General features: G+C 37.8%; 1 protein-coding gene across 1 annotated transcript; it reads left to right on the forward strand.

The window, feature by feature from the left end:
- The first annotated feature begins 19,867 nt into the window (after nucleotides 1–19,867).
- Nucleotides 19,868–98,092, forward strand: LOC149205172 (mediator of RNA polymerase II transcription subunit). The gene is made up of 3 exons (XM_089394931.1): nucleotides 19,868–20,322; nucleotides 96,619–96,717; nucleotides 97,554–98,092. Exons 1-3 carry the CDS (start codon nucleotides 19,975–19,977, stop codon nucleotides 97,647–97,649), a joined length of 543 nt encoding a protein of 180 aa, XP_089251057.1. The 5' UTR covers nucleotides 19,868–19,974; the 3' UTR covers nucleotides 97,650–98,092.
- The last annotated feature ends 46,087 nt before the right edge of the window (nucleotides 98,093–144,179 follow it).

The raw sequence follows: 144,179 nt of genomic DNA on the forward strand, positions 1-144,179 counted from the left end.
GAATTATATTTTATCCCTCTGGAGTCTAGCATCTTGGTAAATCTAATGTTAAAATAAAACTAACCTAATTTAATTATTAATTATAATTACTTATTAATTATTACTTTATTTTATTTTGACAAACTCAAAAGGTTTAACAATACATTATATTATAACATACCTACCATACAATAAATATATCCCAATAAATATCATCCATTTTGTTAATCTTCTATTTATATAATTATGAAAATAAGTAATGGCATAAATTCATTGAAATAATGTTTGGATATTTATTTCTACCACTGAAATCCACTATAAATAAACTAAACAAAAAGTTACTTTCGTTATTCTATCCTAAATAGTTTGTATTGGAATAGAATGAGTTCAAACCTTTGGGTGGATTGTTGGATCTTTGTTTCTTACTGTAAGAACCATCATAAGAACCATTGTATAAGTAAAAAAATTTAAAAAGCATATCATACTTTCATAAGGATTGAATATACTCGTGTCAAATAATTTTGAAAAAAATTGATCAAACCTTTGAAAGATTTTTTGTACTTTGTTTTTTTGGCCTAAACCCCATGGTCATACTACTATTATTGTTTTTCTTATTTGTATAATATCATAGTTACATTGATAGTAAAGAAAAGCATTAACCCCTTCTGAGTGAGATATCTAAACAACCTTATTTTGTGAGCTACATAACACTAAACCTCAGCAAGCTATAGAACATGCTTGTTTTGCCATCCATAGAACTTCACCAAACCTAGGCAGTGAACTTGGTCATTGCATGAAAATTGAGCATCGATAAAAAAAGAAATTGAAAACTTATAGTGAGGTGAATTGAAACAATTCAGGTTATGCTTGAATTGAAACTATTCCTAGAGTCATAGTAATACGTGGTGTGGCTATGAACATAGCATTAAGAAATTGGAAAATGTATCCATATAATTTACAAAAGGAAAATTATATTATTAGGTTTTTAAATTCCTTGTTTCATCCATAGGAGTGTGATACCATGTAGACTATTAACTCAAATTTAAAATCCTACCCATCCGCATGTAATTTTTAATTAAACAAAAAAAAATTGTAGCTCCATTCTATAATAAATATGTCTCTGCACATATTTATGTCTAAACTTATATTAATAAATAAAAATATTGCTTATATTAATCATTTTGTGGCTTAATCTTTGCAAATACTTCTCTTTAATGGGCCATCGAACTTGAGAGATTGAATAACAGTCAAGCAGAAACAGTGTATTCAGGGCAGATATGCTGAGAATATTATTAATTCTGCCCCTTCTACATAACCTGCTACTGTTTCCGGTGCCCTGCGCTAGCGTTAATGGATGCATAAAGACCTTGGTAATTCTAGTTATGGAGAACTGATGGTTCGACCACATGCTCGGATGGATGAAGCAGCTGAACCCACACATCGATGGGGTCATAGACTATGAAGGAAACACAATCTCTATAGTGGATCCCAAGTCACGACGAGTTCTCTTTGATGACGTACATTGATACGAACCCTGGCCATTCTTTCGAAGCCATCCCTACCACCACCTCGAGAAGTCGTTGATAGTGCCGCCCTTCCAAGCCCGTGAGATCCGTAGAATGGAAATGGAGGAGAAGCGGTTCTTGGGCGAAGATGAGTCTACTAGGCCGTGAATGAGACCCTGCAGGGTTTGAACCTGCCACTTGTAAACCACGAGGGCAAGGAGGGCGTAGACAAATTAGAGAGAATAATGAACGTGGTAGCCATTAAGACTAAGGAGGGATAATTGCGCCTCTTTGGAATTGAAAATGGATTAGATGTAATTTAATGGGGAAAACAACAGCCGGACGCCAAGGATTCCAGAATCATCGATGTACCATTGAACACAACACATGTCACTCAATAGGCAAAAGGGTACACCCATAGTAGACAAGTTGACAGTGGAAAACTAGTAGGACAATTGTACGGTAGAAAACAAAAAAGTAGACGATCTGAGGCAATTAACTGATTCAAAAGAGACACCTTCGATGTAAAAATGTTCAATGACCCTCGATACTAAGAAAGCTTACGTGTGGTAGAATTGATGGGGAATCTTGTAATATTATAATGAAATATAGCGTTGGAATGTTTTACATAAATTTGAGGACCACTCAACCGAAATATAATTTAAGGGGGATATTTTTGTTTTTAATGAATACTAGGGGAGTCCAAATGCAAAGAAATAAGCAAACATATATAAAAAGGCATCAATAAGATAAATAATCAACACATCAAATACAACGAGACATCAACTCTGGCATTTTCTTTTCATAATTAGGGTTATGTTTACAATATTTGTTCTCTATTTTTTCGCCCAACCCTTACCTCCTTGGTCTCATATGCACAAAGAACAATGTTTTCCAATAAAATTATCTATGTAAATGTAATTTTCAAGTGACAAGATAAGCTATTGCAATTTCATTGGTTTTTGTTAAGATACTCTCATAGGGTCAATTTATGACCCACTTATATGATTTATAATGATTTAATAGTCATTTATTTTTTATTTGTATATGGTAGGTTACCTAGAATCTATTTGTATTTTTGCAAAAATTCAATGAATATGACCATGTAATCGTAAATGACTTTGATCACCAACTCAAAAATCGAAAATTAAAAATATCAAATATGTACTTTCTTGATGACTTCCAATAAAAGCAACCACGGGGCTTTTTTATGGTGAATAGACACTGTACAAATTTACAACATTGTAATGTTTTTTCTCCCTTTTACCGCAATTTAGTTATGGCACAATATTGAGTAGTGTTTTAATTAGTATTTATCCTTTTTAAGAGACGTGGTAGTCCTTTTTAAGAGACGTGGTAGTACAACAGTTGTTAAATTATTAGGATTTTAGTGATTGATTATTGACAACAATTATAATACGACCATGACAGTGGTAGTAATACGACCATGACAGTGGTAGTAATAGAAAGTATTGATTTGTCACCTTAATCAATAAGGTAATTAATAGTTAGGATATTTGGCAAAAATGTGATTTATATATATATATTACTAACAATTTTATTTAAAAGTAGATAAAATTAATCACATTTTATACATTTACTCATTAGAAAATAGTAATTTAGATTTAAAAATTCATTTTTATTTTTTTAATATTAATTTTTATAGAAACTTTAATAAACTTTATAAATTGTTTTTAAAAATGTACAAACTAATTGAAGTCAAATAAGTTTGACTAACGACCAATTGCAATATAACTTGTGTTTAGTAGGTTTAATAATTGTAGAACACAGATTAAAGGGAGATTGGACTTTTCAATAACAAAATGATAAAATGCGAGCTATTAATAATAGACAAATGATTGTATACCACGTAGTAAAGGGAGGTTAAACTTCTCAATGGGAAAATAAAATGAAAAATTTTGTTTAAATTCATAAAGTATAAAGAGATAATCAAAGTATACTCATTTTCTAATTGCGTTGAGAAGCGCTCTACAACCCAATGTAAAGGAGGTGTGTAAGCATAATGTATGTAAGTAAGTATATGAAAAAAAATTAAATGTCGACAAAAATATATATGGGAAAAACCAAAACAAAATTAAATACCAACTTCATATGTTTTAATTAACATTCAAATTAAAACATATATAAATGTGAAATGTAATATAAAATGCAAAATATAATATAATTTAAAATGTAAAATATAATGTAAAGTTAACATACTATTGTTTCTTTAACATGTTATTTATTTCTATATCATTATTGGCATAATAATTAATAATATTGATTATTATTATCCCAATATATTCTAATAATAATAATAATCTTCGTTATACGTATTATTACATTATACCTTACATATATTATTGATTACACAAAATGACAATTCTCAATCATATGTATGGAGGGGAGAGAGGGGGGAAGAGAGACAAAAAGAGGGGGAGAGGAGCAGAGAGATAGATAGATAGATAGAGAGGGAGTGACTGATATGGGGGGAGAGAGAAATGGAGATATTGACGAAGCTAGAGGGCAGAGAGAGAGAGAGATGGGGGGGGAGAGAGGGAGAGAGAGGAAGGAGAAGAGAGAAGGAGAGAGGGAGGGAGAGAGAGGAAGGAAGAGAGAGAGAAGGAAAGAGGGAGGGAGAGAGAGGAAGGAAGAGAGAGAGAAGGAGAGAGGGAGGGAGAGAGAGTTGGAGGTGGAGGGGGAGAGAGGGGAGGGAAGCAAAAAGACAGAGAGAGAGAGAGAGAGGTGGAGAGAGAGAGAGACAAGGGAGAGATGGAGAGAGAGAGGGAGGAAGAGAGGGGAGGAGGAGGGAAGAGATAGAGGAGAGGAGAGAGAAAGGGAGAGAAGGGGAAGAGAGAGAGAGGGAGACACAAAGATGGAGTGGGGGGAGAGGGAAGAGAGAGAAAGAAAGAGGGATGGAGAAAGTGACAAAGTTGGAGGGAAGAGAGAGAGAGAGATTGGGGGAGAGACAAAGGGAGGTGGGAGAGAGAGAGGACTTGAGAGAGAGAAGCAGAGAGGGACAAAGAGAGAGAGAGAGATTGTATATGTTTGAGGGGTGAGATAGAGAGACAAAGGAGAGGTAGATGGAGATAGAGATATAAATCAAAGGGAGAGAGGATACAAAGAGTGGGAGGGAGGGAATATAGATAGATATGGAAAGAGAGAGTTTGTGTGTTTGGGGGGTGAGATATAGAGACAAAGGAGAGATGGAGGGAGATATAGATATAGATGGTGGGGGGAGAGAGGGAAAAGAGAGAGACATAGAGAGGGAGGGAGAGGTGGAGAGAGAGAGAGATGGGGGAGAGAGGGAGGGGCAAATAAGGAGGGAGATAGACACAACGATGGAGGGGGGAGAGAGAGATGGGGGAGAGAGGGAGGGGCAAAGAAGGAGGGAGATACACACAGAGATGGGGGGGGGAGAGATAAGGAAGAAGAAAGAGAAACATAAAGACAAATATCGATATTGTATAGTAGTATAAAGTATCGAACATTATTAACCATGGAGAAAGAGGAAGTAATATTTTTACAAAAGGTAAAGTTGGATTTAGAAAGCTGCGAATATTTTAGTTTTCCACTAAAATAGATGCATTAATTTAAGTGTAGATGTTGATTCATAATCTTATTTTATTGATTGCACTCGATGCATTGATTTCAGTATAGTTGTTTATTTCTAACCTTATTTGATTGCTTGCATTAGATGCATTGATTTCAATGTAGATGTTGATTTCTAATCCTATTTGATTGCTTGCATTAGATGCATTGATTTCAATGTAGATGTTGATTTCCAATCCTATTTGATTGCTTGCACTAGATGCATTGGTTTCGACACGGACATTGATTTCTAATCTAATGTAACTAGATGTATGATGTACATCAATTTCAAAGTAATTAGAATAATAATGTGCATTGATTCCAGTGTACAATATGCATTGATTTCCATGTTACAATAATTCAACCATAAATAAATACTTGAATTCCCATTTTAAATAGAATGTTTACTTCTCGAAATTTAAACTGTTTGCAATTAACTACATTCTTATTATTCCAATTTTCCATCATTCAACATTGTTAGTCACTTTGCATTCAAATGAGGTAATAGAAAACAACTACTATTGAAACTTACTTGGGGTTTAACACTCCATAAGTCACAATGATTGACTTTGGAGAAAACTACTATTAATATTGGAGAGCAAGAGAGACAAGGTATGATGTTTACTACAATAGCTTGAGTTAAAAATTTGAATGGTCTATGATTTCAACTGCCATTTTCATATGATCAATATGAAAAGATGGCAAAACTAACACGTGTGACAATAAGAACATTAGAAGAAAAAAGTTTGAGATTGATCACAATGAAGACCATTTGTAACTGACTACATTCTTATTATTCACACTTTCTATCATTCGACAATGCTACATTATCACTTTGAATTCAAAATTTGTATTTCATCATTTTTCATCATTCAAGTTATTAACAATGTAACAACCCTGGTGAAAATTTCGTGTAATAAAAGTTAAAAAACAATAACCACAGATGAATGGGACACTTATTCTAAGCTTAATGTTGGGCAGGACATCATATTGTGTGTTCATTTGGTTGTTTATGGCTAAAGAATTTGGCAAAGGCAATGGCTAAGAATTTGGAAAGTCAAAATGGCATTTTTGGCATAATTATTTATTAAAATAATGGAAATTAGGTGAAAAAGGAGGTGAAAGATCCCAGGTTGCATGTGAGGAGGAAAATGAAAGAAAATAATGGAAAATGAAGGAAATAGAGACCTTATTCATAGAAAGGCTTCTAGGATCAATTGGTAACCTTTTATTAGTTTAGCTTTGGAACTCTTTCATTATTCTCTCTCTCTCTCGTACTCTTGGAAATTTTGGCATCCACATTGATTAGTGTTTTTGATGTGTTCTATGAGTCCCATATTCATACTTGGAATATGGCACGAGGGTGATTGGCTGAAGAGAGACTTGGCTCAACCAATCTATGATCAGGTGGTCCCATCCCCAGTTGGTTCATTGCACTGATTAATGAGAAATTCATTCCATTAATTTTCATGTGTAAATGTACTAGTGTATATATGGATTTGATGGTTGATATGTTTATTGTATTTTTGTTCCTATTATGTTGGTTATATGTACATTTTATGGCAGCAGCTATGTTTGGCTCTCAACGCGTTTTTACTTGTATTTGAATGGACATTGTATATTTGACCTAATAAGTGACAAGGCAGCAAAAGACATGAGGAAACAATGGTTCACGACGATTCTCAAATAAGTATGAGATCCCTACACTTAATTCTGTTGTTTACACCTAAAGGTTACATGTTTATGATATGTTTGATGAAATGTTTATCATGGCTAGTAAGGGTCTCGTTAAGGTCTTGATCAACTATTTACTTTTGCATCATTATTTCCCTGTACTTTACTTGATTCTGAGCTTTCATTCCATTATGGGTAGTGGCTTGGGCTATAGGCTTGAAAAAGTGGCTTAATTCCTGGGGTCGCTGGCACAGAACTGGCAAGTTTGGTCCATATTCATTGGCAGACAGGCCAATGAGAGCGACTTTAGGTCTGTGGTTGCCCTCTTGCCCATAGCATGAGAGCGACTATGGCCTTAGAGGTTCAGAACAATAATGACACCCAAAGATAGGCTGTCTGAGTGGTTGACTTGTCTCTTAAGGGTTATGTTGATGGTGTTGGATGACTGTGTGTGATGTTCCGTCGATTCCACTTCCTTAAGGTCACCTAGGAGGTTGAATCTGATCATAGTAGCCTCTCGTCTCATGTTTATCCCGATTGACATGGTTACTTGGGTGGATATGGGAGGAGGGTGTTACAAACAATCTCTATCATCTCAACAAACTAAGGTAATTGAGTAAATTTAAAATTAAAATCACTAGATTAATCTTAGGCATATTTCTAAAATGATTAGAATAATTAGATATTCAACAAATTTTGTGTGACCACACATCACTGAAACCAGCTTAAATCCATCTTAACTCGAGATTTATCAAGCGTTGAGAGGGATCAAATCTCTTGAGGTGCAAACCTTTCCTCAAGTTTTGCACTCAAAAAAGAGGTTTGCACAACGAGAGATTTGATCCCTATCGATGTTTGATAGATCCGAGATTAAGATGGATCTAGACTGGTATATATTCATTAATAGTGAATTGATGTTAAAAGTATAAGTTTAAATTAAGAAGAAGTAGAATATGTATTTTATTGTTATTTAAAATTATATTATTATTATTATTATTATTATTAGTAATTATTCTGATAGGTGTGTATATTTTTGAATTGAAAAAAAGTTCCCATATTGAACAATGGGAATGTATTTAAGCGTCATCCTCCCTTTTAATCATCACTATTAAATTTTAAACTCCTCGGAAAATGAACAACCTCATTTCAAAAATGTGATCGCCACATTGCCTCCACCCAAAACTAACACACATCCATCGATGAGATTGAGCCATGGTTTTTTTGACTCATTGACATTTTGGTCAAAAGACTGTTTTTGTTGTTTTGTGAAATGCTCCTCTTTATATTACTGAATCAAATGGATACACAGGGTTTTCCTATGTACAATTGGCCACCCAAATAAGAAACTAACCCAATAACACAAATTTAGCTTCTTAAGATCTCTGATGTTTTTCCTCACTAACTTGTCCAACCAAAAAGGACTTAGACTAAAACTGTTATGCATATCATTACAAAAATGATCTCTCTACTCCTAAGAGCCATGTAAACTAAGACAATTTTTTTCCAACTGCTCCATAGCTAATTTGACGCATTATAAAGAATAATAGTATGACAAAACTAACCAAGTACTGACCAACTACCACCCACCAAATATCACTGTTGACCCAAAGTTATGATCACCTGCCAACTGTTGCTACCAACCTGGATCGTTGGAGCACTATTGTAGACCTCTAAAACCAGAGTGATTCCCCAATGCTTTAAGATCAACTTCACTGCAGAGAGGGTTTCTATCATCTCTTCCATCTGATACTTTAAGATGGAATTCTGTGACTTTCCATATAGCGTCAACCAAACTCCCTTGAGAAAGAAGTTGAGACCCTGTTGTGGCTGACTGTAGTCCGGATAGGGCTTCCATTTTGTGTGCAGAGATGGTATGGCGTGCAGGTCTCTACAACACCGACCTGACTCCCTAAGAAGACCAATTGAATAAAATTGAAACCCATTATGACTTACTGCGATCCACGATGACTCGTGATCCTTGAACGAACTCTTGTTTACTAGAGGGGAATTCGATAGCCGCGACCTTGCATGAACTCTGAGACTTGCTGACCCCACCTGAACTGCTCCAATTGAGCATTTCCACCCCTCTCCAATTGCACCAACTCTTACCAAATTGCTCTATAGACAAACAGGTGTCGAAACAGATAAACGAGACAGAGACTTGCCTCTTTATAGTTAAATCCTGCGAATGATAAGAAAGCGGAGGAGGTTTTGGGAAGGTCTGATAAATACAATGAGCCCAGGGGGCCATTGCAAGTTCCAAAATGATCTTGCAAGCACCGGAGGTAGGGGATGGCTAAGATTCTAGCCAACTGCGACACAAACATTCCACCTCTGAGTCAACCACATAATACTAAAAAATGGGCTAATTGCCGAGTGTGAAGAAAGGAGCAGAATCAAAGGCATTTTCCTTCCACATTGAAACCACCAGACATATTTTTTGTTGAGATGACTGGCCTCCAATGGAGGTGGCAGAGGATGGAAATATACTTGAGGGAGGGCGTCGGTTTGCCATGAAACCACCCGCGTCCTCCATTGCACGAAACCACTACAAGTTATCATGAGAAACCATTATGATCCCATAGGGCGAGTTAACTGTGAAGTGCGATGACCAAGATTGCACTGATGCAGGTATGATTTCAAGGTTTATCTAAGTGTGCTAGAAGGTTAACATCGTGGGCAGATGTTTGTAGATCTCCTTTGGTCTTGAATGCGTGCTAACATCCGTAAGGGGTGGGCACCCGCAGTGGGGGTGGTCAAAAGACCTTTCCTGGCAGTGAATCAGGCTGATTATCATCTCACCTTGCTCTCCTAAATTGTTCAACCATCAATGTCTGGGTTGATTGAATGTAATGACATTGGGTCTAAGAAGAGGTAGCGTTGACGTTATGCCTGAGAGGAAGATCAATGAGTATATCATAAGGACCTAGAGCTGAGATTTTTTTCTCTGGCAAATAATCGAAGTTGCATCAATGGTTCGGCCCCAACTAAGCTCTTGCTCATTGGTGTTTCGACTGAAAGAACATATCCTTCAACGTTTCAACCAAGGATTATCCCAATCATTGTAAGTGATTTTTAGGATCGATAATATAACTCATTTACGTTGTTACATGATGCCCAATAGATCACAACTCTTAGGGCTTTGGGTCCAACATCCAATGACACCTTGCTACATGTTTTCGGTAGACCTCTGAGACCTCTGAAAACATATCCTATAGCTTTGTACAAGGAATGAAACTTGTGTTTATTTACTAGTTACAATGATATCCATATCTATTTTGAAATAGAGTTTTCAAAATTTTAATTTAAATATCCATAATTATTAGGTGGATAATAAGAATGAATATCTTAGAATATTCATAATAATAATGACAAAGATTGAGATTTATTTCAAAATTAGTTATATTTTTTTTGATCTTTTAATTAAATTGATTAATTAAAAAAAGTCATATAAACATAAGTTATAATTTTTTAGAAACATCATATTTAGGTCGATAGGCATTTTTTTGAATCAGTTTAGTAGTCTACACTTTCATTTTCTGATTGACATCTGTCATATGGTCTCTTTCACATCTGGCTATATATCTCTCTCCAAAATCTCCCTCTCCAAAACCACGTAGCTACATTTCTGGCTATATATATCTCTCCAAAACCACATAGCTACATTTCTGGCTATATATCTCTCTCCAAAACCCAAAACCGCATAGCTACATTTCTGCTGCATGACCTGCTTCCAGTTTCTGTTGTGCACGACCTGCTGCCATAACAATGCTTCCGATTTCTGTTGTGCACGACCTGCTTCCATGACCTACTGCCATAACAACGAACAAATGCTTTCATCTGGCCTTACAGCTCATCAGCTACCCAACGGGGGTTTGAAGCTTAGGGTTGTGTGGACTATCAATTACCTGATAGTCGTATCTGCTAGGCACTTTCTTTTACAACATATAATTTATGATCACCCTACCTTGCAGAGCCTCGTTCTCACTTCTAATGCCTAGGGGGTTCTCTGTATGGGCAAAGATTAGTTACAGGAGCTTCGCGATAAACCCCTTGCGGCTTCTGCTTCTTCAAACCGGACCCAGGTCCCTGCCCTCAACATGAAATTGTGGTACGCTCCTTATCTTGAGCTTCCCGGTGGCATGGCCCTGCAGGGCGCAACTCTCGTTGCGATTCGACCTAGTGACCAGCCGGTGCGAAAAGAAAGCGATGCATTTGTTGTCGGTGCTTTCAACGAGCCTTTCAAGACCACGGCTAGCCTTCTCGTCCGAAGACGAACTTTTCTCCTTGAGATGAATTCCTTCTAAGGCTCCATAAACTCTATGAGGGTTTTAACTGATATGAATAGGGTATGTGTTAAAGTTATTGTTATTTACCTGATCATTCAAGAAAAACATCCTTGATGACCTGTAATGTATCATCAGAAGGAGATCATGGATTTATGGAACAGTATAGATCAGAGATATACTGATTTTACTGATACGGAGAATCGAAACTAAAGATCAAGGTAACAATACATTGTAAGCAGACTTTGCTACAATACCAAGTGTCTTGCTGAGGGAAAGGGTTCACGATGAGCTGGTTTAATTTAAGGATGATCTTGCCAATTTAGGGCTTTGTACTTGTGGAAACAGACACTGTTGTAAACCAGGATGCTTGAACCGAGTATTTGGCAGCTGGTGGATTTTGGAAGTCAACATCTCATACATTACAAATAATTACAACAATATGATGGTACATCTCATGAAACAAGGTTCTGTGTTCAACTCGTTTCGAGTTCCCAATGTTAAGCACTATGTATGGACATCCTCTTTAGCATCGAATGACTCTCTTAACAATAGCTTTCAGAAATCTAGGGCGTGTTGTAATTTGAAACATTAAAAAAAATCGTGTTGTAATTCTAGTTAAAATTTTGTTTTCTTGTTTGAATTGCTAAGGTTTAAGAATGACATTTCCATCTGTGTTCAAAGGCTTGTCTTTTTTACCTTTAGGTTGAGTTTCTACAATTAATTGAGATCAATTATCTTTATGAAGTTAATGTGATGTTTACTTCGAAATATTTCACTAATGTTTTGGAAATTATCTTATATCATCTTAAGGTGTGAGCTGCTAGGCCTTGTTCCTAGAGAAATTGAGTCGTGGTTACTATTACAAGATTCTAATCCACTGCTAAACTTAACGGGCATGTAATTGCATAATGAGATCAATTATCTTTCTGAATTTAATGTGATTTTGCCTTTGATATAATTACTTTAATGTTCTGGAAAATTATTATCTTATATCATCTTAAGTGTAAGCTGTTAGGCCTTATTTCCAGGGAAAATGAGTCATGTGGTTGCTCTTACAAGGTTAATCCCCTTCTAAACATAACAGGCATGCGACAATGGCATTTTTTTATCTTTGTTCAAGTGATTGTACTTCTCACCTTCAGATTTAGTTTCTGCCATTAAAATGAGATTAGTTATCTTTCTGAAGTTAATGTGGTGTTTGCATTGATATATTTCACTTAGATTATGTTAAATCATCTTGAAGTGTGAAATGCCAAACCTTGTTGTCGGGGAAAATGAGTCCTGTGGTTACTGTCACAAGGTTAATTCCCAACAAAACATAGCAAGTATGGCACAATACATCTTTGATTTTTGTTTAATTTATTGTCTTTCTCACCTTTAGGTTTAGTTTTTGCAATTAGGATGAGATCAATTATCTTTCTGAAGTTAAAGCGATGTTGGCTTTGATATATTATGTTATATCATCCAAAGGTGTGAGATGCTAGTCCTTGTTCCCAGGAAATGAGTGTGAGGTGCTAGGCCTTGTTCCCAAGAAATGAGTCTCGTGGTCACTATCAAAAGGTTAATTTCTGTTGTTAAAATGAGATCAGTTATCTTTCTAAAGTTAATGTGGTGTTTGCATTGATATATTTCACTTAGATTATGTTAAATGATCTTAAAGTGTGAGATGCCAGACCTTGTTGCGAGGGAAAATGAGTCCTGTGGTTACTGTCACAAGGTTAATTCCCAGCGAAACATAGCAAGTATTGTTGGCATTATGACACAGGTTTGGCACTATGACACAGGTGTTGTCCTTGTGGCAACTCACTTAGATGGCAGATCATAGTTCAGGCTCTCAGAATAAAAGAAAAAGAGATATACGCAGTTTCCTCTTAACCAAGCCGCGTATACATGCAGGATCATTGATCAAAAGGCGCATATGCGTATGCACACACTTTCATGCAAAGAAAAGCACGTACATGTGGGAAAACTTATTTTTGGTCCTTGGTATTTAGTCCTTGGTATTTGGACCTATGGTTTTGGACCATGGTATCTCATTTGAAGTATTGAACCCAGGTATTTGGTCCAAGGTATTGATTCTTTATGGTTTTGGACCATGGTATTGAGTAAGGCCTAAGAGTATAAAAGGGGAAGGAGATCATTAGGCAAAGGCATTCACTCAAGCATTGAATATCTGATGAAGAGCAAGATCTAGAATACTGGTCATTGGGTTATGGTGCATAGCTGGATTTGAATCAAGGAGGAACCTGAGCGCAAGAAGAAGGATAAGTACTATTGATGGGTCAAGATCTTAAGGCTTGAATAGTAGTATCTTTGTGTGATTTTGATCTGTTATTTTTGGCACATGACTTGATCTATAAATCTGATAATTTGGGTATAACTGATGTTTGAATAAGTGAAAAGGATAAATTATCTTTTATAGATCTGTACGCAGGTTCAGCGAAGCAAAGGCGCGTATACACGCTGGTTCTGTAATTCAAAATAGCGTATACGCAGGTTGGCCTTAATTCAACAGCGTATGCACGCAAGTTGTACACATTGAAGTAGCGTACGTCTCTTGAAATATGTTTTAGCTACTTCTGTTTATTGCTATAGTGTTTTGGGTTCAGAATTGGTGTCTGGTTACTGTTACTGTTTTCTAGGTACAACATTCAGAGAAGTGACTATTTGATTTAGTTTTGTTTGGTGCAAAGGAGATTGGTTGATGCAGATATACTTGATGTTTGATTGATGTTATTCATGGATCCAGTCTGAAAATTTATGAAACGTGGTCCCTGAAAGAAAAGAGAAGGTTGTAGCCTTCTGTAGGTCAGCACCTACGTACTAGTACCTTAGCTAGTACAAGAGCTAAGGGGGTTGTAGCTCCCTTCCAGGAGAAGCTAGAGAACGAGAGAAGGTTGTAGCCTTCTGCAGGTAGCAGCCTGCGTACTGGTATAAGACTGCACCAGTACAAAATCATTGTAAAAAGAAGTTTCTAATTAAAAGAAGATAGAGACGAATTGCAGCAGGTGGTTTTCACCCACATTGGGTTTCCACCTTATATCTTGTGTTCTTATGTGTGACTGCCTGTTTTGGTTTACTGTTCCTGGTTACTGTTTATATGGTTTGATGCACAGATTAATGAACAACATCTGAAGAATAATTTAAATTACAAGTCTGCTGGTTATACGCTAGTTTCCTTAACTGCAGTTGCGTACATACGCGGTTTTTACTAACTGAAGTAGTGTATGAAAATCTGATTGTGAAATGAAAAATAATTGACTTGATAATACTGATTCACCCCCCCTCTCAGTATTATTTCCAACAAGTATGCCACAGTACATCTTCGATTTTTGTTTAAGTGATTGTCTTTCTCGCCTTTAGGTTTAGTTTTTGCAATTAAGATGAGATCAATTATCTTTCTGAATTTAAAGAAATGTTTGCTTTCATATTTTATGTTATATCATCCAAAGGTGTGAGATGCTAATCCTTGTTCCTAGGAAATGAGTGTGAGGTGCTAGGCCTTGTTCCCAAGAAATGAGTTCCGTGGTTACTGTCAAAAGGTTAATCCCTTCCTAAACATAAGGGACATGCAACTTTGCACCTACTAGGATTCTGGAGGCTGAATCGTCTCGCTTCCTAAGTTCAGGGAGCCTATTTCCTGATCTGGGATATTTTTTCTTAGATTGCATCCACTATCAATATCTATTTTTTGCATGTTTTACCAGTATTTTGGGTTTCACAGTGAGCGGTAGGATGATCAAAGTTGTATTGATATTATGAACCTAACCATAAATCTGTTATATTAACTTAACACAACTCATAATAGAAAATTGGAGAATTATTTTAATAGAAGGAACAATCATAATTTTGCCATTCAACATTAACAATGGAAGTTTCAACACTAATAAGCAATATTTTGACAGTATATTTTAGTGAGATATAACATAATTTTAGAGTTCAATGACCACAAGAGCAACTATACCAGTGATGCAACAAAAAGAAACTATGGAATATAAGGTAACTCAATAAATGAACATATAGAAACTATGTTGGTATTAGAGGTAGTATGGATGTTTCTCTATCCCAACTGCTTTAGAATTTGGATCTAAGGCAGAACACAAATGTATATATATGTTGCTGCTCTGCTACAAGACTTTAAGGTGGGTCTCAAGCATTGTTAGATTTCGGTTTCCTTTATGCCCATAGACAACACAGGAGTCTCGACTCCCCTTTCTTGGCAACTATAGCCTTTAGCTCAAATATTCTTTAAGATTATATAACCCTTTAAATTGAGGCTTTCTAGCTTCACTAGATTTCTATGCACGCTCATGCATGCTATACTTGCTATCAGTGCCACTAGTAATTCCCACATGAACATGATCCATCCTTTAAATTATGGAAATGGTTAACATCCCTTAAAATTAGTTCTCTATCAGAAATCTTGGAGATGAATTTAGTGGCATTGTGGCAGTAACCACATACTCAAGGTCTTTCATGATCCTGATATGGGTACCAGGCCTTGCGTTTATAAGGCCAAAAGCTATGGCTAGCTTTTCACTATGACTATGCAACATGTCTTCCTTTGCCTCTTCCTCCACATCATGCAGTACAAGATTTGCGTCTGGGACATACCCCGCTTCCTCCATTTGCTTGGCCAAGCTGTTCAACACTACATATATTTTCTTAGATCGAGGGTGTGACTTGTCTCCCAGAATGAATGCATGGACTTTGTTTTTTTACCTCAACGAGGCTGCAACCTGGCATCTTTTTAATGCCTCGGTCTTTCATCAGTGCTCTCACCTTTGAAACATTATCCCACCTGCGATCTACAACATAAATATTTGACAAGGGTACATAATATCCATCTTTTTCAGGCTCCAGTTCAAATCCCGATTCAAGTATTCTTGAACTTGTAGTTTCTACCTAATGTGCTCTTCCCCTAATTCCACAAAGATTATTGCTTTTTATGTTTATCGAGCTGGGTATTCATCCTAAGCATTTGTTTTCTTGTTGGTTTTAGTTCTTTTTCATAATTGTGCTTCCAATCTCTTCAAAATGTCTCCATTCTCCCCATCACTTGTGCTAGAATTTGTTGACTTTTGTCACAAAGGAACTCACAACATCTAATTGAATAAAGAATGTGGTTTTGCTGATTTGCCTTTTAGCTTGATCCAAAGTATATAATTTGAGTATTATCCTAGAATTCTTCTATCATGTCATAGTGTGAAAAACAAGTATACCCATACAAGATCTCGTGGAAGCAACTATTCAGACTTTGTAAACACCTGAAGGACCAGCCCAAGGGAGAGTAATCCTAGGCTAGATTGTATTGTCTAAGAAAACATCCCTCTCTGAAAAACTCCACAGGGGAATATGTCTAAAGTTCTCTAGGAATTTCTTGAATCTTGTGAACAAGATGGCTTGAGGTCGACATCCAAATTGCACCCAAGTCCTGCATTCCCTGCTCCTAAACCCTGCATGACTACAACAAGATAAAACACAAACGAACGTGATGGAGTCTGGGTTGATACGTGTTTGCTGCATTTTGGGAAAAGACCAAGAGCATCTTCAATTTTCCCATGCATACAATATCCTGCTATCATTGTATTCCATGAAACAATGCCTCTTGATGTTGGTGATTGTTCCCTAGTTGTCCTATTATTAGTACTCTATTTCTAATTTGCTACTATTAACTGTCTGGCTAGTATAAGCCTTAAAAATTGGCCTAGCAGAATCACAAACTTGAAATACATCATACTATTAACCATTTTTTTATCATGCCCAAAGTGGGTTATCCTTTTTCTTCCTACAACTGATGACACCATGTATGGGTCTGTTCTCCTGAAATGCTCAGAATCTTGTTCCACTGAGTCTTCGTCCTTTGCTACTGCGTCCTCTTGTCCAAAGGAACCAAAGAAGATTGTTGGTGAGGCAGAAGGGACCTCAGATTTGCAAACCTAGGATGTTGCTCTAGCTCCAAATGTCGAACTCTCTCCTGGAAGCCTTGTATTAAGTCTTCTTGATCTTGCAGTTTCTACCTAATGCGCTCTTCCCCTACTTCCACAAGGATTATTTTCTTTTTATGCTTGTCCAACTGGGTATTCATCCCAAGCATTTATTTTCTTGATGGTTTTAGTTCTTTTTCATAATTGTGCTTCCAATCCTTTCAAAATGTCTCCATTCTCCCCATCACTTGTGCTAGAATTTGTTGACTGTTGTCACAAAGGTACTCACTATTAACTGTCTGGCCAGTATAAGCCTTACAAACTGGCCTAGCAAAATCACAAACTTGAAATACATCATAATATTAACTATTTTTGTTATCATGCCCAAAGTGAGCAGTCCTATTTCTTCCTACAACTAATGATACCATGGATGGGTCTGTTCTCCTGAAATGCTCAAAATGTTGTTCCACAGAGTCTTCGTCCTTGGCTACCACTTCCTCTTGTCCAAAGGAACCAAAGAAGATTGTTGGTGAGGCATAAGGGACCTTAGATCTGCAAATCCAGGTTGTTGCTCCAGCTCTAGATGTCGAACTCCCTCCTCGAATTCTTGTATTAAGTCTTCTTGATCTTGTAGTTTCTACCTAATGCACTCTTCCCCTACTTCCACAAGGATTATTTAATTTTTATGTTTGTCCAGCTGGGTATTCATCCTAAGCATTTGTTTTCTTGTTGGTTTTAGTTCTTTTTCATAATTGTGCTTCCAATCCCTTCAAAATGTCTCCATTCTCCCCATCGCTTGTGCTAGAATTTGTTGACTGTTGTCACAAAGGCACTCACAACATCTAATTGAATAAAAAATGTGGTCTTAGTGATTTTCCTTTTCACTTGATCCAAAGTATATAATTTGAGTATTAGCCCAGAATTCTTCTATCATATCAGAATGTGAAAAACAAGTATACCCATACAAGATCTCATGGAAGAAATTATTCATACTTTGTAAACACTTGAAGGACCAGCCCAAGGGAGAGTAGTCCTAGGCTAGTTTGTATTGTCTAAGAAAACATCCCTCTCTGAAAAACTCCACAAGGGAATATGCCTAAAGTTACCTAGGAATTTCTTGAATCTTGTGAACAAGAAGACTTGAGGTCGACATCCAAATTGCAAGCAAATCCTGTATTCCCTGCTCCTAAAGTCAAGCTTTCAAGTTCTCATAGCGAATCCCCACTAAAAATGTTCCAAATCCAACTAGAACCAAAAAGCTTGAAACCATAATTGTAAGTCTCCGATCTCTCCTACTAAAAATTGTAAGTCTCTTATCTCTCCTACTAAACCATATTTGAAACTTCCAAATGTCCATCAAAAGGTGGAGAAAAATCCTACACGCTTTGCGCCATCCCATCTAGACATTTTACCAAGGATAATAAAGAGTGTCTCTCATCAAAATGAATTAATGATACAGCAGGCCACCCTCACGTCCTATTGAAATCCTTGTTGTAATTGCAAGCCTTATTGGCTATCACATCTATTGGTTGATTGAAATTTGAGTCCTCTCAAGGCATGAAGAAATTAACCATTTTCATAGTATGGTTTGAAGTCCAAATTTTGTACATTATTGCATTTCCAGACTAAAACACCAAAGACTAACATTGAAAAGCAATTACAATCTAGCAACGTTATACTAGGTTTAAAAAAAAAACCAATAAAAAATGGAAGCCATATTTTGGCTTTTTGATCCAGGTTGAAAGACATTGTATGAATTCATGATCCACATGGTCCTTTTGCCTTTAGCTTATCCACATAGTTAACCAGGTATCCCATGGAGTTGTAAATTTGTTTTTTCCAGATTCATTTGTCCTTTAAAAATTTCTCTTATCAGTCGCTATTTACAATTTTCTAAGAAAATCTCTTGGAGTTGAAAGTAAAGGCTTCTCTATTTCCAAATATCAAAGTTTTCAATTTTACATTGTCACTGCTTTCCTTCCATATACAATTATAATGATAATGATCTCCGAATAACACAATTTTAGAGTTCAATGACCACAAGAGCAACTATAGGAGTGATGTAACAAAAAGAAACTGATGTACCCTGCTAAAGTGATATTATCCTTCCTCCAAAAACTAAAATTGCTAATGGTTTTAGGCCCAAATTTTTTTCCCATTCTGGAAACTGGATTTATGGTAAGTCTTGATGCTGATATACTCTGCTAATGTGATATTGTCCTTTCTCACTCCAAAACTAAAATTGCCAATGGTTATAGTCAATAGACTAAGATTGTTAATGGTTTTGGTCATTATGAAAAGCTGGCTTCATGGTAAGTTCCTGGTAGTATCCTTACTCATTCCTTCCTCACCCTAAAACTAACATTGCTAATTATTTGGTGTTATGCCTTGTGACCTTCATTCAACATTGAAGTGAAGCCAAATTTTTCGACCCTTTATTTTCCACTCTTATAACCGTGCCTTGAGAGATGTGCACTAACCACTTGTATTTTTTTATCTTCTACAAAAATTCAACAATTCCAGCGTAATAATTCTATCCACCTCTCTTTATTCCTTCTGAGACAATTACTAATAATAATCTATGCTATCAATTCATGATATTGTAATAAATCATATTTAAATCTACAAAATAAAATAAAACTCAATCTTCATCATTAAAAATCTGGTGTTATATATAATATTTATAATTAATAATAATAATTTAAAATAATATTTATAATTAATAATAATAATAACTTAATATTTTTAATTAATAATAATAATAATTTAAAATAAATTTTATTTTAATTAATACTAACTAACCTTACTAATCATTTAATTTATAGAAATTTCCCAATAAAAACACATCCAACCATCAACACCACCACCAAAATAAAAAAGAGATTATACATAATATCACTTTGATAATCTGTTAATAAGCCAACCTCATCGCAATGCTTAAAACATCCGAAGTGAAATAGATCTACACAGAATAAGGAACGAAGGAAGATCAGAATCCAGGGAGGCAAAATGGAGGAAAGAGCGACAGCAGTTAGGATTTCCCTGCCGGTTGAGTTGGCAGTGGAAGGGCAGAAGCATTTAGAAGCAACCGTAGAAGCTGCCCATCAAATTCTTGCCTCCATCAACGAGGAGCTCTGCAATCCTTCCTTGTGGACAACCACGATCAATCCCAACAACAACAACAATTCCCACGCCACTTCAGATGCCTGTACTGCTACTGCACCAACATCAACCCCTCCACCATCCAGAGAGCAAGAGGTCGGAGGAGGAGCACTAGAAGAAGCCAGGTTCCGTTACAAAACGGCGGTTACCTCACTTAGGGCTGTAATTTCCGCCATTTCTGCGGCTTCTCAACAGGTCAGTGGTATTCTTATTCTCATTCATTCAGATATCTCTGCCGCCTGTATGTATGTTATCGCCACAGTATCAGGTTTAATGGGCATTCTCATTTATACGCACAAGCGCTTCCTACTTTCGTAACTCATTTTCATTTCAAATATAGAACTGGAAAATGGGTTTCTGTTGAATTCATCTAATTGCTAGGCTGAAAAGAGTGAAGGAAACCGAAAGGCTTTGGTAATTTAAGGGACCCAGTTGTTTATATCAACATAAGCTATCGTGTACATAACAGTCATACATAGGCGATTGTATTCGATTTGATCGGCTGATTACTCCTCTGATTCTTGCCTCCAAGGGCATTCCTTTTGGAGCAAGGGATCCAGTTCATAAAGTCACATGAAAGTGTTTAGAGGCTACAACAATTTTTGGGGGGCTTAAAAAATCCGATTTCAAGTAGGACTTGAAATAATTGTCTCCCCTTTACATCAGACAGTTGAGTAAAGTAACCCGCAAGATTATATTCAAAGTGTCGAGGAATCAAACAGAGGAATGGCTGTTTCCGACTCGATAGTTTACACAGTAATTTAAAGTGATTGTAAGGGTTAACGGGATCTTGGTTTATTGGTAATGCTGTGGCGCCCTTGCAAGTGGGCTGTTCCATGGGGTTCTTGCCTGCCAGGTGCAACTCCTGGGCGAATTTGGCAGTATAGATACCCTACCTTTGGCTTCTTAGTTGAAGAGACCTTTTTAGAGTGCTGTCAGGTGGCTGCAATACATTGCAGTACTCTTAAATTAGGCAAGGGCATCTTTTCCACACAACGACGGATATCATTATAAAAAAACTGATTTGAAGAGATTATTTTCCCAAGAAAGTCCAGGCATGGCAAGGTTTTGGGGTCAATCTTGACCTGTTTTACAAAGGGATTTTTCCACAGGGAAGGTTGGTTCCTTTAGGGCTTTATGTTTTAGCAAAACAAAATCTTCTCTATTTATAAGCACCTGCCTTTTGGAGTGCCCAACATCCCTGCTAGGATTATGTTGAGGTCAATGTTCTACCAAGTTTTTGGGACGGCGAGATGCGGGAATGGGGTCAAGCAATTTAAGGAAGGGTTGAGTGACATTCCATTGTTGGCCACTAGACATGATATTTAGATATAGGAAACTTAATTGTAACTACTTGCAATTTTAATAAGGTCCATGAAGGATCTATTGGACAGAGAACTGTCTTTATGGCAGTTTTTTTGTCCTCACATTTCTTGTTAATATTAAACATATAAGGCATTCCCTTCTCAATAGGTTTTGCAAACTCTTACAACAATGTTGAAAACCACTATAAAATACTTTGGTTTTGTAAAGATATTACAATAAATATTTTAGATTAAGAAGGGGATTGAATAAAATTTATTTAAACATTTAGTACCCAATCCAAGTGACTACTATCTTATTGTTGTCATAATGCTTGATGATGGTATGGTGGAAGCATTGAACTTGAATGACTCATCGAAACCCACGTACAATATTTAAAAGCTGAGATGATCTAAAAAATGAGAGAGAACAAAAGCAATAACCGCAAGGATAAGCCTTTTAAAATGTTGCATTTTTTGTTTTCTTGACATGGAGGTTGCTTCTTGTGATTTTACCATTGAAAATACAATACCTAAATTACTAGAAATTAAAATTGAAACCCGTCATAGAAAACCCATGTTTTGAGCAGCAATCTGTACAAAAAATTTAGATTTAGTGCATTACAAAAATAGTGGATGGGAAAAATGATCATACTGTTTAATCATCAATGCCCATGATTGTCAAAAGTGAAGTTATATGCTTGGATTATCCCTGAAATCTACCCAAAACTGTTGGAAAATGTAACTAGTTACGGTCTTCATAATTGTCATTGTACTCATGTCATTATGTATATCTTATGTACAAGTAAAAGTAGAAAAAAAATATTATTTTCAAGAATGAGTTTCTTGCTCTATTTTTATTGGTCAACTAGGTCAAGCATGCATTTCATGCTCCTAAGGTTTGTCAAGTCAAAAGAATATTTGTCTTGAGTCAAAAGAGTCTTCATAATTTGTAAAAGACCCTATTGGGCAAGTTGTAGCATGTAAAATAATTTATTTTGAGTCTTAGAAAGTCAAGAGGACCTCCAAGACCAAGTCGGCCGATGTCAAAAAGAAGTCAGCCCAGTTTGACACTATTCGACCTCATGAGAAGGCTATATAAAGGAAGTAAGTTCGATTCATTTGGACACTCTTCTGCAGTTTGATCTCAAGCAAGCAAGGAAGGAAAACTAGAGCGAAGGACAAGGAGGCAAGAGGAAGTCTAAACAAGAAACAAAGTTCTGATTTTTGAGCATCATTTTCTCACATGTGAGAAGATTAGGGTTTCTTTTAGAGTTGCAGGGCCAAGAGTTGCAGACTTGCATTGGAGGCCGAAACCTTGACTAGAGCACATCTTAAAGAAGGATTGACTCTCGTTGACTTTGAAGACCTTGACTTGGTTGAAGAAGGATCTCTTAGAAGGTTGACACATAAGAAAGCCAAGGTTTCTGCTATCTACTAGAAGCTAAAATTGCAAATTTGAAATAGAAGGCTGAAAACAAGGATTGGAGCAAACTTGGAAAAAGTTGATATTCATTGATTTTGTCTTGCTTGAAGAAAAACTTTTCGAGGGTTGACATGGGGCTTGGAGGAGGTCTTGACTTTGGTCTTTGGGTCTTGGTTTTCTCATTTGATTAGATTTTATAAGAAGAGAAGAGATTCTTTCTAGGTTTTCCCCTGGCTTGGATTCTGCTTCTTATGTCAATTGTTTACGCTCTTGATAATTGTTTGATGAAAAGATCTATTAAACAACAATAAGAAAGACAACTAAAGTTCACAGGCAATTATTAAGGATAAGGAGAATTGGTTTAAATAACTGTCCTATTACATTCTCCAACATGGTATCAGAGCTAAGGTGAAGAAGAAAAGGCAACTTGAAGATCATCTTAAGAAGGGATTGCTTGTCAAGGGGAATCATTTGCAGAAGGACACAAGGAAAGAAGAAGAAGACCTATTGACCTAGAAATAAGGTTACTACATCAAACTTTCATTGAAGGCCTCATCATCTCAAGCAGGATCAAGCTCTCATTGAAGGAAGGATAAGCTCTTGTTGAAGACTCTCTAGTGCACTCCATCATCTTGAAGAAAAGGAACCATCAAGGAATCTTTGGATCTCTTTGAAGCTATTTGAAGACACTTGTTGAAGGCACATTAGAAGTCATCATTCTAGGGCATCTTTGAAGGTCTTGATAGAATCAAGATAGTTGGAGACATCATTAAGAAGGACACTCGTTTGACAAGTAAGTACCATCTTGTAATTGATGTCTCAATCTACAGATCAAATGGCTACATTTTGCAAGGAAAGAAACAAGCTTGTTGGGTCAACAAACTTCCTAGCATGGAAGAAGAGGATTGATTTGGTGCTCACAAAAATGAGGTCATGGAATATGTTCTTGGTGAAGTTACTCAACTAGACAAAGAAAAGACTCAAGAATTAGCAAGATACAAGAAGGGAGAAGTGAGGGCACAAAGGATTCTTATTGAATCCATAAAAGATCATCTCATTCCCTTTGTTGCTGATTTGAAGTCATCTAAAGCAATCTATGATAAGTTGGTGAAGTTGTACTCTATAAGTACATCAGGTCAGAAGATATCCTTGAGGAATCAACTATATAGAATAAGGAAGTCAAAGGATGAAGACATGGCCACTTATCTTATGAAGATCTCACAAATAAGGGACTAGTTGCAAGGGCTTGGGGAAGTCGTTTCCAATTCAGAAATGACTACTTGTGTATTAAATGCTTTGCCACCTGATTGGAGCAGTTTTGCAACTAGTGTCTACTCAAGAAAAGATACTACTCCCTTTGATGAACTATGGGCTCAATGTATCTTGGAAGAAACAAGGATAAAAGCAAAGGATGACACCGAATCAAATGAAAAATCTCAAGCTTTTGTTGTAAAGTCCAAGAAGAAGAAGAAAGGGAAGTTTGGAAAGTCCAAAGGAAAACAAGATATGTCCAAGATTCAATGCTTTGGATGCAATGAGTATGGACATTTTAAGAGGGACTGTCCAAACAAGAAAAACAACAAAAGGAAGGAAAGGAGTGAAGCTCACATAGTTGAAGAAAAGGGAGAACTTGAGAAGAAGCCAAAAGGAGAAGATCCCAAGGATCTTTATTATTGAAGGAAGCTCCATCTCTAACAGGTTCATTTGCAATTTGTCTTTCCTTTATTAGAAAGTAGAAGTTAGAGTAAGCATGCATAGTTGCATTCTTTAGAAGTCTTGATTTTTGTGAAGCATGGCATCATAGAAGGAAGCATATGATGGTAGAAGAATTAGAGTCTACATAATCAAATTGCTTTGGAAAAAATCATCTAGCTGTCAAAGAATGAAAAGATTTAGATCATCTTGCATATCATAGATCATCCAAGCATTTTCTAACATAATGTTAGAGGTAGTCATTTTGCAAAGAGGGATCATCAAGATCCAATAAGAACCATCATTTAGGAAGGTTCTTGGAAGAAGCATTATGACATGACTAGTATGTATTCCATCTAGTATGGAAACAATAGTCTTGAAGGATGAAGACATGTAGATGGTCAAATGGAAATTTGGAAGGCATAATTGAAGTCTGTTCTTCTATAAGACTTGAATCAAGCTCATTCAAAGAAAGTATGGCTAGATGGTTATATGGAAGCAAAGGTATGCATGTTTTTAAGTAACTCTTCTCTAAGATAGGGTTCATATCTACAAGAATCTTGCATGAAGAGTTGGTTGTAAGAATATGTTCGGATGTTAGGTCCCTATACTACTAGTGTAACCCCTTATTGTTATTAGTACAACCCCCTTATTATATTGTTGTGCCCATGTAGTCCCCATATTGTTATTATTGTGCCCCATAGAAGCCCGCTATTGTTATTATTGTGCCCTTACATTATTATTGTTAGGTCGGCTCTGATTATATTATGACCCCTTAGAGTCCTTTATATAGAAAGGAGGTCTTGTCATTTGTATCATCCAAGAATTGTTCATTTGTGTAATGTAAAGGAGGTTGCCCTCTCGAAGAGGCTGAATTCTAAGGTGTTGATCTACCTTTTCTATCTTTTTGTGAGCTGGTTTCATAACATTTGGTATCAGAGCTTTGGATTTTAGGGTTTCGCTGCTCCAAACAGGTCATTGTGGCATTTTCGCTATAACTTTTTTCTGTGATGTTTCAAAAACTAAAAAAAATCCCATTTGAGTCGAAATCGTTCTTAACTTCGGGTCCGAATTTCAGAGCTTGTCTCGCTATATTTTCGGAGATATGATCCGAGGAAGTTAGGGTTTTTGTAGACTCTCGAATTACATTCCAAATAGGTGACTTGGGGAAAATCATCATAACTTTTGTTCTGAGCATCAAATTGAAATTTCGTAAGAATTTTCAGAAAGAGGACGACTTGTAGTTTTTTGTATATCAGTTTCAGGTACTAAGGTCGAAACAGTGACACGTGGCATTTCGTACATGTTCGCTCTACTGAACTAGTCTATAATCAGGTCACCGTGGGAGATTTGGCATAACTCTTCCTTGGAGAATCTAATCGTGATTAGACTTGCGAGGTTAAAAAGAGGACTCAAAGGGCTACGACACAACGCGATTTCAGATATTTGAGATCCACAATTATAGAGATACAACAGATTCAATATAGAGCTCTTACAAAGTGAAAAAAAAGGTGTGTATTTTTTTTTTTTTTGTAAATTTTGCATAAGATTGGTTTGAAAAATTAGTTTGAAGGAATTCAAAGCGAATAGTGAAGAATTATTAGCATTAATTGATGCCTCGAAGAAAGAAAATGGAAACACCTAGTAAGCAACTTGAAAGCTCTAGCATAACTCGTGAAGAAGAGGAAATGCAACATGATATATCAAAATTACAAGACCAAGTACAACGAATTTCACTCTCACAAAAGGTAACTGAAGCCAAGATGAATGGCGTGGAAGCTATAAGATGGATGGCATGGACACTAAGATGAATGGCATGGACGCTAAGATGGAAGAATTGAAGATAAATTTGAATAAGTTGCTACAAGAAATGGTTACTAATGGTGAAAGGGTAGTAAAAGAGACTCATGATGAGAACAAAAGAAATGTTAATCATGATTTCAGACTCTAATGTTGGATTGAAGACCCACCATGTTCCAAAAATCAATATGAGGAAGTTTGATGGCAAGGATCTTGGAACATGGATACTACAGATGGAGCAATTTTTCGATCTCCATAATGTGCTAAACACACAAAAGGTACGTATTGCAACTTTATATTTGGAACCAAATCAGTTTGTATGGTATCGATGGCTTTGCTCTCGTAAACAAATTGTCACTTGGACAATTTTTACGGAAGAAATCATAGCACATTATGAGGATACAAAAATCAACACCTTTTTTAGCCAATTGATAAATCTCAAACAAAAGGGTTCAATGATGGAGCACATTGAGCACTTCCAAAAATTGAACACAAGGATAAAAGATATTTCAGAGGAGCATAGGATTGATGTGTTCATAGGGACTTTAAAGGATAATATCCAACATGAGGTTTGCCTTTGGGAACGTGATTCATTGGAGAAGGCATTCAGGTTAACAAGAAAAATGGAAAGCAAAATTATGGCAACCAGGAAGCCTAGCACTCACAACTATAAAGATGAAAGTGTTGTTGCCCCTAGCCTTCCACAACCTACCAGGTTGACACCACAACAATTGGAAGAAAAAAGAGCAAAAGGGCTTTGTTACAGTTGTGATAGCAAATACACTAAAGGTTATAAGTGTGCTGAGAAGAAATTATTCTACATAGATTGTGAAGAGGAGGAAGAAAAGGAACAAGAAATGTCAAAAGAAGAGGATATACTCCAGGAACAAACCCTAGATAAAGAAGAAACAAATCCGACCATATCTTGTAATGCATTGGTTGGAATTACCACTCCTCAAACTATTAAGATAGAAGGACATATCAAGAAGAAAAATGTAATAGGGTTGATTGATTTGGGAAGTACCCATTATTTTATTCATCGTAATATAGCCAAGGAATTGAAGTGCTTCCTATATCCAACACCAAAGTGTCAAGTGATGGTTGCAAGTGGAGGAACCATAAATTGCTCTGGAAAGTGCCATAATATCAAGCTATCCATGGGAGAATATGTATTGAATAGTCCAATGCTTTCCATTCCAATGGGTGGTGTTGATGTTGTACTAGGAGTCCAATGGCTACAATCCTTGGGTACAATAGCTTTTAATTTTCAAGAACTTTTCATGAAATTTTGTGCGGAAGGAAAGGGAGTTGAATTAAGGGGTATTGCAGGGAAACCAAGAAAGATAATCAGCTCTAACGGTATGACAAAGCTTCTAAAGAAAGAACAACGAGGTGTAATTGCACAATTATGTTCGCTAGAGGTTCCCACATCGAAATCATCTATTTCTCCAAATCTCCAAAAAGTATTGGACAATCATTCCAAGGTATTTGAGACTCCCAAAGGCCTCCCACCTATTGGTGATCATGATCATGCTAGTCATTTGATTCCAGGAAGTGTTCCTCCAAACATCAGGCCGTACAAATATCCCTATGCCTAAAAGAGTGAAATTGAACGTATGGTTGCAGAAATGCTAGAGGCTGGTATAATTCAACCTAGTCAAAGTTCTTTCTTTGCTCCAGTAGTATTGGTGCACAAGAAGGATGGATCATGGCACATGTGTCCGAATTATATGGAGCTCAACAAGCTCACTATTAAAGATAAATTTCCCATTTTTGTCATTGATGAATTATTGGATGAATTGCATGGATCAATTTACTTCACCAAGTTGGATCTTCTTTTAGGATATCATCAAATCAGAATGAAGATTGAAGACATTCCGAAAACAACATTTAGAACTCATGAGAGTCACTATGAATGTTTGGTTATGCCTTTTGGCCTTACCAATGCACCTTCTACATTTCAAGGTTTGATGAATTCCATTTTCAAACCCTTCCTTAGAAAATTTGTGTTAGTATTTTCTGATGATATACTAATCTATAGTAAGTCTTAGAAGGATCATGTTCAACATGTTGACATGGTGCTCAAACTATTGGAGGAGAAACAATTATATGCAAAAAGCTCCAAATGTTTCTTTGGAGTACAAGAGGTGGAATATTTGGGTCATATTGTATCTCATGAAGGTGTTAAGGTAGACCCTAACAAAATTAAAGCCATTAAGGAATGGAAAATCCCCACATCCATAAAGCATTTGTGAGGATTTCTTGGGTTGACACAGTATTATCGCAAGTTTGTTAAGAATTGTGGGAGAATAACAACACCTTTAACAACATTATTGAAGAAAGATGCATTTTCATGGACTCCAGAAGCAACAAAGGCCTTCGCACATCTTAAAGGCAATATGCCAAGCACCGGTCTTAGCTACGCCGGACTTGACAAAAACCTTTATTGTGGAATGTGATGCTTCAGGAAATGGAATTGGTGCTGTTTTAATGCAAGAAGAAAAACCCATTGCTTTCGAAAGTTGTCCAATCAAAAGAAAGTATTTACACAAAGCTATCTATGAGAAGGAAATGTTGGCAATACTACATGCACTTAAGAAATGGTGACGTTACCTAATCGGAAGACACTTCAAGGTAAAAATGGATCATGGTAGACTTAAATAATTTTTAGAACAAAGATTATCTTGAGAAGAACAGAAAAAATGGTTCACAGATATGTTGGGTTATGACTTTGAAATCATTTACAAAAAAGGGAAGCAAAATGTTGTTGCAGACACACTCTCAAGAAATGATGAGGATGTGGAAGCATTGTTTTGTGCTATTTCTGTTATCCAACCAGATTGGATAAATGAAGTAAGGGATGAATGGAAGAAGGACGAAGAAGTGTGGCCACTCATTCAAAAGTTGTAGAAGATCCTAGTTCAAACAATATTGCCAGAACTTGATGAGGAAGGAAAAATCATATTGGAACATGGAGCAGTCACAGAAACAAGAACCCGACAACTACGAAATCGATTAATTTCAGAGTATCTCATCAAGTGGAAGAACTTACCCGCTGAAGATTCCACATGGGAGGACAATAATTTTAGACAGAAGCATCGAGAACTACTCAAGCATTGAGGACAACACTTTTCGAAGGAGAGGGGCATGTTAGGTCCCTATGCTACTAGTGTAACCCCTTATTGTTATTAGTACAACCCCCTTATTATATTGTTGTGCCCATGTAGTGCCCATATTGTTATTATTGTGCCCCATAGAAGCCCACTATTGTTATTATTGTGCCCTTACATTATTGTTGTTAGGTCGACTCTGATTGTATTATGACCCCTTAGACTCCTATATATAGAAAGGAGGTCTTGTCATTTGTATCATCCAAGAATTGTTCATTTGTGTAATGTAAAGGAGGTTGCCCCCTCGAAGAGGCTGAATTCTAAGGCGTTGATCTATCTTTTCTATCTTTTTGTGAGCTGGTTTCATAACATCGGAAGTCTTTCATTTAATTACTCGATGCTTGAAGTTTGGATCAAGACTCTTCCACAAAAGTAAGACTTGTCATGATGATATTGATCAACATGAAGTGTGGTGTCTTGGGAAAAGAAAGAGAGTTAATAATGACAAGTCCAAGGTAGAAATCATCACAACTTGTTCCATCAACACCATGATTACAATTGGTGAGCATGGAGAAGGATCTTTGGTAAAAGATGAAGATAGACCATGCAAAAGGATGTTGATTTTAGAAGTAAGCAGAATTCGAAGAGGCCATCATATTGAGTTAATTTTGATATTGATGTCTTTGTTTTGGTTATCTGGTTAATATATGTTTTGCTACTTTGAAGGACATTACAGAAAAGCATAATGACAATTGAGGCAAGTATATCTACAACTGTTGCTTTTGAACTCAATTCAATAAATACATGGATTGAGTGGATGGTCTTGGTAATTCTTGAAGGATTGTGTGGTCAAGATGTTTACATCATCTCGGGATTAAGAGGTAGCAATACAAAGAGGTAACCCGATGTGCATATGAATGATGAAGATCACTTTCATGTCTAATGGGGCTTTACTTTGATTGGCTAAATATAATGCCTTTGTTAATGATAACTAGAGGAAAGTGATATGAAAGGTTGATGGCCCGAATCCTGTCATAGTTTGGCTCCATTGTTGAGAAATCTAGGGCAATTCAAAGTTGACAATTTCTCTACTTGATAATTGCTTGTGATGTACTTTTACTACTTAAGTTATAGTCTTCTCTTTGTTAGCTTATTAATGTGTTCTGCTCATTAGGATAATTACCAATGTGTACAATAAAAAGACAAGTGACAAAGTATGTAGGCTTCTCAATTAGGGCCAAAACCTCTCACCTCTTGAGAGGAAAACTCGATAAAAAATTCTTCTTCTAGATCTTCAATTTACAAGTACCAAGACCATGACACAGACCCTTGACTCTAGTATCCTCTTAAGAACCTTGTCACTAATCTTGATGCTCTGCCTCTTCCTTTCCTCACCTTTATTTTTAATCTTGAACTGCTCTCCTCGGCTCCTCCTAGAGAAACTCGGTCTCTATCCTTCTCACTGTTCCTTCACAACTTCTTCTAGAGAATCTCAGTCTCTTCGGCCTCCCAAAAGAAACTGTTTCTTACTGCGCAAGAAGAAACCTCTTCTTCGCTTGCCTAGAAGAAACTTCACTGCCCCAGAAGAAACTTTCGCTGCCCTAACTTCGCATTGCTTAGAAGAAACATTGCTGTCCCAGAAGAAAGTCCTTTTCGCTGATCCAGAAGAAACCCTAACTTCACATTACCTAGAAGAATCCTCTTTCTCCCTTCTTCGTACTTTTTCTCTCTTCCTTTTTTGCACTTCTGCTTCTTCTCTTTCTTCGCACTTCTTCTTGTCTCAATGCAAGTCGAGTTGCTTGTCTTCAAATGGAGGACGAGTGTGAGTATATATACACCTCATCACATGTCCTTTAGGCTGACATGCCTGCTGGAGGCAGGCTGATTTGTTCTAAAGAGTTCCTTCATCGTTGTAGGCCGACTTGAAGAGGATAGATGACAAGTTCTTGGAGGATGCTTTACATAGACAATATTGACTTTTTACAAAGTGTAACATGACTTCATTACATGACAATGACTCTAACATTTTATGACTAGATGACAAATAAATCCTAAAGAATCTCAATGGGAGTCTTGACTCAAATACAAAATCCCTTGCTCATGAAACCCATGAAGCAAGCGAATAAAATAATTTTATTTTTCTTATTTACATCTCATTACATAAAATCATAATTACATGTCATTATGAAGACCAAACCTAGTTACACTTTTCAACACTCCCTCTTAACTAGGGAGGTATTCAAAATGTTACTTTGGACTTTCTCAATCTGAAGAATCTCTCATAAGAAGAATTCGGATTTGTAACTCATTTGTATAGCAGTATATCAACCAACATTGTTATATATCAAGGCCTTGACTAACAACTCCATCTCTCCCCAAGATATTGAGCCCAATGCCGACGAGACCAATGGTTTATAGACACACTCATCATTGTCTCTCTAGGAACATATCCCACCCAAGTTCACTCAGGATATGCTCCATGAGAACTATTCTTATCTTGGACTCCCCAATCCTCAAAGAATATCGGTTCTCCACGACTACTCTTCCATGGGATACCCTATCTCATCCCCAAAGAGTATCAGATGCCAAATGATTACACAATCCTCCATTCTGTCTTCCCAAGTGAAGATCAGAACAACATGTCTATCTCTCCTTTTTCAAACTAGGAGGTTTTATTCCATTAAAGGAATGTACTCATTCCTATCACAGAGGAATGTACCTAAACTTCTTGCTTAGGAATTTCCAAGTTTCTTCCAAGTAAGAAACTTCTTCTCAGGCTCCCTCTTAACCAGGGACCTATCGCAGCTCCTTATGTGGAGATCTTGAAACAACCGTTTGCTTGAAGAGCTCCTTCCTTCGATGTCATGAATTTCTTCTTTGTTAAGGAGTCTTCATCTTTGGGAACTTCTACATACGACATAGATCATCCCTCACTTTTGTCCACGAGTCAGTCATGTCCTCAACTCATCAGAAAGGGATCCATTAGATTTTCCATCTGGCTTTGCTTCATGTCATTCTGCTTTCATGCCATATTTTTCGGAAGGATATTACATTCTTCTATATGGTCTGCCTAGAAGCAGTGTTCCACGGGGACGCGTCCCCCAGGGTGGGGTGCACGCACCCCGCGCACCCCACGCACCCGGGACGGGGAGACTCTCGGGGGTGCGTTTCCCCACGTCCCCCTTTTGGGGAGACTCGGGGAGACGCAAGGGGGTGCGTTTCCCCAGTGTGGGAGACTCGACTCCCCGAAAGGGGTACTTCTGGGCGTCCCCCCCAAAAATGGGGTTCTTCTGGGCGTCCCCCCGAAAATGGGGTTCTTCTGGGCGTCCCCCTTCATTTTTGTCTAATTACCCTTTATAAACCAAAAAAAAAATAAAAAAAAATGAAAATTAATTTATTAAAAAAACATAAAAAATAAAAATAAACTAAATTAATAACTACAAATAAAAAATTACATTAATATTGAAAAGTTAGGGTTAAAACTTAATTCAAGTTTTTAGTTTTCACTTGCCGCCATTCATGAATCATTATGCTCTTACGGTTTACCCTTCAACGCATTTTTTTCTTCCATTTTCTCTTCAAACCTTCAGCGCATCCTCCCAGTCCACGCAGTCCAGGCAGCGGCTTGCTGTTAGGTTCTTGCTCCAGGCAGGCGGCAGGCAGCAAGGTATCACTGATTAACACAGCGACATCCTCCCACGCAGCGGCATCCTCCCACAGCGGCATCCTCCCACAGTGGCAGCGACATCCTCCCACAGTGGCAGCGGCATCCTCCCACGCAACAGATTAACACTGAACAGAGGACGTTCGGAGGAATTCCCATATAAACTTCCGTGACAACAGCGGCAGGCACTGGGCAGCATCCTCCCACGCAGCGTATCAAGTTTCAAGTTCAACAGCAGTGGCATCAAGCGGCAGCGTATCAAGATTTTGATTCAAAGATTCAGCAAATTTGCAGTGGCATCCTCCCACCCAGGCGGCAGGCAGCAGCGTATTCAAACAAGAAAACTCGTTTCTGAGGTGATTTTGTGAAGTAATTTTGTGGATTTTTTGCTGTCTCTGAGGTGGTTTCGTTGGGCTTCTCAGCCTTCACTAATCGGGCCATGTATTATTTAAATTTTAATGTTATTATTAATTATTAAATTGTTTTAACTTGTGCCAAACCCTCCACGCAGGCAGCATTGCTGCTATACCATCGTCCTCCACCCAGCCGGCATCTTTGCTGTAACTGTAAGCCTGTACAGTGTAAAGTGTAACGCAGCTGCTCCAAAGTCCAAACTTCCACGCAGCTGCTCCAGACTGTACACAGTGAGTTTGACTGCAATTTTTTTTAATTTTTTTTTTCATGTTTCACTGTTTCAGTGTTAAAGTTTTGAAGTTTTTTCATTTACATGGCATTAAAAATTAAAAAACTCAGAACTGTAAATTCAATTGTTTGTCAAATTCACTGTTAATTTTTTTTTTAACTCAGAACTGTAAAATTTAAATTGTTTGTTAAATTCACCGTTTAAATTTTATTTTTTTTTAAAGCAAACCCTTCTTGCAGGGCATTAAATAATACAAAATCTGCAAAATAAACTATTTGCAAAATGAGTGACAGCGACCAAAGTGGCAGTGACAGTCAAACTGAAAATGAATATGATTCTCAAACGGAAACAAGGAGTCCTCTTCAAACTGAAACGCAACCAACAAGGAATGAAACCCATTTCAGTAGTACAGCTAGTGCTAATGTCATTTCAACGACTCCAACGGCAACCCCATCAAAGTCATTGGCAGAATATGCAAAGGGGACATTCAATCCAAGCAAACCTCTTTTGCTATATGCTACCAAAATCACTGGCCCTTCAACCCAACCAAAACCGGGAAGCACAAGAGGTGGGACACGCCATTGGAAATGCAACATTTGTGCCCATTCTTGGGCTGGGAGTTATAGTCGTCTCAGGATGCATCTTTTGGGTGTAGGTGGCAAAGGGGTTAGCATATGTTCACATTTAACACTGCTGCAAAAATCAGAGCTCTTGAGAATGCAAATGGCAGCAGATGCAAAGGGCATGTTCTCAAGCAAAAATGTCATGGCCCAGCCTCAAGAAAATTCTAATGAAGCCACAAGCTCAAGAAGAAAATCAAAGAAAGATATGCCTCCACCATCTCATATTGGGACTAAGGGTTCCCGCTCTTGTGCAGTGGGACCAACTCTTGCAGGGATGTACAGTAAGTTGAACCGTGATGATACAGATGATGCCATTGGCAAATTTCTTTTTGCCAATGGAATTCCTTTCCATGTTAGTCGTTCTCCTTACTACAAGGAGATGGTCAAGGCAATTGCAACAACAGGACCCTCATATGTGCCCCCAGGTGAACATAAGTTGAGGACAGTGATATTAGAAAGGCAAGTGGCCAATATTAATGTGCAAAAGGAAACTTTGAGGCAGACATGGGTGAGGGAAGGTTGTTCTATTGTTATGGATGGGTGGACAGACATTGCCAAACGTCCACTCATCAACATCATAGTCACTTGCCGAGAGGGGCCTTTCTTTCTTAGAGCTATTGATTGTTCTGGAAAGCGCAAAGATGCAACTTTCCAATTTGAGCTTCTTCGTGATGCTATAGAGGAGGTTGGCTCTACAAATGTTGTACAGGTTGTGACAGATGCAGCGGCAGTGTGTAGATCAGCAGGATTAATGATTCAGAGTAAATACAGACATATTTTCTGGACCCCTTGTTGTGTGCATGCACTCAATAATGCATTGAAAGACATTGGCAAAATTGAGTGGGTATCTAACTTGGTGACAACTGCAAGAAATGTGCAAATGTTTATTTGCAATCACCACACCTCCTTAGCCATGTACAGGTCTCATGCGAGGAAGGAATTCCTCAAGCCTACTGATACCAGATATGCTAGTTATTTTCTTTTATTAGAGAGGATGTTGGAGGTGCAGTCAGCATTGCAGGCCATGGTTGTGACTCCAGATTGGAACAGATGGGCAGAATCCAAGACAGAGGAAGGGAAGAAAATCAGGATTCAGATATTGGATAATGATTGGTGGACAGATTGTGGTTATTTGGTGTCACTCTTACGTCCTGTAGTTGAGGTCATTCGCTACACTGACACAGATTCTCCTAGTCTTGGAGAAATCTATGAGACTTTTGATAGTATGTTGGATCAAGTAAGGGTGGCCATTCGTGAGAAAGATCCTTCCTTAGAGTTCTATACGACTCAGATTCGACCCATTATTCAGCGTAGGTGGGATTGAATGAATACACCTTTGCACATGGCGGCATATGCACTCAACCCAAAATGGTATGTGGCAAGAAGTGGTAGAATTCTTCCCATTGAAGATCCAGAGGTCAAAAAGGGATTTCGAGCAGCCATTACAAAGATGTATAGTTCAGAAGAAGGGAGATCCATTAGGAGACAGTGGATGCAATTTGCAAGTCTCAGTGGTCCCTTCAACAAGCCGGATGCAAGGGAAGATCGCAATGATTTAGGCCAGACTGACCCCATTGGTTGGTGGACCATGCATGGGGATGAGGCTCCAGAGATCCAACATCTTGCTATTCGCTTATTGTCTTAGATTGCTAGTTCCTCTGCAGCAGAGAGGAATTGGTCCACATATAGCTTCATCCACTCTATCAAGAGGAATAGACTTTCCTCTAGGAGAGCAGAGAAGCTAGTTGCAGTGCATAGTTCTCTACGTCTTGCACATAGGAAGACACCAGAGTATCGGAGGGGACCAGCAACACGATGGGATGTGGATCCAGAGGATAGTGCACAAATAGATGATGAGGATGGACCAGATGAGTTGCAGCATGGTTTGGTTGGAGTTCCATTGGTTACTCAAGAGAGTGACTCTGACTCAGATAACGACATTCCCATTGATGTTCCTGATGACTTCATGCAACAGATGGATGTAGAGGACCAATCATTGAGATTGAGTCCTTGAAGTTGATTTTATTTTCAGTGTTCATTTTGATTTTCCATTTTTACTTTTAAGTTTTAACTTTTAACATTTGAGTTGTGACACTAGATATTGATGACCGACTCTTCACTCTGAACTATTTTTGAGTTTGAAACTTTGAGTTATATAAATTGAAAATTTGAATTTAGTGTTCAATTTAGAATCTAGAAGACTAGAATGATGAATGATGAATTCAAAATTTTCAATTTAATTTTTAGCTCAATGATTCAATATAACAGTAAATTATAGAATGATGTAAATTATAGAATGATGATTGATGAATGATGAATGATATGGATCAATGTACATTGTATTTGAATATTTCATATTGAATTTTATTATTGAATCTTGATGAATTAGCATTATTGAACAATGAATATGAACATGAAAATTTCAAAATTATATACATATATATAATATATATAATTAAAAATTATATTATATATACCTCGACGTCTCCCCGTCTCCCCTAAATTTTCCTAAAATTTCAGGGTTCTCTCACACGTCCCCTTTGTGCGTCTCCACGCACCTGTGTCTCCCCGTCCCGGAGACTTGGTGGAACATTGCCTAGAAGTCATTCACAGATAAGCCCAACTAGATGTTAGTTAAAAAATAATCAATGAACACTTCAAATCAAAATTACATTTGTGATGATCTTTCACCATGACATCTTCATGTAAGTATCAACATTCTGCATGCAGATTGACACATCTCCCACTGATATCCATTGTCAGGGGTTTCTCTCTTTTCCGATTTTCAGCAGAGTCTTCACATCTTTCCGGGAGATCATCTTGGACTTCGGATGTTGATTGCCTTGAGTCTTCACATCTTTCTTGGAGATCATCTTGGACTTCGGATGTTGAATGCCTTCTTCCTTCATTGCATATTAACCTAATCTCTTCCTTTCTTTTATCACACATTTCATTCCCAGGAGCTTCCAATTAGAGTTTCTTGATTGTAGTTAGCTTCCTCGTGATTCATATTATTTTGATTTCATCTAGTGCGACTTATGCTTTGCTGCAATCCTTCGAAGGAGGAGATCCTTTCTTCTTTTGATCATATTTCCCAAGATGGAAATAGTGATCCATATTATCCGCAACCATATGACATGAATTTCTATGCAAGCATACATACCTCATCTTTCTTTTGATCATCCAGATTTCTTGTAGTAGCTTCATTTGAAAGGAATTTATCCTTCAGACCTACTTTTCCTGTCATGTCATCATACCATCATCCTTTGAATCCCATGAGTTGGAATACCTGATGAAACCTTTGCTTCCTTTCTACATCAGTGAATCCTTTGATTAGGTTTCCATTAGAGAAACTTGAGGATGTTTCATATCCTTACTCGACAGATGATTTCTTCTATGATGGTTCCAGTCGATGATGACCTTTGCTTATAAGTATCAATGAGGTTTCCTAAGAGCTTCTTGTTCTTTGTAACCAGTAGGATTTGTACCAAACATGCTTTTTTCTTCCCATATCATGAGCTCTTCTAATGCTTCTATCATGATGCTTCTTTCTAATTTGATGCATCCTATCTTATTTACACTATTTTGCCTATTACAAGTGAAGGGTACTTTCTGAGGAAGATTATCTTTATCACCTTTTTGCTTCTTCCTTCTTATGCTTCTTTGTCTTTGGTTCTTTTACTTCATCAGTAGTATAGTCTTCTTCCCTGCCCCTCTTAATATAAGGACAATCTTTTCTGTAGTGCCCAAGATTATGACAACCATAACATCTTTCCTTAGCCATGTTCTTCTTTTTCTTCTTTGGAGTACTAAACTCTCCAAATTTCTCCTTTCGTTTTGACATTAATTGTTCCCATCTATTTGATCTTTCGTCACTTTCATCCTTCATCTTGTCTTCCTCTGCCTTGTAGAGAGACCATAATCTAATGAATGGGATAGCTTCCTCTTCCCTAGTAGCAATGAGGATACCTTGTTCATCAGTTAATGCATTTAGAATAACAAAGATTATATCGTTATCAGATACCATCTCTCCTAGATCCTTCATTTGACCTTTTATTTGAGATGCCTCAGAGAGACATGACGATATCCCTTCATCCTTTGATATTTTCAATTTATGAAGATTAGATCTAAGTGATAAGATCTTTTCTATCGTGCTTCTAGAGAAAAGTTCTCCGAGCTTATCATATATTTCTTTAGATGTCTCCAGCTTGGCTACATAGGAAATGAGTGAATTTACTCCTTGAGAATCTTTTGAGCCTTGAGATCCCTTGTTCTTCGGATGCCTTGGAGACCTTCCCATGGACATGATCAATGACTTCATTTACTTCGAGGACAATGTTTATCCTTCTTTTCCAAACAAGGAAGTTTGATATCCCAACCAACTTTTGGTCTTCCTTAAAACATGAAGTCACTTTTACTAGATTGTATTATAATAAGAGGTACTTACTTGAGAATATCAAATCTTCAACGTGATGATGAACTTGTTGCTTCTCACTTCAAATCTTTTGGTGAGGGAGGACTGCCTTCTATGAGATCTTTGCTTCAATAGAGAGAGGATTGACTTTCGATTTAATCTTCCTTAGATTTGAAGATCTTACACTTTCTTGGTGATGTAAGATTTCTGGAGTGCTTCTAGGGTGGTCTTTCTTCTTGCGTCCTCCTTGAAGATAATTTCAAGACTCTTGCTTTTGATCTAGGGTTTTGGTTTGATGAAGATCTGGATCTCTTACTTGCTTTGGTCCTTCTTTGAAGATGATTCTTGTGTGTCAGCTTGCTTTGATTGCCCCTTCTTGTCTTCAACACCTAAGCTCTGATACCATGTTGAGAAATCTAGGGCAATTCAAAGTTAACAATTTCTTTGCTTGATAATTGCTTGTGATTTACTTTTACTACTTAACTGATAGCCTTCTCTTTGTTAGCTTATTAATGTGTTCTGCTCATCAAGACAATTACCAATGTGTACAATAAAAAGACAAGTGACACAGAAACTTCACTTTCCCAAAAAGAAACTTCACTGCCCCAGAAGAAACTTTCGCTGCCCTAAATTCACACTGCTCAGAAGAAACTTTGTTGTCCCAGATGAAAACCCTAACTTCACATTACCTAGAAGAATCTTCTTTCTCCCTTCTTCGTACTTTTGCTCTCTTCCTTCTTTGCACTTCTGCTTCTTCTTCTCTCGATGCAAGTCGAGTTGCCTGTCTTCAAATGGAGGACGAGTGTGAGTATATATACACCTCATCACATGTCCTTTAAGTTGACATGTCTACTGGAGGTAGGTCGACTTGTTCTAGAGAGTTCCTTCATCGTTGTAGGCCGACTTGAAGAGGATAGATGACAAGTTCTTGGAAGATACTTTACATAGAAAATATTGACTTTTTACGAAGTGTAACATGACTTCATTACATGACAATGACTCTAACATTTTATGACTAGATGACAAATAAATCCTAAAGACTCTCAATGGGAGTCTTGACTCAAATACAAAATCCCTTGCTCATGAAACTTATGAAGCAAGTCAATAAAATAATTTTATTTTTCTTATTTACATCTCATTACATAAAATCATAATTACATGTCATTATGAACACTGAACCTCGTTACACTTTTCAACATCCACTACATTCAAAGATCAATTGGTAAAGATGCGAAGAAGTGGAGGAGCCATGTAGCTACTTGAAGATCTACATGAAGGACTAGTAGCTGATTTATTGATGAAGACACATTAGAAAGCTTCCCAATCAAAAGGAAGTAAAAGAATCTCCTCTATGCTTTAGAGGGAGTAAGAAGTCTCCTTAAATATTTGAGAAGGCAGCAGGGATCTATTTCCCAATCAAGAAGGAATGGGGATGTCCTCTCTAGGTCGAGAGGGAATGATGTTAAAGACATCATATTCTCCATGTGTCATTGTTAAAATTGGCAACTAGGGCCAAACTCCATGTGGGTCATCTTATTAATGGAAACTGATATTTTTCTTGGATCCCTCTCATCTAGAGTGTAGGATTGATCTAAAGATCATTTGATTCCGATAAGTATTCATGGAAATATGAATTTATTTGTGTTATGGGACAATTCGTCAAGGTCGGCCAACAACCAAATAAACCCCACATGTGCTCAACGTTTTAGTATAAATAGAGGTGCCTTGAAAGTCATTTGGACACATTGACGACTCTCTTGTGATCTCTTCCTCTCCATTTGTTTGGGTTTTAATGGAGAGGAAGAGAATACGTTGATCTAGGAGGTTTGCCCTAACCCTAGATGAAGAGATCTATACGCTGCGCTCATCTACATTCATGGAGAAGAATCTTTTCTGCCCAAAAAGGAGGCTCTTATTTCACAGCAAGGATAGGGTTCAACGCTGGTGTAGAGAAGCCCTAACAGCCCTAACGCTGTCCTAAAAGAAACCCTCAAACACAACAAGAAGAGAACCTTGATCTGATCTTAATACGCTGTCATAATTGGAAGAACAGTGTGGGAAACGTAGGGCTAAGAGATACCCTAATTGCTGTTCTCTACAAGATCAAGGCACAGTCATAAAGAACCTAACACTGTCCCTAACACAGTCATGAAGGTAGAATGCCCTAGCCGCAGGACTAAAGGGAGAGGAGATGCCCTAGACATAGTTGCTGTCTAGGGTAAGAAGAAGCTATGCTGCCTAAAGAAGATGCCACCTAAAACGCAGACTTAGAAGAGAGACCTAAACGCTGTCATGGATCTAGCTGCCCGCTACGCTATCATGGTTCTAGGTAATAGTCATGTACGCTGTTATATTGAAGCTGCCTTAAACGCAGTCAAGTTGAAGTTATGGTGAAGACCTTAACATTGTTCTAGACCACAGTCTTAGGAGGCGTCTTGTGTACTTTAATTGTTGAGTGTGCAAGTGAAGATTTTAAAGATAGCTAGGTTGTCTTGCTGCTAGGCTAGGCCGCAGGCCATAGCTAGCAGTATGGAGGATTAAAGTTTGACTTCGGTGCAACGCAGTGATATTTAGGTACAACACAATGGAATAAGGTGCGTGGGGAGCATGGGACAGTAAGGTGCTGAAGACAGCATGGATGAATGAAAAGGGTTGCAGCTTGTTGTGATGGAAGCAACAACATGGTATACTACAACTGTACGATAGTGCAACATAGTGCACAGTAACAGGGGTGTAGCATAGTGATACATAGTGCAACATGTTGTGATGGAAGCAGCAACATGGTATACTACCACTGTATGATAGTGCAACATAGTGCATAGTAACAGGGGTGCAACACAGTGATACATAGTGCAACATGATGTGATGGAAGCAACAACATGATGCTGAGGTATTGCAGCATGCATTTGGGCTCAGCATAGTGCAATGAAGAGCTCAACATAGTGCAACAAGAGGAGATGCAATACAATGATGGGTACAATCATGATTAGTAAAGCATGATGAGATGCAACATTGTGATGATGGGTGCAGCATGTTGCAGCACGGTGAGGTGCAGCATGATGACGAGTTGCAACACAATGAGAGGTGAAGGAGTCACCTTGGAGAATCAGTCGAAGCAACATGTCTTCAACTAATCTCATGTATCATCTTCCTAGAGATGATCTCTGCTCTTATCTAGATAAGTCAAAGTGTTGACTTTTGTTGTAAATGTACCATCTCTCTCTCTCTCTCTGTGGTGAACTATTGAAGAACATAAAAGAAGAATTGATCAAGGGTTTCACCAAATTGGGGTTTGTCCTTGGCTAGCGCCACATCTTGTGTCCTCTTGTCTTGGCTTGTCTTCTGCGATTTATGTTTATGTTCTATTTGCAGTTTACTGTAATGCTGATGTGATTGCTAATCTGGAAAAGATATTGAGCTAACTATGAAAATTGAAATAAATTGCTCTAAGCATAGAACATACCTAAACTTAACAGTCATGCTCTAGACTAGGACTAATCGTCATAAGTCTTAGTGAAGGCACTAGGAAGGAGAATGGAGGAGAATATAAACATGTAAGATACTCCTTGAGGATAAATAATCCAAGATAGGAAGTTGACTGGCACCCTTTTGAGGATTGGACATGTATCCAAGACAAGAGTGGTCAAGGAGGACTGATATTCTTTGAGGATTGGGAATCCAAGATAAGAATAGTCCTAAAAGGACATACCCAATGAACATTCGAATGGGGTATGTACCTTTAGAGGTAGTGTGGTATCTCACGTAAAGCCTCCCACCATTCTGCTCTGATATAAATAGAGCTTTTCAAGTTAAGACCTTACTATGTTGACAATGCTAGTTATGATGTTGATAAAGATGGCTTATCAATCTGACTCTTCTTATGAGAACTCTTCAGTTTGAGAATATCCTTGTACCGATTTTACAATTATGAATACCTCCCTAATTAAGAGGGAGTGTTGGAAAATGTAACTAGTTTCGGCATAATTGTCATTGTACTCATGTCATTATGTATATTTTATGTTACAAGCAATCGTAGAAAGAAAATATTATTTTCAAACATGGGTATCATGCTCTATTTTTATTGGTCAACAAGGTAAAGCATGCATTTCATGCTCTTAGAGTTTGTCAAGTCAAAAGAATATTTTTCTTGAGTCAAAAGAGTCTTTATAATTTGTAAAATACCCTATTGGGCAAGTTGTAACATCAAAAAGAATTTATTTTGAGTTTAAGAAAGTCAAGAAGACCTCCAAGACCAAGTTGGTCCAAGTCAAGAAGTGGACCCAGTTTGAGGCTATTTGACCTCATGAGAAGGCTATATAAAGGAAGCAAGTTTGACTCATTTGGACACACTTCTGTAGTTCAATCTCAAGCAAGGCAAGCAAGGAAGGAAGGAAAACTAGAGTGAAGGACAAGGAGGTAAGAGGAAGTCTAAACAAGAAACAAAGATATGATTTTTTAGCATCATTCTCTTATACGTGTGAAGATTAGGGTTTCTGTCAGAGTTGCAGACTTGCATTGGAGGCCAAAACCTTGACTAGAGCAGATCTTGAAGAAGATTGACTCTCTTTGACTTTGAAGACCTTGACTTGGTTGAAGAAGGATCTCTTGGAAGGTTGGCACATAAGAAAGCCAGGGTTTCTGTTGTCTTTGCAGATTTGAAATAGAAGGCCGAAGACAAGGATTGGAGCAGACTTGGAAAGGGTTGACTTTTGTTGACTTTGTCTTGCTTGGAGAAAATCTTTTGGAGCGCTGACTTGGGGCTTGGATGAGGTCTTTGAATTTGGTCTTTGGTTCTTGGTTTTCTCAATTGATCAAATTCTTTTTGGATTTCCCCTTGGAGGGGTTTTCCCTGGCTTGGAGCCTACTTCTTGTGTTTATTTTCTGTATTGTTTTTTCTCTTGATAATTGATGAAAAGATATATTAAAGAACAGTAAGAAAGATAACTAAAGTTCACAAACGATTATTAAGGATACAGAGAATTGGTTTAAATCGCTGCCCTACTACATTCTCCAACAAAAACATACTTGAAATCTGCCCAAAAGATCCATAAAATTTGCCAAAAACATCCCTGAAATTGTTTGGAACGTCCTTGGAATCTGTCTGAATGTCTTGGGGACGGCTAGCAAGTCCCTGCTGAAGTTCGCAACAGTTTGGAGATGTTTCCCTAGGGTCTAAAAGTCCCCAGAATGTGGGGACGCATGGTACGTGAGATTTTTTTTTTTTTGGGGGGGGGGGGGGACAGGTCCCGTGCAACATATATATATATATATTTGTGTGTGTTTGTGACATTGATTCATACATCATAAATGAATCAATGAAATAGAAATAGTAAAATATTGTATACATTGTTTTAAATTCATCATTCATTATTCTAGAATCTGATTAGTACTACGAAATTTTTTGGTTGAGAAATGTAATTAGTATTGGTCTTCATAATTGTATTTGAGTCATAATGTAATGTATTTGTCAAAAGAAAGAAAAGGAAAATTATTATACAAGAAAATATATTTATATAAGCATGGGTTTCATGCTTTATGTATTTTGTGTCTAGGTCATGTTACCCACCACTTGTGGGTAATATCCATATGAGAATTTTTTTCTCTTAGATGGCCCTCAGTCCGCAACCAACAACCCCTTGTAGCCACCTGATAGCTCGATGTGCCACTATCTTCGCCACCTGAGCCAACCATGTGGTTGTGAAATTTCGGAAACCCGAATCCTATTGTAGCAACTGGAAATTATTCACCTAATTGCTATTTTTAAATTTATTTGCTGTTTCCTACAGCAAATACGGAATAACCCACACTACAACCTGAACAAATAAAATTGCAGAAGAATAAATGCTGGAAGAAATGCTAGCACACACATACACATAAAATAACATAGTTATTTTTGGACAAAAGTCCACGGAAAAACCCAACTTGGGAAAACTGGTGTAGTAGCTGATTTTTTTTTTTTTAAAGCAACAATGAAATAATCTGAGTACAATTGGATGTCGAAACTTTCAATCGTATAGAGAAATGTTGGCAAAAATATAGTGAGGAAATTTCCTCACTCCACAGGCAAATTCCTGGCACAACTTTCCTTTAGGATTTCGGCCCTCTGAGCCTTTGCGTTAGCTTCTACGTTGCTCTGCGTAGCTGGCTGGACGTCTAGCCTCAGACTAGACTCTGATGAAGTCGTTTTGCCTTCTGCTGACCAGAAAGATGCTTCTTCGGCACTCTGGAACTCCTTCCCGACCTCTGGAACTGAAAACGTCAATCTCTCCTAGCAAATTGATTTTGCCTCTAGAGGCCACTGCGCTGCCCCAACGTCAGCCTCTTTTGCCTCTCTGCAATTGCACTCACTGGATTTGGAATCCTTCCTTCGGCTTCATTGTCTCTGCCCCTCACTCACTGTTTCGATCTCACTTGCTCTCTCTGTGGCAAATGACTACTGCTACTCTGGAAATCGATTTGCTCATGAAATCGAATTTCTCAAGTGTATTCCTCGAGTGCCCATCGACTTCTTCTTATAATCCTTTGTTGGGACTCCAACGACCAAGATTAGATCTTAATTGATGGCTAGGATTAACTTGAAGTCGATTCGTGTGAGTTTCTAGAACATTTACACCTTAACTTAATTAATTTTGATTAAAATATTTAAAAATTGACTAATAATTTAATTAAGTCATTTTTACGCTGAATTTCCAGAAACGATTTTTGGGTTTTGGAGATCTCATGTATTCTATTTCTAGCCTCTCCACAAAATTTCAAGGCTAGAACACATCTGATGCTACAAAAACTAACACTCCCTCTTAGCGAGGAATGTGTTCTAGTGCTATCTACACACCCTGTAGCAACACCCTATCTCTGCATCATCTCCTGGCACGCTGCTGATGTCTGGCTGCTGCTGCCCACCAACTACTGCGCAACTCTGATATCTGCTGCATCTGTGCCACTGTTGACCCTGCTGTCAACACTGCATCTGCACTGCAACTCCCTCTTCATCTGTCGCTGCTGCAACCGCAATATCTGCAACTAGAAAAGCATCATAAACACTGAATCAACTGTGATCAGTATGATGCATCTGTCTCCCAAATCTTGACTGCTACTAGTATTTGTGTTGTCACTGAAGAATTTGCGTTGATGCTGACTTTGCACTATGCCACCTGCACTATTGCCAACTCTGCACTGCGCTCCTCAGCGTCTGACTGGTACTAGACTCTGCATCTGTCACTCTGGCATCTTACTGCATCAACTGTCACTGATCCATCCTGCTACTGAATACTGTGGGACCCTGTAGCAAGGTGATGGTCCTGCTGCAACAATGTGGGACTGATCCGACTAATCTCCTTGTTGTCACTGCATTGGATCCTGCCCATTTGGCACACTGGAGTGTCATACTCCTCCTCCACCTGGATCTGTTGCCCCACTATCTCCTTTCGAGCCTAGACCTTGGATAGGACCATTCCTTTCTTTGCAACTCACACTAGACAACTTGCAATCTGGAAGTCAATCTGCTGCCCATATCTGCATTATGGCTAACTCGCATGGCCTCTTCTCGCAATCTCGTACGACCATCCCTGCAGAGCTACAAAATATGGAAACTCAAAATTGGAGAAATAAACCTCGAAAATCTCCCTCTGCCTCTGCTTGGCTACTGAATCTACTACTCGTACTCCCTTATGGAGTGAGAAAATCTGCGCACAGCAACTGCCAATCTGCAACTGGAAAAAATTAGATCTCTAAGGCTCGAGATCCAATGAGAGAAATTTTCCCTCTGTGTGTGCTTTTCTTCCACTCGACGCTAGCTTTGCTCTAGCAAACTGCTACAAAAAACTACCGTGGCTAGCTAGAGATCCGCTTTGCGAAAACACTGGGTTGCTCCCTTTGCCTCTGGAATCCCTCGATCTGGAGAGATCAATTTCTCTCAGAAAAATCGAATCTCCTCAAGAAATTCTGCCTCTTGGCGAAGTCACTATGTTGCCTTTGTGGTTTCGATCTGCTGCTCACACTAAACAACAAAACTCCTTCTGTCTTCGCTACTAAGCTATCTGGCTGATCAACTGTGCTTTGATACCATGTGAAAATTTGGAAACCGGAATCCTATTGCAGCAACTGGAAATTAGTAATTGTTATTTTTAATTAACAATTTATTTACTGTTTCCTACAACAAATACTGAATAACTCACATTGAAACCTACACAAATAAAATCGCGGATGAATAAATGCTGGAAGAAATGCTAGCACACACATAAAATAACACAATTATTTTTGGACAAAAGTCGCTGGAAAAACCCAACTTGGGAAAATCGATGCAGCAACTGAGGGTTTTAATATTAAGCAGTAGTGAAATAACTTGAGTACACTGGATGCAGAAACTGGCAATCCTGTAGAGAAATATTGGCAAAAATCTAGTGAGGAAATTTCCTCACTCCACATGAAAATTACCGTCACAATTTTCCTTCAGAATTTCGGCCCTCAGAGCCTCTGCGTTAGCCTTTGCACTGCTCTGCGTAGTTGGTTGGACATTGAGCCTCAGACTGGACACTGATGAAGTCATTTTGCCTTTTGTTGACCAGAAAGACGCTTCTCCGACACTCTGGGACTCCTTCCTGACCTATTGAACTAAAAACGTCAATCTCTCCCAGCAAATCGACTTTGCCTATAGAGGCTATTGCGCTGCCCTAGCGTCAGCTTCTCTGTGGCTCTTCTGCCTCTCTGCAAATGCACTCACTGGATTTGGAATCCTTCCTCCAACTAAATTGTACTGTTCCCCCGGGGACGCGTCCCCCAGGGTCGGGTACACGCACCCCACGCACCTGGGACGGGGGGACGCCTGAGGAAACGTTTCCCCACGTCCCCCTTTTGGGGAGACGTCTCCCCAGTGTGGGGGACATGACTCCCCAAAAGGATGGGCTATGCGTCCCCCCTTAAATTTGCTTGTAAACAATGATTTATGACGGGAAACCTAGTATTTGATGATATTGCCCTACTAATGCTATGTAATTCATGGTAATGTTAAATTCTTAAAGTAAAAGTGACATTCTCTTTTATCTTTCATTTTCATCCTTTTACTTAAATTTTTAACATTACCATGAAAATGACTCAGGATGTTTGAGAAGTGTTCCGACCTCATTGGATTGCATATGGAGAAAGTAGAATTTTAAATCTCACTCAAAATCTAGTAGACTTAACAGTTTTTCAGGAATTTGGAATTCGATGGATTGCAATGTTTTCATTGCATTTTGTCATGTACAAGGGTATGGAATTAGTATTTAATCAAGAGCACCAAGCCCTCTGTGTACTTTAGACTTTTAGAGTGACTTTTAGACTCATCACTCCACTATTTTTTAATTTTAGTTATATCAATTTACTATTCCAGTCTTCAGATTTTAGTATCTATTATAGTCTATTTTGCTTAGTACTAATTAGATTCTAGAATGATGAATGATGAATGATGAATTTTGATTTTAAATCAATTTAGAATCTAGAATGATGAATGATGAATTAAATTTTTAAATCAATGTAGATTCTAGAATGGTGAATAATGACTGATGAATATGGATTAGAGTATTCCATTATTGAATCTCGTGATCTATGGATGAATCATGTATGTATTAGTAAGGATGATGAGTATGGATCAATGTATTTCATTACTTAATTCAATTATGTATGTATTATTGTATTTATGCTTTCACTATTGAATATGAATTTGAAATATATATATATATATATATATATATATTAAAAAAGAAAAAAATTATATACCCCGACATCCCCCTTAAATTTCCCTAAGATTTGAGGGTACTCCCACACGTCCCCCTTGTGCGTCTCCTCACACCCGCATCTCCCTGTCCCAGAGTCTTGGTGGAACATTGCTAAATTGTCTCCTCCCCTCATTCACTACTTCAATCTCACTTGCTTTTTCTTCGACAACTGATTGTTTCTACTCTGGAAATCGATCTGCTCATGAAATCGATCTTTTCAAGTGTATTCTACAAGTGCCCATCGACTTCTTCTTATAATCCTCTGTTGGGACTCCAACGATCAAGATTAGATTTTAATCGATGGCTAGGATTAACTTGAAGTCGATCTGTGTGAGTTTCTAGAACATTCACACCTTAACATAATTAATTCTAATTAATTAGTCATATTCCCTAAGTTTAGACCAGGGTTGCGAGGGAGCCCCCCCGAATTTGCTCCTGATTCGTGCTCTGCTTGGGAGTGCACTCCCTTTAAAAAAATTTCGCTCCCTGTTTTTGAGGGAGCGATTAGGGGAGCGGTTGGGAGCGATCGCCCCCTTTCGCTCCGGGAACGCTTTTTTAAGAGGGGGAGTGGTCGGGGAGTGATCAGTCCCCACCGCTCCCCCTCTTAAAAAAGTGCTCCCGTCGGCGCCGAAAAAAAGCTGCACGAGTGACGACAGAGAGAGGGAGGCGACGACTGGCGGACGGAGAGGGAGAGGAACGGGAAGGAAGGGGAGGGGGAAAAGGGTAAAAAACCCTCTCCCCTCCCATTAGTTACCCATTTGTCTAAGTTGGAGAGAGCAAGAGAGAGTTTGGAGCTTGGATAGAGCAAGAGAGAGGAGCTTGAAGGCCAAAGAGGTAGGATCTACACTCTAATCTAGCATTTTTGTTTTTTTATGTTCATTGCTAAATAAAAAAATATTCTCTATTTCCCATTCCCATTCCTCCATTTTTTTGCAGACTCAAAACTTCAAACATCATGGCTATATGGCTTGGCATTTTCTTCTTGTTGGTTCCTTTTTTGGTTATTATGGTGTTGGAGAGTAGGAGGGTTGATCATGATGAAGAAGAGGATGAAGAAGTGGGTTATAGTGGATTTGATGAAAACCATGGAGAGGAGTACCTTGGTGAGGAGGAAGAGAGTGGACATGATGAGACCCCAAAAACTAAACAAGACCAAACCCCATTGTGTAAATATGTTAGTAGGCTTGAATTAGGGAAAGGGGGTGGGACCACTAAATTTACATGCAACCATTGCAACAAAATGTACACAGGTTCATACACCCGTGCCAGAAGGCACCTCTGTGGGAAAAGGCCATGGGATGGAGATAAACCAATAGGAATCAAAGCTTGTGTAAGTGTGTCAGCAACAGAAAGAGCCAAATACATAAGGGAAGAGGAGGAAGCCCAATACAAATCTAAAAAATCAAAGGGTTTCTTTGAACATAGCTCACAATCACATGCACAAAGAACTCCTTCAGCATCCTCCCATGGCAGTGGATATGGAGGCACAGGAACAAACATCTCTTTAAGGCGTAAAACCATATCAGATTTCCTTGACGAAGGGTCTAGGAATGATGTGGATTCAAAAATTTACCGGTTTCTCTATGCATGTGGGATGCCATTCATTGTTCTTCGCTCACCTTATTGGCATGAAATGGTTTCTGCCATTAATGATGCCCCGAAAGGATACAAGAGCCCTGAGTATGACAAGGCTAGAACCATTGGACTTGATCATGAAAAAGCAAAAATATCACATTCTTTGGGTAAAATGACAAATTCTTGGAATGAGCATGGGGTATCCATTACATCTAATGGATGGATAAATGTAAAAGGCAAGCCATTGATAAGTGTTCTTGCCGTGTCTATTAGTGGTGCCATCTTCCTTTCGGCATATGATTACTCATAGAAGTTCAAGACCAACATCAACATTGCAGAACCATTACTTGAAACAATTGAACATATTGGGTCATACAATGTCATCCAAGTCATCACTGATAATGTTGCTAATTGTAAGGTAGTGGGAGCAATTATTCAGGATAAATACCCCAACATATTTTGGTTTGGGTGTTTGGTTCACACGATGAACTTTTTGATGCATGATATTTTTAAGAACAAAAACCATCAATACAAATGGATTGGTGATTTATACAAGAGAGGCAAACAAATGATAAAATTTATTACAAATCATAGCACTACCCATGGGCTTTTCCGCAGTCACTCAAGGTTGGAGCTGTTGAAGATTGCGAAGACTAGATTTGCTAGCTATTACCTCACCTTCATGTGCCTTTTGAAGGTAAGAGAGTCATTGGTTAGCATGGTATCAAGTCCACACTTGCAGGTATTAAAGGACAAGGCTACAAATGCAGCTGACAAGCAAGGTTTTGAACAGGTGGAGGAGACCACTCTTGATGGTTTGTTTTGGGCACTTGTGAAGCAAGTATTGCAATTCACCAAGCCCATTTATAGCATGATTCGTTTTGCAGATTTAGATAAACCAATGATTAGCGAGGTGTATGAGCAGATGGATACCATGTTGGGGCAAATAAAAGATATTGTTTAGGAAGATGATCCCAACTTGTATACAATGATTCACAATTGTGTGTGTACATGGTGGAATAAATTTAATGTTCCACTACATGCCTTGGCGTATATCCTTATGCCAAAATACTACTTTCCATCTTGGTTGGGCCAACCTGCACCTGTGGGTGGGGTTAGGGCCAAACCCCATACAGATCCAGAGGTACAAGAGGGATATATGAAAGCATTAGACAAGCTAGTTCCTCATAGGGAGGAGTGTGCTAATCTGCGTCTTGAATTTGGTAGATACTTCAGTTGCACTGGTTTGTTTGGTTCTTTGCATGCAATGGAAGATAGAGACATATTTGATGCTCTCACATGATGGGAAGCATATGGCGGCATGGGACTTTTGCCAAAATTGGCAAAAGAAGTTCTCTCATAGGTTGTAAAAACTTCTTCTGCAGAGAGGTGTTGGATCACTTCATACATAATGTGAGAAGAAACAAACTCAATGAAAATCGGGCAAAAAACTTGGTTTATGTGCACTACAACTTGAGGTTGTTGAGTCATTATTGTGAGAGGGCTTATGAGAATCCAACATCTAAAATTTGGGACAACCACCCAGAGGACGATAATTTGGAGGATGGCACTATACATCTTGAAGAATTGGAAGCATAACTTTTGAGAGATGATGATGAAGCAACAACCACCATGCCACCCCCACCATCCAGTAGCAGTGCCAGTGCTTGAGTTCCAGCTATTGTTCCTTTGTTGTTGCCGCCTCCATCTACATCCTCACGTGTAGGGCATGTGCTTTTTGGTTTTGGTCATGCAACTATGCGGGAGGAGACTCCTAGAAGACCATTGATAGTACCACCATCCGCTCAGAAATTAGACATTTCTCGTGGCAAGAGGCCTAATTAGATAATAGATTTACTTAACTTTGTTTGTTTTTTTTTTCATCATTCTACATGCTTTTGTTGACATATATGCATCAAAATGTAAAAAAATATATATTATAGAAAAATTCGCTCCCCGAATCGCTCCCAAACCGGGAGCTTATGCAAATGTCGCTCTTGCTCCCTGTTTTCGCTCTCGCTCCCAAGTAACCTTGGTTTAGACTTGGGAAATATTTAAAAACTGACTAATAATCTAATTAAGTCATTTCTAGGTGGAATTTCCAAAAACGATTTTTGGGTTTTGGAGATCTCATGTATTCTAGTTTTTCGACAAAATTTCAAAGCTAGAACACATCCCATGCTATAAAAACTAATAGTGGTCCCACGTCCATCTGTTATGATCGTATGTTTGAAGGTGGGCCTCTCGACCCCGAAGGTATGACTTTTCATTGTGTAGTCGGGTAATTTTGTTTACTTATCATGGACACTTTTGGGCATGGATTGGTGGGGGGATTCGGTGGAAAGAGTGGGCTTGGTCTGTACTTGTCTTTTTTGCCCGATTTGGTGGTTAGCCTTGTATCCTAGTCCCGCGGGGTCTCCTTTACTGGCTATTAGCTTTAGGGCTGGCACTGCATGGGAAATCTCAATTTTGGTTGCGTGGTTCCGCTCCCAAACACCATATATGTCACTCCCCTCCACTCATTTTAACCCCATTCATTACTTTTCACATTCGGGTCCACATCTGTCTACTGGGTCCATAAAGGGTTAGCCTTCCCCTTCCCCTTGCCCACAACTTGGGTCGGGCAAAACTACACCTTGAATACACCTTGATAAGTCATCAATTCATGCACATCGAAGTCTAAATTCCTTGGTAGTTGCTTGCATGCCCTAATTTTCCATGTGAAGTTGCTTAAAGGTCTTCGTGATTGGGTTAATTCTTTCCAAATCACAAAATCACCTTGAATCCATCTCTCCCAAAGGCAAGGCACTGATCTAACCATTGGTGGTCACCTAAAAGAATATTCTTTTCACTTTTTTCTTCTCCTTTTAGGCCTAACCCTAATAGGCCACCTAGGGCATCAAGTCATTGTAGCCATCCAAAACCCTCATTTTTTGATCCACTACTGCGCTGGGGTGTTCTCTAGAGGTCCTCCAAATTTGAGCACAAACCGACGGTGGAATCCCGAGATATCGCAAGGCATAGTTTGAGGATCATTTCTTTCCCTAGGTTGATTTGGGCTAGTGTCCTCATTTGGATCATTGCATTCAAAATTCAAAAGAAAATTAGTCATTTGATCCTATTCTCCTCCCTAACTAGGTCAAGCCCCTCTTTTTGTTGATCAACTCCACACCCTCGACCTATTTTGGGTCCACTTGGGTTCCTGGTGTTCCCGCAACCTCGTAACTCAAATTCTACATGGATCACAAGAAGCCACTTGTCCTTGAGGATTCTTAGGTCTAGGACACCTCTTGTCAGAGGACATTTTCCAAACCTAGGCTTAAGTATCCCCTCTTAGCCCTTCCTAGAGAGCCCATCACCTTGCTTCTTAAGCAAGTAAACCATTTAATTCAGTTTCTTGTGAATAGGCTCTATGTTAAAATTGGCAACTAGGGCCAAGGTTTACCTTGGACAATTCATTTGATGGAGATGATTATTGCATTGGATTCCACTTTTCAAGAGGACCAAAATCGACCTCAAGATCATCAAATTGGTTAAGGAGAAATGTGTTTTTGAATTTATGCCCTCTCATATGCAAATTATCAAGGTTGGCCTCACCTCCATGTAGGCTCATAAATCCCAAACGTCATGTCTCTTGACCCTCACGAATTTGCATATATAGAGGTGTCCTCCAACCTCATTTGTCACATCCAAGGTGCTATCCCATCGAAGAACACCTCTGAAATTTGGTGCAGATCTGAGGCAACGAGGAAGGGAGGAAGGAAGCACAAGTTTGGAGAAGGTTTCTCTGATTTAGGGTGCAGATTAGTTCAGGATTGAGGTCGCAGATGTCTGAGGCTTGAAGCAGACAACAAGGAGGCTTGGAGAGCTGATTCAAGACTGTTTAGGGCAGCGTCTCACTTGCCAGATCAGGCTGCAGGTCAAGAGGTGAGTATTGATGTTTTTTTTCTGTGCTATTTTGTGGAGGGTTTCTCTCTATTTACATGGCTGCAGGGAGGTGCTGCTACAGCAGTATGTAGAGGAGGATTTAAGAGGGTCGAGAGGCCTAGAAGGGACCTCCTGCCCTAGCCGCAGTCATCTCAAGAAATAGCGCAGGCAAACAGGGGTGGTTTCTTGTCCTAGAAGGAGATTCTCATTCTGTTCTGGGCCACAGAGAAGGGCTGTTGTTACAGCAGCTTGGGAGGTCTGTTTTTAGGCTATAAAGGCCTAGTTTAGGTCCTCTACCCAGGCCGCAGTCATCCTAAGGAATAGTGCAGTTAGAACAGGTATATTTCCGTGTCTATGAAGGCCTAGTCCATGCTGTAGTAAAACCGTGGATTGTAGGGGGCTTGAGGAGTGTTATGCCCTACAAGCAGTGCTTTGGATGCCTAGTAGGACAACATAGGTGGCAGCATAGTTGGACATGAGATCACAGTGATTTGATGCAGGGTAAGGGCAGCAAGCTACATCAGCAAAAATTGCAGACTTTACAAGGCAGTTGTGGACAGTGATTCATCAATTGTCGAATTGAGGCTTCTGTGATCCATATCAATTTATGAGAGATTCTTCAGCGTAAATCACATAGAATATCATTTGTCGACGCATTTCGAACCAACTAGTGTGGTTCATCGTCAGGACAAGTTGAAGAAACAGATCCAGCTTAGCATGTTAAATAGTCTGAGCAGAGTCTCCAACGGTTACTTCGACCAACGGCTAATTTTGACCTTGGGACGAGGTCAAATTAATATTATTATTACTATTATTTATTTGTTTATTTATTATTATTATTCAATTTTTAATAAATAAAATAATTCTAATTGGTGTTAATGGTTAGTTAGAAAACTAATTCATTTATTTATTTAATAATTAACAATTATAAAGATTATAATATTAGGTTGTTAATAAAAGTTAGTTAGAATTAATAAAAATACAGGAATGAGGTAACTTAAAAAAATAAAAATAATTGGAACGAGGTAAAAAAATAAAAAATAAATAATAAAAATAAAAATAAATTAATTAATAAATTAAAAAATATAAAAATAAATAAAAATAAATAAATAAATAAATTAAAAATAAATAAATAAATAAATAAATTATTATTCATTTTATTTACTTATTATTTATCATTATTATTATTTATTTTATTTATTTATTTAATGGTTAGTTTTCTAACTAACCATTAATTGGTGTTAATGGTTAGTTAGAAAACTAATTCATTTATTTATTTAATTAAAGATAATAATAGGTTGTTAATAAAAGTTAGTTAGAATTAATAGGAATGAGGTAACTTAAAAAATAAAAATAATTGGAACGAGGTTAAAAAAAAAAAATAATAATAATAATAATAATAATAAATGAAAATAAAAATAAATAAATAAATAAATATTAATGTATGTAAATTAAAGAAGCTGGTTATAAAAGGTATTAAAATAAATAAATAAATAAAAATAAAAATAAAATAGTTAATTAATTAGAACATAAAAAAATAAAAAAAATAAAATAATAATAATAATAATAATAATAATAATAATAATAATAATTAATAATTAATAATAATAATAATAAATAAATAAATAAGTAAAAATAAATAATTAAAAATAAAAACAAACAAATAAATAAATCAATAATAATGATAATAATAATAATACGTAACAAGAAAGGATTATCAAGTTAAATAAGTTAACTAATAAAAATCATAATCCTTCAGTTAGGAAGAGAGGGTTGGGATCCAACAGCTGCTTATCTTCCATCCGTCCTCTCTATTGAGATTGTTCGGTCTTTTCTCAATTTCAAGGGCTTCCCTAAATTTTCGGTGATGGAATTGCGAAACCCTAGCGATAACACTCGCCTCCTCAATGCAGACATGATGATTGGTACTCTCTGCATGCTCAGCTAAAGCGGAAGACTTGGTTCTCCTATGCCTGAGGTCAGCTGCATGCTCACTAATCCTTTGACTAATGGAGCGACCAGTCTCACCAATATAGGGTGCCCCACAGGAACAAGGAATAATATAAACCCCTTTCATGTCCTTAGGGTTGATAGGATCCTTCACAGATCTGAGGGATTTACGGATGGTGTTGAGGGGTCTAAAGGTCGAGGGGACATTATGCCTCTTAAGAATCCTAGCAATCTTATCCGTGGTCCCCTGTACATAAGGAAGATGGACACCTGGGACCCGCTCTTTCAGTTCTCTTTTAGCCAATGAATTTTTGGCAGCTTTGAGGAAAGCTTTCTGACCCAGGTACTTGCTGTAACCATTCTCAACGAAAACATTAAGGAGGTGGGATTTCTCTTTCTCAAAGCTTTTTTCATCAGAGATCCTAAGGGCTCGAGTAGCTAGGGTGTTAAGAACACCCAACTTCTGAGCCGGGAAATGGTGGGAATTGGCATGAAGATACTGCTCCGTATGTGTTTTCTTTCGAAACACTTGGTGGGAGAATTAGATCTCTTCTTTGATCATCTCAACTGTCAATCGTCGGCCATTAAGTTCACCAAAGAACAGGAGGTCAATGGTTGCCTCCCATTCCTTGATATTCTTATTTCTAAGAATAGTGATGGTTCCCTCTCCCACCAAGTGTTTCGAAAGAAAACACATACGGAGCAGTATCTTCATGCCAATTCCCACCATTTCCCGGCTCAGAAGTTGGGTGTTCTTAACACCCTAGCTACTCGAGCCCTTAGGATCTCTGATGAAAAAAGCTTTGAGAAAGAGAAATCCCACCTCCTTAATGTTTTCGTTGAGAATGGTTACAGCAAGTACCTGGGTCAGAAAGCTTTCCTCAAAGCTGCCAAAAATTCATTGGCTAAAAGAGAACCGAAAGAGTGGGTCCCAGGTGTCCATCTTCCTTATGTACAGGGGACCACGGATAAGATTGCTAGGGTTCTTAAGAGGCATAATGTCCCCTTGACCTTTAGACCCCTCAACACCATTCGTAAATCCCTCAGATCTGTGAAGGATCCTATCAACCCTAAGGACATGAAAGGGGTTTATATTATTCCTTGTTCCTGTGGGGCACCCTATATTGGTGAGACTGGTCGCTCCATTAGTCAAAGGATTAGTGAGCATGCAGCTGAACTTAGGCATAGGAGAGCCAAGTCTTCCGCTTTAGCTGAGCATGCAGAGAGTACCAATCATCCTGTCTGCATTGAGGAGGCGAGTGTTATCGCTAGGGTTTCGCAATTCCATCACCGAAAATTTAGGGAAGCCCTTGAAATTGAGAAAAGACCGAACAATCTCAATAGAGAGGACGGATGGAAGATAAGCAGTTGTTGGATCCCAGCCCTCTCTTCCTAACTGAAGGATTATGATTTTTATTAGTTAACTTATTTAACTTGATAATCCTTTCTTGTTACGTATTATTATTATTATCATTATTATTGATTTATTTATTTGTTTGTTTTTATTTTTAATTTTTTTTTTATTATTATTAATTATTTATTATTATTATTATTATTTTATTTTATTTTATTTTATTTTTTTATGTTCTAATTAATTAACTATTTTATTTTTATTTTTATTTATTTATTTATTTTAGTGCCTTTTATAACCAGCTTCTTTAATTTACATACATTAATATTTATTTATTTTTATTTTCATTTATTATTATTATTATTATTATTATTTTTTTTTACCTTGTTCCAATTATTTTTATTTTTTAAGTTACCTCATTCCTATTAATTCTAACTAACTTTTATTAACAACCTATTATTATCTTTAATTAAATAAATAAATGAATTAGTTTTCTAACTAACCATTAACACCAATTAATGGTTAGTTAGAAAACTAACCATTAAATAAATAAATAAAATAAATAATAATAATGATAAATAATAAGTAAATAAAATGAATAATAATTTATTTATTTATTTATTTATTTTTAATTAATTAATTTATTAATTTTTATATTTTTTAATTTATTAATTAATTTATTTTTATTTTTATTATTTTTTTTTTATTTTTTTACCTCGTTCCAATTATTTTTATTTTTTTAAGTTACCTCATTCCTATATTTTTATTAATTCTAACTAACTTTTATTAACAACCTAATATTATAATCTTTATAATTGTTAATTATTAAATAAATAAATGAATTAGTTTTCTAACTAACCATTAACACCAATTAGAATTATTTTATTTATTAAAAATTGAATAATAATAATATTAATAATAATAAATAAACAAATAAATAATAGTAATAATAATATTAATTTGACCCTCGTCCCAAGGTCAAAATTAGCCGTTGGTCGAAGTAACCGTTGGAGACTCTGCTCAGACTATTTAACATGCTACGCTGGATTTGTTTCTTCAACTTGTCCTGACGATGAACCACACTAGTTGGTTCGAAACGCGTCGACAAATGATATTCTATGTGATTTACGCTGAAGAATCTCTCATAAAGTGATTCATCAAGTCAATTTTGACTTGTAATATTGTACTCTCTCTCTCTCTCTGCTGAACATTTGATCTTAAGAATAATAAAAAGAATTGATCAAGGGTTTTCCCCATCTTGGGGTTTTTCCCTGGTTTGAGCCATATTCTTGTGTTCTTTTGTCGTGGCTTGTGATAATGTTTTATGTGATTGCTAATGGAAATGAAATGAATTGAAAATTGGGCTAGTATGGATCTCTGAAGTAACTGTCCTAAGCAAAGAACATGTTAACCTAAAATTAACATGGTATCAGAGCTCAAGAGAGGACAAGCCCAAGCAAGAGTGACAGAGAAAGCAATCACAGGGAGGAGTTTATTGTCAAGTCTCCATGGTCTCCTCCACCTGACAATCTGAAAATAAGTAAACATGAACTATGGGTGCACATTTGCTGTGACTTTGTTAAAGGAAAAGGATCTCAAAATCTTCAAAATAGTCAGAATGGTAGCAGAGGGAGAAACCCTTTTGAAGGCCTCTAGTCAATGACTATAATTATTGTCAATAAGCATGAAAAAGAAGAAAAATTGCTACCAATATAAAGCAGATTGAGACAGGGAGTACTATTTTCATGACTTCTTCTCTCAGTAACGAAAGTTCATCTTTTCTCACTGTCCTTCCTCAGCACCCAGCAAGAATGGGGTCCCATCTCTGTCCAAGTAAAACCAATCTTGAATGTGGATGTTACAAAAGGAAGCACAACCAATCAATGTAGAACATAATCCATGTTGGAAACACTGAGAGGGGGGTGAATCAGTATTTCTTTTCAATTGTTACTTTTACCAGTTAGATCACTTATATTTAGAACACAAAAATGAACAATAGAAGTAAACGCTTTTATTAATATAATCTTTATAATGAATCAAGTACAATATGGGTAGGGCTCCAACCCTTGATGAAGACACCCAGGCTCCAACTTGGGATGTGCCAAGCACCTACTTGGACTTTAGTGAGGCTCCGACCTCTAGGGCTTCGACCCTATCTTATCCAAGGCACCAACCTTGAGTTTAGGAGCACCAACTCCAAGGACACCAATCCTTAATCTTCCAGGCTCCAACGTGTATTTTCCAAGCACTGAATTGGACTTCCAAGGCTCCAACCTTGTCAATTTTGAGGCACCAACCTCAAGGGCTCCAACCCTATATCTGGTTCAGGCTCTGACCTGGTTTCTTGAGGACTCCGATCCTCTAGGGCTCCAACCCTATCCTCCAAGGCACCAACCTTGTCTTTTCGAGGCTCCAAACTCTTGGGCTCCAACCCTTCCTTTACTTCGTCAAGATATATGTAGTTGTACTTCATGGCTCCTAATGTCTTCTTCACTGAGCCCTGTCAATCGTCAGCGATCCCTTCACTTAATCGTCACGTCATATCATCAATGACAACCTTGTCTCATAGAAGGTGTCACCACTACTCTTCATTATACCCAAGCAAAGATCTCTCCAAGTCACCTCATGATGACCTTAGTGATGCATCATGGTCTTCAATGTTATCTTCAAGATTACTTTACCAAAATGTCTTCAATAGTGACTCCAAGGTCAGTCAAGGCAACTCAACAAGAAGGCTCCAATCTGAGATCTTCTTTAAGATCACTCCACAATGATTGTATTCCTTCAATAAGATTCTTCATTGTACATGTTCAAAAACACGGTGGTTGACTGTACAATGTAGGTCTCCAACATTAGTCGTCAGTGCAGCTATATCTTAGAGTATTAATGCTGCAATCAAGGAGGTTACTAATCTGCTGTACACCAACAATACACCATAGTCTTGTTATACCACAGGGAGATCACCAACTTCGTGCCACTGTCTTACCCTCTATCTAAGCCACTGTCTGCACCTTAATTCAAGGTCCTAATAATACCTCTGTCCGACTGTCCGAGCCTCTGTATACACCTTTGTCCGAGCTACTGTACTATCACAGTCTGAGATAAACAGTGATCCAAGCCTCTGTGTATGCTGCTGCAGAGGTCAGAGTCCAAAATTTCAGGAGTAAAGGCACTGTCCGAAGTTTCAAGTTGCTGTCCACTGTTCCACAGATCCAAGACTTAGTCTGAGCTCTTTATAGGTTGCTTTTCAAATCCAAGCAGGTGTCTCCAAATTGCATGCTTTAGTTCCAGCACACAGCCTTCAAAAATATTGTACACTAGGCTCCACAGATCTGCATCCTAACAGTGGATTTGACTCCTCAAACGACTGTACATGGGACTTCAACAAACTGCCTTTACTGAGTCCCCTTTACACCATTAAAGTGGCTACAAAACACTCTATCCAAACCCTCCTTAACATATCACTTCAACACTCAATTTCAGATTAGAAGGCTCCACGTAATGCTGCAATCCAACTTCTGTTCAGGTTCTAGCCTCCTGACTGTGTTTTCACCATGCTGAAATATTGTTCCCAAGATGTTTTAACCCAACAGAAATCTTTTTAGCCCAAAACAGTGAACTTCCTTGTCTCCTCGGCCTCCTAAACTGTTCTGTCCTCTTCTGTGTTTTATCTCTGAAATTTTTCACCGAAATTGATGGCAAAAGAATGAGCTCTGAAACCTTATAAATAGTGGTTTTCGTACAGCAAAATGAAAGGACACGTCCTTGTTTGGAGGCCGACTTGTGTAGGCTGCTCAGGTTGGCTCCATGTCCAGATTTAATAATTTAACTTCAAAAATTCATAACTTTCAAACTGCTTGGAGTTTCGGGCTGTGTAATAGCTCATTGGAAAGGCAAAATTATGCTCTTCAAGATGGTGAAGGTCTCATGGTGATATTATACCTCTAAGGAGGTGAAAATTAATTTTTAATGTGACTGGTCATTATTTAGTGCAAAAATATAGGACAACAACATTTTTCATGGATGAGCTTACTTTTGTTTGGTTTCTTCATCAAGGCTCCTAGGCTCATAAATGTCATCATGTCCCCAAGATAGTGATGTGTCATCAATCATATGCAGCATGTAGTCTTTCATCATCATCGTATAGTCTTCCATTATCAAGATCATTGGAGGTAAGGACATCTAAGGTTATGGCTTCATAAGATCATCAAGACCATCAAAGGTAAGGACATTCATCACATAGGTCATCAAGAGCTCCTAGATCATCAAGGTACACTTGGCACTTCTTCATTAGTGACTTGGCATCTTCATCAATGACATTGTAGCATCTCAAGAATATTTGCCATCCTAGCTACTGCCATATTGACATCAATGACAACCTAGATTAACAATCTCCCCCTTTGTCATTGATGGCAATATTCTTGCCCTTTCAAATATTCTCTCCCCCTTTGACATCAATGGAAAACGGGGTGTCCAAGAACTCCCCCTGTCGAGCTGCTTCTTTTCTTCATGAATAGTAGTTCTTCATAGGTACGTTACTCCCCCTATCATGGTGCTCTTCTTTTTGGCAATGTGGTCCATGATATGTTTGTATTTCTTCATGTGGTGAACCAGCTTCTCCTGCCTGCACAACCTCCTCTGGCTCAGGAAAGATTACCTGCTTAGTTGATCAAGTGGAAGACATCTTAACAACAATTCATCAAATAGATAAGAGATCATGTTCTTCAATGGAGCTACTCCCGAGAGATGATCTATCAACAGATGATTGTTCAAGTGCAACTCATCAAGGTTCTCTCCACAAAAAAACCGTCTAGGTGCGGCTCTGTCTCGGCTCTGTGATTTGATCTCATCCAGCGTGTCTTTTTGCCCCTTGGCCAAGTCACTTAGAGCCCTCAAGCGGCTATCAAAAGCCATCTCCTCCTTGCTCTTGGGCTCTGTCATTTGCTCCTCTTCGGCCACTGTTTTCCCTCTTTCCTCTGTCTCTGGTGTAATTTCCAGCTCCCTTTTTCTGCTCTTGTACCTCTGCCTCCAGCAAGTGATGTTCTCTTGGTCTTCTCTCATAGGAACCCAACCCCACAACTGAGCCAAGAATTAGGCTCTGATACCATTGTAATGTTCCTAAATAGGGATTTAAGTGATAATCCTAATAAACAAACAGTGCAACAGTGGAAAATTAAAAACATTTATCAAACACCCATGAAACACTGTAATACTGGAACTGCTGAGCCATATATTATGAAATATGAGGGCGAGAGTACAATATATAAATGAGTGGAGCACCTGGGCTTGTCTCAAGGACAAGCTGGACCAAACCTAGGTGGTAGAATAGCTGGAAAGATGGTTGTTCAACTTCGCTCCATTGTGCTCTGTGCTGTCCTAGTAAACTGCTGATCTGCTGACTTCGGCCTGCTGGAATGTGCCCAAAAACTGCCACAAAATTCTGGCCTTTCAGCCTTAGACTCCTTGGACAAAACCTAGAAAAACCTCGAAGGTAATTTTTCTGATTTTGTCTTTGGATTTTCGGCCTCTTGGGAGCTGCTCTCCAGCTACTGCTGCAAAATTCGATTTGCAGGAAACAACCTGCAAATCCACCTGAAAACACCCCTCAAATGTTTCTTTCACCTGTACTAGTTGACACCTTGCTTCCTGGATGGTCCTTGGCCTTGATGGCTGCCCAATCAAGCTCCACGAATTTGTTGCTAGAGGCCACTGTGTAGTCTCTCTGCCCAGAAATGCATATTGCTGTGTGTACTGGTTGGCTGGCTGCAAAACATTGATAAAATACCCTCATCCCTCTACCTTCCTTGCTCCTAAAACTCCCAGCAAGTTAGGGGCCTCTTGGCTGGCTAAATAAACCTCTGCATATTTCTGGCTGCCCAAAAAACATGCAGTTCCTTCCTCTATGTGGCTGGCTGAGCTGTGAATCACTGCTGGAAACTCCTGCAACCTCTGTGGAACAACCTCCTTAGGGCGGGCACAGATAGTCCCCGAAGTAGAGGTTGAATCTTCCCTGCGAAAGACTCGTGGTTGAACAGCCGGTAGACTTGCTAAGCAGCAGAGCGTATAAGAGTGAGTTTGTTTGTCAAATATTCAGGATGCTAGAAAATGAGAGCTCCATCCTCTTTTATCACCTTGGGCTCCCTTAGCCTCTTGTGGGCCCCTCCTTCCACTAGCTCGAATTCCCTCCAACATCCTTTGTGGCCAAATTCGAATTATGCATGTGGTGCCCCCCACATTCCACTAACTGCCAAAAATAATTTGAACTGCCTATAGTTCCTAAGTTTCTATGTGTGGGGTCCTCCTCCTAAACCAAAATTGATGCCAGAATTGTGTTGTTGCATCCCGTGACTAATTCATTTGAGAAGGGACATGGCACAAAGGAAATCTATAAAGAAGCATATGAGATAACAAGATCAAGGATAAAAGGACACCATGGACACTTGGAATCAACATTCAACAGATTTGTTAAAGGCGTCTCTCGAAAGAAGGCATGAGAATTCTGACAAAGGAAGAAAAAGATCAAAGGACCCTTGACACTTGGAAAGGCCTTGGAGATGTGAAAATGCATGATGTTGATGATTCAAGCCAACAAGATGTCATGATGGAAAGCCATCTTGTAAGGTACTATTTGATTTAATGCTATGCTTTGATTTCTTGAATAATAGCTGGATAGGTTCATGCAGGGCTACTGGAACAAGGGTTGTAAGTGCAAGTACAACCGACATTCATGTGGTGGATGAAAATTCCTGGGGGAAACATGATGAGGAAGAAGTAGCCATATGACGAAGGTTCCAGATATGTATCAAGAAGACCACTTTCCATGGAGAAAGGAATGACATGACGAACAAAGAAGGAAATTGATTGATGGTTGATGCCCTACAAGGAAGAAGCTCGACTGAATTTCATGACATCAAGGAAAGAAATTGATCAAGCAGCTAAAGGACCCACAAAGGAGAAGTTGCTGATGAAAAGGGGAGTCCCTAGTTGAGAGGGAGCTCTAACAAGTCCCAAGTTCAGAGGGAGCTCTGATAAGTCCCTAATTAAGAGGGAGCTTGGGCAAGTTCCTGGTCAGAAGGAGCTTGGGTACATTCCTTCACAGGAATGGGAATATCTTCCCTAGTTGAGAGGGAGAGATAGACACAACATTCTTGTCTTCACTTGGGAAGAAAGAATGGAGGATTGGGTAATCATCTGACATCCGATGCTCTTTGAGGATGTGTAGGGCATCGAAGAGAAGAGTAGGCAAGAGGACCGATATTCTTTGAGGGCTGGGAACCCAAGATAAGAATAGTCTTAGAAGGTTATACTCAGTGAACAACCTGGTGGGTATGTATCTAGAGAGACAATGATGAAGGTGTCTATAGTCATTGGCGTCGCCAACATTGTGCTTTGATCTATTGAGAGATAGAGCTGTCAGTCAAGGCCTTGCTGTGGAAACAATGTTGGTTACTATGATGCTATAACAGATGGATTGCCAATCCGAATTCTCTCATGTGAATTCTTCAGATTGAAAATGTCAATGCACCTTGTAATGATTTATGAATACCTCCCTAGTTAAGAGGGAGTGTTGAAGAAAGTATAACTAGGTATGGTCTTCATAAATGTAATTTGGATCTTTGTATTTGCAAAAGAAAAAGAATTTTTATTTTTGTCATTTGTAAAAATGAGTTTCTTGCTCATTGCATAGGTAAAGCACATGTTTAAGTGCTTCTAGGAAAGTCAAAGAGTCAATGTAATTGTTGAAGACCCTTATGGGCATGTTACACCATGTAAGTCTATGTATTAGAGTCAAAGAATGACCTCCAAGCAAAGTCATAAACCTCATCCATATGTCGGCCTCAACAAAAGAAGTAATTCGGAATTTTAAGGACAAGTTGGCCCAATAGGAGGGACAAACTCCTATGTATAGGGCCATTCGACCTCACCCAAGAAGCAAGCAAGTGATCTCTGAAATCAGCGAAGAAGAGAAGCAAAAAAAGGGTGTGAAAAGACAAGAGAAGGTGTCTCTATTGCAGCGAAGAAGGAAGGGTAGAAGGCCGAGTTTGAAAGGTCTATTTCAGGCCTAATTACAGTCACACGTGCGAGGTAAAAGAGGCTCATTCTGCTGCCATAACAAACCTACTAGTACAGTCATACGAAGAGGCTTGGTTGGGCTAGAAAAGAGTGCCAATTAGGCCTCTTACTCAAGCGAAGGAAGAAGACAACTCAAGTGAAGGAAAGAGAGCAAACAAAGCAACAATTCTTGAAGGTATCCCCTCACACGTGCGAAGAATAAGGGCCATACTGCTGCTGTCCCAAATCTGCAACTACATCAGAGAAAAGAGCTCGGTTGGGTTAAGAATAAGGTCCTCTTCCTAATTAAGAAAGTCTACATCTCAAGCGAAGGAAGAAAAGAAGAATGTCCCTTCTAGGGCATGCAAACTAGGGTTGCTGCAGTAAAGCTATCAGTTGCTGAAAGAAGGACAAAGAAGGAGGATGAAGTGCTGCAAGAGGAAGTGATCTCAGATCAAAAGGAAAGGCTTGACTTGTGCTTGGAGGATCTTCTTGTCAAGGGTCTAGGGTTTGGCATTTGTCAATTGAAGCTTCAATAAGAGAAATTTGCAGAAGGGTTTTCCTCTCTAGGAGAGAGAGGTTTTGCCTTGGCTGAGAGCCAACATCTTGTGTTCTTGCTCTTTTGTTTTGGTAACTGTTTGATGAAGTAAGAAGAATACACACTAATAATAATAAGAGAAGATTGTGCTAATAAGAAAAGTAAAAAGTACACAAATTGTCATCATCGGAAGAAGAATCTCACTATAACCCAGATGCCCTAGATTCTTCAAAACAAAGAATGTTCAATTAGCTGTTTGCAAAGTTCTAGTCTAGAGGAATTAACAGGGCAACTTCAGTGTACAATGCTTTAATGACTTGTTATATTTGCAATGGTTTTACAAAGAAGACACTGTCATTATTCAAAGACATGAAGAGGGATACAAACTGTATCCCCACTATTGTAACCTACAATATACTCTTGTCTATAATTTGGGCATTCGATGAAAATGGGTGATCAAGCAATTAAGGATGCAAGGCTCACTCCCACTATCCATACTTATATCACACTCATTGCTGGTTATGTGACTGCTTGGATGTGGGATGGAATGGAGAGCACTTTCACAAGATGTAAAGCCCAATTAGCTATGCACATTCAGGACATATGAAGAAAATGGAGGACGCTTTTAACCATTTGGGTTATCAAATATATCAGAAGGAGGTGCCCATAATCCGATCCATGATCAGTGCATATTCTAAGAGTATATATATATATATATATATATATATATTGAGAGAGAGAGAGAGAGTCTAATTTAGTTTATACCTGGAAAAGATTATAGGCCTTGGTTAGATGTAATTTTAATAAGAGTCTATGCACATGCAAATCTTACACTGAATCCTTACAGTCATTACAGTACTCAAATGGTACAACGACAATAAAGCCTGGATAGATGGTTGAATCACTATGTTAAAATAACATAATGAATACAAAACAACAAGATTGGAATGGTACTTAAAGCAAAAGCCTAGACCTTAGAGAAAGATTTGAAGACTCCCTGATTTCCTACCCAAAAGGATAGGATCATGATAGGATCCTCTCATGCATTGATGGTTACTGATGCTTATACTTGAGGATGAAGCTCTTCTAAAGCTATCGTTGGGTTTTTAAAGATAAATGAATGATTACATATTATAGACTTGATAAATATCTGATGAAATAAAGGTATGTCTCTAACATGTGTTTTTATGAGCAGTTTACCTCTAACATGGATGTCTTATCTTGTCAGTCTCAGAGGTAGTTGTCTGTTGAACCCTCCTAGCAAGTATAGCAAAGGACATTCCTATTTATGGAAGTGCACTGCCAGAATCATGGCATGCTTGATTGCATTGATAAAGTATCTTCAAATTTAATGTATCTCATGATGAGCAGATTGCCAGATGGATACTTTGCACCGTATCAAGGGAAAGACTAATCAAATGAAATATTGTAGAACCAACTCTAGAAAGACAAGCTTAGGCTTGTGGTTTCCTTGAGTAAGAGGGAGTAAGAACAATTACATATTTTCTTTAACAAGATTTGGTATCTTGGACCTGAATATACAAAAGAGAAAGGATTGCTAAATGCTGCTAGAACGACTAGTTGTAAGTCAGTATGTCTGTAGAAGCTCTTTAGTGAGATGTGTGCCTTCATATATACATCTATATGCTGCTGGGTGGAGCAATGAGGCTCCTATTGACGAACTGGTCATCAATATTATCACCGAGAACTAGTCTTGGTTTTCAGAGAGCAGCCTGGCAGAATTCCCTTTATGAAGGGATCTTTGGTTGGATTCGACATTGAGCTCTAGGAGCTCTTGGGGGCCTAGGGTACTTTGTGGAGCTATATTTGACCGTAGGATGTGCTTTCCTTTCCTTTTGAGTTCACTATGAACAAGATGTGGTTCATCCTTTCCTTGTACGTGTTTACCCCAGTGAGAGATGCATATAGGCCTCTGTCGGTTGTGACATGTGGACATGTCGATGGGACGTGGTTCATCCTTTCCCCACATGTAGGATGTTCATTCCTTACGATCAATGGTTGACATGTCGGTGGGATGTGCTTCATCCTTTCCCCATTTGTAGGATCCATCCTACGATTGTTGGTTGGCATGGATGTATGACGTGGTTCATCCTTTCCCTACTATCGGTGGTTCGCATGCGCGTAGGATGTGGTTTATCATTTCCCTACGATGGTTGTGTTTTGGGAAAAGGACACATGCATAGGGTGAGTGGTTCACCTTCCCCTATGGTGGTTGACATGTGTGTAGGGTGAGTGGTTCACCTTCCCCTACAGTTGATGAGATATGCATAGGATGAGTGGTTCACCTTCTCCTATGGCATATGGGCAGGATGAGTGGTTCATCTTCTCCTGCGAATGCCCCAGTATACATCCTACCCATGTAGTCCAAAACACATGGGAAGTACCTTTCATCTGGCCAATGAGTTGGGAAAAGTTGTTAGGTACTGTTGTCGCACAAAGTGTCTAGGCACCACGACAACACTTAGAGTAAGGGCTGTTACTCTAATGCTTACTCACTCCGTTTAGACTCTCTCCTAGACAAGTCACAGGGGGTAATCCCTCAGGTGAATGAATGAGAATAGCCTGTGAAACATAGGCTTTAGGAGATTTAAAGATGGACAACTTGATGAATTTAAATGAGTCCTGGTTAACTGAGATGGATAGATCCTAATAAAATAAGACACAACCACAAGATAAAAAATCATTTTAGACCAATGCCTTTATACTCAATTAACCATAGACTAAATAAAAACAAGTTATCCAGAGCAATTTATAAATGTGGCAAAGCGATGATCATGAATAATTAAACGTCAACGCCCAAAACCTTATCACGCAAGATATTCTAGCAATTAAATCCTGTGAAGAATTATGAAATTTAAATGCTAAGCAATGATTCCAGTTTTAAAATGATTTTCATTAATAACCCAGATCTAGAATAATTTATCATTCTCCAATAGCCAATGATTTTAAAACATCAATCACACCTGACAATAGAGAATCACTACCACGAAAGGACACCAAGGAACTTTAAATTTTAATGTTAATTATCCCTTAGGTAAATGCTAAGCTTATGAAAGAAAACTTAATGTGGCAAATGAATTTTTTAATGTGACTAAATGTTTTTTAAATTTTTAAATCTTTTAGATTTTTAATTTTTTAAAACAAAATCAAAATAATGAAAAATAAAAATAAAATAAAAATAAATGGAGAACAATCAAAACAAAAAATCAAATTTAAAATAAAAACGAATCTAGAAGTTAACCAAAGTAAAAAAAACAAAAACCAAATTAAAACAAATAAAAAAGAAACTAACTAAACCCTAATGCAATCCCAATCATAAAGCAATTAAAAAAAGAAAAGTCGAATGAGCCTTGTGAGTGCTGTGTATGCAGGTTAGGCGATGAAGAATGGTAGCGAGGAGTTTCGAGGAAGAGGAGCTGTGGGTTTGAAGGACGCAACAGTTCGAGGAAGCTGCAGGAGGGTTTTTGGATGTAGGTTAATGGAGCGAGAGCAGGAAAAGTTTTGAAGGGGCTTGCAGCAGGCAGAGAGGAACTTGACGACAGGTTGAGGGAGACAACAAGGGAAGGCCGCAGGTTGCAGCAGAGGGAAGAAGGCTACGGACGAAGGGAAAGAGCCTGCGGGCAACAATGGACGCAAAAGGAGGTCGAGGAGAATGGCAGCTACAGAGGTTTTGCAACTGCAGGCTTGAGTAGTGAGGGAATGGAAGGAAGTCTCGACGCAGAGGAAGGGACAGCGAGAGGGCAACGATGAAGGGATGCGAGGTAGGAGATAGAAAGGGAAATGCGAGAGGATGGTAGGGTTGCGGGAGAAAGACAGAATAGTGTGCAGGTCGAGGGAGAATACTGGCAGCAAAGAAATTCAAATTTTTCTACAAACCCCAAAATGCAAACAACAAAAAAAATATCGAAATTTTCCGAAGGGGAAAAACGCAGCAGAAAATGGAGGCTCAAAATTGTAGCAGACAGGAGAAAAATGGTAGCCAAAAACCTAAGAAAATTTCCCAGAAAATCTTATTTTAAAATGATATGCTTCTGCTTCAGATTTATCCGTGAAATCCTTACGAAAATTTCCAGATCCAAGAATTTTTAAACCCTTGGACTGCAAAAAATTTGAATTATATCCCTGGAAAATTATGTTGATAAACCCCAGAGATCCAGATCTTACCCTCCAGGGCCTAGATCTGGACTCTACACAAATTTCTTCCTTAGATCTGTAGTTGCACGACAACAAGAAAACACCCAAACGATATATACAATGATAAAAACTAAAACCCAAAAAACCCATGTTAGAAAAACAATTACAAAATTTACAAACTGCAGGCTCTAATGAGTCAGATCTACCATTATGCTGCACAATTTTTTTTTTTTTAAATTTTAAAGGAGGTGCTAACTCGAAACCCTTCGTGTATCACCAATAAAATCTTAAGATAAGCCCAGAGCTAATTTAGCTAGGCTCTTCCGGGAACACAAATCGGGAGCTGGCTGGTCCAATTGAAAACTTCCACTAACGCCCGAGGATCTAAAATCAAAATTTCCCTGGAAAATTCGATCTAGCCATTAAAAATAGAGCTAGAAAATAATAATAAAACTCAGACAAATAGAGATACCTGCTATTACGTTCAAAATTTAGATTATTATTCAAACCCCAACGATTGAGCAAGATACATGTACTCGAATCACTCTTTAGAAGCTATCATCAATGGCTTTAGAAAAAATTATGCATGAAAACACCACATTTTACAATATTCCCATGAAGAGTAACACCAACAGAAATTAACCCCAAAGTCTTTCTTTATTATCTAGGAGGAGATTGCACAATAGCTTCTTGCTAAGCACACGACTCAAAGGTCGGATCCATCAACTGTCAAATGACTTCCTATTTAAAGATAAATCCTCCAACGATTAGTTCAAGTGATCATTGCCAAAGCAATCTCGACCGTTGATAAAGATTAAAATTTCTTTTAATCTCATCCGTCGAAATATTTAATTTCCCAAAAAATTTGATTTTGACTTAACCCCCAGGGATCAAAGTTTTAAAATTTAGCAAAATAATTAATTTACCTCAGTCCCGGGACCTTTTAAAGTTTAATTTTTAAGGAACGACGAATTTTGCCTCTGGAGAATTTAATTTTATCTAGGACCTAGAATTAATTAAATTTCTAGCTTAGGATTTTAATTAATTTTTGGCTAGAAAATTTAATCAATTAACCTATAAAGGTATAAATTATTTTTGCAACTTTCAAGACACTTTACATCACGATTTTCATAATTTTTATATCATAGGGGGGAAAATCCATTTGTAAAAGACCCTTACGGACCACCCATTTCTGCGACACAAATATAATCTAGCAGACCTAACAATTTTTAATAAAATAACCTAACTAAATAGTTAGGCTTATTCCCAAATCACTTTTACATAGACTCGATCTAGAACACTAGGACTCGCCTAAGATCCTAGTGACAAAATCCATTTCAGCTTTGGGGTAAGAGTGGAGGAAAACTTTGCCGACCATCCGAGAATGGATCGATGAGACAAAAAACCTCCCAAAATGGAGATTGTCACTAGAAAAATAAGTTTACCTAGTTCATTACATACATGACATGGATCTGCTGAGATTATTTACATTAGACACATGCAAAAAGGGTTTACATAACATCTTGGAAGTCAAGCTGGTGTTGATAGCTGGACGACACGGACACATCGATCAAGTGCTATCCCTTTTGCGAAAAAAGGGGGTGTACTACTATGGGTTGTTACACATAGTGGTCAACATTTGACTCTACTTGGGGACACGTTGTTGCACCGGAGGAATGTGAGAATCCAGAATTTGCATCCACGCAACACACAATATAACATAAGTAGCGTCTATCCAAAATCATCATATAACATTACGCACAGAAAAGATATAAGCTCTTCATTTGTTAACTATCCTAATAACATGAAAAACACAAATCTAACTACAAAATGAAATACTGAAATGACATGGTATAAGGTTAGAAATACAATACAAAGATTCCCCATGGCATCAGATGCTTTGAATATAGTGCACACTGAGCATTTGCCTTTTCTTTTTCAGGCAAATCTGTTCGCTGTTTCTCGGATGTGCCATGTCCAATCCTGCACACGGTAGGACTTTTTCCTATCCGAAAATCGGGTTGCTCGTGACCATCAGATGGATCAAACCACTTTCTCATTCTCTTTCTCTTGCACTTTTTCTTTGTGGCAGGTTGTGATGTTGATGATGATGTGGTCAGCGCACAACTTCCTTCTTGATTCGAAAAAAACGCTCATATGGAAAATTTGGAATGTTCAAGACTTCTCTGACCTGTGCTTCTTTATAAACCTGATCTGTTATGACTGGTGGATCAAGCATGTAATCATCAACCTGATTCTTATCAATTTCCATTTTATCCTGGTCACATTCAATTAGCCACTTTTCAATGGAACAAATGACCTCCTCATAATAAGATGGAGCTTGCTACAGATGATAGGGAGGCTTATGATCCGTTGACGTTTCCTTGTTTCTTTCATCCTCTGACAGACGCTGAAATTTGTGTACCTGTATATTTTCCATTGTTATGGCATCCATTTGGTTAAAGTGTTCAACCTTCATAGCACTGACTTCCTTGGCATGGTTTTCCTCCATGGTCAATAACCTATTCTGAAGACATATCTGACCAGCCTCCATGTCCTTTTATCATTCTTTGCTTTCATGCCCATAAAGCAGTTTTGCATATAGTTTATCTCTTTCTTATGATTTACTTGCATGGTAGCTAACTGATTATTATAATCGAATCTCATGATGGCCATTTCTTCATCCATAGTTGACAGTATGTTCTGAATCGAACTTATTTCTTCTTGATAACTTGCTTCCATGGCAGTCACTTGATTTGAATGATTGAATTCCATGATCGTCATCTTTTCCTCTAGGGCTAATAACTTGCTTTGCATAGAATTAATTTCCCTTGCATGTTCCACTGTTAATCTTGCTTGATTATGTTCCATATCTTTAATAAGTTGAGCCTGATTAACTTTTGCATTCTTGATTACTTGAGCCTGATTTAACTGTATGTCTTTAACCATTTGAATTAACTCCTTGAAATTATTTTCAACTTCTATAGTTTCCTTTACTTCAGCTTTCACTTTGACCTTTTCTTTATCTCCATATCTATCTTCAAAGGCATCAATGATTGATTGTAGAGAATCAAAAGTGTTATCAGGGAACTTAACAAACCAATCTAAAGCATCTGCAAATAAGGTGAGAACAAAAATCTTCATCTTCACATCTTCATATTTAGAATATGGGTGACACTTGCTTATATAGACGTTGACATTCTGAAGGTGATTTTCGGCAGTAAAAGCATTGTTACCTTGAAAAGGAGGAAATTCATTGATGGCTTCACCCAAAACATAAGAACTATGTGGAGCTCCCTGAATATTAGTAAAATCACAAGGAGCAAACAAGTCAAAATCCATGATGACTTGTTTAATGGGAAAAAGATGGGCCAAATGGATATCAGAGAGAGAGAGAGAACCCTACTTAAGAAAATCAAAACACCCACAAGAAGTGAGCTTCTAGAAGAAATTCATGCAAGAAATGATAGGAGTGGAGTCGCCACTTGAGCATGAATCTCTCTCAAAGTTTCCAAATGCAAAACCGAAAAGTTAGTGGATGGAGGCAGATGGATATTCAGGGAGGGCTCCTTGTCTGGGATTAAATGAATGAATAAGTGGAGTCGCCACCCAAACAGGAAACCAACCGGAATTTCCAGCTGCAGAAAGTGAAGATGAAAAGATTAGATGAGAGAGATGACGAGAGTTAGGATGGTGAGAAATGAAGAGAAAAAATGACACCAGAAAAATGAGATGAAATGCCATAAAGCCAAAGTCCAATGAATTGGTCCTTGGTGGAAATGCCAAGAAGTGTTGGCTTTGCCGGCTCGAATGAGAGATGAGAAATGAGGAGAATGTTGAGGAAATGTCGTTGAAATGCCGAGAATAAAATATCTCTGACAACGACGCCAAAAAATGTTGTGCCGCTTGATAGGCTAATGCATGGCAGAAAATATGAGATGATTAGAAAAATGTCGTGAGGACCAAGGACAAAAAAACTCTATCCCCGACAATGGCACCAAAAAATGTTGTTGCACAAAGTGTCTAGGCACCACGATAATGCTCAGAGTAAGTGCTGTTACTCTAATGCTTACTCACTTCGTTTAGAATCTCTCCTAAACAAGTGACGGGGGGTAGTCCCTAAGGTGAATGAATGAGAATACCCTGTGAAACACAGGCTCTAGGAGATTTAAAGATGGACAACTTGACGAATGTAAATGAGTCCTGGTTAACTGAGATTGATAGATCTAATAAAATAAGACACAACCACAAGATAAAAAATGATTTTAGACCAGTGCCTTTATACTCAATTAACCATAGACTAAATAAAAACAAGTTACCCAGAGCAATTTAGAAATGTGGCAAAGCGACGATCATGAATAAGTAAATGTCAACGCCCAAAACCTTATCACGCAAGATATTCTAGCAATTAAATCCTGTGAAGAATTATGAAATTTAAATGCTAAGCAATGATTCCAGTTTTAAAATGATTTTCATTAATAACCCAGATCTAGAATAATTTATCATTCTCCAATAGCCAATGATTTTAAAACATCAATCGCACCTGACAATAGAGAAATCACTACCATGAAAGGACACCAAGGAACTTTAAATTGAATGTTAATTATCCCTTGGGTAAATGTGAAGCTTATGAAGCAATGCTTAATGTGGCAAATGAATTTTTTAATGCGAATAAAAAATCAAATCAAAAGACCTTAATCAAATTAAAATTTTTTTATGGGCCGTAGGCCACAAAAAAATAAAAAATTTTCAAATATGAAACTTCTCCTTTTGATTTATTTCATTAGCAATCAAAGTCACAAATTTTTTTTAAACTTTATAGATTTTTAAAATGTATTTTAAATTTTTAAATCAAAATCAAAATAATGAAATAAAAATAAAAATGAAAATAAATGGAGAACAATCAAAACAAAAAAGTCAAATTTAAAATAAAAAAGAATCTAGAAGTGAACCAAAGTAAAAAAAACAAAAATCAAATTAAAACAAAATAAAAAAAGAAACTAACCAAACCCTAATGCATTCCTAGTCATAAAGCAATTAAAAAAAGAAAAGTTGAATGAGCCTTGTGAGTGTTGTGTATGCAGGTTAGGTGGAAGAGGATGGCAGCGAGGAGTTTTGAGGAAGAGGAGCCGTGGGATTGAAGGACGCAATAGGTCGAGGAAGCTGTAGGAGGGTTTTTGGATGCACGTTAATGGAGTGAGAGTGAGAAAAGTTCGAAGGGGCTTGCAATGTGCATAGAGGAACTCAACGACAGGTTGAGGGAGACAACAACGGATGGCCGCGGGTTGCAACAGAGGGTAGAAGGCTGCAGACGGAGGGAAAGAGCTTGCAGGCAACAATTGTCGCAAAGGGAGGTCGAGGAGAATGGTAGCTACGGAGGTTTTGCAACTACAGGCTTGAGCAGTGAGGGAATGGAAGGAAGTCTCAACGCAGAGGAAGGGACAACGAGAGGGCAACGATGAAGGGACGCGAGGCAGGAGATAGAAAGGGAAATGCGAGTGAATGGCAGGGTTGCGGGAGAAAGACAAAATAGCGTGTAGGTTGAGGGAGAATACTAGCAGTGAAGAAATTCGAATTTTTCCAGAAACCCAAAACGTAGACAACAAAAAAAATTTCGAAATTTTCCGGAGGGGAAAAACGCAACAGTAAATGGAGGCTCAAAACGACAGCAGACAGGAGAAAAATGGTAGCCAAAAACCTAAGAAAATTTCCCAGAAAATCTTGTTTTAAAATGATATGCTTCTGCTTTAGATTTATCTGTGAAACCCTTATGAAAATTTCCAGATCCAATAATTTTTAAGCCCTTGGATTGTAAAAAATTTGAGTTATATCTTGGAAAATTATGTTGATAAACCCCAGAGATCCAGATCTTACCCTCTAGGGCCTAGATCTGGACTTTACACGAATTTCTTCCTCAGATTTGTAGCTGCATGACAATTAGAAAACACCTAAACGATATATACAATGATAAAAACTAAAACCCAGAAAACCCACGTTAGAAAAATAATTACAAAATTTGCAAACTGCAGGGTTTAATTAGCTAGATCTATCATTATGCCGCACATTTTTTTTTTTTTTAAATTTTAAAGGAGGTGCTAACTCGAAACCCTTCGTGTATCACCAATAAAATCTTATGATAAGCCCAAAGCTAATTTAGCTAGGCTCTTTTGGGAACACAAATCGGGAGTTCGCTGGTCCAATCGAAAACCTACTCTAACGCTCGAGGATCTAAATCAAGATTTCCCTGCAAAACTCGATCCAGCCATTAAAAATAGAGCGAAAAAATAATAATAAAACTGCTAGGCTAGCAGCGACCTTAGTCCATCAAGGTACCGACACCAATCTTCACCCAACCTTCATCTCCTCTTTATCACTTCAAGATAGCTCGTCTAGGGCAACTTTGGGTAGCCAACACACTTCCCTCCACCAGACCAATGGCACCCAATTCTACACTGGAAGATCTATACCGATGAAGGCTTTCGATCTCCAAAACAAGCCTCCAAATTGGCTCCCATAGGCTGCCCAACAATATGATCCAAACTGACTCAAAAAACACGGATCCAACACACATCAAAACTGTTGTCATAAGCCCGCACTACTGCTGTTATGACTGTGATTGGTTAGGGAATCTTTGACTACTGTAATAGCTGCTAAACAATCACCAAAACAACCTTCCTTGATTGTGGCCCACCCTTGGAGAAGTGCTCATCCACTTGGCTGCTATTCTGGGCATAGCTAGCCCCCAAACAACACAATGCTGCCCTCAAATGGTGAGGCAGGGCCTGCGGCCCACCTACAACAAGCTCTGTTGCCTCTCCAAGGCTTCAACACCCAAAAAAACACCTCCACACAGGCTGAAACAACCTTCCCTTGCCTCGGCCCTATAGGGAGCTACCTCGGCCCTCCAAAAGACACCTGAAAAAGCCCTAGAACAGTCTCTTGCCCTCGCTGTTCCTTCCTCCTTGCTGCGGCCAAGATCTCTCTCCTTTATCGAGCTCCCTTTCTTGTTGTGTGTTGCACAATGGTTGATTAATAAGTCCTCTACTCTATCTCTATATATACACATAAAGAGGGCTCCACGAATTCATTTGAAGAGACATGTCTCTTGGACGAATTCCTCAAGCCTACATGACTTGTCTTGTCCAAATATTAATGACAACTTCAAAAATTCATGACTTCATTTCTAGAGCTCCGATTTGAGTGATTTTTGGAGCGTTGGAATTGGCACGCCAAGCTCTATCATCTCAAATTTTCTCATGCTCAAATTCATCATGGTTTTGACCCGAATCACGATGGGGTGCAAAACCCCAACCTTGGGTTCCAAGCCCACAAGTGACTTTTGTGGCGCTTTGTCCTCCAATCCCCGAACCCTAAGTCTTGGACTACCTCCCAAGCCACACAAATCAACACTCCTTCCTAGCGAGGGAGGTACTTCCAAGACTAGGAAGTAACTCGTCATCATCATCACTACGCGCAACACTTGCCCAACTCCTGGCGCTCACAATCACAACAATCCCTGTACAGTGAACTATGCCCTTCTTAGAAATGTCATTGTCGTTGGAAGCATCCTGCTTCTTCTTCTTATCCTGTAATGTCTTCCACTCTCTCCATGTTTCCTTCTTGATAGTTGTAGAAGCACCCTTGCTTCCCATTGACCACACACTCTTCTTGGACTGCAGAGTCTCCCTCTGAACCTGCAAGCTCCCTCTTGAACTTGTCTCCCTCCGAGTCTCTGGAACCTGGACCTTTTTCTCGGGAACCTATACCTACTCATATGAAGCTTGCACCTGCAGCTGCACCTGCTCCTGTTTCTTTGGAACCTGCTCCACCTGCTTCACCTGCTTCTCCTAATCCATAGGCTTGCCCATCAGCCTATATAGACCATGCTCTCTAACTCTTGAGTACAATCCCATCATACTTAGAGCCTTTGGGCCTGAGTCTTGTCTTCCTATCTTGGAACAAGACCTTAAACCGCTTCCTTTCGATCATCGAGATGTAAATCACGCTATATCTAAGTCCTGGTACAAACAGTACATCTTAGACCCACATCACACGTCTTGTCTCCATCTTGAATGGCACAACTTCGATCCTTTCAGATCTCCTTCTGACTCTTGTCACCCAACACCATGTGCAACTTCGAGTCCCATTCAGCTAGAGTCTCAAAAACCTCTTGTGACCCTGTCATATGTTTCGTCGCACCACTGTCCACGTACCATCCATCCTCATCGACAGTACCATGCGAGAAATGAGAGATCATAGCAAAGTCCTCCTCTAATCTCCTGGTAAGATCATCTATCTCAACAAAAGTGGCAACACTGGTGCCCTGCTTTCCTTTCTTCTTCTCGTCATCTCCCTTCTTCTTCATTAGACATCTCGATGAAAAATGACCCATCTTGCCACAGTTGAAACATTTGACCTTACTCAAGTCCTTCTTCTGCTTACCCCCAGTCGCGTTGCAAGTGCCACGTCATCATCGAAAGTCTTCTTCTTTGGTTAAAGATCCTCGTCTCGCAATTCTTCCTGAATGAAGTCGTCCCATAGCCTATTCCATTTTGGCAATTTCCCTCTGGCAACAACTCTTTTGATGAAGGGCTTCCATTCCTTGGTGAACCCTTTCAAGGCAATCCTCACCATATCTCCATCTGAAATAGTCACACCGATGACAACAAGCTCATCTTTGACCTGAGACAATCTCGTCAGATATGAAGTCACGCCTTCACCCTTTATCATCTTGGTGGACTTCAACTTATCCTCCAATACCAATACCCGGTTCTCGTTCTTATTCTGGAACAAATTTTGAAGAGCCATCCACATCTCATGTGCAGTGTTCTTCTTAGACAAATGAGGTATTAGGGCATCCTTCACACCATCTAGGATGATCAATCTCGCCCTCGTATCCAAATCCTCGTACACTTCCAGCTCCTTTGGGTTAGTTGGCTTCTTGATGGCTTTCTCGGCGAACTCCCAGATCTTGTTGACCTGCAAGACCAACTTGATCCTTTCCTTCCATGGACTATAGTTGGACAATCCTTCCAACCTGTCCTCATACGGATACCAACCTGCAACTTCGACATTGTCACCTACAATGTGACCAACTCCCTCTTAAGCTGTACTTCACTGTGCACAACTCTGATTCACTGATTTCCAAAGTAGCTCAGACATGCTCTGATACCATGTTGAATTTCCACGACCTTGGGACTAGGTTAGAGTCTTAAAATCACTGACGGTACCAAACCATGAATCTCAACAAGAACTACTTTGCACAACGGAAAATATAAAGCAGTAAATCACATGTACACAAGTATACACATTTTTTAACAAATATTGTACAATAATGTACTACCCAATCTTCGTTATATTATAATAAAACCAAATCTGAATAATACAACAGTCTATGGTATATAAGATACAATGGCAAACTTCGCTGCTACTTCGATGTAGTATCTTGTCCTGCCGGTCCTTCACTCCTGTATTGCTCATTAGCTGTGCCTTAGTCCTTCAAAGGACAACATATCGAGACTCCAGGAGGGCTGCCACCTAACACTGCTGCAAGTCACTTTTGTAGCATGTACACAGGATGATCCAATTTGCTCTCTGGGTAGGCCTAATTCCCGAACTCCAAACTGCCAGGCTAGCAGTCACCTTAGTCCATCAAGTTACTGCACTTCGACACTAATATTCACCCAACCTTCAGTTCCTCTTCATCACTTCAAGATAGCTCGTCTAAGGCTACTTTGGGTAGCCAACACACTGCCCTCCACTAGATCAATCGCACCCAATTCTACACTGCAAGATCTGCACCGATGAAGGCTTCCAATCACCAAATCAAGCCTCCAAATTGGGTCCCACAGGCTGCCCAACGATCTGATCCAAACTGACCCAAAAACACAGATCCAACACACATAAAAAATGCTTTTACAAGTCTGTAATACTGCTGTTATGATTGTGACTGGTTAGGGCATTTTTGACTGCTGCAATAGACCCTAAACAGTCACTAAAACAACCTTCCTTGATTGCGGCTCACCCTTGGAGAAGTGCTCATCCACTTGGTTGCTATTTTGGGCATATCTAGCCCCCAAACAACCCAACGCTGCACTCAAATGGTGAGGTAGGGCTTGCGACCCACCTACAACAAGCTCAACTGCCTCTCCAAGGCTTCAACACCCAAGAAAGCACCTCCACATAGGCTGAAACAACCTTCCCTTGCCTCAGCCCTATAGGGAGCTACCTCGACCTCCCTTACAACAACCGCGGCTCTTCAAAAGACACCTGAAACAACCCTAAAATAGTCTCTTGTCCTCGCTGTTCCTTCCTCCTTTGCTGCGGCCAAGATCTCTCTCCTTTATCGAGCTCCCTTTCTTGTTTTGTGTTGCACCATGGATGATTAATAAGTCCTCCACTCCACCTCTATATATACACATAAAGAGGGCTCCACGAATTCATTTGAAGAGACATGTCTCTTGGACGAATTCTTCAAGCCTACTTGACTTGCCTTGTCCAAATATTAATGACAACTTCAAAAATTCATAACTCCATTTCTAGAGCTCCGATTTGAGTGATCTTTGGAGCGTTGGAATCAGCACGCCAAGCTCTATCATCTCAAATTTTCTCATGCTCAAAGTCATCATGGTTTTGACCCAAATCTCGATGGGTGCAAAACCCCAACCTTGGGTTCCAAGCCCACAAGTGACTCTTGTGGCGGTTTTTCCTCCAATCCCTAAACCCTAGGGCTTGGAGTGCCTCCCATGCTACACAAATCAACATTAGGTACCGCTACTTGCGCTTTGAGGATGTAGTTGCTAGGCTGGCGAAAAATGACAACATAGCTGACTTTCTTAATGGATTTTATAGTCTTGTTTATGCATCAAGAGGAAATAATAATTACTCGCTGCTTGTCGTTTGATATTTTTACAGTGGTAGCTCCATTACTTCTGGAGGTGTGTATTGACAAACTCCTGAAAAGGATGAAAAAAAGGTGAAGCTCATGGTTTTAGGGCGTCATGAGTTGTGCTATAAGGCTCTTCAGGTGATTTGTGACATTACCAATCTACTTCACTAGGAAATTCACTGCTGCCGGTTCGACCCTTAATTATCACACTCAATCGTGCTCATGAATGGGTCTCCTATTTATAGATCTGCCACCCCTAATATGTTTATTTGTGAGGATACATCTTGATCTAGCCCAATTGACTCAGCTAGGTCCAATTTAAACTGACAACCACAGTGACTTGGCCCTATATATTATCGATTAATTTACTGTTAAAATGGGTTACTCATGCTACAGGGTTTGGTTTCTGTGAGGTACATAACTCAGCTACAACCCTTGCTTCTCATTCAGCATAAGGTTTTGACCTTTCAATCAAAATTATAATCAAATGTGAAGAAAACCCTCAGACTGTTAGGATGCACAATGCTTTGATTCCACTGTAATGTCCCAATCTAGATTTCACAATAACCTTCACAATTACCATTGAGGTTTTTTTAACCAACACTTTGCAAAAATGACATTGCACTGATTTTCTGCTAATTATTAATGTAAGCACATATCACATACAATATAACCTAAAACCGTCGTTTGATAGTAAGCACAAGCAACAAACTCAACCTTATTATATTAAATATGACTCTGAATATACATGAGAGCTTGCTAAGACACCAACAAAATGGCACAAATGGTTGAAAATATAAATGGTTGACAATGACTTCTCTAATGAATTCATTGATGCCCAATGAGAAACTTGGATGACTCCTTTGTCAAGACTAGCTAGGGTGGAGACTTTCACCACCAAAGACTAGTTATTTTAATCAACTAGGATGGGTGATTGCTCCACTGAAGAAGATCATGCTTAGGGCTATAAACGCACAAGCAAGCTCCAAGAGCCAAAGTAAACAATCCATCCGTTATCCAGACATGCCTAAAGAATGATCCTGGGCTCCCTTTTATAATCTTTAGCCACCCCAATACCATGGGTAAGTATTCCATGGGTGCCAATACCATGGCCAAGTAAATACATAATAATGTGAGTTTATAAAGTTCTCCCTTGCTCTCTTGACCACATTTTAATCTAATTAAATCAAAATCGTTTCGCCTACAACAATCGCTTGGAAAAGGGACATAATGTTGAAAATTGACAGCTATGGGATGAATTTCCTTGAATAAAATTTCATTTCTTACCTTTCTAAAGTGACTTTCTAAAAATAGAAAGTCATGTCTATCTTTGCAACCATGACTTTCCAAAAATAGTAAATCACCTCCCATCATTTCGTAATCATATATATATATATATATATATATATATATATATATATATATATGTGATGGGAAATCACTTAACTTTCCCTTAATCAATCTCAATTGTTTAATTTTTACCTTAATCATCAATAATATTATTATTATTACTATTATCCTCTTTATGGTATTATTATATTATTATTAAAAAGAAATTTAGTTCTCTTAATCATGAAACTCAATCATGTTATATGTAATTCCCCTCAATTAATGCATATAGTTACTCTCTCTCTTTCTTAATGGATTCATTTCTCTCTTTTTAATGCTCTTATGCACCTCTTACACTCGTACACACTTTAATGACTCGTCATAAAAAGATTCCTCTTACACCTCTTTAATGCATAAGTTACACTCTCCTTTATGGCATAGGTTACACTCCTATTTTGGCGTATGTAAGTCCTCCTTAAGGCATAGGAGTTACTCCTTCATGAATTCGACCTCCTTGCTCTTCCTATATATTTGTGCCTCTCATCCTCACTTGATACACTTGTGCTCGTGAAAGGAGAATTCGAACTTGAGAAAGAGAAAGTTGGAGTGTCTAGAGGAAGGTTGAGAGAGAGAGAGAAATAATCTTGAAGAGCAAGAGTAGATCTTGGAGAATCAAAGTGATTCAGTGTTTGCATCAGCTATTGCTATCAAAGATCTTCTTCAGATTTGGCTAAAATTCTTCATTCTCTCATTGTACTTTGTATCTTTGCTGAACAATTGATTTCTAATAGAAGAAGAATTTGGTTGGGTTTTCCCGTTATGGGTTCTTCTCTAGTCATTGACCTAACTTCTTTGTGTCTCATTGAGCTCTTGGCTATCTTCCATTGTGCATATGGTTTATATGGTTTATGTTCTATCTACAATTACTTAACTTATTTTGCAGCAGAAAGAAGTTTTGGATTTAAGTGATTGTAATAACATAGAACATCAGAATTTCAACATGGTATCAGAGCTTTGGTGATGACAGGCTCCGTTTCCAGCTCTCTTTCTGCTGAAATATCGCTTGTTGTCAACTCCATTTCCAACTCTCTTTCTGCTGGAATATCTCTTGCTGTCAGCTCTATTTCCAACTCTCTTTTTGTTGGAATATCTCTTGCTATCAGTTCTATTTCCAGCCTTCTTTCTGCTGGAATAGATCTTGTTGTCCTCTCCATTTGCAACTCTCTTTCTGCTGAAATATAGTTCGTTGTCTGATCCATTTGCAACTCTCTTTCTGTTAAAATATAGCTTCTTGTCTGCTCCATTTGCAATTCTCTTTCTGCTGAAATATAACTTGCAGTGCGCTCCATTTGCAACTCTTTTTCCGTTGAAATTTCTCTTCCCTTTTGCTGTTGAAATATCTCTTGCTGTCCCTTTCTATTTGTTGCTAAAATTTTGAGCAGATCAAGATGTCTTCCTCCTACTTTAAGAATGAAGAGAAGCCGGTTGATGCTTCAAACTTCTTTTCTTGGAAGGCCGAATTGGATATTACTCATAAGGAACATGATGTTCTAGAGTATGTTGAAGGAGAGGTAGTAGAACTTGCTGAAAACTCCAATGCTGCTATCAAGGGCAGATACAAGAAAAGAGAAGTCAAGGTTAAAAAGATTATTCTTGACTTTTTTGGAGGCCACGTCATCACTTATGTCTCAAATTTGAAGAAAGTCTAAGAAATGTATGACAAGCTGATTGAAATGTATCAAGTGAACAACTTGAGTCAAATTCTTGCTCTGAAGAATCAGCTCAAGGATGTTAAGATGAACAAAGGAGAAACCATTCAAGCATATTTTATGAGGATATAAATTTCAAAGATCAACTGTCAACTTCTGGTGAAGTTGTTTCCAGTAAAGAACTAGAACTGATTATGCTTGGCGGTCTTCCTTCTTCTTGGGAAACTTTTATTACTATCGTCAGTAAGAATGACAAGTTCCTTACATTTGATGAGCTCATGGGAAAGTGAAATCAAGAAGAAGCCAAAATGATTTCCAGCAGGAGAATACCCAAGCATGAGGAGGGAGAACCTCGTGCATTTGCTGTACAAGGCAAGAAGAAGAAATGAAGAAGAGAAATGCACTATTTGAGCAAGTCTGCTCCCAACAACTCCTCTCAATGGACCAGAGACTTATTGAAAGTCCAATGCTACAACTGTCGCAAGCATGGCTACTATGCTCTTAACTGTTCAAAAAACAAAAGAGCATCAAAATCCAACTTCAATAATCGTTCCAACAAATCTGATTATAGAAGAAGAACAAAAGCTCCTTCTGCTTGCAAAGGAAACTATTGTTCCTCAAGGAACCAAAGGTATGGTAATAATGCAACTGAGACTCAATCAAAGTACTTTCTTGTTTCTGCTCTTTCTAGTTCATCTCTTGTAGATTCTTGTGATTGTTGGTTGGTTGATAGTGGTGCTTCAAGGCACTTTACTGGTTACAAAGAAGTACCGTCTAATCTAGTTGAGAGGGAGACAAATTTGAAGATCATTCTTGGAGATAACTCTACATATCATATAAAGGGAGCTAGTTCTGTTTCCTTCCATCTGAATCAAGGTAAAACTTTGACTCTTCAAGAAGTTTGATATGTACCTGGTTTAAAGAAGAATCTTTTGTCCATATCAACTTTAGAAGATAAAGGAATGAAAATTGCTTTCATAAATGGTAAAGTTCTCACTTGGCCATCGAGATCCAACATGAGAGATGCCCTCACTCTGGGATCTAGATGTGAAGGTCTATACAAAATCAATGGAAGACCTATTCATGCACTAATCCATGACATCAATCATCAAAGTGAACTTTGGCACTAAATGTTTGCTCACTTCCACTATAAAGCATTACCTCATGTGAAAAAGATGGTTTCCGGAATGCCGGAAATCAAATCTGATCATGATGGCGTTTGCCAAGGATGTGCAAGTAAAGGGATCATTCCCTTCAAGCAAAATTAGAGCCAGTGAGGTATTGCATCTTGTACATTCTGATTTATGTGGACCAATGCCTATAACTTCTCTTGGTGGTTACTTGTATTATATTATCTTTGTGGATGATTTTCTCACAAAACATGGATTTATTTTCTGAAAAATGAAAGTCAAGCTTTTAACATGTTCAAAGATTACAAAGCTCTAGTATAAAAACAAATTGGAAAACATATCAAATTTTTCAGATCTGACAATGGAGGAGAGTTCACTTCCAGTGATATCATTGACTTCTGCGAAGAAGATGGAATCAGAAAAGAGACCATTGTACCATATAAGCCAAAACAAAATGGTGTGGCCGAGAGAAAGAATATAACTATCATGGAAGAGGTCAAATCTATGTTGCATGATCAGAAATTGTCAAAGTTTCTATGGGGAGAAGCTGCGAACACAATTGTCTATGTCCAAAATAGATCTTCTCACCGTGCCGTAAACAACAAGACACATGAAGAAGTCTTCATTGGCGAGAAGCCCAAAGTTTGGGCACCTAAGGATTTTCGATGTCCTGTCTACTTCCACGTGCCAAAAAAGAAAAGGAACAAGTTGGAAGCTTCAGGTAAGAAAGGTACGTTTGTTGGTTATTGTGAGAGTTCTAAAGCTTACAAAATATACGTACCTGGTCAAAGAAATATAAAACTTAGCAGGTATGTAACATTTGATGAAGATGCAACTCTTGGAAAAGCAAGAGACACTCCTCTTCCTCTTGCTAATGTTGATAGTCAAGATGATATATTTGAAATTCAAGAAGATCTTGAACCTAAAACTGATCTTGCTAATGAATCCATGCATCCCATGGATCTTTTGGATCCTCCTCCATGTGATCCTCCTTCTAAAAGGAGACCTTTATGGCTTCGTGACACTCTTCAAGATGCTGATAAACATGCTACCCCGAGAGGAACTTTCAGAGAAAGCAAGAAACCTTGCCGGTTCCAAGGATATGTTGTAGACATGAGCAACATTATTTAAGCTTACCATGCACTTTTGAAGAAGCTGTAAAGGCCCAAGTGTGGAAAGATGCAATGGCTGAAGAATATGAATCCATCATTCATAATGATGTATGGGAAGTGGTTCCAAGACCCCAAGGTAAATCTGTTGTATCTTCTAAATGGTTGTATAAAATTAAACATGGTGCTAATGGCATTATTGAAAAATATAAAGCTAGATTTGTGGCTAGAGGTTTCTCTCAGAAAGAGGGAATAGACTATGACGAAATTTTTGCACCTGTTCACTGTTACTCCACCATCTGATCTATTATACCTCTAGTTGTTAGCTAATGATTTTCTCTTCACCAAATGGTTGTGAACACTGCTTTTCTGCATGGCTTCCTTAAAGAAAAAGTATTTGTGGAGCAACCACAAGGATTTGAAGTACATGATCCAAAAACTCGTGTGTAGGCTAAAGAAAACCCTCTATGGTTTGAAGCAAGCTCTAAGAGCTTGGTATGATTTCATAGATAACTTCTTGATGAAGCTTGGTTTTACCAGAAGCAATGCAGATCTAAATCTTTATTTTAAGACAATCGAAGGTATGCCTTTGATTTTGGTATTGTATGTTGATGATTTATTTCTGACCGATAGTGAATGTTATGAATAAAATATATAGAAAATAATGTAAATGATATAATCATAAATAATGATAATTAATTAGTACTAAGAGGCATGTCTAATGGGACATGACTTTCCGTGAAGAGGCACTTGCTTAGGTATATAAGCGGGCCTCATTTGTAACATTGAACATCATTCTTACTCATACATTTTAATATATATTCTTGTATCTCAATGGAGATCTTTATATTCCAAGTCTTCTGGAGTATTTAACCTTAAGAACGAATTTTGTTTGCTTCATTTGGTATCAGAGCAGTTCGATCCTTTGGCCGTTTCACCGCTGCACAGAGCTCATTCTTTGATCTAGATCTTTGGCCATTGAAATTCGTCAACTTCGTTGTCGTTGAAGCATTTCGCTACAAGCTTTTGGAGGGTCTCCAATTTGCTAATTGGCCTTTGGCTATAAAGAAAATAAAAATAAAATAATGAGAGAAGATATATATATATATATATATATATATATATATATATATATGTATATATACTCAAAGAAAAAATATATACATCGTAAAAAAAAGCAATAATAAAAAAAGGAATATTTAAAAAATAAAAGAAAAAAAGTCAATTGGATTTTTTTTATTATTAAAAAGGGATTTAAAAAAATATATATAGAACTTATATAAAAAAATATTATAAAAAAAATTAAATTACAGAAAAAAGAAAAAAAGAAGAAAAAAGGGGGTTTACATAGAAAGAAAAATATTGAAAAAAAGAGTCGTATATAATTAAAAATAAGAATTAAAAATTTGATTAAAAAATAAAAACCCCAAACGTTACCTGGACGTGGTTGCCTGACTCGTAGTTGACCAGCCGCAGAGACCCTACCACTGGATTCTCTGTTGAGTTTTGAGTGGCCGTCGTCGTACAACAAAAACGCTGATAGAGGTCTAGCCACACACCAAACCAGTGAAACTTCTCATAGTCATTCGCAGTACCTGATCTTCTCCATCACGTTGCCAACCCTGCGACCAACTTGTCGTTCACCCAAGCATTGCAGCAGTGGACCGTAACACTGTAGCCGCCACCGACTCCTGTCTCGTGCCGCCACAACCGTTAAGAGGGTCACTGCATCTTGCAACTACCATTGTGTAGCCGCTATCCGACAATTGCCATTCAACTTGTCTTGAGATACAACAATCGCTAGACAAAATTTGCTGCCATTGTCTGTTCTTCCGCCATCGTTGACTTGTTCCCGCACTGTATAGAACCTCCACACCCCTGATCGAACTCCACTCCACTCTTACAACTACATGACAAGCTACCTCTATCTCACGCCTTTTCCACAACGTCTCTGGATATAGTCAACAATGGTCGTTAGTGATCAATATGATTTGTGAAAAAAATCGTTGCTCCGTTGTCCAAATATGTATAATTTCTCAACCATTTACAATTTAGCCGCAGGGAAAAAAATGGGTTGTGAACAGTCATACCTTACAAGCATTGGGTCATAACTATACACATTAGAAAAAAAATAACTATTATATATAATTAAAAAAATTATTATACATATTCAAGTAATATATATACAAGGATTACTATAAAAAGAAGTTAGGAAAGGGGAATATAATTGTATATATTCCTAAGGTCATTAAAATAGTTTTTAAAGATACCCAACATTATATTCATGTGTAAAGATACACAAAGTTATATCTATATATATCTATATATATATATATATATATATATATATATATGATTTTTTTATTTATTAAAAGGGATATTTTGAAATATTGAAGAGAGATATTTGAGGACGACAAAGGTTATTGGAGGAATTTGAAGTAAGTTTATCTTGACAAAGAAAAATGACATCTAATACATAATTGAAGGAAGGGAGATTTTAGGAGCCTTAGGCTGCGCTGCTCCAGTGCTATTCAAAATTAAAGGGACTCCTGTAGGAAAAGATGTCATTGTTTCTATCTCTCCCACTAAAGGGAAACATTATATGAACTCTAACCTTGCTAACCAATTGGTGATTCCAGAGTCAAATATAATTGAAAAATTAGATTGCCTAGGTAGAAAACAATATGACATAACTGAATGAGAATTAAACATTGGCGATTATACTTTTATATCGCAATTATCTGTTCGATCCTTATGGAACGGTGACATTATTTTGAGATTGCCATGGATGGAAACCCGAGGTTCCTTCATATTGAATACAAAGAAGAAGTTTTTGACATTTTATTACAAAAAGAAAAAAATAACGTTACAAGATCTTACAGTGAAAGCCGAATTCAGTAATCCCAGAAGACATACCAGATATCTCAAAAGTAATTTTTCAAGAAGGTAAAAAAGTACTACAAAATATGCAAAGAGAAGTTGATAAGATCACCACTAACAAAAATGAAGAAGTTTCTCGGCTCAAAGACCATAGCAAAAAGTTACTAACACAAATCAAGAAGCTTAAGAAGGACAAGAAGTCATTAAAAGACAAGTTAGAGAAACTTACTCAAGAAGTATCGAAGTCTCTAGTCGTAACAATCCAGGTTGAAGATAAGGGAACTAATACCAATCTAGTCAATATCACAACTCAAGAAGAGGACAAACTAGATGAAGTAAAGATGTACTCAAAAATTGCAGTTTCAACAACAAAAGATTCTAGTGAAGATCCAGAAATTAACCATGCAACTTCCATAGCTAAAGGAAATCAAATACTTCAAATACATCAAGAAAATGACACAAACAAGATAAAGGAAAGTCAAATCACTAAAATTCCTTATCGACATCTGAATCACGAAAGTAGACAATTCAATCAAGCTACTTATTTAGAACATAAACAACAAAATGTTCCGAAGAATATTGAAGTGCGCACAACTCAGTCCAGTGATAACAGTTCATCACAAGTTTTTAGTAATCAAATGATTTCACAAAATATTAATTTAGGATGGTCTGATCCCTTCTCAGTGCGACAATTTTGTTTGTCACTTAGAGGATCATATCAACTTGTATCGACGAAGATGACAGTTTCGAGATAGGAAGACATTCGAAACTGAAAAAAAGATCAAGCCTTTTTCATCAACAAGCTTTGAGGACAAAGCTTTTTGAGGAGGAAGGCAATGTTATGAATAAAATATATAGAAAATAATGTAAATGATAATAATCATAAATAATGATAATTAATTAGTACTAAGAGGCATGTCTAATGGGACATGGCCTTCCGTGAAGAGGCACCTGCTTAGGTATATAAGCGAGCCTCATTTGTAAAATTGAACATCATTCTTACTCATACATTTTAATATATATTCTTGTATCTCAATGGAGATCTTTATATTCCAAGTGTTCTGGAGTAAGTATTTAACCTGAAGACCGAACTTTGTTCTCTTATTTTTCAGTGTAAGAGGGAGTTAGCTTCTGAATTTGAAATGAAAGATCTTGGTTTGATGCACTACTTTTTGGGCCTGGAGGTATGGCAAAAATCTGGTGAGATTTTCCTTTCTCAAGAAAAATATGTTGTCAAACTACTAGAAAGGTTTGGCATGACTGAGTGTAAGTCCATGAATAATCTAATGGAAATGAATTTCAAGAAGCTTTGTGGTAAAGTTGCAAGACCTGATTTGGCTAATCCTTATGTGTACCATGAATTGATTGGGGCACTGATGTTCTTAGTGAACATTAGACCAGATATATGCTTTGTAGTCAATACTCTTGAGTCAATACATGATTAAGTCTGCTCATGCGCACTGGGTTGTTGCAAAACATGTGTTGAGGTACTTGCATGGGACCATCATTCTTGGATTGAGTTATACTGCCGAAGATGTAAGGCTACATGGATATTTTGACGTTGATTGCGCTGGTAGCTCTACTGACTGAAAGAGCACATCAGGGAGCTGCTTCAACTTAGGATTTGCCATGATATCTTGGACGAGCAAAAAGAAAAAGTTTGTTGCCCTTAGCATGACTAGAGCATAATACATTGTTGCTAGCATGGCTAGCTGTGAGGCAGTATGGCTAAGGAAGCCCTTTGGAGCACTGTTTGAGTAAGTATTTGATACTAGAGTAATTCATTGTGACAATAAGAGTGGGATTCGATTTGCTGAAAATCTCGAGTTCCATGGCAAGTCCAAACACATTGAGATCAAATATTACTATATCCGATATATGGTGCAAAGAGGAGCAGTAGGACTTCATCGTATAGCGATTGATGACCAGATCACCGACATTCTTACCAAGCCTTTGCCGAAAGGAAAGTTTTTGGTTTTCAGAGAGCAACTTGGACTAACAGATGCGACCCTTCCTATAGAGGGTGGTCATGTATGACAAGCCTTGGATGTGTAGAAATTTCTTATTTCCCACCCCGGTTTTTCAGTTTCACCTTATTTCTCCAAAATAGTTAAATGCCCTTTCCCATATCCATACATTCAACAAGAATAAAATAAATTTTGCTGAAAACACAAATTCTGGAAATATAACAGCATGCTGGAAAATGCAGAAATAAATATCAGCGCATACAAACAGCCATTTAACACATTTAAACACAGTGATTTTGGTCAAGGTGATCCTGGAAAAACCCCCTACAACTCTTGGGGAAAACCAGTTCGAAAGCTCCTTCTTATTTATGGAAAATGCTTTTACAGTAAGAGAAATATTCAGCAAAAAATCAGCAAGCAAACTTTTACAACTTATCTCGTTTTCCGTGCCTCACAGCCAACTGGAAAAACTTGCAAACAGCAAAACAGAACAGCAATAAATGCTGTACGGCCTCCTCGATTTTTGTGCCCAAATTTCAGCCTTAAATGCTGCTGTACGGACTGCCTAGAAAAGCATGCATGCTGCCATAAATGCTGCTGTACAGTTTTCCTCGATTTCTGTGCAGAAAACAGCAGTACGGCTGTACAGATTTCTGCCTAGAAAAGCATGCCAAGGTACAACCACTTGCTGTACGGCCTCCCTTGAAAAATGTGCCAGCAAACTTCAGATTTTTTGCTCCTCGATTTCTGTGCTAACTTGCTGTACGGCCTCCTTGGAATCTGAACCAAAACTGCTGTACGGCCTTTCTAGAAAATGATGCCCAAAACCTGCCTTTCATTGTGTGCTAATTCAGCTGTACGGACTTGCTGAAACACTGCCTTGGAATGTGTGCCAAGCTGCTGCCAGTTCTCCTCACTGTCCAGAAATCTCCCTTGCTCTCCTTCTCTCAATCTGCTCATGAAAGAATGAATGACCTTTTCCTCCTTTCCCTCCTATAATCTAACCCTAAGTGACTTTTGGGCAATCCCTAAATCCAATGGCTGAAATAGATTGAGATCTAGGGCTGAGATTAAATGCTCATTTAAATCTCACTTTCTATTTTTTTAATTCACCCCACTTTAATAAAGACCCACTTAGTCATTTATTTCCAAAGTCACTTTTCCTTTCTAATTTTACATTGACTTTATTAAAGTCACTTTAAAATTAGACTTTAGTCACTTTAGGAGAAAAATTAAATTCTTCTGGACACTTTTCCCTAGGCCAAAGATCAAAGCCTTAGGGAACCACCTGTCCTCCGGTACCAAATTTCAAAAGGATGTGCGAGATCCTTGTCATGTGTTGACAAGTGGACCCCCCCAAGTTGTGATGAGCCTTAGATGAGCAAGATCCTTGTCATGAATTGACAGGTGGATACCCCCAAGTTGTGATGAGCCTTGGATGTGCGAGATCCTTTTCATGTGTTGACAAATGGATCCCCCAAGCGTGTATAGGGTGATGGATGTATCTCCTCTATGATGATTCTTCTTCATTAGATTGTAAAATCATTGTTCCAAAGCAGATATAGCAGACCCTTGTATCAGAAAGAAATTCCTCCCTAGCTGAGAGGGAGTGTTGAAAATTGACAACTATGGGATGAATTTCCTTGAATAAAATTTCATTTCTTACATTTCTAAAGTGACTTTAAAAAAATAGAAAGTCATGTCTGTGTTTGTAACCATGACTTTCCAAAAATAGTAAATCACCTTCCATTAATTCGTAATCATATTTATATATGATGGAAAATCACTTAACTTGTCCTTAATCAATCTCAATTATTTAATTTTTAACTTAATCATCAATATTATAATTATTATTATTACTATTATCCTCTCTATGATATTATTATTAAAAAGAAATTAAAATCTCTCAATCATGAGACCCAATCGTGTCATATGTAACTCCCCTCAATTAATGCATATGTTACTCCCTCTCTCTCTTAATGGATTCATTCCTCTCTCTCTCTCTAATGCTCTTACGCACCTTTTACACTCTCTTACACACTTTAATGACTCGTCATAAAAAGATTCCTCTTACACCTCTTTAATGCATAAGTTACACTTCTTTCCTAAATGCATAAGTTACACTCCTCTCCTCTATGGCATAAGTTACACTCCTATTTTGGCATATGTAACTCTTGCTCAAGGCATAGGGGTTACTCCCTCATGAATTTGACCTCCTTGCTCTTCCTATATATTTGTGCTTCTCATCTCATTTGATACACACACTTGTGCTTGTGAAAGGAGAATTCGAACTTGAAAAAGAGAAAGTTGGAGTCTAGAGAGAGAGAGAGAGTCTTGAAGAGCAAAATAAGATCTTGGATTCAAAGTGATTCAGTGTTTGCATAAGCTACTGCTATCATAGATGTTTTTCAGATTTGGGTGAAATTCTTCATTCTCTCATTGTACTTTGTATCTCTGTTGAACAATTGATTTCTAGTAGAAGAAGAATCTGGTTGGGTTTTCCCCTTGTGGGTAAAGCCTTGGTCATTGACCTAACTTCTTTGTGTTTCATTGAGTTCTTGGCTGTCTTCCATTGTGCATATGGTTTATATGGTTTATGTTCTATCTACAATTACTTAAATTATTTTGCGGCATAAAGAAGTTATTATAATAGCATAGAACATCATAATTTCAACACATAACACATTGTTGAGGTAGCTAACCCTTGTTGATGATCACTGGATGCACAATAGTTTGTGGAATGCTAAACATCCCTGTTAGGACTATGCCTATTTAAATACCGTTTTATTAATGAAATTGTGTATGTCACTGGTTGTAGTACAGTTTGTCTAATTGTATAATGTGATGCACATGTTCACCTTTCTGTAGCTTTGAGATGACATGATGGTCCATAAGATACACTAGAAATCTGGAAAGCAAGTCCACAGTCACAACAATCCACTGTGAGGTATCTGGCCATGGGATTATGTCATGTCCCTTCTCAAATGTATTAGTCACGGGATGCAGCAACGCAATTTTGGCAGCAATTTTGGTTTAGGAGGAGGACCCCACACGCAGAAACTTAGGAACTATAGACAGTTCGAATTATTTTTGGTAGTGAGTGGAATGTTGGGGCCACCACATGCATAATTTGAATTTGGCCAGGGAGGACGTTGGAGGGAATTCGAGTTAGTGGAAGGAGGGGCCCACAAGAGGCTAAGGGGGCCCAAGGTGATAAAAGAGGATGGAGCTCTGAATATTTGACAAACAAACTCACTCTTGTACGTTCTGCTACTTAGCGAGTCTAATGGTTGTTTAGCCACGAGTTTTCCGCAGGGAAGATTCAACCTCTACTTCGGGGGACTATCTGTGCTTGCCCTAGGGAGGCCGTTCCACAGAAATTGCAAGACTTTCCAGCAGTGATTCACAACTCAGCCAACCTTGCAGAGGAAGGGATTGCATGTTTTCTGGGCCACCAAAAATACGCGGAGGTTGATTCAGCCAGCCAAGGGGACACTAACTTGCTGGGAGTTTTCGGGAGCAAAGAAGATGGAGGACTGAGGGTATTTTATTAGTGTTTTGCAGCCAGCCAGCCAGTACACGCAACAATACACATTTTTGGGCAGGGAGATTGCGTAGTGGCCTCCAACAGCAAATTCGTGGGGCCTGATTGTGTAGCCATCAGGGCCAAGGACCATTCGGGAAGCAAGGGATCAGATAGTACAGGGGAAAGCAACATTTGAGGGGTGTTTCCAGGTGGATTTGCAGGTTCTTCCCTACAAATCGAATTTGGCAGCAGTAGCTGGAGAGCAGCTCCCAAGAGGCCGAAAATCCAAAGTCAAAATTAGAGAAATTCCCTTCTGGGTTTTGTCCAAGGAGTCTAAGGCTGAAGGGAAAGAATTTTCTGGGCGGTTTTTGGGCACTTTCCAGAAGGCCGAAGTCAGCAGATCAGCAGTTCATTGGGATAGTGCAGAGCATAGTAGAGCAGCAGTTGAGCATCTATCTTTCCAGCAATTCTACCACCTGGGTTTGGTCCAGCTTGTGCTTGAGTACAAGCCCAGGTGCACTACTCCATTTATATATTGTACTCATGCTCTCATATTTCATAATATATGGCTCAGCAGTTCTAGTATTACAGTGTCTTATGGGTGTTTGCTAAATGTTTTTAATTTTTCACTGTTGCATTGTTTGTTTAATTGGATTATCACTTAATTTCTTGTTTAGGAACATTATAGATTAAAATGAACATTTCGAAGAGTGGAACTAGAGACTAGAGAGACCAAGACAGAAGGTAGAGATGCAGGATCTATCCCATAGAACAGGGTTGTGAAAAGCATCCCATAGACTAGGTGCTATCAGAGTAAATCTGATAACCCATAAAGTTTCAGAGCAAGTGAGATCATAACAAGGAAAAGTGCACGATATTGTTTATTTTTGGGAAACATATTTTTGATTATTATTGCATCTGCAAAAGGTTCTATTTGAACTGCATAGTTATGGTACCAAAAAAGTTCTTGTCCTGATTTTTTTTGACTAAATCATTTGATGTCTTGCAAGAAAACCTTGGAATGTTATTTGAACATAAGATGCAGCCAGTTGGGAATGATTTATTACATTCAATCACGAGGCAAAACCATCTTAATTTATTTGCAGCGGGCAGAATTGACTCTTGATTGAGTCATCTAGCTCCTCTTCAGCAATGTTTTCTTATACTCTCGGGGGTTTGTTTAGTTTCAGTTTTCTTGCAGATGTCTCCTTTTAAAGAGTGGACCCCAAAGTCTTCAAATTCATCTGTTATCATTCTATTTGATAAATTTTTCCACAATGTTCTGGTATTGTTTTATTTATTTATTTCTCCATGAAAAGTATCTTTATATTCCATATGAGGAATATACATGTTTTGGTTCTCAAGGGACTGTTCAGACTCCACAAAAAGACTTGAAGCCATTACAATGAAGCTCATCATGGCACTTGCGGAAATTGAACCTGGGTGGAGAGATTAACAGTCATTCCTCCCAACCACCCTAGAGATCTGAGAAACCCAATAACAATGTTCTTGTGTTGTTTAAAAAAATAGTCAATGTGATTTCTGAACATTAGTCCTAGGAATTGGGTACAGAATCGAGTTCAGAATTTCTTTGACTGATTAAACCTCTGGCTGAAAAATTAGATAGATTACTTAAGATTAACACTTTTGGATAAGATACCAGGATATCAGCAGTCTATTCCTTTATGATGATTTTGACTGAGGGAAAAACTTCAAAGAAGAGCACTGCATGTTTATATTCTGTTTTTAATCCTCTTAGAAATGTGATAATCACAGCTACGTTACAAAGAATTAGGAATATACTAACACTGTCGTGCTATAAATTCTCTTGGGAATATGATGAGCACCATGCTTTGTAACAATTGAGAAGTTTATGCTTTGTTTGTGATTTCTTTGCTTCCAATTCTTGTTGTCTTTTGGTTTGCATTCTATGCACAGATATAAACTTTCAATGTTGAATCTTAATGATCTATAATGCAGAGTAAACAGCAGGAGGGAGATGTCGCAATGGCCATAGAATGTAGAACAGAACAAGATGAAATACAGAAACTAGAGCAGCGAGCCACTGAGCTGAGAGAGGTATTGTTCTCTATGAGGATTTAATTTTGTGCAGATGTGTTACCTTCACGGTTGTCTCTCAATACTTTGGAAGAAAAGTTTTAAGCATGTATTGTGTTCTTTGCAAAATTTAGATTTCACATTTGTCTGTTTGACAGTGACTTGTTCTGAGCAACCAGACTAATTTTTACAGCAGTATCTGTTTTTTTCCCCAAAATAAATGCTTCCTTGCAACTATCAATATATTCAAATATGTACAACTAAGAACATCAAGTTACTTGACAGGTATACTTTTGTTTTGGCACAAGTTGCTTGTCAACATCACTAATACATTGCGACTGCATAAAGAATGTTTAAAGTTATAGGAGACCCATATCTTTAATACATAGCGCAGCTATAAAGTATATGAAGTTCACATGTATTATACCGTAGTTTGAAGTCCACAGGGTGAGTTTACTAAAATTTGGTTGTATGCTGAAGTCAAGTTTTTGTGGTTTTATGAACAGTTCTGTAATAATTTGTTAGAGGACACGAAAAAAATCATGAAAGTGGGGAGAATTATGCTTAATAATATTTCTAGTGGGAAAATTTTGTTTCAGCTTGTACTGTCACATGTAAATGTGTGTGGTCATTGGTGTAATTAACTTGTGCCATCTTTGAATTTTGCTTTTAAAATGACCTTTCAAATTGCTGTTCCTAAATGCTGCTATCAATATGAATTGGCAAGATGGAAAGAGTTAAGTACAAAACATTTGTCGAACTTTTATTTGAAGTCCATAGTAATTGTCAATCATTATTTGTTTTCAGTTCAGTTGCTTTCGAATTCATTGATTGATGACTGTTCTTGTATTGTGCAGGAGGCTTTTAAAAAGAATCATTATTTGAAGGTTCTTATAGATCAACTTCGGGATCTCATCAATGATATTTCAATGTGGCAGAGTCCAGTCTTGTAACAATCTTTTCTAGGAATGTTACTGAAGAATAACAAAACAATATTATATGTCCAAAATTTTGAGTAACGAGTTCATCTGTAAGTTGAGTTAATTCTCCCTCTAGGTAGGAGGGTTTTGGATAGTTTTTTGTTGTGCCCAAGTTTTAGTAGCTTAAAATGGGAGGCAGGAGAGGCTGAACCGCAGTTCTGATTGACTTTCAGAAGATGCGGAATTGCAGAAAAAAATATTTTCTTATAGCTTATGAGTACCTAGGGAGACGTTATCTTTAGCCTGATTATGCATAGATATGGATAAATCCATTTCCATGGTATTTCTTCCCTTTCTATTTTAATGTCATCCAATACCACAGTAATACCAAACGCCCCATTTTTACTTGTGGCTATAAGCAATCCAGTGATATGGGAAAGATGGTCTTTGGCTACGCATGTTATGGATTAAGTTCATTCTCGAATTTTATTTCTTCCTTTCCCATTTCATTTTGCCTACTATCAGATATAATATAGTGGCCTCAGTTTCCTAGTTGGCTGAATGTAGGCCAGTTGTATGTTTGTAGTAGGTACCAAATCTCTTAATTACCAAATAGCGATTATAAAGTTTAATAGCATTTTTAAAGGAAGTGACCCTGATAACAGAATCGTTAATTGGGCTCTGGTTTGTTCAAATTCCTTAAGAAGAAAATGATTAGCATGTTAACATTAATATGTGTTCCAACAGCGTGCAACTATAATATGTTAAACACGTGGAGGCTTTCAATCAAAACAGTTTTTGAATCCCTGCATTATTCTTTATAGACATCATTTCTTAGACTCTATAACAAGTTGTACTTTGATGTCCTCTCCTACATATTTAACAGGATGTTTTTTTTTTTAATTGGTAACCATGGTCAATCAATAACTTAATTTAGGTGAAGTCCAAGATCAAACCTAGCACCTGCAACTATAACACCAAGAGTATATCTAACACTCTGTAAGCCAGATATACCAGTAATTTATGACTTAGCAAGAGCTGAGACTCCATGAGGGTGAGGGAGCCTACTCCTTGAGGCTTATCACAACTGGCCAAAGATGTCCCCCATGGGATTTGACATGGCATCTATTACAATCAAGGTTTGTAAAATCATCTACGTGCATTAGAGGTTTGTGACAATGCTTCTTTATTCATTTTTTTGGTGTATATTTTGCATCTGCCCCTCAGATGATTAGGGAAGCGATCAAAGGCCTGTTGTGAAGGCTGGTTTCAACTCCTTTTCAAAAGTTTCATAGGAAAAACCGTCGTGCCATCCTTAGGTGCTTTTGGAGCTGATATTGTGTTCAAAGGTAGACCAAGGAAAGTCTTACTAGATATTTATATGCATTCCACTAATGGCTAATAAATGTAACTCATTTGCATATCATTAATGGTGTATACATGTAACTTATGGCCAAATCTTATGATAATCATCGGAGGAATTTGCGGTCTAAAATGTCATACACAAACAAAATGATTTGTGTTGAATTGGAAACAAAATCATTACTATCATAAATCTCTCTCTCTTTTTTCCCAATGAAAACTTTTTGGGAAAACCCCCAAGAATATCCTTGGATTTCACAGATCGTACCTAAATGTAAGCTTGTAAACATTGTTTATGGCCCTTGGTCTTGTAGGTACATTGAGTGAGACATGAAATAGAGGTACCTAGCCCATGAGATTGCCTTTGAGACCTCTTGCATGGAGCTCAATGCTCTCAACCACTCGAGGTAGCCCACTAGGTTATTGCTAGCATGGATCTATCTTAGTCTCTGATATATTAAGCATTGAGAAGGATCCAAAATTATGATGGATCCATGCTAGTTTAGTTTTTTATATTTCTTTTACATTATGGTAAAGTTTGTGGGAACAAGAACATCCTTGCATTTCATAGATCGTACCTAGTGTAAGCTTGTTGACGATGATTATGGCCCTTGACCTTATAGATACATCGAATGAGAAATGCAAGAGGCAACAAATGCAAGAGATCAACTTTGAGGCCTCCTGCATGAAGCTCAAAGTTGTCAACCACTCGAGCTAGGCCATTGGGCTATTGCTAGAATGGATCCTTTTTTTCCAGGAAAAAGGCCAGTGATTTTATTTATGAAAAAAACAAAATTACAATTATAAATATCAATGGCATTCACCTAGTTGAGAGCCCAACCTTGCCAATCATAACGAGTCTCTTGCTAGCTACAAAATACAGAAGTATAATCATGTAGATGATGTTTGATTCATACAATGTCAGAAAGTAAAGCAAAAAAAACCTATCCATCAGATGTTCTTCAACATCAACCTGGAGGAGTTCATAATTGTTCATATTAGTGTTTTAAAATTCGACCAGGCCAAATTGGATTCGGACGAGATGACCAAGCTGGACCCCTGATCGGGCCAAATTGGTAGAAAAACTAGTTCAATGGCCAGTTTGTTACCAAGCCGACTGAGTCGGACCCCTGGCTGGTTTGTTAAGGTGTTGCAGTTGGTGGATGGGGAAAGATTGGCTATGGGATTCATTTATGAGACTATGGATCAAGCAAAGGAGCAAATAAAGGCATCATACAATGATAAAGTGGCTAAGTATGGGCCCATTTGGGAAATCATTGATCAAAGATGGAACAATCAACCCCATTGCCCTATACATGGCACATGCAGTTGGGGTTTTTTTTTTGTTTTTCTGAACCCAAAGTATCATTATAAAGCTCTGGAGGTAGAAGCTTCACCGCCTAGTGATGTTTTACAATTGACTTTTGTTGTAGAGGCCATTTAAAGCCTCTTTGGTAATGTGTTTTTGTTTTGATCTCTATATATCATGTATGTATTGGACAGTGCACTGGGTGCCATTTTGATACAATGCATAAATTCATGAGCCTACTTTGATCATATGTTTTCTTCTCTCTATATTCTAATGCCTTGTGTTTGGAAACATGAATATAAATTTTTAAATTATGTTTTTTCAAAAAAAAAATATATAATGTATTTTTTGCGAGTCGGAGTCGGATCCTCAGCTGGTTTCAAACCTGAGTTAGGGTTTTAAAACATTGGTTCATATACTTTATCATAATATAATCATCAAAATTGTTTTCATACATTCTACAAAAAGAACTTTCCAATTCACAAACTTAAAAAAAACTGTTGACATATAGGATTTCAAAGGAGTAAACTAGTCAACTTAAAAATTCAACTGCCTAGACTTGGAGTCAAGAGTTATGAAAATATACTTAAGAGATATCCTAAGTTTTTTGATATATCTTCCGCGCACCTCTGTCCAATGACAATATAGCTCTAGAGAGATGGTTGGCCTCTTCATTCTTGTCCATATACACATGATTGAAGGTGAGGTGAGAGAAATAATTTGTATTGATTTTGATATTTTGGAAGAGGCATAACATTTAGAAGTCCCCATTCATCCATTTGATATCAGGAAGTGAGTCGCCATAGATGTTGAATTGAGAAATCCCTTTTTGCCTAGCTAGACGCAGAATGAGATTTAAAGCCATTAACTCACTATAATTGTTTGATGTATGCCTAATTTTGGCTAAGAAAGATGATTTGGTCATTTGAGAAGTGCATTATTTTGCTAGCCCCTCAATGAGAAAAATTCCCTTAAGCAACCCATTAAAAAATACCATGCCCTTTTATATTGTAGTTTCTTTGTGAGGTTTTTAATTCATGAGGAGAGCTTTACAAATATGTTGTTATGATAGCAAGGCTTTGGAGAGCACAATGCAAAGAAGAGGCATTGCCATAAAAAAGAGTGATTTTAGGCAATTTAGATACCTCAAGCAACAATAAGGGGGAGAGCTTTAAAAAATGTTGTATGTTGATTCCCTGTTTTGTTTTCGAGGGTTTTTTTCTATAAAAACAACACTCCAACTATAAGATGCACTTGTTGTCTATTGTATTTAATTCTAAATTTCCAAGTAGAAGTTCCATTCAAGATTGAGGTGTTGTCATGTTTATAGAGGTTGCATCTTGTGAGACTATTAAATTCTTGCATTGAAGTTTATCCCAAGTGAGAGCCTTATTGTGCAATAAAAGCCACATGATCAATTTTTCTTTGGCTAGGAACTTTAATTTTAGAGATTTTCTCTCCACCATGGTGGAGGATCAACTTAATTTCTCGAGCCAGGGCAAAGTATCCAAGCTCTGGAACATACCCACTAGTGGGGTTGAGGGACCACATCAGCGAGACTTCTTGGTTTGATGGAGAGAGTGAGCTATTTTGAGGTGTGTTGATATATTAATTCCATAGCGGTGGATAGTGAACTTCAATTCTTAATTCTTGCCATGTCATTCAATGAAATTGATGGGTAGTGTAATCCCTTGTCAAGATTTCATTAAGTAAAAACCCCCATTATTGAGATCTTAGACCATGTGGTTAAGGAATAAGTGGTTGTTGTTACTCCTTATTTAGGAATCCTTCCCTATTAGAACTTGGGCACCATTTTTGATCCTCTGAATCATCCTCTTACATATGAGAGGAAGAACATTTCAATCGGCTTTCAAGATTACGATCCATTTGGCACCTTCTTGATGGGTTTCCTTATCTAGCTAAGGAATGTTGAGGATTTTTTTTGTCGGAAGAACTTGTGCCCATAGGCTTATATCTTGTATCGATCCCCATACATATTTGTAGCCAAGGATTTTAAGAAGAGATGTTTTTCAATCCCTAACCCCCTGGACTTTCTCCAAGAAGCAACCACCAAAGACCATTTTTGTTTTGATTTGAACCATCGAACGTGGAAGAAAATTTGCATCATTTTGCCTAAGATGCCATTGGTTATCTAGGCTAGTGAGATCCAATACATCATGATGGCTTACTATTTATATCTTAGACCATGTGGTTGTTCTTACTCATTCAATGATTCTTCCTTATCAGAGCTTGGGCACCATTTTTGATCCTCCAAATCAACCTCTTACCTATGAGAGGGAAAACATTTCAATTGGCTTTCTAGATGATGATCTATTTGGCACCTTTTTCATAGGTTTCCTTATCTAGTCCGCTAAGTAATCTTGAGGAATTTTTGTTTATTGAAGAAATTGTGCCCATAGTCTTGTGCCTTGTATCTATTCCCATACATTTTTGCAGCTAAGGCTTTTAAGAAGAGATATATTTTTCAATCCCTAACCCCCTAAGACTTTCTCCAAGAAGCAACCACCAAAGACCATTTTTGTTTTAATTCAGACCATTGAACTTGGAAGAAAAGTTGTATGATTTTGCCTAAGATGCCCTTGGTTATCTAGTCCAGTGAGATCGAATACACCGGGATGGATTTTAATACAACCTTGATTAGAACCAACTTACATGCTCTTGATAGCCACTTGTCACACCATGTGTTTACTTTCCTTTACACCTTTGCTAGAAGCCATAGATAGTCATTTTTAAGATAGGCATTGGCTTTGAGAATGAACCCCAGCTATTTTAGACTAGGGCCTAAATCCCCTACTTGAGGGTCAAGGATTTATGATATGTATGTTTTTTCTTGCTCATTAAGCCCCTAGGTGAATAGTGAGGACTTGTCCTTGTAGATGAACATCTCCAATGCTTTGCAAAAAAACTTTTAGGAGATCCTCTAAATGCTCCACATATTTGATTTCCTCTTCAAAAGAAATTAAAATAATGTTTATGGACAATAGAACAAAGATAGAAATATCAGGGTTGATAGCTATACCCTTCATTTGACTACTCGTTACAACATCCTTTATCAGCCTACTAGTCCTCCCACAACCAAGAGAAAGACGATGTGGTAGAAAGGGCATTCTTACCAAAGTCCTTTTTCTGCTCTAAAGAAGGGCGCTATTGACCCATTTGCGAGTAAAGCAAAAGATGCTAAACTTGTGCTGTTTAGAATCCAACTCACAAAGGAGTGGTTAAATGTTGTGTATGAGAAGTAGTCTAATGTAGAGCCAACTTACCTTATCGAATGCCTTGGATAAGTCTAAATTCAAGATTATAGCTTTTTTATTTCTTGTGCGAATGGAGTGAAGAGCTTCTTGGGCTAATCCAATTACTTCAAGGATTTGGCGCCCTCTTAGGAACTCAAATTATTTAGGGGAGATATGGGTGCAAAGGATGTATTTCAACCTTCTAATTATCAGTTTTGAGACGATTTTGTAGATACCATTGCAGGGTGAAATAGGCTTGAATTGATCAAAGGATTTTGGTTTGTTAGATTTGGGAGTCAAGGCAATAATGGTTGCATTAAAAACTACCAAAGTTTGTTTAGACATCTTGGAGTATTCAACTACTTTCAAAAAGCCATTTTCAAAACAATCAAAACATCCCCCAAATAAAACTGTAAAGGGAACCCATCAAGACCAGGGCTCTTAACCTTATAAAAGTTGTGCAATACACCCATGAGCTCTTCCTTGGTGACTTTAACCATAAGTTGTTCATTTCCCTTTTGATCAATAAAACTAGGAAAATGGTGGGCAACAATTAGTATGGCATTGATGGCCACTCTCTTGTGTCTACTTTGAACATGTTTTAGAAATGAAGAGTCCTTTCTTCAACAAGTTCAAAAAAATATGTGGCTTTTGTCCCATATGCTCTTTCAATGGCCCAAATGATGTTGATAGCCTTCCCTTTTTTTTTGCAAATTGGTTGAAAAACTTGGTGTTTTCACCTCACGCTTGTAGCCGCAGAGCTTGATTTTTCATCTTCCATTATTTTTCTCAGTCCAAGAGGATCTTCCTTCAAGTGCACTCTAGGGTTTTTATTCTATCCTTTTCTTGGTTTAAGATCAATATCTCTCCTTCCCTATTGAACTATTGCCGCAACTTGGATTCCATTTCTATTAATGTGTTGTCTTCTTTCTCTTTTTTTTTCTTTCTCCTTGTTCTAGTAGATTGCCATGACCTTTGCTCTTTTAAGAATGGAAAGGAATTGAAGGGGAGGGAATCTTAGAGAGGACGAGTCATAAGGTCTCCAACAATCTTTGATCACTTCTAAAAAGGAGTCGTCTTCTAGCTATGTTGGGTTTAGATTGAAGGGGCTTGGAGGCTTGTCCATTTGAGGGGCCATTTAAGACAATAGGGCTATGATCTGAGTCCCCTCCCAAAGAAACCCATTTCCTGATCCGTACATTTTCTTCCAAGAAAGCTTTGGAGATGTTAAACATATGAAGTCATTTTGCACCCTCGCCTCCCCTGAACACATGTTTCTCCAAGTGGGGGAGAGTTTGGTTGGTTGAATATCATACAACTTTGTTGCTTCTTAACTTGTTATAAAGAAATCAACTAGAGGGTCCAACTATGTATCCAATCCTCAAATTTCATAGGCTCCTCGAGTAAACTTTATATTCTCTCCAATTAGTACATGTCAATTCTTTAACAAAGAGTTTTGAAGAGTGAGTTCCCAAAATTGCCTTTGATATGAGTATGGCCCATAAAGATTGACGCACAAAAATTCCGAGTTCACATTAGTCGAAAGGAGGGAGGTGTCAAATTCAACTTGGATAGCATAATCATTTTTCAGGTGGATGGAGGTCTTCCATCTTGTTAGCAATCTCCCTGACCTCCCCAAACCATTTGTGGCCAAAAAATCTAAACTTTGCAAAACTAAAGGAAGGGTTTTGATGGATTTATCCCTTTCCCTCATTGTTTCTCAGAAGAGTGGGATTGATGGATCATGAGAATCCATAAACTAGTTGATGACCAATTTGTTAGAGGGATTGGCTAGATCTCTACAATTTAGGTAGAGAATCATCATGAGGGGTCCATCCCTCGGGCATTTTTTCTAAGGGCCCTAAATAGAAATCTCCATTTTTTGGATTAGTCTTATGAATTTTCTTGTTTTTGAGGTAGAGATAGAAATGATTTTTTGTCTCTCTGGTAGGGACTTAGCTCCTTGTTCTCGAAAGAATGTAGCCCCACTTCCACTCCTTGCAAGAGAGAGTGTTGTTCCTTGGACTTCGAGTGAAGGTTATATCTAAGTTTTGTAGAAATTGAAGGATTGGCTTAATTAGGTGGGTTGATAGGAGGCGTTGAAGGAAGTTCTTCAAGAAAGGTCGAAAAGGGGATAACCCTAGGTTGTTTGAGATGTGTTTATGGGATTAGGTGAAGGTTTGGGTCTCAAAAGCCTAAAGAGACTCGAAAGAATGTCTTTCCCTAAGTCCCCCTTAGAGTCATAGTCCAAAGAACCTATGGTTCCAAATTATGTACCCAATTTATCGGAATCCGAGTTGACTTCAACGATCTTGAAAGCTTGTTGGTGTTGAACACTAGTATTGGGAAGATGATCCTCTAATTGTCTCTCTTATGGTGTGGAGGATGGCTAACTTTCAAGCAAATGATAGCCTTTGGGGTTAGGGACTAACATTACATCCTATGTAGTTTTCTTTACCCACATCTTGGGCCTTGCAACCTTTGTGCAATCCATAACTAGGTGATTGCCTACATTTGAAGGGGATGCATTCATAGTCCAATTCCCGATGAAACACTGCACACGCTCACTAAATTGTTATGTAATTTGTGAATCCTCTTGACATTATTAGCCCAACTAGAATATGTGCCTACCCATGTAGTAGTTGGAACAAGACAGAAAAGTTTGATTTGTGGTAGAAAGCAAGAGTGTCACCTATATCCCAAAATATTAATGGAATCCCCAAAGGTTGAACCCATATTAGTATAACTTCTTTGACTTAGCATCAAATCCACCTTCCATTTTCTGAGAAACAGGGCTTGTGTCCTGCATCTCCAACGAGAGAGGAGGATCTTATTTGCATATGCCCTTGAGTTCATGATTCATACATCTAGCCCTTTGGTAATAACAGACTCCTAGGATAGTACCTAATGAGGGTTTTAACATTTTCTATTGTCCATCGTTTTAGGGTTCCTATGAACATGTGTTTTCTCACAAATATACCTAACATACATCCTCCATTTTCGATATCTTGTTGAGATTTATTCCCTCACCTAGGACCATATTGTTTCCTTTGTGTTTCACACATTTTGTAATTTCTTTGTTGGCCCTCCATAATTCTTGATCCTTGTCGCCCAACAGAAGGGTTTGAGTTCACCACAGAATTACCTGTGAGACATTGGTCGATAAACCCATCACATTGATAATCTGCTAGGTTTTCTTCAAGGTTAAAATTAAGTTTGACACCTTTCTCCTTCACTAAAACACCTTCATTATTACTTGGGGTGGAGTTTTGTGAGCAAGGAATTTCATGAGTGCTATCCTTTTTGTCAGTTGAGAGAGAAAATATCCACAACTCCCTTCAAATATGGATTGAGTTATCCATCATTAATTCTTGTACCTCCTGCAGATTGAAACTGAAGGGGAAAACCCTTGCCTTTTCACCCACCTATGGATTCTAGCCTCTAAGCTCTTGAATGATTGATCCTAGTACTTGCAAGGTATCCTCTTTCAAAAATTGTTGTTTTATTGATGAAAAAGAGAAATCCGAGTGATGAACATTTTCATAAGTTAATTTCGATGAAGACCAAATTGGTTGACCGTCCAAAGGGTCCTCCATGTAGTCCACATGATTCTCATCCACCCCCTGCAATTGGTGCATGGGAAGACTTGAGTTGAGGTGGAGACAACTAGGATTTCCCAGAGCACTAAACCTTGATCACCAGATTAGCCAGTGTTACAAACCTTGACTTTTATGGCAACCCTAACTACATTTTTTTTATACATACTTCTCAGAGCATAATAATTATCACATCCTAGCATGGATCTATATTAACATCTGTTATATTAAGCATCAAGAACAATCTTGTTGCACATGTTTTGTCACAGTGCCAAGGAAGCAGTGGTACCATTTTTTTAGAGTTCAAAAACATCAGCTAACAAATTATTATGTCATTGTAAACCCATTTTGCAAATTTGTAATGTAAATGATGCTAGTACAACCGTTAATTATGTAACGACTTAGGTAAGTCTATGATTTTGGCGACAAATTTCATCCTAGGAGGTTTTTAATATCACTGATTATCTGTGTTTCTAAACATGGATGATCAACATAATTTTTCCTTCCAACCTCACCCCAAAGCGTGGGTGGGATTTATCGTCGAAGTCTTAGGTGAGTCCTAGTGTTTTAGTCGAATCTTCTGTAAAAATGATTTAAGAACAATTTAAGCTATTTGACTAAATTATTTTATTACAGATCACTTGGTCTACTAGATCATATTGTGTCGCAGAATTGGGTAAATATTTTGAGGGTTTATAACGAACGGGTAATCCCCATTTGAGGGTTGAATTTGTAAAATCTTATGTAAAAAATATTTTGGTGCATGGTCCCTCATACTTTGACACCATGGCTAAAATATTAGAGGGTGGAAAAATAATTAATCTCCTCATGAGTCAAATAATTATTTTCTCTGGCAAAAATAAATTAAATCTTAAGCCAGAAAATTAATTAATTTAGAGTTAAAAATCAAAATGTTAAAGAAATTAATTTCTTCAAGTGGAAAAATTTGTGGGCTTAAAAGAAATTATTTTTTGAAGGTCTTTCAGCAAGGGAATATTTTTTGAGTTAATAAAAAATGGTTTTAAGGAGAAATTCGAAAATTCCTCAAATATAAATATTCTCAATGGTGACAATTAAAAGATCAAATATTTATCAATGGTCGAGATAAAACGGGGATCAAGCCAAATACCGATTATTTTCCACTTGAAGGATTTATCTATAAATTAGAGGTCATTTTGATTCTCAAACAATGATGGAAGCTCTGACTCTAGTCTATGTAATTTTGTAATGCTAGTTTTGTTCCACTGATCTGCGGGGAACTTTTGAAATATCATAATAAACGATTTTGGGGTTCAGTTCATGGTGTTCTTTGTTCGATGATCTATGGTATGTGTTTTCCTATATTATGCTTAAAATTTTAAAGTTTGTTTATTCATTAGATGGTGATAAGAACATTCTATTAGTAGATTTGGGTCTATCTTAGGTGATCTGATTCGCCATATGTTTAACAAGATTTCTTGAAGAAAATATATAGAGTTTGTAAGTTCCCTGACCCTTGGGCTCTAAGTTCACATGCTTTGGAGGAGAGCCGACCTTGTTTGAGCTCCAAGAATTTTGTTTGGTTCTTTTACTTTGCTAAGGTTGTGGGCAATGCCATAACTTTTGAAACACATCTGATCTACGGTCATTATTGATCATTTTAAAAATTATTTACCCAAAATTATTATTTCCAAGCATTATATATTTGTATATAACTTGTAAATTATTTTTGTAAATAAAATTTTCTAACCCTTGTTTTGTAGCTCTTTGGGTTTGAGGTTATTTTAAATTTTATGTTTTGGGGTTTTTAACATACCTGTAAATATTTTCTAGATTTATTTTATTTTCTAAATGATTTTAGATTTCAAAATTGTAAATATTTATTTGATTTAAGTTTTCATTTTTTAATTAGATTTAATTTTTAATTTTTAATTTCAATTTTACTTGTAAAGTTTTTATCCCACATTCAAAATTTGAAAATAGTTTATCTAATTTGTGTCTACATATACTAACCTTTCACCATGTATTTTCTATTATGCAAATAATTTCACTAACCCTTTGCATTTTAAGTTTTTCTTGTATATAATTTCTTGGAGTTTTAATCTTTTTTTTTTGTATATATTGGGTTTTTCTTTGGGAAAATTTCTTTTAATTTGTACAGGTGAAATTTCTCAAGGGATCAAAGAAATGAGTAAACTTCTGAAGTTTCCAACCCTTAAAAACCCTATACGTCTAGGGTTTTTGAATCCATTTTGCAGGTTGCTTATTTTCAAATTGGCGAAGAAATCCATTTTCTGAAGGCCCTAGTCCTTACCAAACCTAAAAGGCTCGTGTTTGGGACCTATTTTGCAAGCATTAAGAAGGTCATAAGCCCTACAAGGTCTAGATCTCATTGCAAACAAAGGTTTCTTCAAGGGCTTGACATTTTATCTCTAACAATTTGTTTTACAATGATTTTTGGGTTAAGATTGTGTTTTCAGGTGGTCAACTTCATTGGAAGTCTTCCTAGCCATCTACAAGGCCCTAAGGCCTCTTGGTTTGCTCTCTAACCTTATTATTTCACCTCTGTCCTAAAATCAAATTATGAAGTAATTTATGACAACAATATAATTAAGGCCTAAACACACTTTTTATAACCTTATGTTCATCAATAAATCACCTAAGACATTTATAATTAACCTAAAGTTGAATTTGAGTGCATATAAGTAATTTTTTGTGGATCCTTGGGGGTAATTTTCAAATCTGATATGCTCTACTACAACCACCTAAAAACACTTGCAGCAGTCATAAAGGTTCGTTCTTTGGGTTTTGAGCTAATATTTTGTGAGTGTAGGTGATTTCTCTCACATATTCAAACTTGGCATAGGCCATTAGGCCTTGGGGTTTGTTTCTATTTCCTTCATCCCTCATCAAGGCAAGCACCATCCTCGAGGTACCAAAGTATATTTTTTGGTTTTTGCTACTCTTGTACAAATTTTGGGCATATGGCAATGGATTGCAAGGCATATAACAAATACATCTATGAGGACTCCAATCAGTTCTCCAGAAGTAAAGGTGTAAGGAGATACCCCAATGCACATACCAACAGAGATTATGCTCCTCCATTCATGTACAAAACTGAATGTTTCAAATGTCATAATATTCGACATATAGCTTGAGATTGCAAATTGAAGTGGGTTCCTAAACAATCAAAAGAGTTGTCAACCTAGAAGGAAAAGAGAGTCACAAAGGTATGGAGAAGAAAGAAATTTGCACTAGAAGATAGTCTTGAATTCACTTTGAATGCTCAAGACATCAATCCCTGTTGCTGATCAATTTAAGGGAATCATAAGTAGATCATGAATATTGTTAGGGGGAGCTTATGACATTGCATGCTTGATAACAAAGAAAACATCATATTGTAAGGCAGAGCAATGTAATGACATAAAGATAAGCATGATGATAGGGTGAGAAACATGAGCAGCATGTCTAGAGAAAGGAACGCGATGATAGGGAAAGTACTTGCTAGAGATATTTGTCATGAAAAGCACACCATTTTCCATTGATGTCAAAGGGGGAGAGTATTGCCACCAATGACAAAGGGGGAGATTGTTGGATAAAGTTTTCATTGATGTCAATATGATGGCAACTTGGTTGCATTGTTGAAGATAACAAAATCATAAACCCTAAGTGCATTTATGCCCTAATTCCAAATAAATCCCTAGAAGAATGATGAAGCCCTAAGATGTCAATATGATGATGCTAAAATATCCATGATACCCTAGCTCTATCTTAGGCACCTAGTCCCATGCACATAAATTTCTCATGATACCCTAGCTTAAGATATCTTAAGAAACCCAAATATTTCCCAAGATGTATAGATGAAGGAAACCTAAGCTACATGATGCCCCAATTTGATAAAAGAAAACTTCAATTAGGGCTATTATTAAAAAAAAACATGTAGATAATGAAAAAATTAAAATTTCCATCATTAAAGATCATATCTTGAAGAGATGTTTACACTAGCTTGTAGAGTAGGTCACAAGCTTTCAAACAAGTACCTACATGCCTGATAACTCCTTACCATTGCAGAGATATTAATTTTTGAAGGCAGTGTATCACAATATTGTTTTAACCTGCTAGTCGACTTATGTAGGTTCACTAGGACATGTCGGCTCAAACTCCAAAAGACATATCTCTTCAATTATGGAAAACAACTATATATATTAACCTAGGTGCATTCAGATAAGTATCAATTCAATTCAGAAATTTGGTGAAGCATTGAGATAAAAAGGAACTCAGATCTAAGGCAGAAACAAAGTCAAGCAAGAGCGAATTTCTGTGGAGAATTCTGGATCACTTCTATGGTGAATTTTGGGCTATCTTTGTGAAGATTTCCGGATTTGTGTATTAGAAAATCAGAAAGGAAGAAAATTTTTATTGTTCTTGATAGTTACTTGTGACGTTTCTTATTACGATTCTTTATATCTTCTTTCTTTAGTTCATCAAACAATTACCAAAAGCAACAACACATAAAACAATAAACACCAGATGTAGGCACATGTCAGGGCAAAACCCCCCTCGGGGGGGAAAACCCAATCAAGATAATTCCTCCTTTCCATAGTATTCTTTGAGACTCTTCACTCTAGACTAAGACAAGACCTTTCCTCCACACCAAGTCATCCTACCAGAATTTCGACCTCTTTTTAGCAACTTCGACTAGGCAGCAGCTTAGGACAACTGGCAGCTTCGAGCAATAGGCAAACTCGGAAGACTTCGATCTCCCAATCTAGAGCATGAAACAGAGAAAAAGGATCACCAAAATTTCGATTTTCCTTCTCTCCTTAGACTTCCCTAAACTCGCATTAACTTCGGTTCTCTTGCAACAAACTTCACACCTTTTCCCAGCTACAAGACAACTTTGCACTTCTTCCCAGCAACAAGAGATTTTCACACTTCTTCCCAGCTACGAGAGAATTCGAACTTGTGTGTGAGAGTGATGCTCCAAATGAATTCGATGAGCTTCCTTTTATAGGCTTCATGTGGGGTTGAATAGGGTCCTCAGGTCGACTTGATCTTCTTCTAGGCTAACATGGTGTGGAGGTTACATAATTCATATTTGACTCAATACTTGACCTTTTTACATGATTCAAAATCCCAAGAAGGGTCTCTTTAAATGTACAATGACTCTATAGACCCAGAATAAATCCTATAAGTCCTCAATGGGGACTTGACCTAAAACATGGTGACCCAAACATGAAACTCATGCTTTAATAAGTCACAATAATAATAATACAACTTATTTTATTCATTCTTTTGACAAGTACATTACACAATGACTCAAGTACATTAATGAAGACCGAACATAGTTACATTTTCCAACACTCCCTCTTAACTAGGGAGGTATTCATAATGTACAAATACAAGGAAGATCTCAAACTATATGAATCATGAAGAACTTTAGTCCCAACAATGCCATGGACTAGATTCTTGACCAGGGCAATTTATCCAAACAATCACTCAATAGTATAGGCACCACAATGCCATGGACTAGATTTCTGACCAAGGCAATTTATCCAGGTGGGACTAACATGGATTCAAGCTTTCAACCCCTTTCGGTACCCTCAGGCTTACTTGCTAAGCATCAACCCAAAAATCCAGGTGTGTATCCAAAATAGAGCTCAATAACCAACACCATCTTTCCAACTTCAAGACTTAGACATCAACGCAAAGTGTTAGCCAAATGTATTCCTAGGCAATGCTTCACACACAAGAATGGCTAATTTCTCCCAATCAAACTGATTGGTTACAAATATGCTATCAAAACCTTCGAGAGATTCACCTGTACAAACACAACCCCAATCAATAATATACTTTCACATGTACATAAACAAATACAAACCTTCGGGGCATTTCAGACAACTAGATGTTGCTTCTCAACTTTTCATAGTAGGACTCTCAACCGAATCTTTGATAGAAGATTCCTCAATCATACATTTTTCCTTCCTACTTCCCATGCAACAACATATCCTCTGAAATTCATTCTTCAATTAACACCAAGCTATGCCCTCCTCAACTAGGAAGCATCTCTTCATTCAGACTCCCTCTTAATCTTAGGGAGATCTTTTCTATGCATGCTTCCTCTGGGAGATGAGCTTCTTCTTTTCATCATCAAAGAATATTTTGTGGCTTCCAACCATTTGATCAAAGTTATTATTATCCTCATCATGCTTATCACATCAACGAGCATTTTCAACATATTGAAGATTGTGTACCTTCACAACTTGGACAACAAGTACAACCAAATCTATAGAAGCATGAAGTTAGTCATATCAGAATCACATAATCATTTCAACTTTATACATATCAGATACCCAAACTCAATTACAAACAAGAGACATATTATCTTCAACATCTTTCTAGGGCCTTTTTCATAAACCTTATACTACTTCGTAGCACTTTTCATTCCATCTAGGGTTTAAATATTTCTTCCAAAGGCATGACATACCTTCCTTCAACATATAGCAAACCCTAGAAACAATTCACACAAATATAGATCTACAAGGCATCTAACAACCTTTCAAAATTTATATGTTAGACTTTCTACTAGGGTTCCATACAAAACCTAGATTTCATACAAAAGAGTCAATCAAAGTCAACCATAGCTTAGTCATTAAGCTAACCAACTTCCACTAGGGTTAGTTGCAAACCCTAGATTTTCGATCAATCATCAAGACCCATTCAAAAGTCAAATTTCAACAATCTGTCACAAATCTCAAATTATCATATAGTCTTCATACATCAGAGATTTCTTCTTCGACTAAGGTTCAACTTCAAAACCCTAGAATTTCATTTTCACAATTTCAACAATCTTACACAAGTCTCAAATGATCATATTTTAGAGATTTTACTTTGACTAAGGTTCAACTCCAAGAATTTCATTTACACAATCACAACAATAATTAAATACATAGATCTCAAATTGTTACATTTCACACTAGACAATGTTACTACTAGGATTTAACTACAAAACCCTAGATTTTCATTTTCAACAATCATTTAATAGATTTCAGATTGTTATATTACACATACTAGACAATTTAACTTCACTAGAGTTTAGCTACAAAACCTTACATTTCCAAATATCATCATCCTAGAATCTCAGACAAGGATTTCCATTGAATCCTATGACTTATGACCATCAATAACTAGGTCAACACATATATCTAAGAATTCATAGTCATTCATAAGCATATCATATGTCCAACAACATTAATACATCTGGCCTAGACCAAGATAGGGTTTCAACCAAGCAGACATATCTATATATGCCTAGATTTCATCATCATGCAAATACATTTCATATCATGTGTTAGTCAAACCCAACATCACAATGATCAATAAGAGTTATACACAAACATTTTTATTATATTAGGGTTTGGTCAGACAAACAGACACATACCAAGGAAAACATTTCTAAGACAATATAAGGTTTTTTCTTACACATTCCACCAAACCCTACTGGACTAGGGTTTCAATGTAGAAACATCAACTATCACCAAGACTTCAAAGGTTTGTGATTTTAGACCTTATTATTCAACCCTAACAAGTTAGGATTTCCTGATCATACTAAAATCCTAAACATGACTTTATCAATAAAAATTCAAACATCATTTCACAATATTCCTAATCAACTTAGGTTTTCAGACATTCACATTAGCATACCCTTCGGTTAGGGTTTTCAAGAACCTGTTTAGGGTTCTATACAATCAATTAAGAATATGAGTGGGGTGGGTAGATTTATCAGGAGATGAATCACCCAAAACAAGAATCACTATGATTCAATATAGCTAGTCATAACAATGTTATTAATAGATTATCAAATGAATAATCCTTTCAATATCAATGTATTTAAAGCATACCTTAGTTTATTAACAAACCTTGTCTTGAGAGATCCTCCTTCATAATTCTTGCAGATGTTTTTCCTAAACAAGGCAATAGAGGGAGAATGGTGATTAGTATTTAATATAATCAAAACTAAATGAATACATGAACCCAAAACTGAAAAGACATGAAATACTTATCTTTGGGAGTTGTTGGGGGCTCCCTCAAAAGATTTATGGATACCTACAAAGTTATAAAAACAATACAAAAATGTCTTTTAAAAAATATGTTAAAAACCTATAAATTCTAGAACATATAAAACAAGATATAGAAAGCTACAAGCAAAGGACTTAGTAGTGTAAGTCCCTAATGTTGGGTTCTTTGGGTTTGAATTTCTTTGAGTCTCCGTCTTTAGCAAAGATGGCTTGATCCCATCCTCTCTTCTTATTCTTTGGATTCTCGGGACATTCACTCTTGTAGTGACCCTTCTTATGACATTGATAACACTCTATCTTAGACATGCCAACTTTCTTCCTTGGTCCCTTTGATCTCTTTCCTTTACGATGAGAAACGTAAGCATTCTATACTCCTTCAGGCTTGGTAACCATTGAGATCCTTAGTTCTTCTTGACTGCAGGCGGTCCATAATTTTTCAAAGGTGGGAGCTACATTCTAACTGTTGAGGCTTGCAGCGAATGCACCCCAAGAGGGTGGCAATCCTAATAGAGAAGTGATCACAAGTTATTTGTTTGGAACAATCTCATCAATGGCCAAGAGATCATCCCTGAGTCTAGCTATCTTCACAAAGAAGGTTGCCACAATATCTTCTTTAGTCATCTTCGTAGTCCTTAGCTCATTCTTCAAACTTACTACTTGACCAATATTCTTAATAGTAAATAGCTTCAACAAGGCTTCATACATTTCTTGAGCATGATCAATGTTAGCTATGAATGGGACAAGATTTTCCTTTATCCCTTCTACCATTAGAGTCACAACCACCAATTCTAATTCCCTGTAATTCATTTTGCGACATCACTCAATTCCTTTGTTGGTTTCTTTACATTTTCTATTACCAAGTGCAGTACCTTCTTCTTTTCGAGGATTAGGTCAACCCTTTTCTTCTAGGACCAGAAGGTACTTCTGTGTCCTGTGCAGAAAGGATTCGGGAGATAGAGATCACCTTCTTCTGAGATGCCCCTTTTCGTCACAAATATGGTTAGAATTTTTTGAATTCCCCGTCGTAGATGTGAGTGCCTTTTTTAATGCATCAAAAGACTACTGGGATTGGTCATCCCATCGGAACTTTATGTCTTTACATAAAACACGGAAGAACCCCTCTTTTTATTGGCGGCACGTGTGGAAAAATCAGGAACAGTCGACGTAATAAGTTGGCCTTACCCTAAAGGCTTTGCAATCGGTGTAAAGTCCATGGGGAGGCTAGAGGCTCCTTCAAGTTTGTTCTCACCCTTGATTGAATTAGAAATCTTCCTTGAATATAGTAGACTCATTCCCTGAGATAGTCATTTTGAATGGTACCTTGATCGAGTGCTAGAGACTTCCTTTTTCTTCTTTCTTCACCAAAGCTCTGATACCATGTTAGAAAATCAGAAAGGTAGAAATATTTTATTGTTCTTGATAATTACTTGTGATGTTTCTTATTATTACAATTCTTTATATCTTCTTTCTTTAGTTCATCAAGCAATTACCAAAAGCAACATCAAATAAAACAATAGACAACAGATGTAGGCACATGCCAAGGCAAAACCCCCTTCGAGGGGAAAACTCAGTCAAGATAATTCTTCCTTTCAATAGTATTCATTGAGACTCTTCACCATAGACCACGACAAGACCTTTTCTCCACACCAAGTCAACCTGCCAGAATTTCAACCTCTTTCCAACAACTTCGACTAGGCAGCAACTTACGACAAATGGCGACTTCCGACAAAAGACAAACTTGGAAGACTTCGATCTCCATTCCAGAGCACGAAATACAGAAAAGAAACACCAAATATTCGATCTTCCTTCTCTCCTTAGACTTCCCCAAACTGTTGGCATTATGATGTATGTGTTGTTGTTAAAATTGGCAACTAGGGCCAATCTCCATGAGGACCACCTTATTCATGGCTGATAATATTTTATCTAGATTCCTCTCGCCGAGAGGTGTAGGATTGATCTAAATATCATCCGATTCCGATGAATATTTATAGAGATATGAATTTATTTTGATTATGGAATAATTTTCACGCTGACCAACAACTCATGCAGGCTCAGAAGCCCAACAGACGCATCTATTCATCATCAACATTTGTATATAAATACAAGAGGTCTTTTCCACATTTGGACACACATATGATCACATCTCTCTCTCTCTCCTGTGCAGAAAAGAGGCTCTTCTCCTATTGCGTAGAAAGGGACTCTTCTCTCACACGTGTGGAAGGAAGTTCGCTGCTGATGCTGGTGATGCCGATGATGCTGACGCCGATGATGCTAATGCCGGTGATGCCAATGCCGATGATGCTGATAATGATGATGCCAGTGATGCCGATGATGCTGATGATGCTGATGCTGGTGATGCTGTGGCTGGTGATGTCGGTGATGCTGATGCCGCTGATCTAGATGATTTGATAGATATTGACTGATGCCATTGATGCCGCTGATATAGATGATCTGACAGATATTGACTGATGCTGCTGATCTAGATGATCTGACAGATATTGACTGATGCTGTTGATCTAGGGTTTGCTGCTGCTGATGTAAATCAAATTTATGTACTATTTCTCTTTGCTGAATTATTGAAGATAAAGGAAGATTTGATCAAAGGGTTTCTCCATATTGGGGTTTGTCCCTGGCTAGCTGCCACATCTTTTGTCTTTTGTCTTGGCTTGTTTTCTATCGTCGTTTAATGTTCTATCTGCACTTTACTTACTGTACAGGTGATTGCTAATCTGTGGATAATAATAATAAAAAGAAGTAAACTGCTCTAAGCATAGAACATACCATAACTTAATAGTTGTACTTGATGGAAACTCACTTGTAGCAGAACAACTCACTTGTATATGGTAACTAGCTGAATCTACATAAGAGACATCAGATGTGACAGAATGCATGACAGTAGTGTTTACAGATGTGATGAAATGCAGGGCAACTTCAAGGAATCAGTTTAGAAGGCAACTCACTTAGATGAAAGATCTCAGTATGGCAGGTAAACAACAAAGAATTATAGATCAGTCTTCATAGAATGAAGAAAGAGAGGTATACGTAGGTTCACCATTAACCAAGCTGCATATACGCGCAGGTTCACTGTATACAAGTCGTGTATACGTACACATGCACTTTCACAAAAGGAAAAGCGCGTATACCTTGGAAAACTAAATTTTTGGTCCGAAGTATTTGGTCCATGGTATTGGTCCGAGGTATTGACCCTAGGTATTTGGTCTAAGGTATTGGTCTTAAGTGGTTTTGGTCCATGGTATTGAAAAATGCCTACAAACTATAAAAGGAGGAGAAGATCATTAGGCCAAGGTGTGCAAGTATCGAATATCTGATTTGTGAGATATAATATGCAGGTTATTGGCTTATGGTGCTGTGCTTGATCTGAACCAAGGATGAACCTTAGCGTTTGATGAAGGATAAGATCTAATGATGTATCATGATCTTAAGGCTTGAAGTGAATCATTTTTATGTGGTTTAATCATGTATCTGAATAACTGGCGCATGTTGTAGTCTGTAAATATGATGATCTGGGTATGATTGAACTCTGGAATAGTTGTTATGTTTAAATCATCATTTACAGATCTATATGCAGGTTCACTTTAGAAAAGAAGTGTATACACGCTGGTTCTGCATATCAAAGCAGCGTATACGTCATAAATTTGATTTGCAGATCTGTACGTTGGTTCTCTTTGAGAAAAGCGCGTATGCACGCAGGTTCGACACATGGAAGTAGCGTATACCTTATAAAATATGTTTTAGTTGCTTCTGTTTGCTGTTGCAGTGTTCTGGGTTCTAGCTTGGGTTCTGGTTACTGTATTCTGGTGACAACATTCTGAATGCTCATATTGATGGGTTGTCAAAGTGATTGATTGATTCAGTTGTGGTTGGTTCAAAATGAGATTGTTTGATGCAGATATATTTAATGATTGAATGATGTTGTTGATGGATCCAGTTTGAAAATTTATGAAACGTGGTCCCTGGAAGAAAAGAGAAGGTTGTAGCCTTCTGTAGGCCGGCACCTACGTACTAGTAAACATATCAGCTAGTACAAGAGCTAGGGGGTTGCAGATCCCTTCCAATAGAATCTGGAGAACAAGAGAAGGTTGTAGCCTTCTGCAGGTAGAAGCCTGCGTACTGGTATAAGACTGCACCAATACAAAAATTGTAAACATAATTTTCTTATCATTAAAAGAAGATAGAGATGACAACAACAGGTGGTTTTCACTCACATTGGGTTTCCACCTTATATCTTGGTGTTCATGTGTGTTGCTTATGTGTGATGCTTTATTCTATTTTCACTGCACTGTCTAATGAATTCCTAATATACTAGTTAAAGTTCAATGCATGATAATTTGGGTAAATCAAAAGATCTTTGCATATACGCTGGTTGCATTAAGTACAATTGCGTATACATGCTAGTTCACTAAGTTGAAGTAGCGTATACAAATCAGTTTTGAAAATTAAATTATTGATCTGATAATAATGATTCACCCCCCCTCTTAGTATTATTTCCAACACAAACTCGCATTCACTTCAGCTCTCCGGCAGTAGACTTCGCACCTTTTCCCAGCTACAAGACAACTTCTCACTTCTTCCTAGCTACAAGAGATTTTCACACTTCTTCCCAGCTACAAGAGAATTTGAACTTGTGCGTGAGAATGATGATCCAAATGAATTCGATGAGCTTCCTTTTATAGGCTTCATGTGGGGTCGAATAGGGTCCTTAGGCCGACTTGATCTTCTTCTAGACTGACATGGTGTGGAGGTTACATAATTCATATTTGACTCAATACTTAACCTTTTTACATGATTCAAAAGCCCAATAATAGCCTCTTTAAATGTACAATGGCCCTATAGACTCAAAATAAATCCTAGAAGTCCTCAATGGGGACTTTGACCTAAAACATGGTGACCCTAGCATGAAACCCATGATTTAACAAGTCATAATAATAATAATAATAATAATAATTCTTTTCTTCATTCTTTTGACAAGTACATTACATGATGACTCAAGTACCTTAATGAATACTGAACATAGTTACATTTTCCAACATTGTGGACTGTTGCAGAAACTGTATCCCTATAACAAGAGGAAAATCTCAAAACTGTTCTCACTTAAGGTAAAAAAAAATGATTTTGAAAAACAATTCCCCTTTGTTATGGTTTTTGGGTCTTGAACACATGTTATTCTTGATTTTTGGTGCCCTAGCCTTGTACAAAACCCAACCCTAATTTTATCTGTTGAGAAGAGAACCTCAGATTAAGCTCAGAAAGTAAGGAAGGATCTCAGACCAGTGGTAAAAGTGAAGATCAAACCTTAGGACAAGCCTAGACATGGAGATCAAGTCACAAACCAGGTACAAAAGTAGAGTATGGGCCTCAGACATGTGGAACAAGCAAGATTTTTGGACCTATAATATCTTTCTAAAGATAAATTCGAACCTGTGCAGAATTCCTTAACTATAGAGAATTAAACTGTTGAATATATTTAGTATTTTCTCTTGTGAATAAATCTGAATTGGAAACACAATCTTTGAATTGTTTGAGACACAATGTTGGATTGTCTTATAGTAAAGTCTTCTAGTGGAACTTGGTTGTGGGACATAATTCATATTGTTTTTACACTGAAAAATCTCTTGAAGACATTGGTTATATACATAGTATTGAATTTGCCTTGGAAGCACAATATTAGCTTTGGTTTTGTAGAACCATTGAATTCTAGTTTAAGTCTTGTGACAACCTGTTGAAGAACATTCTCTGGAGCAGTCTAAAATATTTAAAGATAGTGTTTTGGCTCACTTGAAGACTTGGATGAAAAATACCAATTGTGTTTGAAGACCTATTTGGATATAAACCTTGAATTGTTGAGCTCTCTTGAAGCATATTTTGAAGGCTTATTGTAGAAGGTTGATAAAGCATTCTTGAAGGCATTGTTTGGAAAAAACCTTATAGAATCATTGTGTAGACATCTTAAAACAATCCTAGAAGTAGCTAGAAGTAGACTTGGTTGGCAGTTACTTTGGAACATTTTCATGATGACAAATTGAAGGATTATATTTGGAACTTGTGAAGACTTGCTTTGATGACTAATCTTGGTATAGATGATTTGAACTTTGTTTGAGAGCAATCCATCAGACATTGTTTTCAATATACCTTGAAGTAGTATATCTTGAAGTGGATTTGTAGCTTCCTTGGGAATATTCTCGAGCATACCTTGGGAGCCATCTAGAATCCTATATTATCTTGGATGAAGTATCTTGGAGCAATCATTGTTGAAGATCTTTGATGCATGACTGAAGTCCTCATGGAATAACCTTGAAGGAAGTTGTTTGGGCATGATGAAGAGTATTGGAGACACTTTCTGCAATTGATAAAGCTGTCATTGATGAGCTAAGTGTATTGGAGATCGAGGGCATTTGTTGAAGATTAATTTGAAGATATTATCAAGGCTTGTTGCAGAAGCATTTAGGAGGCTTTGAAGAACCATTCAACTTACATTGAAGAGTCGAAGTAGATTGATAGGGTTGGAGCCCTAGAGGTTGGAGCCTCATAAAGATAAGGTTGGAGCCTTGTGGAAGATAGGGTTGGAGCCCTGGAGTTGGAACCTCATAGATACAAGGTTGGAGCCTTGTGGAAGATAGGGTTGGAGCCTCATAAAGTCCAAGTTGGAGCTTGTTACCACAAAGGTCAGAGCCTGGTTGATTGAAGATTGGTGTCTTCATCTAGGTTGGAGCCCTAAACATTATTGTACTTGATTTATTGTAAAGAAGAGGATTGGAGTCATCGTTATTTTTGATTAATAAAATTATTTGTTCTATATTGTTCATTTTATGTTCTATTTATAATTGATCTAAACTGGTAAAGTAACAATTGTAAAAGAAATATCGATTCATCCCCCCTCTTAGTATTTCCAAAAATTGATATCAGATCCAGTACCTTCACTCACATCATAACAACTGGAAGGTAGATCCTCAAAACACAAATGACAAGATCAAGCAAGAAATATTCCAAACCTTCTGAAGATGTCTCTTCTTCAGTCAAAAATTCAATTGAAAATCAGGTAGTCAAATCCCCCTTGTTGAACGGAACAAATTTTGAAGTATGGAAGGGTAGAGTGAAATTATTTTTGATGACTCAAGGTTTTGAAGTATGGGATTCAATGATTTATGGAAGCAATATAGTAGAAGAAGAATCCAAAGTACATAATGCAATAGCAATGAAGGCAATTTTGAGAGGGCTACCAAATCCTATAAATGACAGAATGAAAAATTGTTCATCATTGAAAGAGCTTTGGGAAAAGATTCAAGATATTCCCTCTAAAGGATTATTGGTCATAACCTATGATCCAAAAGATGATGACAAAGAGCATCAAGATAACCAAAGAAGAAAAATGGGAGCAAAAATGAAGGGACCATTTGTATAAAGGAAGAAGATGATGAAGAAATTCTTGAAGTAGAAGTTGAATTAGATCTTAAGACAAATCGAATAAATAAGCAACTTGAAAAAATAAAATGAGGAACTCAAAAGGCAAGCACAAGATGAAGACCATGGCCTTGAACAGACAAGGAAGGAAGTTGACCTCTTCAAGCTTCAAGTACAAGAAAGAGATAAGGAGCTCCCCAAGCTTAAGGAGGAATTGAATCAAAACAAGAAAATGCATCATGAAGAAGTCATATCCATGACAAATAAATTGGATAAATCAAAGAAAAGGGAAGATATTTTGTCAAACCTTCTTGAAAAAAGTCATGAGGACGTGAACAAATTTGAAGCAAAAATTGGTCAATTCAAGGAAGAGGTCTCCACCCTTAAATATCAGCTGGAAGAAGAAAATAAACAAGTACAAGGAGTTGAAAAGGTGATGGAAGTTTTGGCCCTCTTGGAAGGACAAGTAGGTGAAGCAAAAAAGGACAAAAATTCCATAGCATGCTAACTAGAAGAAAAAGATGAAGAAATCTTAAGATTGAAATCAGATGTCTCCTCTCTCAAAGCCCAAACGTGTAAAGAAACAAGGATGAAGGAAGAAATGGAGAACCATATAGCAAATAAGGATGAAGAATGAAAGATGATGAACGAAGAAATTTATCTCCTAAGGAAAAAATGATGCAAGCCCTAATGAATCAAACAAGGATGTGGAGAATCCTGGAAGAAATGTTGATGCTCCCATTTCCAGAAAAAGCAAGGAGATTAATCAAGATAACCTTAAAAGAAACCCTACTCCAATATGGTGTGCATAAGGTGGAAAGAATGCAAGAGGAAATAAATATCAAGAAAGGATATCAAAGCATAAGACTTTAGAAGTTCATCAAGGAAAGCACTATCCTCCAGGGACCAAAGTATATTTTTTGGTTTTTGCTACTCGTACAAATTTTGGGCATATGGAAAAAGATTGTAGGGCATATAACAAAGACATCTATGAGGACTCCAATAAGTTCCCCAGAAGTAAAGGTGTAAGGAGATACCCCAATGTACATACCAACATAGATTATGCTCCTCCATTCATGTACAAAAATGAATGTTACAAATGTCATAATATTGGACATATAGCTCGAGATTGCAAATTGAAGTGGGTTCCTAAACAATCGAAAGAGTTGTCAACCAAGAAGGAAAGGAGAGTCACAAAGGTATGGAGAAGAAAACAAGTTGCACTAGAAGATAGTCTTGAATTCACTTTGAATTCTCGAGGCATCAATACTTGTTGTTGATCAATTTAAGGGAATCATAAGTAGATCATGCATACTATTAGGGGGAGCTTATGACATTGCATGCTTGATAACAAAGAAAGCAACATATTGTAAGGGGAGCATTGTAATGACATAAAGAGAAGCATGATGATAGGGGGAGAAACATGAGAAGCATATCTAGAGAAAGAAACACAATGATAACGAAAGCACTTGCTAGAGAGATTTGTCAAGAAAAACAACCCATTTTCCATTGATGTCAAAGGGGGAGAGAATGCTGAAAGGGGGAGAGTATTTCCATCAATGAAAAAGGGGGATATTGTTGGATAAAGTTGTCATTGATGTCAATATGATGGAAACTTGGGTGCATTGTTGAATATAACAAAACCATAAACCATAAGTGCATTTATGCCCTAATGCCAAATAAATCCCTCGAAGAATGATGAAGCCCTAAGATGTCAATATGATGGTGCTAAAATGTCTATGATACCCTAGCCCTATCTCAGGCACCTAGTCCCATGCACATAAATTTTTCATGATACCCTAGCTTAAGATATATTAAGAAACCCTAATATTTCCTAAGATGTATTGATGAAGAAAACCTAAGCTACATGATGCCCCAGTTTGATAAAAGAAAACTTCAATTAGGGCTATTATTAAAAAAAACATGTAGATAATGAAAAAATTAAAATATCCATCATTAAAGATCATATATTGAATAGATGTTTACATAAGCTTCTAGAGTAGGTCATAATATTTCTAATGAGTGCCTACATGCTTGATAACTCCTTACCAATGCAACGATATTAATTTTTGAAGACAGTGTATGACAATATTGTTTTAACCTGCTAGCTGACTTATGTAGGCTCACTAGGACATGTCGGCTCAAACTCCAAAAGACATGTCTCTTCAATTATGGCAAACAACTATATATATGAACCTAGGTCCATTCAGATAAGTATCAATTCAATTCAATTCGGTGAAGCATTGAGATAAAAAAGGAACGTGGATCTAAGGCAAAAACAAAGTCAAGCAAGAATGAATTTCTGTGGAGAATTCTGGATCACTTCTATGGTGAATTTTGGGCTATTCTTGTGAATATTTTCAGATCCTTAGAGTGTTGTAGAAATTGTAGACTTGTAGCAAGAGGAAAATCTCAGAACTGTGCTTAAGGCAAAAATAAAAAGAACGAATTTGAAGAACAATTTCCCTTTGTTATGGTTTTTGGGTCTTGAACACATGTTATTCTTGATTTTTGGTGCCATAGCCTTGTAAAAAACTCAACCATAATTTGATATGTTGAGAAGAGAACCTCAAATTAAGCTCAGAAAGTAAGGAAGGATCTCAGACCAGGCATAAAATTGAAGACTAGACCTTAGAACAAGCCCAGACATGGAGATCAAGTCATAAACTAGGTACGAAAGTAGAGTATAGGCCTCAGACTTGTGGAACAAGAAATATTTTTAGACGTGTAATAAGTTTATGAAGATAAATTTGAACCTATGCAGAATTCCTTAACTATAGAGAATTAAATTGTTGAAGATATTTGGTATTTTCTCTTGTGAACAAATCTGAGTTGGAAACACAATCTTTGAATGTTTGAGACACAGTGTTGGATTGTCTTATAGTAAAGTCTTCTAGCAGACGTTGGTTGTGGGACATAATTCAAATTGTTTTTATAGTGAAAACTCTCTTGAAGACATTGGTTAGATGCATAGTATTGAATTTGTCTTGGAAGCATAATATTAGCTTTGTTTTTGCAGAACCATTAAAGTGTAGTTTAAGTCCTGTGACAACCTGTTGAAGAACATTATCTAGTGTTTGGTTTGGAGGTTTCTTGAAGGAAAAGGGGACTTCCAAAGGGACCAATGGTCAAGTAAAAATAAGAGGCCAATGGAAAGGAATTTGGATAAACTCATATGGACAATATGAGATGGATTTATTCTTGATTGATATATGAGATTTGTGAAAGAAACCACAAACCTTCAACTAGGGTAGTAATGGTTTTGGATGGGATGTTTTCCATGGTGATAAGGGTCATGGATTCTGGTTTTTGGTTTTTCTATTTACAGGTAGAAAAGGATAGACAAAGGAGAGCCCTATCCATTGGACCAAGAGGCCAAGGAAGGGCTATATCTTGTGAAGGGAATTGCTGATCAAAGCAAGCAGGCTGTAGGGAATCTAGGGACAACCAAGTAGCAAGGACAAGTTGTAGGTTGAAGGAAAGTTGGTCGTATTTTGAAGAATTCTGGCTGAAGTGGAGCAAGAAGGCCACAACTTGTTATGGGTTGGCCGCATACCTATGTAAGGGAAACAAGGGATGCTAGTCGCAAGGGCTAAAGGAGGCTTGTTAGGGTAGGCCACAACCCAGAAAAGGAGGCTGAGGAGCTGTTGAGTGTGTTGGAGGCTAGTTGAAGGCTAGTAAGGGAGGCCACAGACCTAAGGGCGTAGTTCAAGGCCTAAATAGGGCTTAAGGAGTTGGTTGATTGTTGGAACAAGGCGCCGAGGGTCTAAGTAGTAGACCATAAGGAACAAGAGCGTTGTTGAAGGAGCCCGAGGGATTAAGAAGGCTTATAGGTGGGAAAAGAGTTGATTGTGAGCCTAAAATGAGTTCGTTGGGTAGTATAAGGTGGGAAAGGAGTGCCTTGTGTGCTAACAACAAGTGGTTGAAGGTTTGGTAGCAATGAACAACCACTAGTCAAGGAAAATGATAGTTCAAAGGACTTAGCCTCAGTGCAGGTAACTTCTACAAGAGTGTTGTATTTTGTCTTTGTATATTTTGGCATTGTATAGGGATTTTAAAGGGCCATTATCCTTAGCATGAGAGCCTTGTGGATATTATTATTATGGGAACAATAAGAAATTATATTTGGAAATTAATTCTTGTGTACCGTACATTGATTTGATTTTTGGTATATTCCACTGTGCAAAAGTTTAAAAATTAGGATTTTTCAGTTTGTTTGTGATTTCTAGCTAAAACATAGACCAAATGGTGTAGGCTTTAAACTTGAGTTATTTATATATATCCCAACACAAACTAGAACCACCACAACTGAGAATCGTTTTAATAGACACCAGAGCCAATAGTGTTATATGTAATCAAAAGGAGGAGGGCTTACCTTTAATAAATATCACCAGCCCACATGACTTGACGCGTGACCATCGTACTAAATCTCAAATATCGCCAAAAACCAAATTGTTGCGCCCCACTCCAATCTCATGAGATGACATGCTTCGAGATTTTTCTTTCAACTACCATTCACTTTTTCTGTTACTTGGCCCCGTTATCTATCATAATCTCAACATTTACACGAAAAGGTTTCTTGGAAGTTTCTTCGAGGAGTTTCCTCCGAGAAATATGTTCCGAGACAGAAAATGATTTCGTCACATTCTACCTTTTTTCCCGTCTCTCGCTCTGTCACAATATCGACGATTAAGAAAGGGGGTTTCTCGGAGAAATCTCCGAGAGGTTTCTTTCGAGATTCTATTCCAAGACAAAACTTTCTGACAGACCGTCTCTCACCTTTCGTCAGTTAACGGTTCTTGCTACTTGGGAAAGGTGCTTCTCGACAAATCCTTCGAGATGGATTTATTTCTGAGATTTCCGTCTCGTAATGTATTCTTTGGACATAACCCTAGTTATGTCTCTCGGACGCCTATCAATAGATGGACTTCCATCAAAGTTGAAAAAACTAAGTATTGTATTCTTTGCCTGTATACTCCGACTCAACTTCGTTTGCAATTGTTGCCTCTTCTCTGGCACTCTTGCAGACCCAACTCATGCAGGTTTAAATGGTGATCCAACCTCTCCCTTTCTTTGATTATTGGGACTAAACAATAGTTTGACCTGTGACACAATGCTCTTGCAAAAATTATAATAATATATGTATACACATTCAAGAGATGGAAACACAAATTGTAGGACTAGTTCACAAAATTGTTATTCAAATCCCCCTCCACTCCACACACTAATTTTCTTACTAGATCAAACAATAATAAAGTACATCAAAGGTTGTTTTGGATCCATAAGAATAGAATCAGATAGACCATCTTTGGAAATATCAGACAAATTACAACAATTAAATAATTTAAATATAATTAGATGGAAATCAAAACCACTTTTATTCTAACAAACCCACTCATTGAGGAACCAACTCCTCTAGTAAAAGATTTTGACCTCTCGTTCAATCAGATTTTATGGATTCCCTTGCATTATACTCCCATGTAATAAAGAATTCATGTGCTCTTGCCCATGAGGTATTCAACAATTCTACCACTTTTCTGTACTAGTGTTTCATTCATCCATGTTGCATCAACGACCGGATGATCCTTCCACTTGACCAAATATTCATAGGATTCCTTTCCCCTAGTCTTCTTAATCAGTATTTTGTCTAATCCTCTTTGGTCGCAAGGGATTTGCTGCTGGCAACTGTTTATGCCATTGCATTTGTTTTTGTCCACTGTCATCTGTTGTTTTTAGCTCTTCTCCTAGTTGATACTTGTATAAGTCTACAACATTGAATATGGGAGAGATGCCAATCCCTGGTGGCAACTCTATCTCATAAGCATTGGCTGAAAATTTCCTAAGGATCTTACAAGGACCAATTTTCTTTAATTTCAATTTATTGTATTCTCCTTTAGGAAATATTTCCTTCCTCAAATGTGCCAACACTAAGTCTCCCACTTCAAAGCTCTATTCTCTCCTCTTAAGATCTTCTCTGGTCTTATATTTGAGGTTGTTTTCCTGTAGTTTTTGTTTCACTTGCTCATGAATCTCCTGCATATCTGAAACAAAATTTTCTCCTGTTTCACTTATTTATTCTTCTCTTCCCAAGTTTCTGAGTTAATGCACTCCTCTCGGATGCATCCCATACATAATATGAAAACGAATCTGACCAATGCTTTTGTTTGGAGAATAATTGTAGGAAAATTCAGCCTAGGAAAGCACCTGATCCCATTGCTTGTGATGGTATCCACCCAATCTCCTCAAAAGATTCCCAAAAATCCTATTAACTACTTCAATCTACCCATCAGTCTGAGGGTGATAGTTTGAACTAAAGCTCAACTCAGTTCCAGGCTTCTTCCATAAATTCCTCCAAAAAGTCCCAAGAATTTGGTATCCCTATATGAAACAATACTCTTCGGTACTCCATGCAATCTCACCACTTCTTTAAAGAATAAATTAGCAACATGGGTAACATTGCTCATTTTTAAGATAGGGGATGAAATGGGCCATTTTTGAAAATATGTCCACTACAACAAAGATTGCATCATTTCCCTTTTGAGTCTTTGGCAAACCCAAATACGAAGTCCATGCTTACCAAATCCCATGGCATGCCTGGAATTGCTAATGGTGTGTATAACCCTATATTATGTCTTTTTCCTTTTGCATGTTGGCAAATTCTACAACTGCTCACATACATATGCACATCGGTCCTCATATTTGGCCAAAAGTAAAAATGCTTCAGTTTCTCATATGTCTTATCATGTCCAAAGTGTCCACCAAGACCTCCACTATGCTTCTCTTTAATTAATTTTTCCCTCATTGAGCACTTTGGAACATAGAGTTGATTATTTTTGTATAATAACCCTTCTTGAAGCATGTAATTGAGCCACATACTTCTATCTTGTATTATTGAGTTTTTATAAGATTTGTAAGCTTCTTTAAAATCTACATCTTCCTCACACAAATCTTTCATGAAGTCGAACCCCATGATCTGGACTTGACGTCCTTGCATAATTAAATTCCTCTAGAACATCATTAATTTTATTAGCTTGGCCACTAATGTGCTTAAAAAAAGTGAAAATTTGAAGATATTCAATCCATTTGATATGTTTTTGTCTCAATTTTGGCTACCTCATAATGTATTGTAGGGCATGGTTATGTATGTACAAAATAAACTATTTAGACATTAAATAATGCCTCCATTTCTTTAAAGCTTGTACCGCAACGTAAAAATCCTTGTCATAAGAAATATAATTCCTCCTAGATCGGTTCAACTTCTTTCTGAAATAGGCTATAGGCTTATCCTCCTGAGTTTACACATCGCCAAACGTTTCGCCACTGACATCACACTTCACCCTAACATGTTTGCTGAAATCTAGCAACACTAGAACATATTGTTCTATGATTTTTTTCTTCAATAATTGAAAGCCTTTGTCTACTTTAGTAGTCCACTAGAATGGTTTTTTTATCTTTATTTATTGTCTCCACAATTGGAGCGCTCATCCTGCTGAAATTACAGATGAATATCCTGTAAAAGCTAACCAAACCGTGAAAGCTTCTAACTTCAAAAATGCTATTAGAAGAGGGACATTCAACAATAGATCTTATCTTTTCAGGGTCCATCTTCAAACCATCCTTGGATATGACAACGCCTAAGTAAATAAGCTTTATCTGTATGAATGATAATTTCTTCAAATTGATAAGCAATTTCTCTTGTTGCAGCTTCTCCGATACATGCCTCAAATGCATCAAGTTCTTTTATTTGGATTGGTTGTAAACCAAAATGTCATCTAAATAGATAATCACAAATTTCCCTATAAACTCCTTTAACACCACATTCATCAATTTTGTCAAGGTATTCGGTGCATTAGACAACCCAAATGGCATGATCAACCATTCATACAACCCATCATGGGTTTTAAAGGTTGTCTTTCACTCATCTCCCTCTCTAATCTTGATTTGATGATACCCACTCTTCAAATCAATATGAGAGAAACAACTAGCACCACTCAAACAATCCAACAAATCATCTATATGAGATAAAGGAAATTGATACCTGATTGTGATTTTGTTTAATGTTATGGAGTATGTACACATGTGCCAACCACCATTTTTCTTAGGACTCAACACTGTCAGCATTGCACATGGACTAAGAATTTCTCTGATCAATCCTTTGTCTAGAAACTCTTGCACTTGTTTTTTGATTTCTCCATTCTCTTGAGAGGTCATTTTATATGCAACTTTATTTGGTAGAATTTCTCTCGGTATCAAGTCAATATGGTGACTTATACTCCTCACAAATGGTAACTCATTAGGAAATTCATCCATTATGGTATCACTATAGAAATTTATTGTGTAGATTCGAAACTGCTCATGGAATTTACTATATCACAAGACTTGAAGCTACTCTACTTATATGCGGAAAACAAATCATGATTGAGAACACAAATAATTAACATGCATTTGGATTCAACACACATAAATCGATATTTATCTAGGGGAAAATAATTTCTTAAAACCCCTTACTATCTGTATTGCATTAATCAAAGGATTGAGAAGAAATACAATGCTTGCTCAAGCCTCAGCAACCCCTGTACTAGTATAATCTATTTCACTGCATCACAGACTGACTCAAGAAAATACTTAGCCAATTTCTCAGCCTGCCAAGCTCCTATTTCCTTGCACTATTTGATGAGGAATTAGCCCCATAATTAGGGAAATTACTCATTGGGAATTGCACAATTCCTTTAGGCCCTTCCTTGACTGCATGCACCACCTATACAACTTGGAAAATTCCACAACTGATAGTAAATTTCCCTTGAAATCCAATCTCAACTGGGTAACTCTAATTATGTGCATGCATGAGTTAATTTAGGTGGACTTATCAATTTAATTGGATGATCACTCAGTGTGAAAAATTTTACACACCCTTGACTGAACCTCCACCAGTTCTATTATCAGTGAGGACTAGTTACACTGACAATAACGCAAATGAACTAAAATAGATTTCTACAAATTAGCAATAAATCATGTAGAACTGAACTCAAGTGTCTCCAACTCAAATTTATTGAGTTAACTAAGTGACAAGAGATATGTCACCTAAGTTAACTGACTCCAAGTATTTTACTGAAATTCAAATTTTCTCCTAATTTAGTCAAGGCAAAGTTAAATTAGGATTTTCTTGCTGCATCTCAACAAGAAAGGGATTATCAGATACCCCAATCCTGCTTCTATGGAACTCAAATTTTCCTCTTGACAAAGTCTTTGCCAAAATATCCACATCCTGTTCCTCTATCAGAATGTACTACAACAACATAATCCCCCTATACACATAATCTTGTAGATGATGATACCGGATATCGATATGTTTGGATCAATCATGAAATACTGGATTCTCAGAGAGTTTGATACACCTATGATTGTCATAGTAAATCACTGTAGGATCCATCTTCTGACCAAATAACCCAATAAGAATCTTTCTCATCTAGATATCCTCACATGTTGCTTGACTTGCAGCCATGTATTCTTCTTTTGTTGGGTTGAGTGCCACAAATTTCTACTTCCTGCTGTACTAAGAAACTGCTGTTGACCCAACATTGAAAATTCCTCCTGAAGTGATCTTCCTGTTTGATGGACTCCCTGCCCAATCTGCATTTGTGAAGCCTTGCAGATTCACTCCCTCTATCTGTCTGTACCAAAGACCAAACATAGTAGTGCCTCTGAGGTATCTCAACACATGCTTTGCTGCCTTCCAATACAATTTGGTTGGCTTAACCATGGCTTGACTAAGATGGTTAACTGCATAACACATGTCTAGTCGTGTGTTCACCAAATACATGGGTGAACCCACAAGATTCCTGTAGATGGTAGCCTCCACTTCCTCACCCGAAGTGGCATCCTTTTTCCTCCAGTTTCCTACTAGAGGAGTGTCCATGGGTTTTCTACTCTCCATGAGAAACTTCTTCAAAACCTGTCAGCTTCCCTGGTCTTAACTGCATAACACATGTCTAGTCGTGTGTTCACCAAATACATGGGTGAACCCACAAGATTCCTGTAGATGGTAGCCTCCACTTCCTCACCCGAAGTGGAATCCTTTTTCCTCCAGTTTCCTACTAGAGGAGTGTCCATGGGTTTTCTACTCTCCATGTGAAACTTCTTCAAAACCTGTCAGCTTCCCTGGTCCGCTTCCTTCCTTCTCTGTATGCATTTGTTTGAGTGGATGTATCCAGTCTCTCTTCCTTTGCTTGTGGATGCTCCACAACTTCCTGAGGTTCTTCCTTTGGAGCTAAAAGCTCATGATTAGGCTGAAACTGAAGCACCCTCTCAAGAGAATACCTCACTTCCTTCTCATCAAACTCCACATCCCGTCTAACCACTGTCATCCTAAGGGATGACAAGTACACGCGATAGTTGTGAGGTGTATGAGTGTACCCCACAAATATGCCCAACTCTGTTGTTGACTCTAGATTTTTCCTTGTTTTCTTGGAAACATGAAAGTAAACTGATGATCCAAAGATCCTGAAGTGTGGCACATCTAGTTTATTCCTTGAAAAGTCTTCCTCTGGTGTACTCATACCAAGAATCTTGTGAGGACTCCTATTCTTCAAATAGACTGATGTGTTGCATGCTTCAACCCACAAGTGTAAAGGTAGGATTTGGTCATGCAACATTGCCCATGTTGCTCCCAACCACCCCATTCTATTTTGGGTTATGAGGTGTTGTCAACTCTCATCAAATGCCTTCCTTTGCACAAAAAAATTTAAACTCATTTGACATGTCATCACCATTGTTATCGCTCCTAAGAGCCTTCACTTTCCTGCCAATCTCTTTCTCAACAAGTGCTTTAAACTCAACAAATTTGGAGAATGTCTGGTCTTTCTTCTACATGAAGTAGAACCATCACTTCCATGAGAAATCATCTACAAATATAACATAATACCTATCCTTGGAAGTGGAGGCTATCAAGAAAGGTCCACATACATTGGAGTGGATCATTTCAAGGATTGCATGCCCCTTGCAATCCCGATCATTGAAGGTGGATTTGTGTACTTCCCTAATGTGCACCCTTTGCATGTATACCATTGCTCTAGTGCTCCATTGGGAAGGCCTGTAGAAATCTGCTGCATGATCTTCAAAGTTCCATGATGCAAACGGCTAAGTATTCTATGCTATAATTAATTGACATCTAAGCTTTGCACCTTCTCCGCTTTTGTGCTCAATGCTGCACAATCTTATACATCTAATTTGTAGAGGTTCTTCACTCAAACCTTGGTCTGATTCACTTTTCCCATTGCGATGTGTCGCAAGAAAGCGTTTCTTTTGCTGAATATTACATCGTAGCCACGATCTTCCAACACCGGGAAGGAAACTAGATTCTTCTTCAGACCCGATACATACATCACATCCTTGAGCCTGAGAGGGGAGCCATAATCACTCTGAAAAGTAAAGGTGCCAATGTCCGTCGTGCTATACCTTCCATCATTTCCCATATCGATGTGCATATGGAGATCCTTATTCTCCAAGTCACTAAAAAATTATTTGTTTCCCATCATGTGGAATGAGGCAGCATTGTTGAGATACCACACACTACTCATCACTATGCTTTCCATGCATGCAATGAGTGTAAAATCATGTTCAAACTATGAAGCCAAGGATTCACCCACTACTCCTCCTGTAGTCATGACAGTGAAAGCACTGTATTTTGGACAAGTCTTTCTTCTTTCCCCCTTGACCTGATTATGCTTTTGATTTGGATTTCTTCCCTTTCCATTTCTTTTCCTTTTTGGCCAAGACATAGTTATCCTCATCATCACCCTTGGATGAGGTTTCGTCTCCGGCGTTCCGCCTTATCTCCTCCTATACCAAATCAGACTAAAGGCATTCTCAATTTGGTAGTTTCTCCTTCCCATTTTCCGAATCCTGGTAGCTGTTCCAGCTCTTGGGAAGGCCTAGAAGTGCTAGCCTTAACAGATCATCCTTTCCTACAGTAACAACTTTACCGAGTTCATCATGACATCATGTGAACTTGCTGAGGTATTGTGGAATTGTTTCGCCCTTCTGCATATTGATATTCTGAATCTTGTCCTTTAGGGCCAACTTCTTGTGGTCACTGCTGTTCTGGAATGAATTTGTCAAGGCCTGCCACATTGCATATGAGTCTCTTTCCCGTGGATATTTGAGGCAATATGATCTCAGTCTCCCTCCAATATGATCCTCCTTGCCTTTGCTACACACTTCTTCCATTCTGCTATATCTTGAGCATCAAATGTTGGAGGCTCCGGGATATCATTATCTATGAATTCCTTTAGCCCATTAACTTCCAACACTGCCTCCATCATGTCCTTCCAAGAAACATGATTCAAGATACCCTCAAGGGTGTTGAGAAATCAATGCTAGTATAGTTAGGGTTAGATTTCTCTTTGTTGATAATTACTTGTGAATTATGTTGGCTTCTTTATTATATTATCTTTCATCAAGCAATTACCAAATTATGTGTGTATAAAGATCACAAGAACAACAAGCACAAGATGTAGGCACTATGCTAGGGAAAAAACCCTATCTAGGGGAAAACCCAGTTAAACTTCTTCCTTCAGTAGTTGAGATAATCCAAGACTCTTCAACCTAGACACAAACCTCCTGCAACCACCATGTAATCCCTTCCTTCCAACAGATTCGATCTAGATCTTCGACCTTGTAGCAACAACACTTCGACCCAACAAATTCAAAATTTTGACCCTACCAGCAACAGAACTTTGACCTAGCACATTCATAATTTTGACCTTCCCAACAACAGAAATTCGACCCAACACATTCATAATTTCGACCTCCTAGTAGTATAACTTCGATCGAGCAAATAGCCCAGTAACTTCACATAAAAGAGAGAGAGATATAGCCCAAAAATTCGACTTGCACTTCTTCCTTCTCCTTGAATTTCACACTTTTTATACACTTCCTTGATGTGTACCGAACTTGTTGAGCTGATGTCCAAACATATCGAGCTAATCTTGTATATATAGGCTCTTCTATGGGTTGAATTTTCCTCTTGTAGGCCGACTTCATCAGGCAAGGGCCGTCTTAGTGTGGAGGTGACAAATCACATTTTTGACTCAATAATAATTCTTTTTACATGATTCAAAATCCCAAGAAGGGTTTCATTAAATGGAAAATGACTCTAATGACTTAGTATAAAACCAAGAAGTCCTCAATGTGGAATTTGACCTATAAAATGATGACCCAAGCATGAAACCCATGCTTTAATAAGTCATGGTAATAATAATAATTTTTTTTTTTCATTCTTTGACTCAAATATAAATTACATAATTTACACACGTATATACAAGTACAAGGAAGATCTCAAAATGCAAGAACTACGAAGAACTTACGCACACATGGTGTCATAGACTAGATTCCTGATGAGGGCAATCTATTTGGGTGGGACTAAGATGGACTAAAGCTTTCAGCCTCTCTAGTTACCATTAAGCTTACTTGCTAACCATCAATCTAGGGAACTAGGTGCATAATGAAAGGTCAAAGCTCTATGACCAACACCAACCTCCCTACTTTAGGAACTAGACATCAACACATATGTCGACCTGATGTCCTCCTAGGAATTTTGTATCACACAAGATGCCTCCTCAAGACTCTTCCAAATACTTTTCCTTAACGAAATTAGTGATATCAACCAAACCAAACATGCTTCTCAAATATTCAAACTTCGTATTAGGAAGAGACTTTGTTAACACATCAACTACCTATTTTTCAGTCAGAACATATTGTAGCTTCATGATCCCATATTATACCAAACTTTTAATATAGTGGTACTTATTGTTGATATGCTTCATCCTTGCATGAAACAAACTGTTGAAGGAAATGTAACTAGTTTCGATCTTCATAAATGTAATTTTGATATTTTTACTTATTCAAGAAAAGAAATATTATTTTTATAATATATATCAATGAGTTTCTTGCTCATTGAAATAGGTCTAGCACATGTTAAGCTCTATAGGTGAGTCAAATAGTCAAAAGGAAAAATGGCATGTTACACCATGTATAATTATGTATTAGGGTCAAGAGAATACCTCCAAGAAAAGTCAAGTCTCCTCCTATGCAAAGGCACCATCAAAAAAGCTAGTTCAAGTATGCTACACCACCAAAGAAACCATCCGAAGTTTGCATAACAAGTCGGCCAACAAACAATTAACATGTTGGCCTTCTAGTCGGCATAAAAGGAGGGACAATCCTCTATAAATAGAGCTTGTCCACTCCATTACAATGCCAATCAAGTGCTCTCTAATCCGAGAAGAGAAGAGGCTAAGAAAAGGATGAAGGAGTTCTTCTAGGGCAACGAAGGAAGAGAGAAAGAAGCCTAGGTGGAAGCGACTATTTTTCTAGGGTTAACACAAGCACACGTACGAGAAAGGAAGCGTCTGCCTACGGTTATAACAACAAAAAACACATAGTGACATATCTCTCTATTTTGGGCTAGTAAACAAGGCCTATAAGGCCTCCCAATCAAGTGGAGAGGAAGGGCACTCAAGTGAAGAAGGAAAGAGAACACAACAACAAGTAAACCACCACATGTGTGAGAATTTAGGGCTGCAGGACAGTCACATCAAGTCTGCAACTACACCTTGAAGAAGGAGCTCATTTGGTCAAGAAGAAGGAAGGGATCATCACAATAAAATGGGCTCATCAAAAGGTGTCTCTTATAGATCAAGTGCAACAAGGTCTATCATTAGTTGAAAGAAGAACGAAGTGCCGGAAGAAGGAAGATGAAGTGACGAAAGGAGAAGGACAAAGTGTTGGGGAAATAAAGTGCAGTAATGAGGAAGGACTTGACTTGTGCTTGGAGGATACTCAAGTCAGGGGTCTAGGGTTTTGCATTGATCAATAAGAATCTTCAATAAGAGAAACTTACTGAAGGGTTTTCCTCTCAAGAGAAGAGAGGTTTTGGCCCTCGCAGAGAGCCAACATCTCGTGTTCTTGTTCTTATGTTTTGGTAGCAGTTTGATGAAGCACAAACACATGCATTAATAAGAATAAGAAGAATATTAAGATAACAATGAAAGTAAAAATACTCCACAAATTGTTATCAAGTAATGAAGAATCACACTACACCTAATTGCCCCAGATTTTTCAACATGGTATCAAAGCTAAGGTGACACATCAAGTAATGGGCAACTTAAGAACACTCATCAAGGAAAGACATCTACAAGGTTGAAGAATCAAGCCAAATATACTCAAGTAAAATAAGGCCTACCATATATTATTCCAAGGAAGACTACATAGAAAGAATAAGAGCCTTACACAAAGGCACCTACAAAGAAGAGCAGATCAAAGAGGGACCTACATCATCTACATGTTACCAAGCAAATCTCATCATCAAGAAAGTCCACTTGGAGAAGGAAACTTGAAGAAAATCAAAATCCTAGGAAGGCAAGCCATCAAGTCTTCAAGGAGAAAGAAAATACACTGCATCTCAAAATCTACCAAGTAAGTAATGTCCCCTTTTGAATATACATTAGTCTTTTTGCAAGGAAAGCAACAAATTGGTAGGTACCAATAACTTTCTTGCATGGAAGAAGAGGATTGATTTACTTCTCAAGGAGAATGAACTCCTAGAACATGTCAAAGGTAATATCACTATCCCTGCTTAGGAACAAACCCAAGCCTTAGCTAAGTACAATAAGGATGAGACAAGAGCTCAAAGGATTCTAATAGAATCAATCAAAGACTCTCTCATTCCTTATGTCTCAAAATTTGAAACATCAAAATAAATTTATGATAATATAGTAGAGATATTCTCGGTATCCACAACCGAAGAAGTAATATCTATAAGGAATGAATTGTACAAGATGAAGATAAAAATAGGAAGGAATAAATCCCTGCTTCATGAAAATCTCAAAAATGAGGGATCAACTTCAAGAGATTGGGGAAGTCATGTCTGATAGAGAGATGGCAACTATAGTACTCAATGCTCTACCTGAGGATTGGGGCAACTTCACATCAAGCATATATTCCAAGAGCGAAGCCATGACACTAAGTGAAATGTGGTCTCTATGCAAGACAAAGGAAACTAGACTTAAAGCAAAGGAAGATGTGGGATCAAAGGAGCAAGCACTTTCCAACATGGCCAAGAGAAAAGGAAAATTTGGCAAATTTTATCCATGAAGAACAAACAACAAATACATGTCCAAAATCCAATGCTATGGATGCCAAGAATATGGACACTACAAATGGAATTGTCCTAAGCTTAAGAAGGACAATAACAACAAAGAAAGAGGGAAGAAGCTCACATGACTCAAGAGGTGAAAGAAGAAGAAAATAAGCAAAAGAAGGCCTTCATATCTCTAATATGACTAAGTCAAACTAAGTTGCTTCAAGTATTATTTAAAGGTTTTGAGTAGAACAAGAGCATGTAGAAGTTGCATGGCTAGAAACACCTAGAATCTAGAAGCATGTAGTACATAGAATTCTAGATACTCATGTAGAAAAATCATTTATAATAAGAACAAAATGCATGGTTAGAAATATCTACTAGAATATAGGATAAAGGTAGATATAGCTCGAGATATTCATGTATAAGGAGCATACCTAGTATAGGACCTCATCCATGATGAAAGAAAATTGATCAAGAATCTTAGAATACCTCCATCATCAAAGGAAAAGAACATTTGCAAGGCAAGGGTCTTTAAGATCCTATTGTGGAATCTTCAAAAGAAGGTTCGTGAACCAAAGAAGATGTCTCATTGGGAATCCCATTCATGGGATTCAAGAAAAGGATGATATGTAGGGAAGCTAAGATGAAGCAAGAAGGCCACACCAAGGACAACCAAATGAAGCTGAGATGATCAAAGAAGAATCAAGATGAGGTATGTATGCATCAAAGTTTAGTCATGTTATCATATGTATATTAGTGAGTCATGAATATTTCTATAACGTGATCAAGTGTGAAAGAATCTCTTTCACCGAGGACATGCTCGAAGGCATGTACTACAATGAAATGAAGGTAAACAAAATAATATGCTTACATAATGAGTATAAGATTGCTTACTAAGAAGCAAGAAGGAATGCTAACTAGTCCAGGAAGCAAGCAATGAAGAAGTGCTCTCAAGGAGAATAAGGTGGTTGAACAATTTATCCAAAGAGAAGCAAATGAAGAAAGATATCAAGCATGTGAAGAACACCATGATCACTGAGAATTACTATCTGATAAAAATACTTTGAAGATATCTCCCGAAAGAAGGTAGGAAAAATTTGACAAAGGAAGGCAGGACCCTTGACACCTATGAAGGCCTTGGAGATATGAAATATGCAGATAACTAATTCTAATCTACAAATATTTCATGATGAATAATCCATCCAACAAAATAAAAAGCAATGTTGAAGCAATATCTGGATGAATTCATGATGGGTTACTAGGTCGAAGCATGTAAACAAGTAAGTACGACGAAGCATCCATGAGAAGTGTATTTCGAAGAATGGACAAATGACAAAGGAGTAGCCATATGACAAGAAAACCTGATCTATGACAAGAAAGCCACTTTCCACGAAGGAAGCAATGACATGACAAACCAGGAAGGAAAGTGATCAATGGATGGTGCCATACCTAGAAGAAGTTCGAAAAAAGACTTCATGACATCAAAGAAAGGAAGGAGATCAAGCAACTGAAGGACCCACAAATAAGAAGTCGCTCATGAATGAAAGAGTCCCTAGTTAAGAGGGAGCTCTGACAAGTCCCTGATCAAGAGGAAGTTTTGGATCACCCTTGATTACAAAGGAGTGACAATTGTGTTTTTCCATCTCACGGGTCATGCACTAGACCGGGATTAACAACCATAAGTCTAGATGAAGGCCATGAATGGAAATGTAGACACAAGATAAACACAACATTCTTGTCTTCACTTGGGAAGAAATAATGGGAGGATTAGGTAATCATCTGGAATCTGATACTCTTTGAGGATGTGTAAGGCATCCAAGACAAGAGTAAGCAATAGGACCGATATTCTTTGGGGTTGGGAACCCAAGATAAGAATAGTCATAGAAGGTCATACTCATAGAACACTCGAGTGGGTATATACCTTGAGAGACAATGATGAAGGTGTCTATAAATCATTGGTCTCGCCAGCATTGTCGCTCATGATCTCATGAAGAGATGGAGCTGTTAGTCAAGGCCTTACACTATGACAATGCTGATTGATATGATGCTACAACATATGGATTGCAAATTTGGTTTCTCTTATGTGAATTCTTCAGAAATTGATAACAAATACCTTGTAATATTGTATGAATACCTCCCTAATTAAGAGGGAGTGTTGAAGGAAATGTAACTAGGTTCGGTATTCATAAATGTACTTTTGATATTTGTACTTATTCAAGAAAAGACATATAATTTTTATAATATATATCAATGAGTTTCTTTCTCATTGAAATAGGTTTAGCACATATTACAAATAACCAAAAGGAAATGTTGAAGGCCTTAAGGGCATTTTACACCATGTATGATTATGTATTAGGGTCAAGAGAATACCTCCAAGAAAAGTTAATTCTCCTCCTATGTAAAGGAACCATCAAAGAAGCTCCTTCAAGCATGCTACACCACCAAAGAAACCATCCAAAGTTTGCATAAAAAGTCGGCCTACAAGCAGTTAACATGTCGGCCTTCTAGTCGGCCTAAAAGGAGGGACAATTCTCTATAAATAGAGGTTGTCCACTCCATTACAATGCCAATCAAGTGATCTGAAATCCGAGAAGAGAATAGGCTAAGAAAAGGAGGAAGAAGGGGTCTTATAGGGTAGTGAAGGAAGAGAGAAAGAAGTCGAGGTGGACAAGACTTCTTTTCTAGGGTTAACACAGAAACAAATGCGAGAAAGGAAGGGTTTTCCTACGGTCATAGCAATATAAACTCACAGTGACATATCTCTCTGTTTTGGGCTAGTAAACAAGGCCTATAAGGTGTAGAAATTTCTGTTTTCCCACCCTGGTTTTCAGTTTCTCCTTATTTCTCCCATATAGTTAAATGCCCTTTCCCATAACCATACATTTAACAAGCTGAAAAAAATAAATTTGCTAAACACACAAATTCTGGAAATTTTACAGAATGCTGGAAATTGCAGAAATAAAAATCAGCAGTAATAAACAGCCATTAAAACAAATTTAAACACTGAGATTTTTGGTCAATGTGACCCTGGAAACCCCCCCTACAATTCTTGGGGAAAACCAGTTTGAGAGCTCTTCTTTATTTATGAAAATTGCCTTTTACAGTGAGAAATTTTTAGCAAAAAATCAGCAAGCAAATTTACAACTTATCTATTTTCCCATGCTTCACAGCAAACTGGAAATTACAGCAAACATGACAGCAATAAATGTTGTACGGTATCCTCGATTTTTGTGCCCACTTTTAGCATTAAATGCTGCTGTATGGCCCTCGTTTTGCATGCAGAAAAACCAACAAACTGCTCCTCGATTTTTGTGCAAACCTCTCCTCGAAAATCGTGCCAAAATCTGCCTTTCACTGTGTGCTGAATCAGCTGTACAAATCTGCTCAACTGCTACCTTGGAATGTGTGCCAAGCTGCTGTCTCCTTCTCCTCCCTGCTCAGAAATCTCTCTTGCTTTCTTGCTCTCCTTCTCCCAATTTGCTCATGAAAGAATTGAATCGAACGTGATCTTTTCCTCCCTTAATATAGCTCCAAGTGACTTTTGGGTGATCCAAGTGACTTTTGGGTGATCTCTAAATCCAATGGCTGAAATGGATTTAGATCAATGGCTGAGATTAAATGCTCATTTAAATGCTCATTTTTTATTTTTTAATTCACCCCACTTTAATAAAGACCCACTTAGTCATTTATTTCCAAAGTCACTTTTCCTTTCTAATTTTTCATTGACTTTATAAAAGTCACTTTAAAATTAGACTTAATAACTTTATCACTTAAAGTCACTTTTAAATTAGATTTAACTTTATAAAATTATAAGGTCACTTTAGGAGAAAAATTAAATTCTTTTGGACACTTTTCCCTAGGCCAAAGATCAAAGCCTAAGGGAACCACCTGTCCTCCGGTACCAAATTTCAACACTCCCTCTTACCGAGGAAGGTGTTCCTCACCACACCCATCTTGTCTCTGAAGTAGACATGCTTGCCCCGTGGTAAGGCTTTGGTAAGGATATCTGCAACCTGCTCATCAGTGGAAATATACTCAAGCTTCACAACTCCCTTCTGAACATAGTCTCTGATGAAATGATATATGATCCCGATATGCTTTGACCTGTCATGAAATACTGGATTCTCCATGAGTTTAATGCAACTCTGATTATCACAGTAAATCACTGAAGGTCTCAACGGCTGACCAAATAAGCCAAACAACATCTTGCGAAGCCAGATAGCCTCACAACTAGCTAGACTGGCTGCCATATACTTTGCTTCCGCTGAACTCAGTGTTACTGACTGCTGCTTCCGGCTGAACCATGACACTACTGCTGAACCCAACCCAAAACAGCACCTTGAAGTGCTCTTCCTATCAGAAGCACAACTTGCCCAATCAGAATCAGTGTATCCTACCAATCTCACTCCATCTCCCTGCCTGTTGTCCAGACCATAATCCACTGTCCCCTGCAAGTACCGCAAAATGTGTTTTGCAGCCACCCAGTGAACCTTCCTAGGCTCACACATAAACTGACTCATCGTGTTGACTGCAAAACAAATATCTGGTCTAGTGTTGACCAAATACATCAAGGAACCAATCAGCTGCCTGTACAATGTGGGATCCAGCAACTCGGAATCCGAAGCATGAAGCTTCTTCAAGTTGGTGATCATCGGTGTCGACATGGGTCTACAATCCTCCATGTGGAATCTGCTAAGGATGTCCACAATATACTTCCCCTACCCCAGGAAGAAATGCCCCTCCTCCTGCCACACCTCCAAACCCAAAAAGTAATGCATCAAGCCGATGTCCTTCATCTCAAACTCCGTCGCAAGATCTCTCTTGCAGTGCTCTATGAGTCTCTCTGCACCTGTAATGAACAAGTCATCTACATACAACACCAGAATGAGAGGTTCCTCACCTATCACAATAAAGTAAAGGTTCGGATCTGCCTCACTCTTTGTGAAACCCATCCCCTACAAGTATGTATCTATCCTGGAGTACCAAGCTCTGGGATCTTGCTTCAGGCCATAAAGGGCCTTCTTCAGTCTGTACACATGGGACTCCTTCCCATGCACCTCAAAGCCCTGTGGCTGCTCAATGTACACCTCCTCCTATATGAAGCCATTGAGAAATGCAGTCTTCACATCCATCTGGTGGATCTTCCAACCCATCTTTGCTGCTATCGATATAATGGAGCGGATCGAAGTATATCGAGCCACGGGAGCGAAGGTCTCCTCATAATCAACTCCCTCTACCTGGGAGAACCCTCTAGCCACAAACCTTGCTTTGAATTTCTCAATGCTACCATCTGCAGCATGCTTTACCTTGTAAAGCCATCTGGAAGTAACCACGGATTTGCCCTCAGGCCTCGGCACCACCTCCCAAACATCATTCTTCATGATAGAAGAATACTCCTCCTGCATGGCCTCTCTCCAAACCTGCT

The sequence above is a fragment of the Pinus tabuliformis genome, chromosome 1_2 (genome assembly GCF_031772625.1).
Source record: "Pinus tabuliformis cultivar Carrire ecotype Pingquan chromosome 1_2, CPIR1, whole genome shotgun sequence".
Classification (NCBI taxonomy): Eukaryota; Viridiplantae; Streptophyta; class Pinopsida; order Pinales; family Pinaceae; genus Pinus; species Pinus tabuliformis.

What these genes read in the sequence shown, in the direction of transcription:
- LOC149205172 (XM_089394931.1), top strand. Translation starts at nt 19,975, where the DNA reads ATGGAGGAAAGAGCGACAGCAGTTAGGATTTCCCTGCCGGTTGAGTTG. An exon ending in TTTCTGCGGCTTCTCAACAG is followed by an intron (nt 20,323 to 96,618) that starts GTCAGTGGTATT and finishes TCTATAATGCAG; the next exon opens with AGTAAACAGCAGGAGGGAGA. An exon ending in GAGCCACTGAGCTGAGAGAG is followed by an intron (nt 96,718 to 97,553) that starts GTATTGTTCTCT and finishes TGTATTGTGCAG; the next exon opens with GAGGCTTTTAAAAAGAATCA.